Below are 144179 nucleotides of genomic sequence, written 5' to 3' on the forward strand. Positions count from 1 at the left end.
TAAAATGTAACATTGCATCATGTTTAACTCTCAGGTGAAACCATATGAGCCCAACCACAGGTGTGAGAGCACCCTCAGTAACGGACCGAGTTGCATCAGCATCCGCAGCATCAGCATCATCACCCTGCAGCTCCTGTCAAGGTCGCCGCGAGAGGCATCATGGGAAAGCGAGGAGGAAACCGTGGCGCAAAAGAGAGGGAGGCGGGGGGCGGGTGTTGGGGGATCAACCATCCCCTCGCGACCCTCATAAGCCCCCCTCCTTACGCGCATGCGCCCACGCTTTCGTCAACTAAGCTGACCAAGTAACCGAATAACGTCTGCAGCCATAATAGGACATGGAGGCCGCCTCTCCTTACGGGATGCGGTGATGATGCAAAAGAGTCACGGATGTCTGCACGTAGAAGCGGAGGGGCGGGGTCACGTCACGGCATCCCAGCATTCCAGTTTTTCATAGGTTGATGGCGTAGGCTGGGGGGAAAAGAAATAATAAAAACAACTGCGTGCGGGTACGTGCGGTTCACCTCGCAGCCGCCGTATGTGACGTGACGGATTCAGAGAGAAAAAGGAGGGAGGCACCGCTGCAGCAGTGTATCATTGTCCGTCCTGTAGTCACGACAGGTGAGTGTCACTTTATTGTCCCGGTTGTGCTGCTTTTGGATTTGAGGTCTTTCTTTAGGCGTGGAAAAATCCAATGCTTGCTCCAGTTTGACCGACATCACAGACACAGAGAGAGGTAAACGGACCAAAAATCATCCTCATTTACCTCCTGCTCTTTATAGCTGTAATATGCACTGTGAAATGCATGATATTTCCAGTTGTGGTTGAGTCCTGATGGGAAGGACGAGGGAAGCGGTCGTGTCCTGCCTGGCAAACCAGTAGGTACCACGGACAGCGCCTAACGAGGTTTGTTTCTTTTCTTGCAGCTGAGAGCGCCGGCGGGCGGGTCCTGCAAAGCTTTCAACCACCACCTGAAGATCTCCTCTCTGCAGCCTTCATTTTGAGTGAAATTTAGTCCGGTGATCATCCAGATTGTTTCCAGAAGATGGAGGAGCAGGCAAGTGATTTTTTTTATCCCCTTAATGTTGAGGCAAGCAATCAGGAGGTGATTAGTTTAGGGGTGGACTACTGCTCCAGTTTTTATATACATGAAGTCATTAAAACAGTTGAGGGATTCTTGCAACAAGAGTTCACTGGAGCTGTGATTTGTGAATAATGCATGTTTCTATATCGAGTGCTGTGTGGGCGGTGTATGCCTGTATGTATGCCATAATAACTCTGTGAGTCAGGAACACTGCAGATGTGTGCCAACAGAGACACTATGTGCTGTAAGAGCTGTGATGGTTTTAAGCGTGCATGCTTGGTTTTTGGTATCGTGTGTAGGTGTGTGTTCAGTAGCACTGGCTGACTGTGACTGTGAGGAACAGAGAGGTTGTAAATGTGTAGCGTTTGTTTGTTTCTCCTCTGTATGTACAGTATGAGGACCAAAACTTTTACTATACAGCTGCAATCCAGTTCATAGCAGACAACATTTCTGCGCTGCAAAATATCATCGTGAACACTGGATTTGATGATAAATGCATCTTTGGAAATTCTTAGCGTGCAGTTTCTATTTTTGCTCCAAGCTTCTAGCTACAAGACGCCTCTTCACTACTGAGGAAACACACTTGTCTCTATGCTCACACACTCTACAGGTGCACATGTCAGCTATACGGACAAATGCAACATGTTCACACCCTTTAAATCATTAAGTGATGTCAGTGATTATCTCTGATGCGTCATGTGTTTTGTCGTATCTTGTGGTCTTTGTATACATCCCTTTGTTTGTGTGGTTATGATTGTTTTTATGTATTTTTTATCACTTTCTGTCCAACTGTGTGTGTTTTTCTCTCTCTCTGCTACACTCTGGACTCTGGACAAAAAATTGGTCTCAATATGATTCCCTCAAAAAAAAAAAAAAAAAGGTTATACTGTATGAAGAGGTAGATGAGTCAGTAGATGTAGATGGACCAAAGTGGGTACGATTGCGATTTGACTGACTAATTAATTGATCAGAATCAGGACGAACATTTCTGACAGTTTGCTGAAAACAAAGTGCTGCGTGTAACATCTTTGGTCATACAGGGAAAAACAATCATTTGTAAGTTTAGCAACATGTTAGTATAGTTTGACTGCAGGGTCGTACGCAGACATGTCCAGGACGGGTTCATTTTAATGCCCATACATTTGGTTTCATTTCACAAGAGTAGCAAACACTATCGTTTGGTTGTCACCAGTTAAGGCAGGGCAGGGTGAGGTGAATGTTGCTCTGAAGGGCGCTCGATTGGTGTGCATTAACTGTGGTGGCTATGACAAGGGAATTGAAAGACGGAGGGGCAGGGGCTTGTGCGGTCTCGCAGAATTAGAACTAAAATGCAGTTGTTGGTGGTGACGCCCCTAACTGGGGGGGGGGGGGGGGGGGGGGGGCGGGGGCAACATTACTGTATTTAAGAGGCTGTGGTGCACTCATTTTTTAAGGTAACAAAGGCTTGGGTATCAACTCAAACTAGACAACCCATGGCATCCATTGATACCAGCTATATTGGCATAGCTTGTCATGAAAGGGGCTAAATAATGCTTTGAATTTAAGCTACATTTTGGCAAGGGAGCAACTGGTATGGCCATTTGTAGAGGGGTCCCTTGAATGCTCACCTCAAGATATCCGCATTAAAATGTGTTGTATAGGTACCCACGAGTTTCCCTTAAACTGGAGAAAGCCTGCATTAAATGTTTAATGCTTTAGAATCAATGTATTCCTTCAAATTAAAGCTGTATATTTGCCTTTTTAAGGAAAAGAACAACCAGCCTATCTGAAGAGCAATGAATGGCTTAAGACATTAATGTATAAACAGACACATGACGTGAACTCAAACTGTTAACTCTACCGGAATTAGTCTATGCATGTCAGATAGTTAGTAACATTAGCTGTAAATAAGAGACCAAAGTTCATCAGTATGCGATTTCTTAACTCTCATATTAACAGTTTTTCAACCAGCCTGTTTACTATAACAGTATAATAGAATTCCGGAAATTCTGAGAAAAAGACTGATGCTGAGTTTGTGGTAAAAACTAGTGATGGCCAAATGAAGCCTCATGAAGCATTTTCTTTATTTTATAAGCCCACTAGATGGTGCTTTTTTTTCAACAAAAGATTGAAAACACATTGAATTGCCATTCTTTAAGCCTCCCTTTTTAAACCAAGAGCGCCATCTAGTGGGATCATAAAATATAGAAAATGCTTCATGAGGCTTCATTTGGCCATCACTAGTAAAAACTGTTCTTACAGCCAGTATCAGTGGGAGGCAGGCTCACGAACATGACCTCAGACTCCTGTGAATGTTGTCTAGTAGTAAGTTTGGTAGCACAAATGTGTGTCATTGTGTGTGTATGTCTATAATACATTCCTGTGTCCCTTCATGGGTGTCCCGTTGTGTCCTGACTCCTCAGCAGCCTGCTGTTATCGCTCGTGCCAAATATTGACCTGCTCATCAATACACGACCCTCACGCACTGAGGGACCCTCACGCTAAAATCCAGCCTGAAATGTTATTGGATTCATCCCCCAAAACAGCTCGATACATTTACCCTCCCTCCTGGCATCACTCAAAAGTGAAGTTGATTGTCTCTTTTATAGGAAACGGTGCCAGAACTGGATGCAGGTCAGATGTAGTCAGTGTGTGTGTGTGTGTGTCCACACCCACATGCACCAGCTTTGCAGTACACTCACAGGAGCATTACTTTAGTTTGTGAGGCCATGTCACATGTGTGCGTGTGTGCATTGAGTGCCGTGCCGCTGTTACTTTCAGCCTGTGTCAATAAAGCTGTCACCTCCAGGCTGTTGTCATGGAGACCAAGGAAGGAGGTGGGGGGGGTGATGTAGGGATATGGACACTCTTGGCTGGATGGAGGGAGAGAGAGCTTAATTAAGGCAAGAAGAAAGATGAGGTTGTTGTGTAAGGATAAAATATGAGTGTGGAGTTCTGGAAGGACAATTAGATGAGTCATGGCGGTCGTCTGATTCATGCATACTGTAGTTGTACTTGAAACGCTCGTAGGTTTGTTTTCCAATTTCTTCATGTGCAGATAGCAGAGGAAATCCTATTTGTCGAGTGTCAAAGCTTAAAGGCCACACACAAGGTACCAGGTGGGATTTGTGTGTCCGGGCTGTGTGATTACATTCTGTCATTATGACACCGGTTTCCATAGTAACAGAGCATCTGTTCAGCAAATGTGGTGGGTGCTGCAACAGGCTGCTAACACAGAAGTTTGTCTGGAGCTTAATTACATGCCTTATGAAACATTCTCAGCCAGTATCCCTAGATTTGTCCCTTGTTTCTGCTCTTCTTGAAACAAAATAAAATCTGTATTATGTTTGGAGCAACGATATTAAAATGCTAGAAGCCTCATCAAAGTGAGATTGAGCTGAATTACGTCAATAATGAAAAGAATATTCATCTTTCATAAGATTAAAGAGGATTTGAGAGTTTTGAATGAAGGGTTTGTCACCAAAATAAAGCGCTATTCTGTAACTTCAGTGCACTTTGGAGATAAATGAGATTTTCAACAGGAAAATGTTTAAACATAAATGTTTAAGTGACACTAAAGCAGCTGTATTGGTATTTGACCCACTCACTGTTGTCATCGATCCCTGTCCAAGCCATTTTGGGTGCCATCCTGTCATGTGACCAGTAATTTCTACTGAGTCACTGTGACTTGACAAAAAACAAAGCCGGACAAGGAGACGGACAGTCGGTGAGGGAGACAGAGAGAAAAGAGGAAGGTGAACTTCGGGGCAAATATAGCAGGAGCTGCGTGTGTGTCAGGGTTGACAAATAGCTTTTGCAGTTTTCTGAGGCACCACAGTGAGTTGCGTTTAGGTCTCATGACACGCTCTGGGCTTTTTTCTTACTGTCTCCTATAATTAATTTTTAACTTGAGTGACGATGATGATTTCAGACAGATGGTAAAGGATGAGGTCAAAAATGTAATTAATGCTGCCTGGAAGTTAAAGCTGCAACCATCTGTTTTTACTCATTATAAGAAGTACACATAGACTGTAAAATAATGGATTCAGCCACTGTGACATCACTCATTGGTTTGTGGACTCTTGTTTTGAAGCCTCAAGTTTGTCATTCTGGCCATTGTGATCTTGGATTATTGGAGCTAGACGTGACCATGTTTGGACCAGAGGGTGGAGCTAGCCTCAATGCTAGCTGCTTGCTTGGTTAGCAGGGTACATTTATAGTCCATGGCTTACTATGATAATGCTAATGCTAATTATTACCAACAAAAAACAGGCCTAAAACCAAAGACTGTATAATAAAGACGGACGACATGACAGTTCCCGGAACGTGAAGCTAAAACATTTTGATCGCCCCCTGGTGGCTGGCAGCAGTGTAGTTCATAAACCCTGCCCTCTCCATGTTAGTGGAGGGGACATGGGCCACACTAAAAGTACACATCAAATAAATTTTCACAGGGATGGTTCCTGCCATTTTGGGTATTTGTCATCACACTGATGTATGTTCAAGTGTTCATTTTTCTAAAAAAAAAAAAAAAAAAGAAAAAAATAGAAAAAGTCAATTAGTTATTTGATGCTCTAAAAACGCAGTGTGATGTCATAATTGAAAGCTGTGCATGCAAATCGGTGCACTCGCCATCAGTGGTGCTACTTACAATTGTTTGGACAGGTGTATGGGTGGGAATACCATGGAGATCACTACTGTACAGACACTGGCTCAACAACGCAAGATGTCAACTACATGTCAAAAGCATTTTCTGTACCAGTCTGTAAACATGTTTATTTCTGCCTTAAAGTTGGGCATTTTAACATGGGGGTCTATGGAGACTAGTCTGAGTGGGCGGAAGTTTGCTGCATAGATCAGCCTCTCAGTGGGTGGAATGAGCCACCTGCTGAAGTCCCGCCCTACCACCTCCGGTTGTGTAGCAGTTTTCAACCGTTTTCAACACGTCCTTTACTAACATTTGCGGTGTTTGATCTTGCGGGGATGTAGCCATTTATCTGCCATGGTCCACGTCCTGTAGGCGATATTTTTGTGGGCGTGTTACACCAAAACCTGTTTCCCCCTGGCAATATTTTTGCAAGCACACCGTTGCTGTGGCACCGCCCAGAACAATTGTGATTGGTTGAAAGAAATACAAGCAGCCGGGGCGTTTTTTCCTCCACTCTTAAAGTGAGAATCAGCCCAGCCAGACCTTTCTTTTCTTGAGAAAGGTCTGGTGAGCGAGACTAATGGAGACTGACTCGCTCGATGAGCCAGCCTCAGTCAGGCATTAGAGTAATTGCAGTTTTTGGCACTTCCGCATTGGCTTCATTTTTCAGCCCTGGAGACTGCCACTTAAGCATAATGATTTCTGTGCCACAGATATAAAATCTTAGTAAATAATCCAGATGATGTCATACTGGTTCAGAGTGTACATATTTATAACAGTGAGCCTCTGTTACAAACCTTTCTTGGAAAGACATGGGCATTTATGAGACTGTGTAAGTGAAGAAAGATGCTTTTTAGTTATGTTATGGAAGTTAAACCATCCAGCATCCTTGGACCCATACAAGGGATTAAAAATGTGAAACTACGCAATCTCATTTTTTTTAGGAACTCAAGGGAAACCCAAGTGTGGGGTGCAGGATGGGGATGATTAAAAGGTGTCAAGGTTCTGGGGTCTGGGGTCTGGGGTCTGGGGTCCAGGTCCGTGGGATGGCGTAAAAGAGGCTGAGGTGAAGCTGGTGTGGTATACAGGTAAAGCTGGATGGAAGGAATGTGATGATGCTGAACACGTGAAAAACACATCAGGAATATAGTTCTGAATATTGTCTTAGTCGGCTGTGAGGTTTATCTACCACTGACAGAGAGTGGTTGAATGGGGAACCAGGGAAACCGGGGAAGGGGACCACACCCACGCCAGCACACAGACAAAACTAAACAGTGGGAGGAAGACAGACAGGAACACAGGGAGGAGGAAACACATTGAAACGCTTGGAAAAACACAACTTACTGCAGTGCCGTAACAATTTTACATTTACTAAGGAGAAGGTACAGTACATCAGTTCTGAACCAGTATACCATAAATAATTTAGTCTTTTTAAAATGTCATTGTAATTTGTCTTAATGTGATTAAGTTACTTTTAAGAACAGACAAAGTGCCTATTTGGTCTCCATTTTAGATGCTGAAATACACAACAAGTGCAGATAAATCCCCAACGGTCTGTTTGCAAACACACTGAGAGAGATGTGGAGGCTTTTAGTCTGTGTGGGCTCACTGGATTATTGATCGCTCATAAATGTCACCTAAATCCTCGGGGAATGTATGCAAATGAAGGGAGGCAGCAAAACAGTGAAAAGGCTGTTTGACCGAAGAGAAGATTTCATTAACCTTGAGAGCCGGAAAACATCTTGGTTTTAGAAACATTTCACTGACTGAGTGGATGATTCATTCAATGAGTGCAGATGAATTACTGTTCAAAGAAGGGGAAGGTGGATGTTTTTGGGTACAGGCAGATGCCGGATTGGGTGGATGTTCACTCAGTGTAGAGGGTTTTATGAGTATGTCATATTCACTGCCTCTAACTTCTCTTCAAATGTTTCTTTACAGTTCAATTTTCAATTTTAGGTTGTTGCAATGCAGTGGTTAATGAGTGTTTAAGGTTTAGGCAGAAAAAAACACTTGATCAGAGTTGGTAAAAGATCATGTTCTGGCTTAAAATTCCAGATGAAGTCAACACAAACACAGCTGGAAATATTCTGACGTCTCATTAAAAATACCCTGTTTTGCTTTTTGTTTATCTCCGACAGTGGTCTGCAGCTGTCTGCAGTTTGGCAGGTGTCTAGGAGTAATACCCTCCACCAACCCTGTCCTCCCCAGTTTATACATGTGTAATCTGAACTATGCCTCTTTAAGAAAGTTGATATTATGCACAATTGACAATGACCTTATTTCAGGTGTAAAGACACTTTGCAGAGGTGAAAACTGCGGCTCCCCCTCCACCTTACCATTGTTAAATATCAGGATGCCTCCTTGTTTATTATCACTGTTGGGATCACTGGACTTCACAGATGATTTGTTCATTTGTGTGATGCAAAGTAGACTTTTACTCTGGAACTGAAACTTCCTTCCTTTCCATGCCTTTGCACGAATGAACTCCGCTTCCCACAGTCCTCTGTTTTTCACACCTGTGTGTGAAAGCAGAAGTAAGGGCGCTCTCTTCACTTCCCAGAGGACTCTTTAGTCTCCACTGTCTGATCAAAGTCTTAAAACAGACACTAGACTTTTCCAGAGGGTGCGTGGGCCAACCAGATTCCTAGTTAGTTAGCTAGTTAGCTAAGTAAAAGCCCAGACACATCAAACTGACATCAAAGAACTAGTAGCAATTAAAGCCGACTTGTGCATCGCCTCATGTTGCCTGTGTCTTCGCCAAAAAGTTGCCCAGAACACACAGCAAAGACTACAGCCGAGGAAAATAACTCTCCATATCAGCAGACAGTGGACGTCTGTATTCGTCATTCAAAAAGGGAAACTAGATGACCGACAGGATGCTAGTTAGCCACTTAGCACATTAACAACACAATCCAGTGTTGAAAGAAGACAGCATATCTACCATGTGCTTACAATAATACAAGCAGTTGCAAACCATTTCTGCTAAAGAGTTCAGTGAATAAAGAAAAACAATCTTTCCCGATGTAACAAGTTAGTTTTGATCTCATGCCCTCTTAACTTTGGCCGTTTGTTTACATTCATTGCTTCTGTTTCTCTCCTCGTGCGCTAAGCTAAACTGCTAATCACAGTGATTTCTTAAACCAACAGGCTGCACAGTCTCTGAATAAAGCCAACAAGGGCCCACAAGGGCCAATGGTACGGGACACACCGCAGAAACTAGGGAGACAGATGCTTGACCAACAGTGACCATCAGCTTGGTGTGTCAGGGCCCCAAGAACTGCTAACCAAAACAGAGTAGTAAGTTTAGCGCCAGAAGCTACAACACAGCCTGATGAGCTGAGATGAGATGAGATAAGATAAGATAAGATAAGATAATCTGCAACAATAAGAAACAAAGCTGAGTTCATTCATGTAGAGACAAATTGTGAAAGAAATCGCCCTGAGCCTCTCAGCATGTTTCAAATCCCTCTTTTGAATAATTCCACTTTGACCTTAAGCATCTGCCACACACCTATCTGTCTCTTCATCTGATTGGTTCTGTGTGGCCAACGCCCATCTGGCGACACTGAATCCTAAGAAGTGCAGCCTGTGCTAATATTATCTGACCTAGCTCTGATGTTGTTGTACCAAGGGCAGAGGATCACCTGAGGCCTCTCCAGGTCTCTCTACTGTCTCATATATCAGCCGCACATTCTGCCACGTCAGCAGCGAGTCTGTTTATTACTGTTACAGACATCAGCAGGAACAAAGACACAGTGGCCCAGTTTCTAATGCTGTGACCTAGCATGACCTGCCAGGAATTTCATAAGTGGGAGCAATCAAAGTGTTTTATTAACTTTGACCTTGATTGACCTTTAATAACTGTCCAGTAACCGAACTTATAGATGTTGAGAAAAAGCGAACAATCAACTTTTGTTGATTCGAACAAGAGTGGATATGAAAACGTAATCCTTCTGATAGCACTGTGATGTGTCCACAGTTTACCCCACATCATACCGAAGCTGGGAAAGACTCCAGTTCCCCATGACCTTGAACAGGATGAACAGTTTAGAAAATGGAGGAATGGATAGGTGGAGTATAAAATATATTTATTATGAAAATTATTTTTCAGTTCAAATATTTATTCATCTGAATTATCTGATATCGATTCATAAAATACTGAGATCGATCTTTTAAAGGAATATTTCACCCGCAAAATGACCATTTGTATTGTATAACAGTTGCTTGATTACTGAAATTCCTTGTAGTTTTTCTCTCATGCCTTCACAGTGGACAAAGAATCCAAAAAGGCACTAGGTTGAGGCTGTTTCTGACACACCAAACAACAACTCAACTTGTAAAATATCCCCACTTTGTCAGTGGATCCAGAGGCACCCTTAGGGGCTGTATAATGCGCTCCAGGTGGTGGCAGTTTGTGACGCTGCCGACAGCTACCTCAGTGGAGCGACAAAGTCTGGGAGGTAGGGAGGTGGATGGCTCAAATAAGCTCCAGACTTTAACCTGGGTGCCAGTTGTTTGTTTCCCTTGTAAAACTAAAAGTCAATGGAGTTATTTCAGTAACGCTAGTGACGTATGTCACATGACATATGACACATGGTGGGGTTTTTTCTTTAAATCTGAGCGGGGACTTTTGTTGCGTAAACTTAAGAAAATAAATGTTTGTACATGCAAAACTATGTCAAAATAACTGTTAGCAAACTCTCACAAAACCTCTGCAGTAAATTATTATTATTACGATTATTTATCCAGTTGTATGCTCAGTACTTCCTAACATTTGTATCCACTAAAATATTATGGTTTAAAACATGTCAGGACAAACGTATTCGATTTACCTTAACTCATCTTTTAACCTTACTGTTTTCCAAGTAAAGTTTGCTTCATTTTAAGAATCCCCTGCCTCGTATCCAGTATCGTCCAGAATTATTATCACTTTATTTTAAAGGAGCAATAAGCGAAATTCATCATTTCTAGATTGAAGGAATTAAAAAATTGCTATGTGAAGAACTAGAGGTGTAATTTAATCTGGAGTATAGCATGACCTCACACACCCTCTCTCTGTGTTGATCTCCAGCCCATTGTTTACAAGCTGGTCCGGCTGCGCGTTCATGTACGTTCATGTGAATCCCCCCCCAACGCTAACGTTCCTCCTCTTCTCCGTGAGTGAGAGCGATGTTTTAGCCTAGCAGGCAGCCCGCGAGCCTGGCGGGCAGCCTGGTGGGCTGCTCAAGCTCCGGACATTAACCCATCCCGGTGTTTCCTCCAAGGCTATTCAAGAGAAGGCTGAGACACGGGGTCAAACATGGGGGGATTGCACATGCGCAGTGTAACTTGAGCTGCGATGCTGGAGGGTGACAGCAGGGGCGCTAGATAAAAAGCGCAGGATCCGCTCAGGCGATAAAGGAGTGCGCTTGGTGCGGTCTGCTTGGACTTTTGGACAGCGGCTGCCTGAAGTTGTCGGAATTGCATCTCTGTCATTCTCACCCACAACGCAGGCCACCAGTGACAGTCCAGTGATAAGCTGTGAAAATGACATGCATGCACATCCCCCTTATTCCGCGGTCTCACGCCATCTATTGAGCCTTTGAGGAAGTGCAGACCAGATTTTACTGCACACGTGCAATCCCCCCATGTTTGACCACGTGTCTCAGCCTTCTCTTGAATAGCCTTGAGCGGAGCAGACTCCAGTCATTCGGGCTTTCATAGTCGAGCGCACTTCCGCGTTGTAGTTTCCTGTAAAAATGTCCGTGAAAAATCCCCGCGATGTGAAAAATACATGCCAAGCAGTCACTGGTGCGCGGTCGTAAAATCTGAGCTTTGCGCGCACAGGGCTTGCGGACGTCCGCTTTGAGTCCGCGCGGACCTCTGCAGAGTCCGTTCCGCGTACATTGCGCCCAAGTATGTTCGGGCCTTGACAGACACACATCACATGTGTGGAGATACTTCACTTTCCTCCGCCGTGTCAATGTGATGACGTCATCAAATGACGTGTCGACTCAACTTCGACTTTACTGACAGATAAGTCGACCTGAAAAAAATCAAAGTCGTTAATGCCCTAGTTCAAATCCCTCTCAGCCAACCACAAACAGCCACAGCATCAGATAGGGAGTATATATTCAGCATCTGTCATCTTAGAAAAGTCAGAAGAAAAGAAACAGAGTGAGACTGCGAGAGAGAAAGAGAGAGCGCGCGCGCACACGAGAGAAACGCAACATTGGCTACGGTTACATGATGGCTTCTCATTCGGAATGAAATAAATCTGAATGAAATCATTCGGAATTAAAGTCTTTCCAGGTAGTTTACATGGGAAATATTCATTCCGAATGAGGGTTTACACGGGAGATCAGTTCAATCGCCTTTATTCAGGTCTGTGCAAGGTTTGGGGCAGGGAACGTTTCTGATTGGATAGGGGGCGGGGAGGATGTTATGTGTTTACGTTTACCGGAAGAAAACACTGTAGTCCTCGCTCCGGATAACAAGATGCTTGACGACGCCGTTCTTAGTGCCTTTTTCAGGCTTGTTTTGCTTATATCCTTCAAGCAGCAGTACGACAACCTTGTTCTGCTAATGCTTCATCTGTTGAGGAGGAGAAGGGAGGTAGAAGGTCAAAGAAGGGAGATAGAAGACCGTGCTGTGGCGAATGGAAACCGGTGAGTGCAACAAGTCCGACTGCTCTATCTCAGCCCGTTGCTATGCAGCCCGTTGCTATGCGCGCTATATACGTCATCGCGCCAGAATGGCAAGGAAACGAGCATGCGCAGAAAGACCGGAATGAACTTAAAGAGGAATGAGTGTATACATGCACACAAAATTCTTTCATTCGGAATGATGAACGGAATAAACCACCCCCTTTAATCGGATTTAATCTTCAATCGGAATGACCGTTTTTCAATCGGAATGACCGTTTACATGATCACTTTTAATCGGAATGGCCTTTCATTCCGATTAAAAGTGGAATTAAACTGTCCATGTAAACGTACTGACTGATTTACAATTGTGGTGACCTCCTCCCAGGCTACCTTTGCATCATCAGCCCGTGGAGGTCTGCTCGCAGTTCTGTATATTCAGACACTGTAAGCTTGGACCTCCCGGACCAAAACATCAGTTTCCTCCTGGGAGAAGTTTGGCCGTCTGACGCTGCTGCTCTCTTCTGCCATGGCGAATTGAGTAAACTCTCATTACGCCTTCACGCGGCGCATTTAAGGGCGAGGAGAGGGGCTCATTTGATTGGTGTGATGTGTGTAAAACCCACTCCACGCCTTCTCTCCTCCCTCTTTCCGATTTGTGCAGGTAGGAGAGACGGAGGTGGGAAAGAGGAGTAGCTGCGCCAGGCGCACGGTGTGCCAAACTTACAAAATCCGCCTGGCCACACCCAGCTGGCGAAGCACAAGTGCGCTGCGCCTCCGCCTCGCCCAGTCTGTGAAACTAGAGGCCAGTCAGTGACGTTACTTTGATTAATGTGAAATGAGCTGACTCATAAAATGCCACAAACTCATCATCATTTCCTACATAAATGCATCTCACAGAGGCTCCGCAAGGGTCGGGCGTTCTGGTCGTCATGATGTCAGTGACGGCTCACCCTGATTTCATTACTGAGATGAATCAATCGCATTATAGAGGCCGGCTCGGACACAGGAGCGGGCGAAGGGCTTCAGTGCTGAACTTCATCTGCATTTAGCTGATTATGTTTGAGAAAGAAAAACACAGTCATAAAAACAATTGATCACAGAGATGCCTAGACTAAGTGTGTCTATAGACAACTTTTCAGGTTTTATTTTAAATAGGTTTGTAATAGTTTTTCAGTTGTTTATTTAACTGTTTTTTTATGAGAAATACTCTGATGTTTACATGAATTACATAGCCCACAGTGCCTCTGTAGTCACAGTCATAGTGACTTCAGTATAAATTTGATGAGTAATATGTGTGACTGCATGTGAGGTGTGTTTGTGTAGCCTGTGCATGAGCTCACTGTTTGATACCTGATATTATTGTTTATGCCGTCAGCATTACAGGTATATTGCATCTGTATATTGGTTGCAATCATTAGAAATCTCATTATGAGCTCGGATTTCATATTTATTATGTCTTCTCTCTGTGTCCTCTTCCTCCTCCCTTACTTTTATCTCCACATCTATCTCCATTTCCTGTGACCTCTCTCCATTCCTCTTCTTCTCCTCTTCTTCCTGCATTTTCTCCTCCTCCTCTCCCCCTTCTGTCTCACAGCAGGGAAATCAGGTAACAGGTTATCTCCTGTTCTCTCTGGGCACCGCCGTCATCGGCTCTCTGCAATTTGGTTACAACACAGGAGTCATCAATGCTCCGGAGCAGGTTGGTAATTAGCTTGTAACATCAGAGTTTGTTTGTTTGTTGCAAAGATGTGAGACTCCCTGTCTGAAGCTGCACCAAGTTTGTACCTTAAGCTTCTCAAGATGTGAACAACAGGTCATTTTAAAGGTGAATATCAAACCAAAGAGATACAAGAGGAATGGTGGTGAGTCGGCAGAGTCTCTGAATTTGTTGATGCTCGCTACTTGTATCCCTAATTCCCTGTTTGTGGTGAAGCAGCTGTGATTACACCAGAATTTGGTTAGTGCCATCTACAGGGTCTCAATTAGTTCTGATAGGAGAGTTGTCTCTGTTGCATGGCTGCAGATATGATTTAAGCATGAAAATCATAACACTGTGTAGCTTTATATTGGATTATTTGAGTACAGATACAGATATTTATTTATTTATTTTTTGCTCGTAATGTGACAGACAGTATTCATTTATGATTACAATTGTTTCTGAGCAAAAATAACCTCCCATAATACATAATACATATAAACCTAAAATTTTATTCAGAAATTCTATTTATTCATGAATACTTAAAGAAAAAAACATTTATTGGAAAAGTCAATCAACAAAATGTGGGACACATGGCAATTAAAATGGAAGAATCAATATGGAGCAGAGAGAACAAAAAATAATTTGCCAATCTGTTAACAATCTATCAGTGGTAAATCTTAATTTGACAAGCAGATTCTATATTTGTAACTGTGTGGGACTGCTGATTAGGCAGTTAAATAAAGTGACAGACTTCTAGTAAAAAGATACAGGTATGGATTACTTTATATTAACATTAAGACTGGAAGGAGGGGGAAAAAGCTAGCCTAGCTACACCGACACCTCCAAAGTCCAAATTTGTGGTTGCAAAGAGGAAAACATGCTGTAACTTTCTTAGGGTTACTCTGTTTGTGTCAAAGGTGGGGTCAGAACATGGATGTATTATGAGACCTGGATACAGCATTGAAGGCTTTCATTCCTGTGAAAGTTGCCCAGTGGTGCATGAAGCCAAAAAAGCTCTGTTTCCACAGTATGAAATCACCCGGATGATCTTCTAGACTAGTCCAAAATGAATTACATCCTGATAGTGAAACGACTCATTTCGCTGGGGATGTGATGCTCCAAAACATTTATCCACAGATTTACAGATGTCTCTTACCCAATGTATATCAATGGAAATATCTTTATGGGCCCAATGGCATCACATGATGGACCATGGAAATTGCACTACCACTGTTTGGCCCATGAAAATTGGCTTTAAAGCTTGGCTCACTTCCTGGGAGCCTGGGTCAGACTGAGACTCGAGTCAGACTCAAGTCAGCCTTGAGCTGCAAATGTTAAGACTGCTTGACTAACAAGGATAAAAGACTCGACTTGACTTTGACTTGGCATTTAAGACTTGAGATTTGACTTTAACTTGAGACAGATGGCTCAAAAGGATTGACTTTTTTTTATTTCATATTTGCATTTTCAGGATATTGAAAGTTACATTTTGTTTTTGAAGCACGATTTTGTTGATTTCTAGCACGCAAACCTGGCAACCTTCTACAACACAACAGGTCAGCAGAGGCCAGCGCATGAGGCAGATATCATTAAAAGGCTAATCCTAAAGTAATACAATTTGAATTCAAGGATTCTTGCAAAGCAGTGTGCAAGGTCTGCAGCTCTCAGGTCAGTACAAGACCCCCACAGCATCCACCTTCATTCCTTATTACGAATCCCTCAAAGAATGGCATGTGAGTGTGTCTTTTTAGCAAACAAATTAGATTATTTTCTGGTCTAGCATTAGCTGGAAGGCTTAGATTAGACCAGATCCTCAGAAGTTCATTTGACATGACTTCTGACTTGCTTGATCTGAGCAATAACTTGTCTTGCTTGACTTATAACAGGGACTTGACTTGCCTTGCTTGATTCTCACCACAGTGACTTGGGACTTTCTTGAGACCTGAAGGTTAAGACTTGAGATTTGCTTGGGACTTGCACAAGTGTAACTTAGGCTACTCCCACCTCTGGTTTGTGTCAGATTCAACAAACATTTTGTGTGTATTGGTAGGCACATTATGGAACTCTGGATAGAGCCAGGCCAGCTGTTTCCCCCTGCTTTTATGCTAAGCTAAGGTAGGGGGTGGTGCAAAAAGGGGGAGGCATAATAATATTTTTTGAGCACTTGGGAGGGGCTTATGTTCTTTATTTTGGCTAAGGTGAGAGGCATACAAATTTAAATGGTTCTATTTTGTGGTTATTTTAACACAGATCTTTGACAAAAACATGACTTCCAAACCTGCAAACAAAATTACATCATTTATCATAGCCAGAAAGTTTAAAAACAGAAACTATTGTGGGATTTTTACATTTCTGACGGTCCTTCTGATAAAACATGGCCATATCTGAGCTTAAAATGGTGATATTTCATTAAAATCCCTTTATTCTATGTTTTATTTCAAATCTGGCCAAAAATAAACCACACAAACTATCCAGCATGCACGTCATGAGGTAAAAAAGAAAAGAAAACTCTAGGATTTAGTCTTTAACTTTTAACTTTAACCTTCAAACATCAAAGGGTACGTTTTTAAAATCTAACAACTCATTTATTTGAAAAAAACAAACAAAAACAAAGTCACACTCGAGCCACCCCCCTCCTCTGCTCCTCTGATAAGTAAAGAACAGTCCCTAAGCTAACTGTATCTGATGCTGGCTCAGTACTTAATGCAAACATGAGAGTGGTATCAAGCTTCTCATCAGGCTCTCAGAAAAAAAGCAAATAAAACTCTAAAAACTTTTCCTTCAACTGACCAATACTGAAAATATTCAGCTATTATCAGTGCATTTCTGTCTTTAAATACAGTCAAGATTTATCTATTAATTCATCTGTTCCTGCCATCAGAAACTACGATCATTCTTCAACGATACCTGGGTCGAGCGTTATGGAGAGCCAATCTCTGCGGGGGTATGTACCATGGTCTGGAGTGTTGCTGTCGCCATCTTCAGTGTGGGCGGCATGGTTGGCTCCTTCAGCGTAGGCGTCATGGCAAACCGATTTGGCAGGTAGGAGTTAAATTTGTACCATACAGCCAGCTGGGATCTAAACTTTTGTAATGAAAAGCTAAACCTGTTCCCCAGTCAATCAATCAGTCAATCAATTTTATTTATAAAGTCCAATATCACAAATCACAATTTGCCTCACAGGGCTTTACAGCATACGACATCCCTCTGTCCTTAGGAGCCTCACAGCGGAGAAGGAAAAACTCCCCCAAAAAAAACCCCTTAAACAGGGAAAAAAACGGTAGAAACCTCAGGAAGAGCAACTGAGGAGGGATCCCTATTCCAGGACGGACAGACGAACAATAGATGTCGTACAGAACAGATCAACATGATAAATTAACAGTAATCTGTATGACACAATGAGATGGAGAGAGAGAGAGAGAGAGAGAGAGATATGCAGGACAGACGGTAATGACAGTAGCTTACAACAACATTAATGAAAGTAATAATATTATAGTTATAGTTCTGGCTCCTGTGGTACAATATGTTAAAAGTATTAATATCTGATAGTGTACATATGTGACAATAACCATATGTGTATAATAACAGTAGAAGTGTGACTAATGATAACAGCAGCAGCAGGAGGCATCTGGCAGGACCACGGCAGCAGCACAACCACACACGTCACACTATCCAGGCACCGCTGCAATATGAGTTAATCTGAGAGACAGTGGAGCACAAAGGCTCTGGAGAAGAAGCCAAGTTAGTGACATGCAGTACGGCCGAGTTAGCAAGATGCAGTAACAGGACATGAGAGAGATAGAGAGAGAGAGAAGGTGCCCAGTGTATTATAGGGGGGTCCTCCGGCAGACTAGGCCTAAGTCAGCCTAACTAGGGGCTGGTACAGGGCAAGCCTGAGCCAGCCCTAACTATAAGCTTTATCAAAGAGGAAAGTCTTAAGTCTAGTCTTAAATGTGGAGATGGTGTCTGCCTCCCGGACCGTAACAGGAAGATGATTCCACAGGAGAGGAGCCTGATAGCTGAAGGCTCTAGCTCCTGATCTACTTTTGGAGACTTTAGGGACCACGAGTAACCCTGCGTTCTCAGAGCGCAGTGTTCTGGTGGGATAATATGGCACTATGAGCTCTCTAAGATATGATGGAGCTTGACCATTTAGAGCTTTATAAGTTAACAGTAGGATTTTAAATTCAGTTCTGGATTTTACAGGGAGCCAGTGCAGAGAAGCTAAAACAGGAGAAATATGATCTTGTTTCTTAGTTCCTGTTAGTACACGTGCTGCTGCATTCTGAATTAGCTGGAGAGTTTTTAAAGACTTACTAGAGCTACCTGACAAAAGGGAGTTACAGTAATGCAGCCTAAAGGTAACAAAAGCATGGACCAATTTTTCTGCATCTTTTCGGGTCAGGATAGGCCTAATATTCGCAATATTACGCAGATGAAAAAATGCAGTCCGTGAGGTTTGTTTTAAATGAGAATTGTTTATCAGGTTTTTTTGTTTGTTTGTTTGTTTGTTTGTTTGACATATTCAATGTCAGTTCCAAGTATTGCTTTGCTTTGGGTCTTTGTTTCTTCTTTAATGGAAAATGTATTTTCTGTGTGATTCAGCTGAACTGTCTCAAGCCATTACCCCTAATGGAGCTTATGAAGCGTGTCTGTCTTGAGCCCACTGCCTGGCTCTAATGTTCCCCGGAGTTGTTCCTTCATTTCTCCATTTGCCTCTGTGTTTTGCCCCGAGCATCAAACCACAGTCCTTTTTTTCCTTTTCAGTTGTTTTGACCAATTCCATGAACGGGTTTTCCACACAGAGTTAAAGTAATTTGGAGTCGAAATACATTTTGCTTTTTTGCATTATGAGATTGTCAAAGAATTCACTGTATAAAAGGATTTGAAAGGAAGACTTCAGTCGTCTATATGGAGAAAACACACTTGTCTATGATTAGCTTAGCTTATCATAAAGACTGAAAGCCACAGGAAATGACTAGCCCGGCTCTGTCGAAATTTCCAACAACAAATTTTATTTCTTTTTCTCATTTCTGTTTGTGTCAGACTAAACAAAAAGGACACAGTCTGTTCATAAGTTGATGCTTTGTATTTTAAAGTCTGAAATCTAATTTGAAAAAAGGTTTTGCATGTATGAAACTAAGTTTTGAAGGCTTGATAGACAGAAAAAAAAATTATAACCTTTCAAATTTGTCACTAATCTCCTGAGGCCTGTACTACGGAGCCAGTTCAGCTTACCCAGGATATCTTCTTGCTATCTGGTTTGACTAACCCTAACATTGGCCGTCTGGGTAACCAGTACTACAAGGGTGGTTATCAATAAGTTCAGTCAACTCTGGGTTCTCTATCGAGCCACGAGTGTGTTCATGTGAAAGAGGTGGGGGTGTTCATTATGAGAAACATCATCAGAACCATGAATGAAGGAGGCTGCTTCATGAGATGAAACAGTACTGCGAGATAGTGATGGGCAAAGCAGTTCTTTAGATGTTACTGAATCACTAGAATCAGTTCATTAAAAAGATTCATTCAAAAGATTCATTCGCCGAATCGTTCAGTGCTTGGCGGGAGGAGCCCTGACTGTGTACTGCGTCACGGCTGAGCTGCTGCTGCATCTGCCCTGCACTGGTGAGTCTCATTACTGGCCAGCCTAACGTTTTAAATTCGTTTATCTGGAAATTAAGTCTGTTAAAACAATAGGGAGGTGTGTGGTTGTGTTCATGTGGCTTGACTCCTGGCTACATTAGCCGTTAGCTTGGAGAAAACGGTCCCTATGAAAGTGTATCGCTGAGAAGAAATGATCTGAATCACTCAGGGATTGGGGTTACGTCGCTCACCGAGTGATTAATTCACCGAGTGATTCGTCACGCAGTAGGCACACTCCTGGCTGCCTTGCGAGTGATTCATCCCTGCACAGACCGAATTGGCAGTTCCACTCCCGGCCTGCATGCTCGCTGCTGAGCTCAACTGAACTGAGAAATGAACGAATCAGTTCCGGAAGTGATTCAGTTCAGTACGTTCACTCAGCAGATTCGTTCTTTTGAACGATTCGTTCATGAACAACACAACACAACTGCAAGACAATAAAATCTCAGTGGTGTGAGATGTAAATGACACTCTGTAATCCTATAACAGAAAATGTGGAATAATAGAAATGCCATTGAAAAATTAAGCATCGACCAATACTTAAATTATATTTAGGTATCACTACGCTATAAGTGACATTAGTATTTTTTGCTATTTAGTTGGATGATGAATAAGTCACATAAAACACTTTAAAGTAACACCAGACTCTTTCTATCACAGAAATAAAGGATGGCAAAGTAGCTTAGTGAATGACTGATGAGGTCTATCTGACCGGAATGTTGCATTTATAATATACGGGAGCCAATTAACAGTGTGTGAATTATTTTTTAGATAAAATATAATCTTTTTTCCTAGTTCTCATCACACATGTGCCTTATGTTATTTCAAAGTGGAGTTAATAACACCCACTATGCAGATATTTGCCCACACAGTTGTGAGCTTGCGAGTCCTGTCATTTCTGCTGGTTGTCATTCATCCTATAAATAAGTGTAATTCCCAAAATGTATTCCTTTAAAAAGATGTAGCCAATAAAATCCAAGGCTCTGCACACAAGACAACATAGATTTCCTTCTGTCCTTTATCTTGTCATACAAGGTCATGCACTTACACATAAATATATATATGTTTGCCCTGTAAAACTGGACTAACACATCAATGACCTAATTAGGCAGGAAAACAGCAGACCTTCACACACACTCAGGCAGGTCAATCAGTCCTGACACACTTATGGTAATCAGTTAATCAATCAACATGTCAATCTTCCTCAATCACAAACAGTAAAATAAACCACACTGACGCTAATTGTTAATGTAATAAAGTATATCTCGCTCTCTTTCCTCCTCCTCCTCCTCAGGCGTCGCTCCATGTTCCTGGTGAACTCCCTGGCTGTGATCGGTGGCCTCCTCATGGGCTTCTCCACTATCTGCTCCTCCTACGAGATGGTTATTGCCGGTCGCCTGATCATCGGCCTGTTCTGTGGTCTCTTTACCGGTCTGACTCCCATGTATGTGGGGGAGGTGTCACCCACTCCCTTACGAGGAGCCTTCGGCACTCTTCACCAGCTCGGTGTGGTGGTGGGCATCCTGATCGCTCAGGTGAGTGGGAGGCTTCCAAACAAACCTCACATTTAATGACCGAACAGCTCTCACAGTTTCTTACTGTATGATACAGTTAGCAGGTTCTGACTGTCAGTGGATTCATTTTGGATTGGGTGTTAGCTTTGCTGTGACTCTGACCCAGCTGTTGTGGCCCTATTGTTTAGATCTTTGGTCTGGAGGCTCTGCTGGGCTCAGCCAAGCTGTGGCCCCTGCTGCTGGCCCTCACTGTGGCCCCTGCTGTCCTGCAGTGCATCCTGCTGCCCTTCTGTCCCGAGAGCCCTCGCTTCTTGCTCATCAACCTCAAGCAGGAGGAGCAGGCACGTAAAGGTAAGCACTGATGCCAGCCAGTATGCTAGGGGACACGCTGCTCCACTTCACTGGCTGCTTGAATGGCTTCCCACTGGTGACATACCCTATGGTGGAATACACCTGATTGGATAAACATGCGGCCAGTTGGGCGGTCCCAGGAAACAACATGACGGCCTGCTCATAAACTTTCTGTAATTCCATCTTACAAAATACACCAAAATCTATTTCCGAAAACATTTGAGGCAAGAAATAGGCGATGCAACTGCTGATTCTTGTTTTATTTTAGAGCTTAGTTGCCTAGTTTGTCATCTTGGTCCAAGATTTGTGAGCCAGGCATACTGGAACCTCCACTGTGCACTGTGCAACTGCTTCTCTTACTCTCCGTAGGAAATTAATCAAAAGCGTTGAGACGGCCTTCATCCTCAGATCTGGTGGAAACTTATCATGATACTGCTACAATACTACTGCTTCTATTACAGTAGTACTGCTGCTACTGCTAGGGATGCACCAATATGGAAATTAGGCTGTGAACAAAAGGGAGATTTTCTGTGGTATTGTCAAATAGCCTACCCTCAGTGTGTCCCTGCCCCCCCATAACGCCTACACTACAAGGGAACATAATAAATACAAAGATTTGAAAGTAAAATGACTTTAATCAGTATTACAGTTATAGTTAATGGTAGGAGAGAGGGAGATGATGAAGCCCAGTGTTACTGTGTAATTTTCTGGTGTATCAGTGAAGTGTATAAACTACACTGCAGAGTGGAGTCTCCACTAACAGACACAAACAGTGACAGCTGACTCATATGAACATCGGCAGGTCCCCGTTACATCTGGTGTATCAAATGCTTAAATTGTCTCGCTGCATTTTTATAAACACACCCAGGCGCCGTCTCACTGTCTCACGATCGACTAGCCTTTAAGTAGAATAGCGATGGTGTTTGGATGTAAGCCGCTGCTGCTAATTAGCTCGTGCTAACACTCTGGAGATGATCCTTCAGTGCTGTGTCTTACCTGTTTAACAGCTGCAGGAAATTTATTGATCTGGCGGGGGGTCAGACAGTAGACAGCAGATCAGACCCTCAGTGCAATCCGGTTGTCTTCATCTGGAACTGTGAAAGATGACCACACCGCGCCATATTTTGCCCCTGAGACAGCATGCTACAGTTGTTGTTCTTCTTCTCTGTGTTTATTGGCAGCTCGCAAACCAAGTGTAAAGGTACATGTTCTGCCACCCACTGTGTCTGGTGTGTAGATGCTGCCCTTGTTAAGGTAGTGAAAGCACTCTGGCTTCGTATTATTGGTGCTATAATTATACAAAAATGTCCCATTATTGGCTGATAATTTATGGCCCAATATATATCGTGCATCTCTAGGTACTGCTATACCACTGTCACCACTACTGTGCAACTGTTACGAACATGTCTACTGCAAGTATTGATATCATTACTGCAGTCACTACTGGCAGCACTGCTACTATCACAACTACTATCTCCACTACTACAACTACTGCTTACACTACTGTTTCTATGGCACTTGCTAGTATTATTCATGCTGCCTGTACTGCTATGGTGTGACTGCCACTAACACCACTGCAAGTCCAGGCATTACAGCTACAAAATGACCACAGTCACAGTGCTGCTCTACTACTACAGTGGCACCACAGCCACTGCTGCAGGCTTTACTGTCACCACTAATACACACTCTACTAGCTGCTTTTACTGCTACAACTGCTGACACTTTACAACTATTACAAATACAACTACAGTTATCACTTATACTGCTGCTGCTGCTGCTATAACTCCTACTATCAGTGCTACTACAACTGCTTATACTGTGTTACCTCTACTGTAACCACTGCCACTATCTATAGTACAAATCTACATCCTACTGCTGTTAGTATATTGCAACTAATGATACTACTTCCTCATTCTGCTTCTGCAAAAACTGCTACTTAAAGTAATTCCACTGCTACAACTGCTGTTATTTCTGCTACTTGGAATACTGATATAACTCCAGAGATCATTGCTTTTGCTCCTCACATGCAATACTGCTGCTTCTGTCAATATTACCACTACGGTTAAAAAGAATTACTGTAACATTTAAAAAACTGCATGTGAGAAAGAGATTCTGAGAGGAAGAATGTTAGAATGATCAGATGAAAGAGAAAACAGGAGAAAAAGATCAAGGAGAAAGACAGAAAATCCAGAGACAGGGAGTTACAGGTACACACTGGTGAGATCAGGTGAGACGGTGATATTTTAGCCTGGAGAGAAGAGTCCTTGAGCAGACAGAAGGTTTTGGCGTCTGTTCAACACGCAGCCTGCCAGGGTCGTCTCTGAGGCATTGACCCACTTCTCCCCAACACCTCTCATCTGACACAACACAAACAAACACAGGGCTCCACAGTGAGAGTTGCATCATAGTGTCTGTGACTGTGTGCCGTTTGTGGTGTTCACAGTGAAATAGTTTTCTCTGCTCTTTCTGGTGAAGATAAAGAACATGCTTGGCCTCTGTTGCAACAGCTGAACCAAAAAAGAAACCAACGAGTCACTCTGTACTGATTGTGTCACTGCATACTTTGTGGAAAAGGAAAACACAGTCGTAGTTCTTGGGTCTCCAGAGAGGGCAGCTTTAAATCCACTCTGTGTTGGATTTAATGTGGTTATAGCATCTGTTAAAAAAAGTGTCCTCTGAAAACTGGTAGTCTGATGGTACTTTCAGCCAATTTCTGTCAGGGTCCCTGGGTCAGATTTGTGGGGTGGCAAGGAAGCTCTGTAAGGTCAATAGTGTCACATAAGTTAGGTGATTTTGTTCCCTGCAACCATTGGACTACTTGCTTTATTGTTACTGTAATTTACGAATTAGCTGGCAACAAAGATGCCCGCGAGGTTCACAACAAGAGAGCTGAGGATGGCATGAGTTTCCATCACGTGCAAGAAAGCTCACGTGGTAACAGTTCAGCGTGTCCGAAAAGATACATACATTTACTTTAGATTATGTACTAAACCCATGTCTGAAGCCTCGTACTGTCAGTGAGTCTTTGTGCGGACACAGTGGCCACCACACAGAGTATGTTTCTCTTCTCTGCCTTTATGCTTGTCAAAGATAAAGACACATCGTATTTATGGTTTCTTGACAGCACTGGTGCGTCTGCGTGGCAGTGAGGATGTGAGTAAAGATCTGCAGGAGATGAAGGAGGAGAGCGCCAAGATGGCCATGGAGAAAAAGGTCACCATCCCGGAGCTTTTCCGCTCTGCAGCGTATCGTCAGCCCCTCCTTATCGCTGTCATGTTGCAGCTCTCCCAGCAGCTGTCTGGGATCAACGCTGTGAGTCAGCACCAGGCAGCACATCCACACACACACACACACACACACACACACACACGCACACACACAGGTGGCTACATACAAATACACACATATACAATGCATACATATGTTTACAGTAATATGCAAAAGTTTGGGTACCACTGGTCAAAATTTTGTTGAACTGATCTCCAAAAGGCAAGAAGTTATAGATGAAACATGCTTTTGAACATTAAGCAAGATTGGTGTTTCAAATCAAATCAAATCAAAATCAAATCAACTTCATTTGATTGGTGTATTATATTTTGTTTTCAGGGAGCTGTTTCCTCCGTTTGTAATGATTTTAAGAAATGTCAGTTAACAGGAACTGTGGAGGTCAAGTTGAGGTCTGGAAGACCAAGAAAGTTTTCAGAGAGGGCAGTTCGTAGGATTGCTACAAAGGCAAATAAAAACTCCTGTTTGACTGCAAAAGACCTGCAGGAAGATTTTTCAGACTCTGGAGTGGAGGTGAACTGTTTTACTGTGCAGCGACACCTGTACAAATATGACCTTTATGTGTTCTCACCACAACATTCAGCATCAGAAGTTTGCAAAGGAACATCCAAACAAGCCATGGTGCTTTTTGGAAACAAGTCCTGTGGACTGATGAAGTTAACATAGAACTTTTTGGACACAATGAGCAAAGGTATGTTTGGAGAAAAAAGGGTGCGGAATTTCATAAAAAGAACACCTGTCCAGCTGTTAAACACGGGGGTGGCTCGATCATGCTTTGGGCTTGTGTTGCAGCCAGTGGCATGGGGAACATTTCACAGGTAGAGGGAAGAATGGATTCAGTTAAATTCCAGCAAATTCTGGAAGCAAACATCACAGCATCTGTAAAAAAGCTGAAGACGAAGAGATGTTGGTTCTACAACAGGACAATGATCCTAAACACACTGAAATCTACAGTGGACTACCTCAAGAGGCACAAGCTGAAGGTTTTGCCATGGCCCTCACTGTCCCCCGACCTAAACATCATTAAAAATCTGTGGATAAACCTCAAAAGAGCAGGGCATGGAGGACTGCGCAAGAATCTCAAGACGGCCCAAGAATCTCACAGAATAAGCGCCTTTTGCAGGAAGAATGGTTGAAAATCCCCCAAACAAGAATTTAGAAACTGGTTACAAAAAGTGTCAAGAAGTTGTGGTACTTGCCAAAGGGGGTGCTCCTAAGTACTGACCATGCAGGATGACCAAACTTTTGCTCCAGGCCCCTTTCCTTTTTGCGATTTTGAAACTGTAAAAGATTGAAATTAAAAAGTAATATTGCTAAAAATATTGAAGTAATGTATCATCTTTAACTTCATGCCTTTTGGAGATCAGTTCATCTTCTACTTACTTAACTACTCACAGCAGGGCTGCCCAAACCTTTAGATGCCACTGTATTTGGATACCCATTAGTTGTTTCCCTGGCAACATCTTTTAGGGAATGGGAGATGACACTGTGATTGGTTGAATTCATGTTTTTCCCAAAACATCTATAATTAATTAAGGTATTGACTTCAACCTGTTTGCCCTTTGTTCCTTACTCTGGGCTCAGATTATGTGCCGTTTAACCAGTAAGAGTGGAGTTCGAAGATGCCATTAATACACTTGCGCTATGCACTTTAGACCATGCGCTACAGATTGTTTAAATAGGGCCCTAAAACTTGTGTGTACTAGTTGTAATACTTTGTCCAACCTAGGAAGCCAATGTTAGCCAAATCCTCCCAGTAAAAGGCAGAGTCAGGGATAGATTGCGTATTGGTAGAGTCAAGGTGAACATGATTATAGAATCGATATAACATAATTTCATATGAAAAAATAAGTATGTGAAAGCTGGATTTATGTTCAAATCGAGTTATAAAATCTGTGTGTTTTCATCTTTTCCATCCTCCCTGTGTCCCTCAGGTGTTCTACTACTCCACAGGCATCTTTGATTCAGCCGGTGTCAAACAGCCCATCTACGCCACCATCGGAGCTGGCATCGTCAACACTGTCTTCACTGTTGTATCCGTGAGTGACATCAGCGTGTTTGTCTTTGTTCCTGCGTGTGTTTTCGTAAGCGTTCAGCAGCACATCACTGCCTCTCATGTCTGTCCTGCAGCTCTTCCTGGTGGAGAAGGCAGGACGAAGGACTCTGCACCTGCTGGGACTGGGTGGAATGGCGATCAGCGCTCTGCTCATGACCATCTCCCTCCTGCTGGTGAGTTTGGCACGGTGACAGGGTTGAAGAGAGACTGAGTGACAACAGCTTACCAATGCAGGCAACTCAGCAAAGAGGAAAAATTGGGGAAAGTCAGCAAGTCATTTTCTCTCAACCTCAACTGGCTTACCTTCACAATTCTAACAAGGTTATTACAGATAATAATTTGAGTATTTGTGTAAAATATAAGTGATGGCCAAATGAAGCTCCATGAAGCATTTTCTTTATTTTATGTGTCCACTAGATGGCGCTCTTGGTTTAAAGAGAGAGACTCAAAAAATGGCAATTCAGTGTGCTTTCATCTTTTTGTTGAAGAAAAAGCACCATCTAGTGGGCTTATAAAATAAAGAAAATGCTTCATGAGGCTTCATGTGGCCATCACTATAAAATATATACAAATAAAATGTCACTAAAATGCAGGAGTTCACCCAAACTGTCTTCAACTTAACCTTCCTACAAAATGACTGATTAATGCAGTGTTAAACTTTTGACCTTTTGCCAAATCTTTTAGCTTGAGCTCAAAATTCAAATACCGGTAATAAATAAACTCACTCTAATTTTCTGTGCCATTCAGCTCCCTCCCTTCAAAATAATACATGAAAACATCCTATGTATATGCAGTACATTGCAGTTAGGTCTTTTTGTAACCAGTTATTATAGAACAGATTTCATGACTTGTCATTTTTAAAGGTTACAGTAAGAATAGTGTATTCATCAACACATGTTCTCATTAAACAATTAATAGATTTAATTAATTCTCTATACAACACACTCTACATATTATATGTCACTGACTTTTTCTCTCCCCTTATCTGAGCAGAAGGACCTTCCCGTGATGAGCTACATGGCCATCATTGCTGTTATGCTTTTTGTGGCTATGTTTGAGCTTGGCCCCGGTCCAATCCCATGGTTCATTGTGGCCGAGCTGTTCTCTCAGGGGCCTCGTCCAGCAGCCATGGCTGTGGCTGGCTGCTGCAACTGGACGGCCAATTTCCTGGTTGGAATAAGCTTCCCAAAACTAGTGGTAAGGGAGGGGCGATTGTCTGGGTTTGATGTTGGTTTGGGTTGCTGTTTATTTCTTATCTTTACTTTTGCTTTGTTTTCTTTTATTATAACTTTCATTTTAATGCCTTGGCGCCGGCAATACCCAAGGGAGGACACATTTTGTTTTCGGGTTGTCTGTCCGGCTGTGTACGTCCGTCCCATTCTAATGAACGCAATATGTCAAAAACACCTTAAGGAATTTTCTCAAATTTGGCACAAACATTCACTTGGACCTAAGGATGAACTGATTAGAATTTGGTGGTCAAAGGTCAAGGTCACTGTGTCCTCACAAAACCTGTTTTGGCCATAACTCAGAATGTCTTACAGGATCAAACAATGAAGTGATGACATCTTTTATCCAAAGGTCAAAGGTCAACTTCAATGTGACATCATAATGTAATGCAAAACACTTCTCTGACCATTACTCAACATCATATCTCAGGAACAGAAGGAGAGGCATTTGGTCAGATACTGAATTGGTGACTCTAATCTTGGGTGTCCACCTTGAGACTAATGATTGGATAGAAGATGTGTGTGTAGAATCCACATTTTAGGATATGTAACTTATTTGCAGCAACATTCATATTTGTAGCATTGTCTACTGCTAGCACCCCCCAACCGCCAGGATAAGCGATTATGGAAAACAAAAAAAAAACATTATATTTGTATAATTTCCTTCTGGCTTCTGCTTCTACTTTTTCCCCTCACTATTATATTCATTCATTCATTTTCCGTAACCACTCATTCTGTTGAGGGTCGCGGGGAGGCTGGCGCCTATCCCACTGACATTGGGCAAGAGGCAGGGTACACCCTGGACAGGTCGCCAGACTATCACAGGGCTGACACATAGAGACAGACAACCATTCACACTCACATTCACACCCACGGGCAATTTAGAGTCACCAGTTAGCCTGCATGTCTCTGGACTGTGGGAGGAAGCTGGAGTACCCAGAGAAAACCCACGCTGACACGAGGAGAACATGCAGACTCCACACAAAAGGGCTCCCCCACCCTAGGTTTGAACCAGAAACCCCCTTGCTGTGAGGTGACAGTGCTAACCACTAAACCACCACGCTGCCATTCACCATTAGAAGATACACGTTTTGTTTACTTTTTTGAATATATTCAATTGTAACGAGAACTCTGAACATGTAAAACAAAGAATTTCTTTGAAACTGACCCCCCACTCTTCTCTCTTCAGGAGGCATGCGGGCCTTGGGTATTCCTCATCTTCACCGCCTTCCTAATCATCTTCTTCATCTTCACCTTCATCAAAGTCCCAGAGACGAAGGGTAAGACCTTCGATGAGATCGCTCGCAGCTTTGGTGGCGGCCCGCCTCCCACCTCCTCATCTGTTGAGGATCCTCCTGCCACTGCCAGCGCCGCCACAACGCTTCCTGCTTCACCAGTGAAGGAAAAGGTCCCGCTGGTGGAGGCGCCACCGCCGGCAGCAGCAGCAGTAGTTGATCCACCCCCGGCAGCTGAAACCACACCCCTTGATGTTAAATCCAAATCAGCAGTGCAGGAGAGTGTGTAGAGCAGCTGTAGGTAGAGTTTAATGGGTGAAGGGGGTTATGAATGAAGGAAGAATCACAGAGATTACAAAAGTGCTGTAAATTGTAATTAATTATCAAACCTTGGAACAATAGAAACTTTATAATTTTAATACCAAAAATGGCAGCATTATCAGCTTAGAGGTGTTGACCTTTAAAAGGTCATGCTTTCTGCTTTTGTGGTAGACTCCTTATTAGTCTCTGACATTTCCTCAACTTCCTTCTTTTATATCCTCCCTTCCTCACCTGTGAAAGGGAAGCAGTCACTGTACAATGCTACAGATTAAATCTACTGTACATTCCTAGGAATTAAGCTACATTCATTAAAAGGGTGAGTCTTTTTCAAGACAGCTGTGTGTCTAGTCAGGGCGGCACTTTTCCAACACAAATGCAGGTTGTGTTAATGGAAAGTGTTGCTGTCCAGGCAAAGGTCCAGGTTTAAATGTCCGTCACTGCAGACTAGAAGCAGAATGTGTTGACAACGGCACAGCCTTTTGTTTCCAGACATGCTAAGTCCATTCTGAGTTCAGGTCCATGTAGTGCAAGAGGCAACATGGATAGCGATGATGCACTATTTATTTATTTATTTTTTATTTAATGTATTTTGAAAGTTTAGACAGGCATTGTAGTATATATTATAGTGCAATATAACTTGATAGTTTCATGTAGTGATATTTAATGATCTGTTAATTCTTCTAGTGTTTTCGGAAGTGTTTTCAGAAGGGATTCTTAGAATTTATGTTCTGCCTTCAGCTGTTAAATATGAGCTGACAAGCTGTGGAGCTTTTTAGCAATGCCAAAGTACTGAACTTTAATTTCCACCTGGTGAACACGTGTAACTTTAAATGTGTTTCAGTTTGGGAAATTAGCAGCAGCAGCCACAGGTCTCAAGTTTATTCATTCTGAAAGCTGGTTAAAGCTGTAATCCACAAGTTTGTTCAACTTTATTTAGTTTAGCACCTTGTTCTGCTTTTTCTTGAATTTAGGTAAAAGGAATACAAAATGATCATTTGCATATCAATGTCCTACCCTGTGTAACACTGAGTTCATGAAGAAAACTTTGCTCCACAGTGAACGAAGAATCCAAAAACAGAGAAAATGCTCAGTGGTTTGAAGCCAATGGAGGCAGCGTTTAACAACAGCAAAACTATATCACAAAGCTGGTTTATAAACACTCACACAACTTGGCCTTAGTACAATCTGAGTTAGCAAACATTGGTCTGACGTTGACGTTTCCTTGGCCCAAACTGGTCCCGGTCAGACACCAAAATCTGAAACGTGGTGATACGGCAAATGGCCAGATGATGGTGTTATTTCCACCTCCAATTCCAAGAAGCCCATTCAGATTCTGTCTTACAAGCATATTATTATAATATTGATCATATTATTGCTGTGAAAAAGCAAATAGATACATCTTTGTTTTGTTTTTTTTGTATCACAACAATGATTTATTGACAATTTTATTTCTTTGGTTGTGAAATGGTTGTAATTAGATGGCCACACCATGATGTCCACTCCAAGTGCAAAGAGTAGTATTACTGGACGCCCATTTTTTTTAAAAAAAAAAAAAAGTGGGTTTTTTTGCATTCTTGCCTTCAATTGATAGGACAGTATTAAGTGTGAAGGGGGAGTATATGCATTTGAACTCTGCTAATGCTTTCCATTTAGCAGAGTTCAAACGAATGTGTTTTCTCAGGCACGCTACATGCATGAGACTATTTATCCAGAAGTGTTTTAAATAGAAAGGTTTTTGTGAAAATGCATGTGTTTGGGAAGTACTGAGCATATGACTGCATAAATGAGACCTGGATTATGCGGCACCGGTTGTTTGAGAAGTTGTAAACATATGTTTTGATATAATTTTGCTGTTGTTAGATGCGGCCCCCTTTTATCATCAAGAATTTTCGTCTTTGGTTTCTTTGTTCAAAAAAGTTTTCCTGAAGAATTCATCGTAACATGGGGTGAATAACTGCTGTTCAAAAGGTCTTTTTGTGGATGAAATATGCGTTTAACTGAGTTGGTGCTGAGTTCAGTCCAAACAAACAAATTTCCTGTTTACCAGAGAATTTGGTTTAAAAAAAAAAATCATTCACTCCTTATTGATTCAATTTCCACTCAAATTTATGAATAGACAAATACATATTCTGTTGTTAAATCTTGTGGATTATTGCTTTATTGCATTGGTAAATTACTGCAAGCATTTTAGGACATGCTATGACTGAGGCCTGTGGACAAAAACATGTCGGCTGGATTGTCATAGATTACAGTAGGGTAATGTGCAATGTATATTATTTTTTGTTAGAGAGAAAATTATGAGTATTTATTTCCTTAGAAATTAATTTTTATATGAAGTATAAAATTATAATACACTAAAGCCAGTTTAGAATCGTAATGCTTTCCAGATTAGCCCAAGTAATGAAAAGCTAAATGAGTCTGCAGTGAGCTTTTCCTGCTGTGGTGGAGTAAACCTACATCACATGAAGTGCAACACTGTAAATCTCATTTGTTACTCTCTGTGTAGATGCACTTTGTAAACCAGATAAGCAGCAAAGCATTAGAACCAGAATCACTAATGTAGAAGCCACTGATAACAACAGCGCTTTGTGTCAAATGAACAGAATAATATTTCTATTTACAAAGCGACTGCGTATATCTGGCCGAGCTGTTATTAGAATAGATAGGTATGAAATGTGCAATCAAAAAAGAAACTGCAGCCTGAATTATGTTGGAGCTAATCATGAAACGAGGAAAGTAACGGGGAAGTGCTAATACTGTATAAACAACGGGTACACATTATTTAAGTGACAGGCCGATTTTAATAGTTCCTGACGTTTGATTAGAAAAAAAATAATCTGGTTACCTTATATGATTTTTTTCTTTATTATTTTTACATTTTCACAAAGGGAGAAATGACAAAAAACTCAATTTTGTTGACCTCGATGATGATCTGAGAAAATAATTTGTTAAAATCAAAACAAGGAGTGTAATTCCAAAATGAGATATCCACCATTTTAAAAACCAGGCTCCTCTTACTGTAGCAGGACATGAAGTTATGGTGGTGTCATAACATTGGGAGTTTACAAATAAGATTCAAAAGTAGAGACGCTTTGGCAAGAAGGATTTCTTATTGATTTAGAGGGCAGAAACTACACATCATGTGTTGTATTGAATCAAAGAAAAAGAGACAGATTTTTAAAAATTCTGAATTTTAAAAAATGTTTTGTCTTTGTCTCCTAATTTTGTCTGTTGGCTACGTTAGCTATCTCGTGCTCCAATAACTGCAGTATTCTGTCAATCATTAATTTTGGTGTCTTACAATGAGGTAATATTAAGAGAACAGAGGTTACAGGAGAAATAATCTCATGTGTTTTACTTCCAGCCTCTGGTCTCTAAAGGTTCTGTATGCGACATTCAGAGCATCAATATAGCAGAAAATCACTATTTGTAATGTAAAAATATAGTGGAGTAATGGCAGTCAAACTACCTGTGTGTGTGTGTGTGTGTGTGTGTGTGTGTTATAATCTGAGCTTCTCTGTAGTTTGTTGTGGTAAGCCACATGTGCATATAAAAAGACCTGGACTCAGCGTTGAAGTGGGGTCATGTTCATTCCTATGAAAGTTGATCGATGATGCATGAAGCCAAAAAAAAACTGACTTCCTGGTTTTTAAATTACCCGAGAACTTCTGCATCGTTGGGTCAATAGACCAAACACACTAGAGACTTTGCTGGCTGAGCAGCTAACTTCCAGTTTAGGGATGAAATGATCAGGGCTGCCCCGAATAGATAGAGAGGGAGTGATAGAGAGGGGTGGAAGGTGGACTATAGCACGCAGTGTTTCTGTTTGAAAATTAGTATCCCTTGCCACCTTTTTCCAGTTTCCTCCACCAGTTTACTGGTGAAAAAACAAAACAAAAAATGAAGCATTCAAATACTGACTTGGACGTCAATTACCGTGGCAACCACTGAAGCTTCGAAGCTTCAAATCATTCAGGTCAGCCCTTAAAACGATTTAATCATGCGGCTGTGGATCAAATGGATCAAATCCCAAAAGTGAAGCCAGTCATTTTGCATGGGTCGTGACACTCAAAAAAATGTATCCACTGATTTGCAGATGTCTCTTTTAAAGTGTAAGTCTATGGGAAAAAGTATTTTTGGGCCAAATGGCATCACGTGACAAACCTACAAGTTGTAGTTAAACAGCTGGACCACTATGTCAAATTGGCTTAAAAGTCTGCGGAAGTGTAATAATGATAATAATAATGATGCATTTTATTTGTTAGGGCGCCTTTCAAGCCACTCAAGGTCGCCTTACAGCAAAGATAAAAAAGCATACATCAAACAAGAAACACAGCACAGTAACACACGTATGGCGCTCATCGTTTGCTCTGTCAGCTCTGCTGCCATTGTTTAGAGTTGTTTATAGAGTTAGCACTGTTAGCTGCTAGCTGCCAGCTCAGCCACCTCCATGTTGAGAACCATGTGCAAAGAACTCATACGCTCTGAATTTTGCATAGAACTCCTTTAACTCAAACTCACTATTTAAGAACACAAACTACCTTCCTATCTGCCTTCAAGTCAAAATTAACAATTTTCTTAAAAATTGACATTTTGGTGTAAAACTCTCAGATGTGTTAACTTGTTCGATGTGTGTCAGAATGCTGACATGACATGTTGTTGTGATCTAACATGAAGAAGGTGTTCACATTTTGTATGACATTTAAAGCCCAAATGCACTGAACGCGACTTTTGACACTTTGTCAATATAGTGAGTGACAAATGAATTATGTATGTCAATACCGATTTAGATAATAACAAAGTTAACAAAACATCCTAGTTTGTTGTCTGAATCAGACACTTCCAGTGTGTTTCGGCTTTATTTGTCTGGTCCAGTCGTCGTCTACATTGTAATGCTTTGTCTGAAGTCAGCCATGTTGTAGCATTGTCAACCTTTACATAGTTATGCATTACCAACATTGTACAGTTTGTTTGGTTAATACGTGTGTGACGCAAAGTAGGCTATATTTTCTATATGATTCATGCTGCACTTTGAGAACATATTTATTTATATATGTATTATTTATTTTTTTGGCTACACTGGGAAAATATTTATCTTGACAAGTAATTCAAATGATATATACTGAAGTGTAACATTTGATTGGAGTGATACCTCCCTTGTTTTAAAATACTGACTCGTAAGCTGATTTGAAAACATTAAAGTATGTCAGTGACATTTTTCGCTTGTTTTGAGAAATAGAAGCCCGTAAGATTGATTTGATGTGATGATAAGGGGCTTGTTAAGATGAATATTTCTTACAGTGCGAAGATAGATTATGGTCGGAGTCATGGCTTCGTTGTGTATTGCTGTATTTGTGGATGATAGTGACGTGCTGTGTTTGCACTGGGGGAGGTGCGTGGTACACTCCTCTCATGGTAGTGTTCAGTGTTGTATTCAACTTCTCCTGCAAGGTCCTGCTTCTGTCTTTCTATTAACACTGCTCCTGCTGTAGGGCACTAACACTGAACTTTACCAAACCTGAGTCTAGTATGGATTTAAAATGCTTTCTATTACTCAGCCTGCCCAGTCGGGTTTGCGTCTTGTGATATCGCAACTTCAGGTATCTCCAGAGATCTGTATTCATCGCTACCATTTCTCTCCGAGGTGATATTAAGGTGTCTCAGAGGTAAAAGTGAAGAAACAGATTGTGTTTAATATGATGTTTTAAAAGTGCTAAAAAGAGCAGAAATGTCTCTTTTGACCAGGAGGGATTTGTTTGGGGTGCCACATTAATACCAAGTTAAAAGTTTTAGTTCAAGGTGCAGGTCTGTGGCCAACATGAGGGTGCAATCACACCTACAGCTTGTTTTCTCTGGTTCAAACCATTGTTTTTAGGTGACACTGCCCATTTATGAATCAGGGGTTGTATAGTCGACTAATGTATGTAAACTTGCCACTGTATGAGCAGTGGTTACATAACCTTTGAAAAGGCTAACTTTATTGTGCACATGCATGCATGGACATGGGGATAGGTGAGCTCCGGTACTGGGGCAAACAAACACAAAACTTTCACCCTGGAGATCACTGTTTGTGTCCAGTGTGAAACTAATGGTCAACACTTAACCTTATACACTTTAGTCCTTTACAAAGTTATGTCACGTTACATTAGTCACTTTACGAACATCACTTTACGTACTTAGGTCACTTTATGTACGTACATCACTTTCGACTAACTTGCGTCCCGTACGTAACAAACGTAGTTATTTTAAATGAAAAGAAGATCATTTACTAAACCTAACCAAGTACTTCTGGTGCCTGAACCGAAACCCTCCCACCAAACGTAATTTTGCATTAATGGGTCGTGGTCATTTCACATATTTCTGTGGAAGCATGTTGATATTTTAGCACTTTGGGCTGGTCAAGACAAATCCAAAGAAGTGCATGCATCTCCCCATAACCACGCCCCCTTTTGGCCAATTGGCCAACACAAACACACACCTTCACACACACACTTGGTGGTGGGGAAATTTTTGTGGACTGTCCAGTAACCAACAGAGTGAGCTATACAGCTGCTGGTTGCAGCTAAAAATCCCAAACTGTATTGTTTTTCACCCGGCCTTATAAAGTGAACTAACGAAACAAATGCTCTGGATTTGAAGCAAACTTGTGTGGTGTGGCTGCACTCTGAGAAATGGCTGAATCAGCGAATCACAAAAGTACATGAAAGGATTTGAATCAAACAGTGGACCCAGGTGCACACTGCTCCTAACCATAGCCACCCACTTTATGCACATGTATGAACTCAAAATGCTCCACTGTACAGGCACAGGAGAGTATAAGTATTCATCTGTAAATATGTATTTTTTAAAAGAGTACTGTTTATATGTTGAGTTGCACGGTCATGAGTGTGTGGATTATTTTTCTTTCGGGGTGCACATGTTTTGTTGAAGAGAGGAGCTGATTTAGCTGAACGTCTCTTTACTCTTTCATAGTGGCAAATTTAGTTCCTTCTGTGTGTGGACGTAAGTCACTGACTGCCTCCTCTCTTTCATTTTCACCTCATGTATTTGTCATCATTCAATCACAGTCGTGTACTTTTATCTGTGTGCCTATTCAGATTTATACTCAGAGATGTTGATAGTAGTTGACTTTTCTCATTTTTTTGCCACCATATGGTCATTGTTTTCTTTTCTTCAACAATTTATGTCTATGATCACATTTCGATGGTGGCTGCTGCCAACATTGTCAAGAGCCAAGGAGTAAATTCCAAACATGGTATATTCCACTTGCTTATTGTAACAAAAGCATCATCATTGATTACCAGATACGTCATAATAAACCACCTCTAAAATGAACCATGTAGTGTGACAGACTTGAATCAACATGCTTTAGCTGCTGTGATCTTTGTTTTGCTCATTTGTTTGGCCCTGATCTGTGTGTTACAACTGTGTAAATAAATGTACTGACTGTGCTGTATGCTTGAGTATCATGTACTGTAAGCTATTTGTGCCTCTCTGCACCTCACACATTCACAGACACATTATTTATAGTGTGTTACTGAAGTGATTTCAGACACACACAGCCATTGTCTGTATGCTTTGCTGTTTTGATGGCAGCCAATGACTCAGATAAATCTTCATTAAGTGATACTTACAGGATGTTTAGGGATTTGATTGAATCTGTTAAAGGGACAGTTCACCCCAAAATCAATTTAGATGTTTTTATTTTACCTGTAGTGCTAAATGAGTCTAGACTGATAAACAGCACTACAAGTAAGAAGGTTGGTATGTATTTTAGATTTTTTGGGGGGTGAAATGTCCCTTTAACTGTAGCTTTAGTTTCTGTAATGTGACGGATATGAGCTGAGCAGATGACACTGTAGCTTCAGTGAGAATAGTCAGGCTTTTTGACATTTCTCTGTGCCACGCTGGTGATGCACCCCAACTGTATTTTGTTTCACTTGTGTTTGTATTGTACATGTTGTTAAATAAAATATTCATCATGTAACGAGACATGGTGTGAACGTGTAATAACAGTATTCCTTTTACCTCATTCTTGGATTTTATGTGTTTGAGCTTTGGTGCATTTGAGTATGAGTGAAACATCAGTGATCTTGATATAAATATACTGTACATTATACGCAGTGGTACTATGAGCTTTGTATTTTACGTGTCAAGATCAGCGTACTTGTCAGAACGAAACTGTTGTAAAATGTTGCTGTGGCTGTGAAAGAGTTTTTTTTGTTTTAAAGGGTGACTTTGGTATTTTTCAACCTGGAACCTATTTTCCTATGTTTTTGTGTCCAACTGACCAATGGGAACAACAATTTTGGAAATTGGTCTGGTACTGATTAAGATCGCTGCAGCCAGCAGCCGTGCAACAGGCTGCACGGTAATCATTAAGGGCATGTTTGCTAGTGATGGCCAAATGAAGCCTCATGAAGCATTTTCTTTATTTTATGAGCCCACTAGATGGTTTAAAAAGGGAGGCTCAAAGAATGGCAATTCAACGTATTTTCAATCTTTTGTTAAAGCGCCATCTAGTGGGCTTATAAAATAAAGAAAATGCTTCATGAGCCTTCATTTGGCCATCACTAATGTCAAAGTACAACCACTAAAAGTGCTTGTTTTTGCTACTGACAGGTTCAGACTGTTATTGTGTCTGATAACTAATGGAAATTATTCCTACATTGACCTTTTTGTTAAAGAGTAATATCCCTTTTGTTTAACCAGAAATAGCCCCAAAGCACAAATTGGGGCTGTATACACACTGGGTTTTTTGCACCCTCAAATTTGTTCTTTTCAATGTAGATGCACAGCAGGCACTCAAACATCAGAGCGGCATGCATGTGTTCCTGAGTGCGACGGCTGCTCAATTAGATAAACTGAGTTTAACTTGTGGAACACAGCAGCAAGCACCACATGTCATTTGACAAGGACCAGCCAATTGCTGACAGATATCTTTCCCTTCTTCTGGAAATATCAGTCTGTGATAAATATGGGGAGGAGGTCGATCATTTTAGTGCAAGGCTGCCAGAGCTTCTCATCTGTCCTGAGGACAATAGGCCTACACACAAACAGTGCTTTCACGAAAATAGGCTACGATACGGTGCTTGTTGAGGTTGCTTAGTAACTTCAGATAGTGATGGCCACATGAAGCCTCATGAAGCATTTTCTTTATTTTATGAGCCCACTAGATGGCGCTTTTTCTTCAACAAAAAAGTTGAAAGCACACTGAATTGCCATTCTTTGAGTCTCTCTCTTTAAACCAAGAGCACCATCTAGTGGGCTCATAAAATAAAGAAAATGCTTCATGGGGCTTCATTTGGCCATCACTAACCTCAGATGCAACCTGCCACCGCAATCTTGAAAGCTGGCACAGAAAAGGCAAAAGAGTAGCACCTATAGCGCCTGACCTCGCATTTTCCAGGCAGTTAGACGTAGCATATGTATGGCCCCTTAGTGGACATAAAGTGATAGTGCAAATATGCCCTTGAGTGGTTACATTGCAGCCTCTAGCTGCAGCGCTCTTGCTCAATTCTGGACTAATTTCAAAAATTGTTGTTCCCATTCATAACAGACGATAAAACACTGGAAAATATGGTTGAAAAATACTTAAATTACCCTATGATATAAGCCTGAAGACCACACATTTGTATGTCTGCTTTACTAACTGGAAGTATGGAGTTTGAAATATGTATATTTAGTCCAACAAAAGACTATGAGGTTGCATTATGGGAAGTGTAGGACACAGAGCTGTCTGGGAGTGTGGCACTAAGGATGAGTGGGTGCACCATTATCTGTAGCTATATTTGTATCTGTTCAACCAATTTAATTATCTGAATCTGAAGCTGCACTCAGAATGGGCTGGGTTTGAACTGGAAGTGGGTGGGGTTTAAATCAAAAGAGGATGTGTCCTAACTGGAAGTTGACATTTTAAGCCTGGAATTCATATGGCTCAATCTATATTTATTATTCATTCAAAAATGGTGCACAAATCAATCTCAGAATTAGGCTCCAGATTATGTTTGATCACAAGACTCAGAGATCAACCCAGCTACTTGAATGAGGATTTTCCCTTGTCATGAATACAGATATTGAAACATTTCACTTGTATAAATAGTCATAGAAGGTACATTATCTGTGCCAGGTACTCCTTTCATCGGAGTATTCAACTCAGCCCTATGTGGGTCTGAATATCTCTGCCTCTGCAGCATCAAATGTTTTAATCCACGTCTCACAAAGCGCACAAGTTCATTAGATTGCAGGAGTGCACCTGTGAGCTTGGTTTAAGTTGTTAAGCAGTTATGATTTTGCAGTCAAGCTGTCCTTAAGATAGATATGAGCAAACCCAGCACTAACAAGATGACATAAGTGACAATTTGAAAATGTATTGATTGTAATGATATAACTAAATATGCATGTGTTATAATGGAGTGTAAGAGAAAAACTGACACCACTTTGCATTAAGTATCAAAACCCAAAGGTTTGACACATTCACAAGTCTCAACTCAGCAGAACTCATGCTGTGAATGAATCAGCCTGCCCATGTTGAAATGTGGTGGCACTTCAACAAGAGAGGGGATATTATCTTATGATTGGGCTACATGAAATGAAATTTTAAACAGGTCTGTGCACATTTGGGGAGCAGGGGGTTCTCAGGTCCTGCACTGAGTCTCAGAACGGTGTCAGAACGGTGTCAGTCCGGCCCTGAGTGGACCGAGGAGCATCCCCCTCTCTCCGTCCTGCTGCTCCGTCATCCCGTCGCGCCGGAAAAGGCAGAGCAGAGGAAAAAGGAGGCGTTGCCCTCCAACAACACCATCAGCTGCAAATTTATGCAAAACAGTAAAAGCACTGGTGGTGGTGGTGCTGCTGCGGTCCTGCAAGGCGAAAGAAATAAAGAGCAGCAACAAGAAGCTCCAGCCGCCGGTGAGCCGCCGGGAGTCGTTTTGCAGCCGGTGCAGGAGGAGGCTGAGAAACCCGGACCGGTGACGGTAAGCACGGACCGAGAGCTCCGCGAACGAGCCAGACAGCAGCAGCGGCTAACGGGATGCTAGGAGGAGTAGCCTCCGGTGGATCCAGTGGTAACTGGTCTGAAACATGGAGGGCAGCTAACTGTTAGCTCTCTGCAGCTCTGTGTCTGTGCTGATGCTCGCTGCTGGAGAGGAAGGCTGAAGCTAGCAGAGCTGGGACAGGATGGTGTGTGTGTGTGTGTGTGTGTGTGTGTGTGTGTGTGTGTGTGTGTGTGTGTGTGTCTGGAGGAGGGGGGTAATAAAGATGCTGCAGGCATTAAATTGATACACCACATCTAAATAGGCCCATACTTAGTCCACATGTTAAACTAGACAGAAGGAATAAAATAATAAAGAAGAAACAAAGAAAATTCTGTAGATGTTTTTGTAAAAATAATAAATCTGAAAGAGCTGACAGATGAAGACAGTAGAGGATGCAACTAGTCTGTATGACCTGTAGTTTGGGGGTTTAAGTGCTGATTTTAAGGGGAAAAAGATGCATTAAGAAGGACAAAGTTTGAAGTCAGTATTGTTCACAATTATGATTATTTAGTTGATTATTTAATGTATTTGTTCTTGTTCAAATCCAATTGCAGCTCCAGACGTCTGGGAGCAAGGAAAGGGTTTTATCTCTGCTTTATCATCTGCTGCGGTGCGTTCATGTGCAGTTTTAAAAACTTAAAAAATACATAAGGTTGATTTATCAGCTAATGTTTACTAATCAAAGACATATCAATGTTGGCATATATGTCAGCCAAAAACTCAGTGATTAATCGATTGTCACATCAGTTAATCACCAACTATTCTGATCGATTAATCATATGAATATTTTTTTAAGGAAAAAACGTCAAAATTCTTTGATTCAAGTTCCTTAAATTTGATTATTTTCTGTCTTCTTTACTGCTCTAAGACAGCTAACTGGACATGTTTGGGTTGTGGATAAATCAAGACATTTGAGGGACATCATCTTGGGCTTTGGGAAACACTGACTGACATTTTATAGACCAAAAAAACTAACTGATTAATTTAAAAAATAATTGACAGATTAATTGACAATAAAAAGTATCAATAGTTGCAGTCTTAGTAGTGTTGTCACAATACTGGAGTGTCTAAATCAGATACAGTAATTTTGAAAATGGTGATTTTCAGTACCATTTTCCATACAGTGGAAAGAAAAATTGACATTGAGGATGTAAAAAATTTAAATTGTTATTCAAAAATCCATAACAATGACACCTTTTCTGTTCTTGGTTAGTAGCAGAGAGAAGCAGAATGACCTTAGTAACATTAACAATAAGAGAGAGAGGGAGAAAGTGCAGCTGATACAGGTGTATTGATACAACCGTTTCAAATATTCAGAATTGATACTTAGCCATAGATAGATATTTTTGGCAACACAAGCTCCAGTACAGAAATGTTGGACATATGTTTGTGGTAATTTCAAAAAAGTGTCGTTATTAGGCTACATGGTTTTTTTTTCTGCACAATGCTGACAAGCCTCTTTTTTCTGTTGTAAAATGTCTCATTTATCAGTACTTCATTAAATATTTAGATCATTGTCAAAGATTTTGTTCTGGATTTATTTGTGTCCAAAAAGCTAATGTTACACAATATATCATAGAAATTTTCAGAACTCTAAAATATTGATATTGGTATCAAGCTGAACATTCCTGTACGGCTATATTGGGGAAAAAATCCCTTATAATAAACCTCATCACCTCACTTTAGTTTGAATCATTACTGTATAATTGTAGTATACTTTGATATTATAGAGACAAATCTGTCCCAACACTAATGACAAATGTAGACATGATAATGTTGACATAATACACAAATAAAAACTTAGAAGTGTAAATGATCAACTTGAATTTGGAATCCTCCTGATTAATGTCTGTGAAGTTGTGGAAATATTAACAGATGCCTGGCGTGGATTTATTGACATTTTGTGTGTGTTTCATGTGAATTTACACACACACATCACTTATTTCCACAAATGACTGATGGCTTTCCAGTGCATTTATTCTTATGTTAAATTGTTATGGACATTGTATAATCTGCCGAGATTTTATTTTGTTCGATTCTGCTTTTTATTTGTAATTTAACTTTTTATTTGAAATCATTTCCTTGTTCATATGCAGTGGGTAACCATGCATAGTCTTTTCTATAAGACAACAGTTGTTTGTAAGACACTGAATTATTTAGATGTCAGGCGGAAACATCAGTCTCAAAGTGTTCATATCAGTGGGACCAGGAGGGCTGGTGTATATCAGTCAGTGTTAACGTCAGCCCCACAGTGAGGTATTGAGTCAGTGCTGCTCAGCGTCTCTCCTCTGTGAAGAGCAGTGTTTGTCAGAAACACTGACAGCTGTTTTTTCATCAGCTGGGCTCTCACAGAGAAACTGCAGTGTGTCTGTTTGTTTGTGTCAGTGTTTGACTGATGGACGGCTCCTATGTCTCCTCAGCAGCCATGGAGACGGACGGAGAGCAGAACCAGCAGGGGGCCTCCACCAATGGGAGTGCTGCATCCGGAACGAGCTCCCGCCCCTCTCCGATGAATTCCATGTCTCTGTATGAAAGACAGGCAGTGCAGGTAGGTGTGTGTGTGTGTGTGTGTGTGTGTGACCTGTCAAATGCTTTGTTTATCATTTACAGGCTTACACTGTCCTGATTGTTTTTTTTTTCTTTGACAACAGTGTCAAAAAGGTTGAAGCCCCTCAGTGCCAATATTTATATTATATTTACAGTACGTGACTGTGATTGAGTGATAGTTTATCCTAAAAGATTCTCTCAAGTTCACAGTTTACAGCAAAGGTATTGAATCCAAGAAACTATAACAGTTTTGACAACACATAAAACAATAAATGTTCTGTCTTTTGTTTTTCTTTTAATTTCGGTGTCTTTCGGTGCCCCAGAAGACACCCTTCTGCTCCGCCCCTGGTGTGGCAGCTGCTTGTTTTACCTACAGGGTAGATACTGCAGTTTTTGTGGTTGGTTTTACTGCACCTTTAAATGCTGAGCAGTTATTCAGCTCTTTGTGTTTTACCGACACTACAAAAGTCTGTGTAAACCTCAACCTTTTTTTTCTATGTACTTTTAATTATCCATGCCATGTTTTGCCCTCTCCTGACCGTGCGTCTCTTTCACCGAGAGGATGATGGTCCAGTAGCAAAGCTGAGAGGCGAAATTGAGGTTTATTAACAAATGAAAAAAAATAAAGTTCATATTTCTGGACGTTAAAGAAGATATTTGTAACATTCTAGATGGAACAAGACAACAGGTCAGCTGTCTGCCTGGGAACCAGTGCGCACATAACCATGTGATACAGGTCTCGATTTTTAAAATGGCTGCTCACATAGATTTGTCACAAGAAAATTAGTTTATTTGTTGATTCCTAATAGCAAAATCTGGTTAGCGTGGTTTTAGGTAATAATCTTTCACAGGAGCTTTGTTTTAGGGATAGACCGATATGGATTTTTTAGGGCCGATGCCGATACCGATTTTTTTCCATCACCCTTAGCCGATGACCGATTATGGACTGCTGATTTTCTTGAGCCGATATTTGGGGCCGATACTGTTTAACAGTTAGAGGCTTTGAAAGTTTAAAACTTACCGTTGTCCTGAAGCAGCTTCCAGGGCTGCTTTCACCACTCTACCAGTGGGGGAGGGGTAACGCTGCATGTGCGCTGCAGGGTCTTCCGGCAACACAGAGCTGCCCGTGGATGCCTGTCTGTAAATCATGCCAGGGAAAAATAAATCCGCGAACCCACGCGCGTATCGGCTGATGCCGATACAAGTAAAAAACTCAAATATCGGCCCGATATATCGGCTGGCCGATGTATTGGTCTATCCTTACTTTGTTTGGTGTAAAGCAAAGAAGGATGCACTTGGTTGTCTTCATACTTTATGATTTATATGTAAGCCGATGGAGAGAAGGTGATGGAGAGTGACTGAAACAGGGTGGTGAAGAGAGGGATTGAGTTGTGCTGGTTTGATGGAGGCACTGTGTTATTTTCCCAGGCTTCTGTCACCCTGCACAGCCATCTGTCTTTGTCACCCTGCACACACTAATCCAGCCCGCCGCGCTCGCTTTCATCTCTCAACTTATTACAGTACAAGCCTCTGCTCATACATCAGGCAGCTGGCAGGAGGCTTTACACTCTGCATCCCTCCCTGTCTGCCCCTGTTTCTCCTACTCCGCTCCTCTCATTTTTCATGGCACTGTACTTCCTTTCTCTTCTAAGTCTTCACATTTTTCTCATTTCTCCTCTAGCTGTGTGCTGTCATCGTCTCCATCTCCCTTTCTCTGTCATCATCCTTCAGTACATCTTTCTTGTCTCCTCTCTGTCTCTTCCTCGTGTCCTTCTTTCTCCATCTTTTCTCATCTTTTTTCTTTATCTCTTTCTCTGTTTGCTGTCACTTGATTGCTCATTTGTCTGCTCTCCTCCTCCCTCCAGGCCCTGCAGGCGTTACAGAGGCAGCCTAATGCAGCTCAGTACTTCCAGCAGCTGATGCTGCAGCAGCAGATCAACAACGCCCAGCTGCAGAACCTAGCAGCTGTGCAACAGGTAAAGGTGTGTGTAGGCTATATAATTTATATTTTTGCTGAAAAATATTTACAATACTGTGCCAAGTCATTTTTATAAGGCAAGACAGAGACATATTTGTTTTTAGAGAAAGTATGAATGGAAAAATCAGGAATCACAGAACAAAATAAAACGGCAACATCCTAAGGCTGCATTCACACCAAATCAGATGCAAGTTTTTCCATTGATGTGAATATAGGTAGAACATCTAGGCTGTGGCAGTGGGGTCTCAAGGGATGCTCCTAAAACACACAGTGGTTTGCTGTGAAAAGTTGAAGCAGTGTCCTCTTGGAGAAAGGCAACCAGACGTCACACTGCAGTGGCCAATCACTAGGCCTGTATCAATAGTTACTTTAGTTGGATGATATATTGTGCAAGGTTTAATTGTGATAAACATGGTTATTGTTATTTTAAGACCATTTTATGCCACTGATATAATGGTGATATAATAGCATAACAATGCAAGTACACCCTTGCAAAGAGCAATCAACTCTTACTTTTTGAAAATATTCAGACATCGGAATATAAAATATATATTTTGAATATTTTCAACACCCTTTTCATATATACAAGGATGTACAGTACAGGCCAAAAGTTTGGACACACCTTCTCATTCAATGCGTTTTCTTTATTTTCATGACTATTTACATTTTAGATTCTCACTGAAGGCATCAAAACTATGAATGAACACATGTGGAGTTATGTACTTAACAAAAAAAGGTGAAATAACTGAAAACATGTTTTATATTCTAGTTTCTTCAAAATAGCCACCCTTTGCTCTGATTACTGCTTTGCACACTCTTGGCATTCTCTCCATGAGCTTCAAGAGGTAGTCACCTGAAATGGTTTTCCAACAGTCTTGAAGGAGTTCCCAGAGGTGTTTAGCACTTGTTGGCCCCTTTGCCTTCACTCTGCGGTCCAGCTCACCCCAAACCATCAGCAAAACACCCCCACACCATCACACCTCCTCCTCCATGCTTCACAGTGGGAACCAGGCATGTGGAATCCATCCGTTCACCTTTTCTGCGTCTCACAAAGACACGGCGGTTGGAACCAAAGATCTCAAATTTGGACTCATCAGACCAAAGCACAGATTTCCACTGGTCTAATGTCCATTCCTTGTGTTTCTTGGCCCAAACAAATCTCTTCTGCTTGTTGCCTCTCCTTAGCAGTGGTTTCCTAGCAGCTATTTGACCATGAAGGCCTGATTCACGCAGTCTCCTCTTAACAGTTGTTCTAGAGATGGGTCTGCTGCTACAACTCTGTGTGGCATTCATCTGGTCTCTGATCTGAGCTGCTGTTAACTTGCGATTTCTGAGGCTGGTGACTCGGATGAACTTATCCTCAGAAGCAGAGGTGACTCTTGGTCTTCCTTTCCTGGGTCGGTCCTCATGTGTGCCAGTTTCGTTGTAGCGCTTGATGGTTTTTGCGACTCCACTTGGGGACACATTTAAAGTTTTTGCAATTTTCCGGACTGACTGACCTTCATTTCTTAAAGTAATGATGGCCACTGGTTTTTCTTTAGTTAGCTGATTGGTTCTTGCCATAATATGAATTTTAACAGTTGTCCAATAGGGCTGTCGGCTGTGTATTAACCTGACTTCTGCACAACACAACTGATGGTCCCAACCCCATTGATAAAGCAAGAAATTCCACTAATTAACCCTGATAAGGCACACCTGTGAAGTGGAAACCATTTCAGGTGACTACCTCTTGAAGCTCATGGAGAGAATGCCAAGAGTGTGCAAAGCAGTAATCAGAGCAAAGGGTGGCTATTTTGAAGAAACTAGAATATAAAACATGTTTTCAGTTATTTCACCTTTTTTTGTTAAGTACATAACTCCACATGTGTTCATTCATAGTTTTGATGCCTTCAGTGAGAATCTACAATGTAAATAGTCATGAAAATAAAGAAAACGCATTGAATGAGAAGGTGTGTCCAAACTTTTGGCCTGTACTGTATATATTAAATCATAGTAACTTTATAGGAGTAGCCCAAAACCGCTCAGTCCAAGGGAACGATTAATATAGTCTCTTTCTATCATTAATATTAAAGTGAGTAAAAGAAAGTAGTGATGGCCAAATGAAGCCTCGTGAAGCATTTTCTTTATTTTGTAAGCCCACTAGATGGCGCTCTTTTTCAACAAAAGGTTGAAAGCACATTGAATTGCCATTCTTTGAGCCTCTCTCTTTAAACCAAGAGTGCCATCTAGTGGGCTCATAAAATAAAGAAAATGCTTCATGAGGCTTCATTTGGCCATCACTAAAAGAAAGAGTATATATCAATAGCTTATGTGTACTACTTTACAAAGGAGAGCGCTCACTTTGTTTGTGTTCCTGCATGTGTGTCTCTTGTGGCAGTAAAGATACTGTAATTATAATCAAAAGGAATTCTAGAGATCTTTTAAGCCAGCATAAACAGATATACTAAACACAAATAGTTGCTGAGATGGAGATATTGGCTTTCTATAGTTGTCTCCACTTCCACTCCCCCAAAAATTTTAAGCCACGCCTGATTTGTTGTGTACAGCCGTATAAACCAGGTTAACAGTTTGCACACAAAAAAAAGCATATTTGCTTTGTTCCCACAGTCAAAACAGGATGTTTGGCCCAAAACACAGAGCCACGTTTGGCTGCGATTACAGCAGTGCACTACTAACTGATTGCTTGCACCTCAGCTCATAAGCTCCTCCAGCAGCTTGGAGTTGTTCTCAGTATATTGGACTCACAATGATTCATTCAACAGTCTCTGCAAACATCCCACTTTTGATTTTGTTTGGAGTAGACTGAAACCTAAATCTCCTCTCTTCCTCTTCCTCCCAGGCTACTCTGGCTGCGAGTCGTCAGTCGAGTCCTTCCAGCAGCAGCTCCTCTCAAACCACCAGCACCACAGCTGTATGTTCTCATTTCGCTCTATGTCACTTACAGAGCCAAGAAAACTTGGTATCACTGAAACGTTTTCTCCTGATTGAAGCCGTTTTAAGTAGTGGATAAAAAATGCATAAGTTCTCCACATTAAAGTCACTCATTATCATTTGACAGGCCAGTGTAACATCTGGATCGGGATCCTCAACCAGCAGCCGTCCTATTGGCGCCCCGGCAACGTCCACAATCAGCCAGTCAGTGCTGCTGAGTGGGACGGCAGGCGGGCAGGGACAAATGTACCTGAGGGTAAGTTTCACCATAGCTTTGCACCATTGTCATGAATCACTTTTAATCATCATCAGGTCATCGTCATGCCAAAATGTGAGGTAGTTCGCATTATAGTATATAGCAGCTCCATAAAGAAGACTCATGAGAAGCAGTATGAGTTAATTAAATGTGCGTCCTCTGTCAGGGTCACACCAGCGTGCCGACACCCATCTTATACTCGAGCTTATACTATTGGCTCAGTTTCTGTGAGTTTTTATTGGCCGTCCTGTTGTCCTGCAGGTCAACCGCTCCCTGAGGGCCCCCATCTCCTCCCAGCTCATCTTTATGCCTGGCAACACAGCAACTGCTGCCGTAGCAACTGTCACCCAGCAGCCACAGGCTCAGCAACAGCAACAGGAAGTGACGCCAACTTCAACTTCCAGCAGCCAATCAGATAACGACCAGGTTTGTGTAATTAATGTGTTGATGACACTATGGGGAGAACTGGATACAGCGTTGGAGGCAGGGCCCCGTTCATTTCTATGAAAGTTTCTCAGTGGCACATGAAGCAAAAATGTTCAACTTCTTGGGTGTAAAATTACCTGAATCGTCCACATCATTGGTCCTATGTGGCAGGTGCACTAGAGACTTCCTCTTTCCCAATCTAAGTCTATGGGAAAAAGTCCTTTTTGGCCCAGTGGCATCACGCAACAGAACAGGATGTTGTAGTGAAGGGCCTGGTTTATGATTTAAGGAGAGTACCAACCTTGTGTCTTTTCGTGTAACTGATTCCTCACCACAGATTACCCCTTTTTTTTTCTTCCCTTTTTATGTCCAGGTGCAGAATCTAGCCATGCGAGGCGTATCCAGTCCCAAAGGCGTTGGTGTGAAGACTGAAGCCCCAGAGAGGAGTGACTCAGGTAAGGAGCAAAGGAAAGGCAACCTAAATACTGCCTCTGTTTGCTAATAGGTTTGCTGTATCAGTGGTTCCCAACTGGTCCAGCCACAGGGTCGAGAATCATCCTTTGTCATTAGTTCACAGTTTTATTAGTAAGTTTTAAAGTATTCAGCATCATACTTGTGTTCGGCCATGTCATCAAGCTAGTTTGCTGTCTCCGTTAAGTATCTGTCTGCTATTCACTCACTCTCCAGCAGGAAACGGCTCTTTAAAATAAAAGCTCTGTGCCAGAGTGTGATATCGGCCGTAGAGACGTCTGTCTCCTCTCCAATATAATGGAACTAATGCAGGAGTTGGTAGTAATGCATTTTAAGTAATGCACACAAGTAAAATGAGCATAAAATATTTTTTAGGAATGAGTACTTACCATATTCCTTTTTAAAATGGTGCTCTTTACTCCTGTATATTTTTGAGCCAGTAAACCACTTCTGCTTTGCTTCAATTGCCGTTTATACCTTCTCTACAACTCGTCTGCTCTACATGTGGGGATGGAGTGTAGTTGACAGCTGGCTGGAAGAAAAAGAAGCACCACATGTCTTTTGACCATGATGCAATGATGATGAAGCAAAAAGAGCCAGAACAAGAGGCAGCTTCCAGCAACAATCCCCGACCACATCTGGTCACACTTTTTATACAAAAATCTAAAAGAAGGCAAACAGTTAGGAAGTGCTTGCCATGCCTCCTGAAGACTAAGATCACCGCTTCTAAAAACTCTAAAGTTCCGTAAGCTCATCAAACTTAAGTTGAACATGCTGTGGATGAAAAGAAGGAGAAGAAGATATACTTTGTTAATCCTCAAGGGAGAATATACACACAGATACACAAACGGGACCTATACATGCATTAAATGGAGAGATGTCAGAGCGAAGGGGCTGCCTTGGACAGGCACCCCGAGCAGCTGGAGGTTCAGTGCTTTGCTCAAGGGCACCTCAGCAGTGCCCAGGAGTCCAACTGGCACCTCTCCAGCTACCAGTCCATACTCCATGCTTGGTACGTACTGAACTGGTACGGACTGGTAATGGACTGAACTACTGCCGCCCCAATGTAATTAGAAAATGTAGGTAGCTAACTAACATAAGCAACCAGTATGTTAATTTTTCATGCATTTATCTGTAATGTTATAATAATGACTTTAATTTATCTAGTAGCAAGTGGTGCAAAAGGGTTTTTAATTCACTAAAAAAAGGTTATCAACAAGTGTTTTTGTTGTTTTGTACGGGTGTGCACACCCTAAAAAATATTAAAATGCAAAGTAACTTGTATATGGAGTAATTTATCAGCCAGATAATTTTAACTTTTTCTTAAATCATTTTTTTATGGTACTTTTACTTGAGTATAGATTTTCAATAGTCTGCCCAACACTGACTAGATGGCACTTGGCTTGTGGTGCTCACAGCGCCAAAAACATATTTCAGTCAGGAGCACCTCTGTCAAAGAAAACATTATTATTAATTTTATAATTAATTATGTTTGGCGGTATGGCGCTGTTCTGGGGCCCCTCTGCCTTTCCTCTGGCCTACGCAGAAAGCCTATACCACATGCCTACGCGGAAAGCCTAAGGCGGAGAGAGCACACCTCTCTGCCCTTCCAAGTGCAAATGAGGAAAGCCTGAGGCAGAGAGGCAAACCCCCCTGCCCTTCCATGTGCCTACATGGAAAGCTTAAGGCAGTGAGAGCAGCAGCAGCGACCCCTTGGGAACAGAACAGAGCAGCATCAATGACAGACAGGAATGACATTGATAAGTAAGACACAACATGAAAAGGAGGAGCTGGGGTGGAGGCGGGTTGCAAAGCAGCTTGCAGAGGAAGCAGCAACAGTAGGCAGGCCAGAGCAGTTTAAACAGGGTGCCTTGAATGAGATTCCCCCATTGGTTGCATATAAAGGTATCGTGCTCTATCAGCTGACTCCCTTCCATCAATCAGCTGCTCCATCAGTTGAAAGAGCTGTTTGAGATCAGCTGATATAGCTGGGACGTGAGCTGAGCTTGACCTCGTGTCCTGCCTGAGCTAACACTATGCTCAATATTTGGTGGTTAGTCATTATTATTATTTTTTCTGTCTTTTCAGCTGCTTTCCCGCTGGTCCAGCCCTCCCACCAGTCAAACTCCCAGTCCCCCACTAAGCCAAGCCAGCCGCCCCACATCAAAATCCCCACGTACCCTCAACCCACCAACCTCAAAGCCCACCCGTCCTCCTCCTCTGGTGCCTCCTCCTCTACGTCCTCCACTTCTTCCATCCCTCTCTCCCAGCTCCTACTTCACGGAACGCGGACTCTCACCACAGGAACCACAGCTCCCACTGCAGCACACACTCTGGTCCTAACGTCCAGTGCGGCATCCCAAGCCCACGGTTATCCTGTCGGCACGGCGACCATCAAACCGGCAGTCAACGCTCAGACCTTGGTGGTGCAGCCTCTGCAGAAGACCTCGCTCAGCGCAGAGAAATCTGGCCATGGCAACGGACCCATCCCCATCCAACCCAAAACTCTGCAGGGGCTTCGCCTGCCTCTCCAGCTGCCTTCTAGGAACCCCCCTCCCATCCTGCCTGCCCCGCCGCCCACCAGCAGCTCCGCCCAGCCCCCTCAGCCACCACACATCCCGGTTCAGATCGTGGGGGCGAGGCAGAGCACACTGGGAAACACCCAGGCTCTGGCTCTGGCCCGCGGCAGCTGCTGCCAGGAAGGAGCCGCCGTCCTCAGCAGCTCGTCCAGCCTGCTCACTATGGTGGCGTCCATCGCTTCCAGGGAGGGTGGAGTCGTGGGCCGAGGGGTGGGGCTAAAGACGCTTCAGTCGCCCCAGGAGGCTCCCCCCTTGGCTCAGGTCTCTCAGGTGCATCCACAGGCCAATCAGAGCTCTGGACAGAGCCAGAATGGACCCATGGCTTCGAGCCCCGCCTCCACCCAGGCCCCCACTGTTTCCTCTCCTCCCTCCTCCATGTGTCGCTCCTCCCTCTCCCTCCCCCTGGTGACAGAAGAGCAGAGAGTGTCAGCTGGTGTGACCAGCAATGGAGACTCATCAGCAAGTCAGACACCACAGGTCAGCTGATTCATACGTTGTGTGTGTGCTGTTTTCAAAACACTGTAGATGAAGTTTAATTATTTTGAATTTGAAATTTATTGATGGGGACAAGGCAATGTAACTTATTCCCAATACAGAGCATGAAACTGATGTGCTGCATAGAGTTTATAGCTATTGCTAATTTCAACTATTGTCCCCAGATGGTATTTTATATGTACCGTGTAATTAAATGGCATCAAATTAAACTAGATTAAATTAATGCACAGTTGCAGTTATGCACTTAGAGGTGGGTTTTACAAGACAGTTGTGAGCACAGGTTTATTTTTACTCCTCTAAAATGGCTTTTGGAAACAAAATGTCATCAAAGAAATAGTTTGGATCTTTTGCAGTGAGATTGTGTGAAGCCTTAACCCATAGTCTGTGTAATTCATGCAGTAGATGATGCCCCCAGTTGGAGAAGCAGGCAGGAGCACTGACATAGAAGCTAAGCAGTGTACTGCTGTGGATGGGGGACAGCAGCAAAACATATTTTAGCCCCCTCAAACATGTCTCTTTTAATTAAATCAGTATCAGTTTAAGTGTACACTATATTGAGCATATTTTCCCAGCAGAGAGTGATTTCTGACAGAGAAATCAAGCCTTTAAAGCCAGACTTTGTTGAAAAAAACAGTAATTTAATGTCACTGAACATGGGAGCTGCTGGTCTACCACTGCCTCGATTGGTTAGTTATTTTGTGTTATTGTGTGATTTTGGTGAATCCTAAATGACACTTAAAATGCCAATGACGATTGAGGCTTCAGTAGAAAGCATCTCCCGAGTTCAGCAAGATTAAAATACTATTTTTCTCAATGGATTCTGTCAGCTTTGAAAGGAGTGATATTAATAGCTTCAGTGCCCCAATGGAAAGGGTGGTGGTGGCACTCCAGCCTGCTTCTCTAAACTGGGAGTGTGCTGACTAGGGATGTTCCCTGTCGACTAATTTCCTTGTCGACTAAACAATAGTTTAATTAAGACTAGTCTAACTCAAAACAGTCAAAATTTAGCACAATTTGGGGTGGCCTGTGGCTCAGTGGGTAGAGCAAGTGCTCCATGCACAAAAGGCTGTGTTCGATTCTGGCCTGCGGCCCTTTGTTGTACAGTATGTATGACATGCAGCCTCCCTCTCTCCCCCCTACACGCTTCATATCCTATCCATGAAGGTATAAAGCCCTAAAAATAATCTTAAAAAAAATAGCAAAATTTATTGTTAATTATTTGAAACATTGTCCCAAAAAATCAATCAATCAATCAATCAATCAATCAATTTTATTTATAAAGCCCAATATCACAAATCACAATTTGCCTCACAGGGCTTTACAGCATACGACATCCCTCTGTCCTTTGGACCCTCACAGCGGATAAGGAAAAACTCCCCAAAAAAACTCCCTTTAATGGGGAAAGAAATAGTAGAAACCTCAGGAAGAGCAACTGAGGAGGGATCCCTCTTCCAGGACGGACAGACGTGCAATAGATGTCGTACAGAACAGATCAGCATAATAAATTAACAGTAATCCGTATGACACAATGAGACAGAGAGAGAGAGAGAGAGAGGGATGCAGGACAGACAGTAATGACAGTAGCTTACAACAACATTAATGAAAGTAATAATATTATAATTATAGTTCTGGCTGTTGTGGTACAATATGTTGAAAGTATATATTAATATCTGATAGTATACATATGTGACAATAATCATGTGTATAATAACAGTAGAAGTATGACTAATGACTAATGATGGCAGCAGCAGCAGGAGGCATCTGGCAGGACCACGGCAGCAGCACAACCACACATGTCACGCTGTCCAGGTACCGCTGCGATATGAGTTAATCTGAGAGACAGTGGAGCACAAAGGCTCCAGAGAAGAAGCCGAGTTAGTGACATCCAGAATGGCCGAGTTAGCAAGATGCAGTAACAGGACATGAGACAGAGAGAGAGAAGGAGAGAAGGTGTCCGGTGTATTATAGGGGGGTCCTCTGGCAGACTAGGCCTAAGTCAGCCTAACTAGGGGCTGGTACAGGGCAAGCCTGAGCCAGCCCTAACTATACGCTTTATCAAAGAGGAAAGTCTTAAGTCTAGTCTTAAATGTGGAGACGGTGTCTGCCTCCCGGACCGTAACAGGAAGATGATTCCACAGGAGAGGAGCCTGTGGAATGTGTTCATTAAGAGCTCTTTGAGAACATGACGGCAACTCAGTCAAAAATTAACCACTGACATAACATCTAAAATAAATAAATTGCCTCTGATATGTGGGGCACATTGAACCTTGCAGACTATCTGACAGAAATGATAGCAGTTCACTTTAAAGTTAATAAAACAATATCTAAATTATAACTGAATTGCATCTGAAATTAGGCATTTTTGCTCCGTGCAGTATGAATGTAAACCCTGCACTTAAAGTTAAAAAATAATTCAACATGTCCAAAAAATAAAATGAATTAAAAAATAAATTGCTGCTGCATTGTGAAGCGATATGCGCCATTTAATGTGAATGTAAAAGTGAACAAATAAAACAATGTGTTGAGTTGAATGTGGTTGCGCATTGCTCCAGTCAAGTGATTATATGCCAGTTTTTTCTGACACAGCCTACATGCTACCTTGTTTTCATTTTCGAGATCAAAGTGCTGCCAAACCGCACTGGCTTTGCGAGAGGACATCTCTCCATTTCCCACCGTGCTGTTTTAAAACTCCAGTCTACTCGAGCATTACTGCGGGCAGGGGGACTGCTGTCTGATGGCTCTGTAGCACCCACTAGTGGCAGGTGGCTGCATGACAGTTAAGCGGCCTTGAATAAAACACGAATTGGTTTAACTGAATAATATTTCTGGTGCAGACTAGCGAGGTGGCAGACATTAAATCGTTTAGACAACTAATCGCACGCATCCCTAGTGCCGACTGCCACCTACTTACTACCTAGGTAATAGGCTTGGGAGGTTGACATTTCCCCAGGGTTTATGGTATTTGATGGTATTTGTGTTTAAAAAAAAGCATAAAACCTGAGCCACTGGTGATAGAAGTCATTTTAGCATGTATGTCATCGTCTGCCCTATAATGCTGTGTGTTAAAGAGGCAACTGGCCTTCTTAGACAAGTCTTGCTGTGTTTAAAAATTTGTGGCCCACAGAATAATAAAAAGATAAGGAATATGTGTACTTCTTGCTGGAGGAACCAATTGCAGCAGGAGATACTGACAGTTGGAGATGATAAATGGGTGGTGGTGGCAGACTGGCATTTGAATGAAACCATGAGGGCAAAACAAACTACTTTTGATGTTGGAAGAAGTCATCTCAGGATAAAGTTATATGTGGCAATACTCCCAAACAAGGGCCCAACTTTTCCTGTAGCTGTTCTGTTGTCTTTCTATTGCTGCATCTCTTCAAACTGATTTTTCCTTTTTTTTTTTTTTTTAGGGAAAGCAGTTGACTGGCTCACTGAAAAGAAAATCAGACTCCAATTCAGCCAATGACGAAGATGGCCCCTCCCCTCCACGGCTCCAACCAGTCAGAGATCACGCCTCAGCACTCCTGACAAATCCCATCGAAGCAGGTAACAGAAACGTGTAAATCTACAAGTCTATGAATGTGAATTTAACACTATATTTAATTTTTCTTTTTTCTCCCATTCACTTCTCTACCAGGCTCTGGTGCTCCTCCTCCAGCCTCCTCCTCTCCCTCCCCTGTGCTGTCAGTGTCCCGTGGGGTCTGCAGCCAGGGGGAGAGAGCTCCTCCCCCCCAAGCTGTGGTCAAACCGAACGTCCTCACACACCTCATAGAGGGCTTCGTCATCCAGGAAGGGGCAGAGCCTTTCCCTGTGAGTACATGGGATTCGTAGGTCCCAGTACCTCTTTTGAAGGGATAGTTTGCATTTTTTGAAGTGGGTTTGTATGAGGTACTTACTTATAGTCAGTGTCACCATGCCCCCAGTTTGGAGAAGCAGGCAAGAATACTGCCATGGAGTCTAAGCTATATACCACTTAAAAATCAATGTCAGCTTGGGTTAGGGTTAAGGGTTAGGGGTTAGGGGGTTAGGGGTTACACTACATTTTGAATATTTCACTGCTTTACCTTGCTTTCAGACAAGGAACAGAAGCAGTTATCTCAGCTCTCTCCAAGCCACCAGACTCCTTTGACAAAAACAGTAATTTTTCCCTAGCATGTCAGAGGTGTTGCTAGTCTACTGCTGCCTCGAATGGTCAGTTTGTTCATATTATTGTGTGACTGTTGTTTTAAAGGGGTAGTTCAGATTCAACAAAGTCACAAACAAACTAACTGATCTAGGCAGTGGTAGACCAGCAGCTCCTGTGTTCTGCAAGGTACAATTACTGTTTTTGTCAAAGGAGTCTGGTTCCCTGTCTGAAAAGGGCTGTCTGATGGAAAGGTTGTGAAAATATGTTAAACATAGGGTTGCTTAAACTGATAGTGATTTTTTCAGTTGGCAAATATACATTTTGCTGCCGTTGCCACCTACAGCAGTATATTGCTTAGCTTCCATGGCAGTACCCCTGTCTGCTTCTTCAAACTGGGGAAGTGTGGACCATCTACTGTAGGTAATATACGATAGTTAAGTACCTCATACAACCCAATTTCCAAAGACCCAAACTATCTCTTTAACATTACAACTGAAAGCCCAAGACTCATACATGGCACTGACACCCAGTCTTTTATTTATTGCTTCTTGTGTTTGATTGACAGGTATGTGGTTCATTAAAGGACTCGGCTGGCGAGGATTTAACCAATGACAGTCCGGACACTAACCAATCAGAGACTCTTACAACAGCGACAGGTAACCGCCAAACTGCTCTGAAAGTACTGCTGCTTTCTACAAGAATATTACCTTATAAGGGCAAGTTCGTTTGACAACAGTACTTAAAAGTATTTACATCCTCGAAATACACAGAAATTCGATTTTTAGTGTCATGTGACTACAATATTTCAAAACAGGTTTGTAGTTAAAGGTTAAAGGGTAACTTTGTTATTTTTCAACCTGGACCCTATTTTCCCATGTTTTTGTGCCTAAGTAAGTAATGTGAACAATTTTGGAACTGGTCCAGTATTAAGCAAGACCATTGCAGTTGGCAGCACAAACACATGGGAGAATACGGTCCAGCTTGGAAAATACCAAAGATACCCTTTAAGGACATCAATTGTAGGTGCTATGTGCACGTAAAGGTTAGCTGTCCTTGCTACTTTGCTAGTTAACCTTGACAAAATAATTAACACAACATGGACACATGGAGGGCAGGATTTTACACTGTGCAACAAACTGATTCTCGTCTGAACCTTGTTTGTCCGAGCTGGGCCACAGGAACGCACAGAGGTTTTAATTACAGCCTTTGAGCTGGGAGTTTCCCACCTCTGACTTAAAGTGGAAGCAACAGAACAGCACTGTGAAATGTCATTACAGTCGCCTTTTTTCAGTGCGGTAGGATGGTGTAGAATAAGGAAAATAGGTTTTGTGTGCTTCTCTGGATTTTCTAATATAACATCAAGTAGTGCACACGTGTATTTATGTACAAATCATAGAAATGATATATTTACCGTCTGCTTTGTTTTTCTTTTTTTCCAAACTCTCCCCCCAGTGCTGAAGTGTGAGTACTGTAAAAACTTTGCTCCTGCCAGCCAGTTCAGAGGCACCAAAAGGTTCTGCTCCATGACTTGTGCCAAGAGGTACTTCAACATGCATGAAATATAATATATGCAGTGGGAGCCATCTCAGAAAAAAGCTGTACTGCTGAGATTGAGAAAATGGAGTGTAGATTCTCAGGTGGCTGCAGCTGTATATTTCACAGCATGTATGTTTCTGTTCTTATGTTTTATTCTTATGTTTAAAATCTGTGATACACCTCATCCACTCTCTCTACAGTAATGGCATGTGAACACATGATTGTTTTCACGTCACACTGCAGTTCAATCCAGTTTATTTTTTGTCTCTTTTGAATTTGCTCCATGTTAAAATGTATGTATTATGTTGTATATGTTCCACCGTGTAAACAATGCACTGTCTGCATTGTTTTGAATTTTACATTTTCTGCTTCTGCTTTGCATTTGTCTCTTTGCCCACTACCTGTGTATGCATTATATACCGCGTATGGTGCAAAGAGATGAAAACTGTATGTGTTGCTCGTCTTGGCTTCAGTACCGTATATGTCACTCTTTGTCTACGATACAGTATGTATTGGTTCCCCAGGTACAACGTCAGCTTCAGGCAGCACTTCTGCATGCGGCAGAGTCAAGGTCAAGGTCAAGATCACACTCCAGATCAGGATCAAGGCCCGGGTCACCTCTCCAACTCAGATGAGGAGGGAGGAATTACAAGGCGGAGGGTTCCCCGCAGGACCAGCTCAGAAATAGCCAGTGCCAAGATAGCTGGGAGACCCATACCTGTCAAGGTGAGAAGGAGCCGCACATTTTATGCATTTACATGGAGCTAAAGAAACCGTAGAAAATTAATTTCTTTCTTTTTTAATATGTTTGTATGCCTATGTGCCGGCGATAGCTGTGGCCGAAGGCATTATCTTTTGGTTTGTTCGTCTGTTCATCCTATTCTCGTGAACAGGATCTCAAGAACATCTTGACAGAATTTCTTCAGATTTGACACAAACATCCACATAGGATGAGCTGATTAGATTTTGTTGGTCAAAGGTCAAGGTTACTGTGACCTGATTTGTCCCATTCTTGTAAGCGCGACATCTTGAGAATACTGAAAGCAGAATTTCTTCAAATTTGGCCCAAAAGTCCACATGGACTTACAGATGAACTGATAAGATTTTTGTGGTTAAAGGTCAAGGTGACTGTGACCTGGTCCATCCCATTCTTGGGAAAAACAACTTAAAGAATGTCTTGACAGAATATTTTAATGGTCAAAGGTCAAGGGCAATGTGACCTTATGAAACATGTTCTTAGCCATAATTCAAGAATTCACATGCTAATTAACAATATTTGACACAAATGTCTAACAGGATAAAATTATGTGATGGCATTTTATATCCAAAAGGTCAAAGGTCAGCTTCACTGTGACATCATAATGTTCTGCAAAAACACTGACTCAGGAACAAAAGGGGAGACATATGGTCAGATACTGAATTGGTGACACTAATCTTGGGTGTCCATCTTAAAACTGTGTTGATTGTACAGATCTTCTATGCTGACGGGTTATATATGAAGCCGTATTTGAATTTTTGTCAACTGTCATGGCTACTCATGTCATTGCTAGTCTGGACAGACAGTATGTGTTACTGTGTGATTTTTGTGTATCCAAACTAACCCCTTTAAACGCCAAAGTCACACAATGATACAAACAAGCTGATTGAGGCAGCAGTAGACCAGCAGCTTCTGTGTTCAGCGAGGTTAAAGGTATACAAAGCAGGAATTTTATAAAAAACAAAGACTTATACAGAAGTAATCTCTCTGAATCATCACTTACGACCCACTAGAAGACAGTGATGCATTTTTTAGCTGAGACTCCACCCTCTATTTTCTTATATTCTTCTCATTTTCTGTGATCAGTAATTTAGGGGCGTTATCCCACAGCAACCAGGTGAGGTCAGAGCTTCAAGGTTCAAGGTTCAAGGTTTCTTTATTAATACCGGCTGGTAAATTTGTTGTGCAGACAGGCACTCGGCGATGCCAGTATAAAAAACATTCACACCCAGACATCATGACAGACAAATCACAAATAGAAAAACACAATATAATTAAAATACATGGTCATAGTCATAGAAATAGAAGTAAAAAAGTGCTTCTACATAGAAAAGTGCTTCTAGATGTCCCTGGGGCCAACTAAATTCATAAAAAGCTAGCAATCGGTTGTCAGACCATAAGCAGCAGGCATAGTGTCAAAAAAATGCAAATATAGCCAGGCGAAACCAAGAATGCTGCATAGTATCCCTTTAAATCACTGTTTCTGTCAATGGAGTCAGACTTTAAAGACAGAGTGATATAACAGCCTCAGTGAAGTGGTGAAAATATGCTGATCACAGCAGAACATCTCACCTGCTTCTCCAAACTAGAGACGTGCCGACTGACATCTACTGTATGTAATACACTCATTATGGTTAAATACCTCATACAACTCCACTTTAAAATTTAACTATCCCTTTAAGCCTGTTTGCCCCGTGTGGCTGCAAGCAGGAACTGCAAGCTTTAAAAAACAAATCACCCCATTAAGAATCATTCTCTCTGTGATGTTGCCAAACTCTTTTGTGGGCTTTATTTCTATGATGGAGCTTTTCATTTTCATTTTATATAATAATAATGTTGCTTGGCACAGCTTCAAACTTTACATGTAATCACACACAGTCAGACTGGGAAACAACCCAGTGCAACCACAGGGCTTCTACTGTCAACCACTGAGCCATTTTATAAACCTTGCTCACGCGTTCCTCTGCTTCTCCTCCCCGCAGTGCCGTTCAGAGTCCAGCCATTCGGACGAGGAGTCCAGTGGAGAGGAGGATGAAGATGACCCCATGTCCCTCTCGCCTGCCTCCTCAGCCTCCTGCCACCAGCCGCCTCCTCCGCTCCCAACGGAGAGTTCTGCACCCAGCTGCCTGCCTGCTAGCCCTGCACAGTGGAGCGTGGAGGACGTGTCACAGTTTATTTCCTCACTACAAGGTTGGAAGATCTTTACGGCAAAATACTGATACTGATCTGTTTTGTGTGCGTGTTGCACATTATCCATTCTTCATTGCTCTTCTTGTCTTCCTGTCTGTTTTCAGTGTTGTCCTCCTTCCCCATTTTTCTTTGTTTCCTTATATTCTTCATCCTCCTCTCCGCAGGCTGTGAGGAGCTGGCCTCCCAGTTCCTGTCGCAGGAGATCGACGGACAGGCCCTGCTGCTGCTGAAGGAGGAGCATCTCATGTCCACCATGAACATCAAGCTCGGTCCTGCCCTCAAGATCTGCGCCCACATTAACAACCTGAGAGACTGATGATGTCAATGTTTCCATAAATGTTCAAAGTCAAGCCCTGGGCATTTACCCCAAACTCCTGTTCCACACCCAGTTCAGATATGGAACTGGTTCCAGAGCAGTCAGAGTCCTGGACATGTATGTAGGAGGTACAGTTCACTTTCAAAACCCAGCCAAGGCTCTTTAGCTCTAAGTATGGCTGCAGCACTTGAATCTGTCCTTGGTTTGTCCAATTCGGAGCACACTTTCAAATATCGTATTTGCACAGGAGTGTTGTTAATCTGTCATGTCTGTGAGTTGCAAAATTTCTACAGATTACCAACTATATTTTGGTGAAGATACGTGTTCCCTGAAATGCTATCTCTGTGCAATCAGTACTTGCAGTTTAGAACTAGTTATTACCAAGTGGTTTCATTTTGCTCTCTACGCCCAAGATACACTAGAAACCTTTTAAGAGACTAAAGTCTCACATCCTCTCACATCTAAAGACAATGTGAGTTTTATGTCACACACTTTTCACAAAGACTGGGGATCTTGCAGGCTCACTTCTTGCAAGACTTCAACTAAATTCCTTTTGAGATTATTTCCTATCCTGCTCCTGGTGGAAAATCTTATGCCAAACTCTTTAAAAAATATGACTTACAATTCCTCACGTCTGCAAAACATATAACTCTAGAAACACAAGATAAAAGGTGCCATATGTAGACAGTATTGTTGTCAATTCAGCATTAATATAACCCATATGGATAAATTATATTTGCACACATACTTTACATTTTGGATTGTGTCACCTCCACTCGCTACCAGCCTCCGTTGGTTAGTTGTGCTGTTTTAGTTGGAGGAGACTGTGGGAATGAGAGGAGAGCTGCTTCAGAAATTAAAATTTCTCATTATAATGAGTGTTGATTGGAGGATGAGGTACACGTTGAATTAATCTTGTTTACTTGACAACTCCACCAGATTCTCCCCCTTTTTCCACAGTCTAAGAGAGACCCGAGACTTGTTCATGTTCTTGCACCTCCTGATGTCCCTTCCATTTTTACTGTCCACTAAGTTTTCTTCTTCCTGTTTGGTGCTGGAGAGAGCGCAGCTGTTAGTTGCTGCTAGACTCCCCTCATTGAACGTCAGTGCTTGCATAAGCCAAGACTAAAAACTTAGGATAACATTAAACATGTTTGATTTTATTGAAATGTCAAGACAAGAAAAAGGCTGACTAAAGACAGATCGGACTGAGTTTTATGACCACCTTACACCAAGCGATAGAGATCACAGTAGTGCGCACCAACTGAATTAAAGCTCACATGATTTAATCCTGACATTGGAAAATTTTCGGCAACAGTGAAGTAGCTTGAAAAGCAGTTTGGTGTAAGGCTGGCATAAGATGCACAATTTCAGTCATGTCTTTCAGTTACGTCTGCATTCAGAAATGTAAAAATTACAGTTTTGAATGTATTTTTAATGCAGAAGTCACTTGTATTGTGTCATCAGCATAAAAACTCATATTTGTACAAGATTCCCACGTTGTAAAAATAGGGCTGCCCTTTCTACAGACTTTGACCCAGGCTGTGCTTATCTTGATTCCATTTTTGCCAAATTTTATGTTCTGCTAAAGTTCAACAAAACATTGAACACATTAGTGTTCGTTCTGTGTACTATATTGTACAGGACAAGAATTTCCAGAGATTTGCCCACTTTTTACTCTTTGAAATAAATTTAGGATTCTTTTTCTCTCATTTAGACAAACACTCCTGGCTTCTTCCTAAAATGTGTTGTTGATTACAACCCTTCTCTTTTGTTTAAGCCACAATCAGCATGGCATAAAGTCAGAAATACTGGAAAGAAATTCCAATTAAAATCTCCTCCCTATACTTATGTATCCATTGATTACGACTATAATTGATTTTATTTCCAAGTACTTTTGAAAGTGAAGAACTTAGATGATTTCTAACTTATTATGTAAAAACTAGCATTTTCAAAATAATGGTCTCTTTGTAAGAATGGACACTTTTATTTTGGAAGATGCCTATTCTACAGTTTACAGGGTACACTTAAAAATACAGGGTACTGGCTGAGTCCAAATGAAACCTAAATCCCTTTCAAGTGAGGCAAAAAAATAGTGATGCTGCTTATAGTTTTCTCACATCCTAACCCAGTTTTTACAGACAGAGCACATTGACAGTTGACAAAACACTACTGCAAAATGTGTTTTAACATAAAGAGTTTTTCACTCAGTGTTTCTAGGGGATCCAGCTGTTTTAAGTTGTTTTTAAAAGGACTTGTTGACTCTTAAAAAGGATTGTAATCTGCAAATTCTGTGACTATTGTGTTCTGTCAGGCACTTTCAGGATTGACACTTTTTTCAAATGGTACAGCTGCTCCTGATCTATATGAAAGTATGTGTGTGAGTAAAGGGTAACGTCATGGGCTTGATTTTGTGAAATGGCATAAAGTTTAAAGATCCAGTGTGTAGGACTTAGGAGCATCTTTTGGCAGAGTTCGAATATAATATTCATAACTTTCATTAGTGTCTCCCAAAACTAAGATTCGTGTTTTTGTTAATTTAGAATGAGTCATTCATATCTACATACAGAGCGGTCCTCTTCCACAGAGTCTGCCATGTTGTTTCTACAGTAGCCCAGAAGAGACAAACCAAACACTGACATTGGAACGTTTTTGTGTTGGCCACTATAGTTCTCCTACACACAGGTGAAGTTTCAGTTGGTTGCTGTTTGCAACCTCACCACTAGATGTCACTAAATCCTACACATTAAGACCTTATAAAGAAATGCTGGAGGAAATGTGGAGAAACTTAAGAATGAAAGTGAGCAGCAAATGTAAGCTGTTAATTTGAAGTATCTTTAAGCTACATTCATGAACAAAGCTAGAGGGTTCGTAAAGAAAAAAACGGCTGGTAGCCACATGTGGACCTACGTCTAGGATGGATGACAAAAAAAAACCATATCTGAATGAATGAGTGTGTGAATGAATGAGGAAAAACTTAAACTATACTGTAATAAGTGTAAAATTTGCCTTTATATTTAAATGCACATTTGTTTGCTGGACTGCCTTGTTTAAGCTTTTTACTGTAGGAGTTTTCTCATGTTATCTCTCTGTGAACCTTGTGGCCTTTCTCACTAGTCTCTACAGTAGGTTTAGATAAGGATCGTCTGTTTTTTAACTGCTTTTCATATCATTCCTTGTTTTATATTAGTGCTTACTTTTTTACTATTGTTATTTCAAGCAATGACATCCGTTGCCTTTCCCAAAAAGCGTGACTCAATAGTAGCGACCTTGATCAAGGAATCTTGCCGTCTTCCTCATAGCTTTGTCACATAGCGTGTAACTACCAACAGTATTTACCTTTCTAGCTAGCTACCTTTGGCTTTATTGTTAGTGACTGTGGCTATTACAGTATTTTCTTTCAAAAAGGATAATAATCTTTGATAGCTGTGTGTTTTATATTTCATAGCGGTCCCCGGATTTTGAAGTGTTTAAATCAGCAGATCCCTAGGCATATTGTGAAGACCAAAAACTAGCACTTGTGCTGCGTTACAAGTGATGCGAGCCACAATTTCTTAGTCAAATGCAGGTCTGCACACATCTTACACAAAATTGTTAACAAGCAGACCATTGCAACTTTCTTTCATCATTCTCTTAAAAAGTAGCACTTTTCCCACAAAATGACTGTGGGTTCTGCAAAAGGCCTTTTTTTTAATATAAGGAGGCTACTTAAGGATCAAGATGTGTGTGCTTGCAATTATCAAAAAAACTGCAAAATCTTAGAGGGACTGAGTTTGACAAGGAGACGCTAACAATACTATCATGCAAATAAATAATCAAGGAACTGTTTTAAAACTGTGATGCCTTTGTTTTTATTTTTAAAATGGAACTGAACTGATCATGAGGGATGATTGACTCTTCTATAATGTTTTTATTCTCTACCTGCACAACGTAGTGTGACGTATATCCATTTTATGAACCTCAGATTTATCTACTTCCTGTCAGCTTTACCTTAGCCTCCAACCTTAGTGACTGAAGTCTTTTTTCATCCTTAAAGGGATAGTTTGGATTTTTCAAAGTGGAGTTATATGTGGTCCTTATCCGTAGTCAGTGTTTTATCTACAGTAGATGTCAGTCGGCATGCCCCCAGTTTGGAGAAGCAACCTGGAGTCCTAACAGAAGCAAAGCAGTATGGATTGGGGTCAGCAACAAAAGGTATTTTAGCCACCAAAAAAAGTTCAAATAAACAGAAGAAATCTGAAAAGTGAATAACCTCCTAAGCCCTACGATAAGCTATTATGGCAAGGCTTAACTATACAGACCAGTGAGCAGTGATAACTAACACGTCTTTGGGGTCATCGGGTGGGAACCTCCTTTCACCAGTGTTTCGTCTATAGTTGGTCCCACGACACCTCCAGGAGGCTAGACAGTGATCTCTGGCGTCCCAGAGACACTCCCCTAATGCCAGGTCTCACTGCTCCCCGCACCAACCCAATAACCTCCTTTACCTTACTTACACATGGCTTTCTCAGCCCAAACAGCACCGCCACCTTCAACAAACCCAGGCTCCGTTTATGCGAGCTCCAGGTAGTGACTGTGCCGATACTACCTTTCCTAGCACATTCACCATACTCTATTTCACACGCTACATATCATAACTCCAATATAAGCTAAAGTTAAGGGAGGTAGAAAAGATTAACTCACAGAATCAGCAAACACACTCACCTTGCAGCATGGTCTCAAACAAAAAGGATTCAAATAGGCCACTCCCACACTTATATAACCTTCCTCTTCCTGGATTTTCTCCTGAGAGGACTGATTGGTGGATCTCTCCACCTGCTCTCAAGGAGTTACATACCCTGCCTGGTAGGTCCCCCTGCTGGCCCCCAGCTGACATTATTCCTCCTCATCCAAATCCACTGACTAGATCTAGCTGCTTCATCTGACATCTAAAAAAAATCTATATCAGTTTAAGTGGATGCTATATTGAGAATATTTCACTTCTTTACTTTTCTGTCCGCCTATTTTGATGAGTAGGCTTTTGAAAGCTTGAGTTCCCCATCTATGCTCTCATCAAAGCCACCAGACTACATTGAGAGAAACGGTCATTTTAGCTTGCTAAACTTGGGAGCTGTTGGATTATTGCTGCTTTGATTAGTTAGTTAGTGTGACTCTGACTTTGGTGAATCCAAACTAACCCTTTTAAATGGCAAAGTCACTCAGTAACACAAACAAGATAACCATTCGAGGCAGAGGTAGACCAGCAGCTCCTGTTTTTAGCAATATTAAATCGTTGTTTTTCTCAATAGAGTCTGGCTTTGATGAGAGCAATATGCAAGCTTCATTGTCACATTGGACATCATGTTCTGACATTGAGGTAAAGCAGTGAGAATATTCTAAATATAGTGTACACTTAATCTGATATTGATTTATTTATTTTTTAGGTGGGCTAACATAGGCTATGTATTGTTGCTGACCCTGTAACAGCAGTAGACTCCAGCCTGCTTCTCCAAACTATTGATGTGCCACTTAAAAACATTAGGAACTATCCCTTTAATGCTACCTTTAGCTTTGTACATATTGTTGATAGTATTTACCATTGGTGTTTGTATACAGATCATTTTGATGATCACCTCAGAATGGCAAGTCTTTTTGCTCTGTCTTATTGTCTTTTCTTACTTCTGCTTCAGACCTTCAAGTTTAAATGTAGGGCCTGGTGTTCCACTGTATCCTGTGACTTGAATCAGAACTTCAGTCCTGAGAAGATGAACAAAAAACCTTGATTTCTAACACAAGTAAACAACTTGATTGACCTTTGATTGATGACAACAGTCAGATGCAGATTTAATCAGTTTTTCTGTCTTGTCAAACTCTGTTTTCAATTAACAGTTTATTTATATCTTTGGCTAAGACATTTGAGAATGACGTATAACCCTGCTTAGGTAGTTAGTATGAATATGAATACATGGTTGAGTATCATGCTAATTCTGTGTGTGATGCAAAAAGCTGCCTTTAAGGTTTCCATGCCCTGAACGAAAAGTCTGCATTGTCATCCTTTGATGGTCCACATAGAAGACATGGAAAGAAAAGCAATCCTAGTTTTATAGTGCAGTATTTTAGTACATTCACATTGTTATAAAGTGCATCCCCTGCTGTTGCTTCGGAGAAGCTGTTTGTACATATAAATATATATGTTACAGTTAAAAAGTGCAGGAAATTTACAGTTCTCTTTCATCATATTAGGCTTTAAGAGGACGATAGCTAGTCTACAGAAAAAGAAATATTTGCAATTCATATATTACTTTTCAAAAATAAAGGTTTAACTGTTCCAACAGTTCAAACAAATATAAGCAATGTGCATTTTTCTGCTAAAAGTTTTTTTCTTTCATTCATTCTTCATTCTTGCAGCAGTCCTCCAGTAGGACAACAGCACCAATGTAGTCCTGACTGATGTTGGTCCCAGCCAATCAGAGCACAGCATAGTTGTAAGCCTCTCCATATCCCGCCTCCCTCAGGTACTTCTCGAAGTCCAGTGGTTCAGGCACTCGGAGAACTGTCCTCCCATTGGCTGATTTCTCTCCGTTCTGCAGAGTTCTAATGAGTTCCGACATGGAGAACCGTTGGTCAGAGCGCCAGTGGCAGCAGCCTCTGATGATGGAGTACCTACAGACCAAGATATGGTAAAACACTGTTAAACAATACAATTTAAATATTAAAACTGAAAATACCACACCAGTTGACGCGTGCCAAATTCTTGTTTACAAAGACAGTCTCTCCAAAGAAATAACGGATATGGTCAACATTATCTTTAGTAAATATCACATTGACTTATATAAGGAAAAATCTGAAAAACCCTCATTAACTTGGTTTAGATATGCGTTAAAGAAATATTTTTTTCTCTTTACATACAGTACAGGCCAAAAGTTTGGACACACCTTCTCATTCAATGCGTTTTCTTTATTTTCATGACTATTTACATTGTAGATTCTCACTGAAGGCATCAAAACTATGAATGAACACATGTGGAGTTATGTACTTAACAAAAAAAGGTGAAATAACTGAAAACATGTTTTATATTCTAGTTTCTTCAAAATAGCCACCCTTTGCTCTGATTACTGCTTTGCACACTCTTGGCATTCTCTCCATGAGCTTCAAGAGGTAGTCACCTGAAATGGTTTCCACTTCACAGGTGTGCCTTATCAGGGTTAATTAGTGGAATTTCTTGCTTTATCAATGGGGTTGGGACCATCAGTTGTGTTGTGCAGAAGTCAGGTTAATACACAGCCGACAGCCCTATTGGACAACTGTTAAAATTCATATTATGGCAAGAACCAATCAGCTAACTAAAGAAAAACGAGTGGCCATCATTACTTTAAGAAATGAAGGTCAGTCAGTCCGGAAAATTGCAAAAACTTTAAATGTGTCCCCAAGTGGAGTCGCAAAAACCATCAAGCGCTACAACGAAACTGGCACACATGAGGACCGACCCAGGAAAGGAAGACCAAGAGTCACCTCTGCTTCTGAGGATAAGTTCATCCGAGTCACCAGCCTCAGAAATCGCAAGTTAACAGCAGCTCAGATCAGAGACCAGATGAATGCCACACAGAGTTCTAGCAGCAGACCCATCTCTAGAACAACTGTTAAGAGGAGACTGCGCCAATCAGGCCTTCATGGTCAAATAGCTGCTAGGAAACCACTGCTAAGGAGAGGCAACAAGCAGAAGAGATTTGTTTGGGCCAAGAAACACAAGGAATGGACATTAGACCAGTGGAAATCTGTGCTTTGGTCTGATGAGTCCAAATTTGAGATCTTTGGTTCCAACCGCCGTGTCTTTGTGAGACGCAGAAAAGGTGAACGGATGGATTCCACATGCCTGGTTCCCACTGTGAAGCATGGAGGAGGAGGTGTGATGGTGTGGGGGTGTTTTGCTGGTGACACTGTTGGGGATTTATTCAAAATTGAAGGCACACTGAACCAGCATGGCTACCACAGCATCCTGCAGCGACATGCCATCCCATCCGGTTTGCGTTTAGTTGGACGATCATTTATTTTTCAACAGGACAATGACCCCAAACACACCTCCAGGCTGTGTAAGGGCTATTTGACCAAGAAGGAGAGTGATGGAGTGCTGCGGCAGATGACCTGGCCTCCACAGTCACCGGACCTGAACCCAATCGAGATGGTTTGGGGTGAGCTGGACCGCAGAGTGAAGGCAAAGGGGCCAACAAGTGCTAAAAACCTCTGGGAACTCCTTCCAGACTGTTGGAAAACCATTTCAGGTGACTACCTCTTGAAGCTCATGGAGAGAATGCCAAGAGTGTGCAAAGCAGTAATCAGAGCAAAGGGTGGCTATTTTGAAGAAACTAGAATATAAAACATGTTTTCAGTTATTTCACCTTTTTTTGTTAAGTACATAACTCCACATGTGTTCATTCATAGTTTTGATGCCTTCAGTGAGAATCTACAATGTAAATAGTCATGAAAATAAAGAAAACGCATTGAATGAGAAGGTGTGTCCAAACTTTTGGCCTGTACTGTATATCAAGTGATACCTGTGCAAAAAGACTGTCAAACTATGTCACAATGTCTGGTATTTTGACCAAGATAGACAGTTTGTTGTGCATTATTTTTTCTTTGGGTTGGCTCTGCAACCATATGGTTTTGACCTTAGATTTTGCTTTGAAAACACCTTTATGTATATGGCAAATTCTCTCCACAAAAATAAAGGAAGAAGAGGGATATTGTGAAAATGTCAAGAGCAATTAATAGAACTATGAAATCTGATGCCAGATACTTGTGATAGGGACTTAGATTGGTAAGTAATCAAAAGAATAATAAAAAAATATAATAAAACTATTTTGTCAGTCTAGCCTAGGCAAAGGGTAAGATGTTCCTCCCATCTCCACTACTTCAGAATTGTTTTCAAGGCATTATCAATAGTGGGGAATCATTTTAGCAGCATTGTGTGAGCATTGAGGTGAGGAATCTATATGCTTTAGCACAGGGGTCAGCAACCTGTACTATCAACAGAGCCCTTTTTGGCCCAAAAAGCTCCCAAATAATTTGCCTGGAGCCGCAAAACATATCTGAGCCTTATAATGTAGGTAACAGGAAGTCTAAACTTGTCAATCAATATTACTCATGGGTCTAAATGAGCCTTTATTGAGATGATTTATCACAAGGTGGCTACTTATTCATACGTTATTCATAATTTGCAGGCTTGGCGGTAAAAGCAAACAAATATGTCCACGCACTGTTAAATTCTCTATTGTCCTCCAAGACTTTTTCTTATCTGGAATCCATAGCTAGCTCAGCTTGGGATATCCAAGACAAGCCATCACTACTGAGGCTTGGGAAAAGCAAAAGGCAATATGCAGTATGACGCACATTTAGTTGATGAACCATTTTCTTACTCTGTGAATAGACTACACCTTTTTACAATGGAGAATGTAAGACTCACCCAAGGCCTATGGCAATGAAAAATGAAAATTAAAATGTTAGAAAATAGCCATTATTAATTGCTATATAATGTTTTGATAAAGTCACAGGGAGCCACTGGAGAGGGGTGAAAGAGCGCTGGAGTCACAGGTCGCCGTCCCCTGCTCTAGCACCACATGATTTGTAGCTGAATTAAGACCCTTCCAAACTCATGTTTCCAGTGTGCAAAGTTGGCACTCTACAGCCTTATAAAATCTGTTTCCTAGGGTGCTGAGTAGCTGACCTGATAGAGCAGGCGCCCCATGCACAATGTCCTTGCAGCAGCAGCCACAGCTTCAGGTTCGTCCTTTTGCTGAATGTCCTCCCCCCTCTCTCCCCGTTTCATGCTACCACTGTCCTATCAAATAAAGCCCACATAAAATCTTTTTGAAGAACTGTTTCGTGCTGTTTGTCTTACAGTGAGTTGGAGCAGGTGGCTGGCCGTTTGAGATGCTTTCCTCTTTGAAGATACTGCAGAAGCTCAGTCGCCATGATGTGGGCAAACGGTGGGTCACCTATAAGCAAAGAAGTTTTTGTTTTAAATGAGTTGTATAGTGTCTAGCTGCAGTGATTGATTATATAAACAGCTTCTCTTGGAGGTATATCTGGAATTTCAGAACACCCACCTAATGTGACCATTTCATAGAGCAGGATACCAAAGGACCATCTGTCAAAAGAAGAGTAAAAGAAGGGCATTAAGTCACGAAACAGGAAAGGATTCAGGTCTCAGGTTAAACTAATGTTTATACAGTGCATAGGCACATATTTGCTTAGAAATCCATCCTTTATATCCCCTATAAATGGGCAGTATTTATGTAGGAGGCAGTGGAATCAATATTTACAGGCATTTTCAAACACAGGAATTGTTAATTAATCTTAATTGTGCACCAGAAATGATTAAAACACCTCTGACCCTTTGTTACAAATATTAAAAATGGTGGTGAAGCTTGCTTTTATTACAAACACATTAACATTAACACAATTTGAATAGACCAGTCATTCAACATCCTGTGATTTACTGGGATAAAACCATGTGGGAACATTAAGCTCCCGCTTTGATAACTCTGGCCGGGACATTTCAATGACATGCTTTACCTTCCTTGCATTTCATTTTCTTACAGAGGACATAGACACTCACACATCACAGCTTCGACCACTGGGTCGTCTGCTTAACACTTCAGGTGCCTGCCACTTCCTCATCTCCATGTCCTCTACTTCCCCTGGTGAATGGGCCTGTGTTCTCCTGCGGTAGGCCGAGCCTAATCCCCACAGCTTCGCTGTCAGATCTCCACCAACCAGAACGCTGCGAGCTCCTACGTTGCCATGGATGCACTGCTGACTGTGTAGGTACTCCTAAAAGATGTTCAGACAAAGACAAGGTGATGAGAGATGCTGGAAATTCTGTTTTCTTAGGACCTGGCTGTGAAAAGTAGAGAACTCCAGCAGTATTAGGACACTACAAAAAATGCATACAAATCCTTCTTTCTTCTGCAGATTTCTCATTGTATTTTCTTTTGACTAACAGTACAACAACATATGTGCGTTGAGGTAACTTCTGTTGTCAAATTTAACAATCAAAAGTTTCTTTCAAACTTTATCACGTACTTTCCTAAAAACATATCAGTCCACGTTCCCCATGAACCACTCTTCTCAACAGCTTAGCTTATTTTAAAAGAGAATATGTCACTTTTAAAGCTGGTTGGCCTGTTACTGCAGCTGTTTCATTCAACAGTGGTGAAGACAATAGGAAGCAGGTGCAAGGAGTTGAGCCTTCATTAAAACAAAATTATGACTAGTGTGTTAAATGCATGCAAAATCAATCAGCGCACACAAGGTCAAATGGCCTCCTAAGTTGCTATATGAGCAGTAATGCAGCATTTAAAGGGCTATTTTTGAAATACAGTCCATGTCCAGGTGCTCATACCACATGAAATATAACAAGGCTACATAACATCACTTCTAGCAAGTTTCAAAGAGTGTTTTGTTTTTCCTCTATTATTCTCTGGACTAGTTCATCTTGAAACATAAAAATACGGAATCCATCAACATGTTAGCCGTTCAGTACCAGGCCTGTTTCTAACGGGTAGCCTCCCGACAACTTTATCTTCACTTTACCCGTTTAAGACAAGTAAACTAACCATCAACACCTGCCTCACTCAGGGACTCACAGCTTTGCAGTTTACAGCTGTGTGTGGCTGCAGAGTAAATATAGGCTAAATTGAAATGGATATTTTGCATTATGAAAACATGTTTAGATTTTTCTGGCCTGATGATGGTTCTTGTTGGCCTGGCAGTAGGGGTATCATATCATATTGTTCACGGAAATACTGGTATCATTTTTAGTATGACATGAAAAAATCATACTGTGATACTCACAATATTTTCGATTTGTTGACATATGGACATCTCACTGTTACGCAGGGCCACAACAAGCGTGTCTGAGAACGAAATTATTACAGAGTCTGCAGTGGTTCCAACTGTGACGTCCTGAATGTTTTATGAACAGCCCTGCACTTCTCAGACTCTTTTAGCAACTTACTGCTCAGAGGGAACTCATTCAGCAGCTCCTCTGGCAGCAGCACAGCATCCCTCTCTCTCTCTTCTCTGGCCGTGCGCACACATTGGAGTTGGTGTTGTCAAGTGATTTTATCGTAAACTTTTGGTGATGTAAACCTATGTGACACTCGGCTCGACAAAAAAGCTACATATATGTAAATGTGAAAGAGTTATTGTAGCATAACAGCCTGTTACAGGTTACAGAGTAATGATTAGAGGAGACATGGCAGTGCATAAAGGTCCAGGTGGAAAAATAACAACAACTCAAAAGGGAACCACCTGTTAATTTATAGAGATCCCAGGGTGCATTTTTGTATTTATGTTGTTGTTCTATTAATATTGTATACAAAATCTGTATCTCTCATTTGTCATATTGTCAAGAATATTGTTAATGCTAAAATACCCTGATATATTGTTAGATGGTTTTATGGCCATATCACCCAGCCATACCCGGCAGCCTGTACAGTTGTGGGGGAAACACTGAATTGGGACATAGGCAGACAGGGAGTTAACAGTAAGACAGAATGAAGTCCCACACATACAGTATTTTGATCCTTGAAGCAGTGACAGAGACTGTCAGACAGAAGGACAGATAGACAGCAGTTTAACCAACCAGAGCAGAGGCCACTTGTCCTGCCATGGTGAAGATCCTCTTCTCTGTCATTTGACACGGAGACTCTGAACCTGCATTATCCTTCAGTGAGAGAGGAGAAGGAAAAACACCAGTTATTGTCAGTCTCCTTATAGTAGCTTTTTGATTCAGACTGCCAGACCTGTCTTTTATGACATGTGATATGGATACTGCTGTCTCTCCCTTTCAGCAGCAGTAAGATATATGGGTCTATACTGCCCCACATAGGCAAAGAGCAGTACTTTAACTACACTGTATTTATAACGCCACAGTCTTTACAGCCTTTGTCACGGTTTAGAGTTAACAGATAGTTTTAATGTTATTTGTCCAGTTAGAAGGTTTTAAAGTGCTTTGTATAATAACTTCTCTTTGTTTTCCTGCCCAGTTTAAACTTTAATAACCATTGTCCATCCTGAAATAAGCTGATTCCTTTACAGATGGCATCAAAAGTCTGAAATATTGCCCTCTGAAATGAGCACATATCCTGCAGTTTGTGATGTAAACCTCACTCTGAATAATCTGTCTCTGTTTAGGTGATTGATAGATGACTGTACCTGTCGACATCTCCACAGGTACCCCAGCAGGTCTCTGTGCTGCAGTTCCTCCACAACCATCATGAGGGGCGGCTGGACTGAAACCACACCGAGCAGCTCAGGTAGGAAGGGGTGCGGCCCCAGCCCCGACACGAAAGAGGCAAAACCCAAAAAGTGCTGCTTCTCACTGTTGTTTGCCGTTTCTGAATAACAGAATGAGTTTTATTACTTTTATTTGTAGTTTTTTAATGTGGAAAATCACTCCATTGATGTTCTAGAGACCGTGGAAGCTCTGATATTAAGCACATCCAAGCACATAAAAAAAGTACAAAACTCTGTTGTCTGTGAACCAGTTGTCAGACCATTGAACAGGAGAGCAAAACTAAACTTTTCCCTGCACTTCTTCAGCAGACATGCAGTAAGCAGTTGGATCTCTTTTAGGTTTCACTTTGTAAATCTCACTTTACCCTTCAGCATCCTCAGGATGACATTCCTGTTGTCCATGCGCGCTCTGTAGAGGCTGACTGTGTCATTGGGCTTAATGGAGAAGGTCAGCGGCAGGGCAGTGATCTGGCTAAAGGAACCATGATGCCTCCCTGTGGACATCTGTGGTACTGCAGCAAGAGTCGGCCTGACATTCTGCTGCACTTGTTGAACTGACATTGGCACCTCTTCATGTTCTAATGGGTTTATACCTGCAGGTGCTATTAAGAGAGACATAGATACAGAACAGTTTAGTAAACTGAGTTACAATAAAAAAATCTAACAAGAATAAGATGGACAGAGAGACTGTTGCATGCTCGCTTACCATCAATACCCTGTAGGTGATGTCTGTGGCCGTGTCTTTGTGTATGTCTGTGCGATGAGCTGTGGTAGGGATGTTGAAGGGATGCAATCCGTGACCGTTTCCGTTGAGGACGGTACCTCATTATGAGCAGGGCCAGTAAGGTGACCAGAGTTGCCAGGAGGAGCAGCGTAGGGACGATAATCACTGCCTGCAGATGCTCTCTTACAACTGAGAGAGAAAGAGAGAAGTTTATGTGTAAATGTCAGGTTCAAGAGGAGACTTTAAGACTTTAAAGTACAAGGTGTTTTGTGTGCCAGCTGGCAAGTTGGTGTAATTAGGAATGTCCTAACCCCTTGTTCCCTCTATCTAAGTTAAGACAGTACTGAGATGCTCAATCGACGCTCAACAATTACTCATTGACTTTAGAAACATTGTGTATTACTGAACTTTTGAAAAACTTTTGAAATAACTTTAGGAACATCATTCAGCTGAGAAACAGGCGCAAGATGAACTACACATGCCACAGCCTTTGGTTTGAGCTTTAAGGGAAGGCCAAAAGCACACCCCTGTAGAGGAAAGGAGTGCGTTGGATTTATAACTTAACCAAAAAACGAGTGTCAATGTGAAATGAAATGCGGCACAATAATAATTTTATCTGAACTATCTTGTTTTTATAATCTTTGGAAGCCTAAATTGAAATAGAAAATAACATTCGATTGTGTGCCCAGCTCAGGGGTCGGCAACCTTAACTATTAAAAGTGCCCTTTTTTGGCCAAAAAAAGGAAACCAAAAATCTGCATGGAGCAACAAAGCATATTTAAGCCTTGTGAGGAGGGTATCTAAAGGCTATGAACCGTTTCATTGCTATTCTGTTGCTAGGGCAACAACTTTGGTCCCTGTTTACTTCCTGTCAGCTTCTGCATTAACATACATTCAAACAGGAAATACAAAGGGACCCATTTAGAATGTTTATGTTGTCCGGTTTGAAACGGTCTATACACTTTTACAATCAGAGAATTATTTATTTCCTTTTTTCAACAAACACAGGGAGCCACTGTAGGGGATAAAGAGCTACATGATGCTCGTACCCCTGGCCCAGCAGTGTTCAAATACAGCAGGATGAACACATTGGCTGTTGAAAAGCTTGTACCTCCCAAGTGTTGACAGGTGCGCTGCTTTAAAATTACATCATCCTCTGTTTACAACAGTGTTGTTATGTTGATGTATAGCTAGATGACACTAATTTAAAAGCATGTCAGTATTTGAGTACAACTATAAATACCTTCACACTAACGTCAGGAATCCAGAATTTTAAACGTTGATACAATACTAGTAGAAAAAAATTATACTCAGTGTGTTTTTTGATACCATGGCAAAAGAGAGAAAAAGTGGCTGCAGAGAATGTTGTAACAGCCACTGGTTGAGGACCAGTTGATTTTCTTCTCTCTGGTTTCATCTGTTCAGCCTTAAGTTGAAAATCTGATTTCAGATCTGTTCTTTTTGAATCACTTCTGCATGTTTGATGCTACTGACTATATAATTAACTCAGATCATGCTGTTTTAAACATGTGGAATTGATAAAGTATATAAGTGTCAATACTTCTGACAACAATACCTCACTCTGTAAGACAAGTTTATTAAGTGAGCGGCACAGTCATGCAGCAGTTAGTGCTGTCGCCTCACAGGTTTGAACCCTCTGTGAGTAGTTTGCATGTTCTCCCTGTGTCAGCATGCGTTCTCTCCAGGTTCTCCAGATCCCTCCCACGGTCCAAAGTCATGCAGGTCAGGCTAACTGGTGACTTTAAATGGCCCGTAGATGTAAATGTAAGTGTGAACGTGTGTGACTTGTCTGTCTCTGTAGCCCCGTTTCCACCAAACACTTTCGGTATGGTACCTTTGGAGCCAAAAGTAACACTGCAGACGGGTCCATGTCATTGGTTCGACAGCCCATTAGTCCGACTGTCCGCGGTGCTGAACGGCTCGCGGCGGGCCAACCTGATCTCACAGAAATACGTGAAATGACCACGACCTCTTAACACCGCGTTCCGTGGTGGCAGCACGTAATGGGTTGAAATTACGTGCTGCCACCACGAAAACAATGCCAATGTAAAGTCAATTAGGATCCTCTCTCGTGGTGGACACACGGATTCCCTGATTCAATCACGTCACGTCAACCTCGTTTTCCTCAATGATATCTTTAACATTCCTGTACACACACAAAAACGCGGAAGTGTTCTTGATATTAAAACGGCAAATATATTCCTCTGTTATAATTTCCCACCAATAATAATAATAATGATAATAACGTGATAGTTAGGCTGTTCTAGATATTTGTTATAGCCTGTTCAAATATTCAATCACAAAAACGCCGTTTCTAGAGAACTTGCTAAAATATCTGAAATGAACCATCATGCCTACTTTTTCTTAACATATTTCATCTAGGTGCAGTGTCATTACTAGTTCAGCTTTACTAGACATTTGATATATTCAGTAGATGTATCTTTTTACGACCCTGTTTTACAAGCCGCAAAAAAAACTTACCGTCCCAAAAACGCCGTTTTTAGAGTACTATCTAAAATAACTACGATTAGCCAACATCCTTGCTTTTTTTCTTAACATAGTTCATCTAGGTGCAGTGTAATAACTACTTCGGCTATACTAGATATTAGATTTATTCAGTAGATTTATCTTTTTACAACCCTATTTTACAAGCCGCAAACGAACCTACTGTCCCAAAAACGCCGTTTCTAGTGTATTAGCTAAAATATCGAAAATTAGCGGACATCTTTACTTTTTCTTACCATAGTTCATCTAGGTGGAGTGTAATAATTAGTTCGGCTTTACTTGATATTAGATATATTCAGTAGATATATCTTTTTACAACCCTATTTAGAGCCCTACTTTGCAAATCAGAAGAACTACAACTATGTTGCTGATATGTATCAAACTGCATGGCGCGGTCCCAGGGAATTGTAGTTTTATAAAAATCTAAGTGTTTTTCCCAGATTTGGAAGTTGTAAATACTGAATTGAGAGTACACTGTGGACTTTAAGGGGATGGTAAACACATTTGTTTGATTTTAAATATCTAATTTCTAAATGGGTGAAAATTAATTTTATCCATATTTAATCCATATCTGACAGCACCCTCAGTTGTTGACTACACTCACATGATAGCTGAGGTCAAGAGCTCTCTATAACAGTTGGTCCCATGTCTGTACCCCCTTTAGTTGCTGAGTTATAAGCCCTCAAACATGCACTGAGGTCAAGGTTCAAAGGTCAATGGCTGAAAGCAGGAGCCATGTAGAGTCATCATACTGACATATGTCACTCTCCAGGTTGAGACCTTTCCAATGATGTATTTGGTTTAGCTCTACGACGAAGTTTAGATTTTTTCATTTTTTGGACACAAGCCATGCCAGGTGTAGTTTCAGAGAGCACTTTGAAGGCCCCGTGTATAAAATGAGTTTTGTTTGTTTCTTTGCTTGTTTTTTTTCTTTTTTACTGTAGATAGTTACTAAAATGAGTCATCCTCAGACAATACAATACTACTAAAAAGTAAAACCAATAATAACAATAATGAAATAAGCAAAAATAATATTAAAATCATATTGAAATGTTAAAATCTATTTACAGAGTGGAATGGTAGCCTAATAGATAACTTAGATAATATTTATTATTGTTTAGACACTTTATTATTGCTTAGATACTATTTTGCCTATTATTGTATTTACTTTTAGCATGTTCTACTTTTGAGTAATTTCCGAGAAGTTATGATAAAAAAAAATAAAAAATTACAGACTATAGGAGACAACCTCTTCAATGTCTCACGTCAATTAATTAACACGATTTGTCGGCTTTTTATAATGCCTTTTTTTTTTTTATTTGCTGCTGTCTCCAGTTGAGAGTGGTGATTTGCTAAATACATTCTACAATAATAATTAGATTAACATTTGGTCTATAATATTGTTGGCTATATTACGCATTTTAATTAAAAAAAACGGAAGAATAAAAGAAATAAAAACCAAAATAATTACTTTTTTTTTTATTGATACTCCTCTCTGACACACACACACACACACACACACACACACACATTGAACACACGAATGAATGAATGAATGAATGAATGAATGAATGAATGAACATTGGAAGTGGTTCAGCCACAGTCCCGCCGGCTGGCGCGGTCACATTGAGATTACATTTGTTTTTTATTACTAGCAAAATGTTTTATATTGACCGTATGAATGGTTTCGTTTTCAAATAAATATTTGGAAACGAAAATATGCTTTGGTGTACTTTTACAGAGTTTTGCAATATGTATATAGCCTACCTGTATCAAAATGTATAATTTTCAGCAGCGGTTTGTGTGACAGCTGCCACGGTCGGAGGTATAACCAGCGGGGCAGCCGCTGGTTCTGTGGCGCTGGCTTGGGGTCCACTCTCCCCTGGTGGAGTGGAGGGTGGCCGGGGTTGCCAGGGGCAGACGGCTCCATGTGATGGTGTTTCCTCTCTGGTTCTTCCGTGCTCAGCCTTATTTTTATCTTCTTATTTATTTATTTATTTATTAGTGGCATCTGGATTCAGTTACGGCAGACGGATGGCAATCTGAAATGGAATGAAGCCCACAGACGGCAGAGAGCAGCTACAAAACAAGTAGTGGAACGCGCCCCATCCGCCCACAGCACAATGCTCTTAAAGCCCCACGCTATCAAAAGCTGGCAAAATACATTTATTTTATTTTATGGCCTTGACATTAACCTGTCATATTGTTGAGTTATCAAGGACACTTCCACGTTTTTGTGTGTATACAGGAATGTTAAAGATATCATTGAGGAAAACGAGGTTGACGTGACGTGATTGAATCAGGGAATCCGTGTGTCCACCATGGGAGAGGATCCTAATTGACTTTACATTGGCATTGTTTTCGTGGTGGCAGCACGTAATTTCAACCCATTACGTGCTGCCACCACGGAATGCAGTGTTAAGAGGTCGTGGTCATTTCACGTATTTCTGTGAGATCAGGTTGTTTACACTAGTCTGCTACTACAGACATTTAAATATGTATCAGCTTTTTACATTTATTGTTAGTATTTTGCCACCATGGAACTAAGCTCACATTAGCTTGCAAAGATGAGCTAACAGTTAAACAGCGAAAGCGCCAGCTGCTTAGTATTAACTCCTTGATCATAACAGAATACTCTAACGTTAACTGTCATTCCTGCTCAATTTTGAAAGGCCACTACAAGAAAATTTGTTCTTTTTTTGTATCGTCAAAGCGATAGTGAGCCATAGATGTTTGTATCTGGCTGCTAGCATGCTAAAATTTGCATGCTAGCTCACCAACTGTATCCTTAATTGTTCTCCAGGATTGTACCCAGTGACAGAAAGTTTTGCGTAATGAAAGTGAGGGTTATGGGGGACCAATCTAAAGCACATGATAAACCAAGAACACCTTTTAATGTTTTGGCCTTTTAAATGAGCAGTGGGGGAAGTTATTAACTTAAATGATCAAGCAATTGATTAGCAGAAAGCATTAACTAGCTAGCATGATAGCTAGCTATCTCTGTTATCTAATGTTGTCTTGAGACCATCACATGGATGTTGACCCTGGATGGGTCGCAGTGGGTCGCCCAGTGTCAGCCGAGATAGGCTCCGAGATAAGCATTTGCGGATAATGGATGTTTATTGCAACGGTACAAGCTAGGACAAAATGAAAAGGAAATTAACTTTTAAATCTGAATATTGTGTAATCAGTCAGATATGAATTAAATCATCAGTTCTCAGTGAAAAACAGAATATCAGCAGGAATTCACTTAATTTAGTCAGTTTGTTATAGCTCAAAAATATTTTTTGCCATAAAGCTAATCTTGTTATTTTATTTTAGTGCTTTTTGATGTAGTTTCTATACTTTTTGTCACTATGATAATGAGTCTGTATAATTCAAAGGCATGTGGACAGCATTAACCAGCATTGCTTGTCATTGTCATACTATTGCATTGCTCATTGCCTGTGCCCCACTTGGCTGTTAAACAACCCGTCCTGCTGCATTGTTGCTTCATCGCCAACATAATACAACTGGGCTGTAACTGGCAGTAAGACTGGTCCAGGAGCTTTAGTTGAGTCATGCATCACTGAGATTCAGACAGTGCTAATTAGAGCTGCGATACCTCTGAGGTATAGACCAAAATAACCCAGTACCAAGTAGTATTGTAGCTTCTCCAGTCAGATGATACCTGCCTTCGATCCTTTTTGTACCCAGTTTTATAAGATATTTGCATGGTTTTGCTTAAACCCAGTCACTGCAAGCATTCACTAATTTGCAACATGTGATTGGCCCACTGCTGCAGCATATACAACCCATACATCAGTTTGTGTGGTGAAGTCAAGAATGGTGTATTTGACATAAGTTTTTTTTGTAAAGTTATTAAATAATTATTTTAATCATTTGAATGCATTCAGAATGTTTCTGTGTAAGAATATTTTGCATGGGGAAGAGAAAAAAAGGTATCAAATGAAGTACTCTGTTGGTATTGGTGTCACTTTAACATTGGTACTGGTACTGTAACTTCTAGACGGTACTCAGCCCTAGTACTGATTCAGTTCAATTCAATTCAATTCAATTCAATTCAGTTTAATTTATAAAGCCCAATATCACCAATCCCAATTTGCCTCAGAGGGCTTTACAGCATATGACATTCATCGTCCTTTGGACCCTCGCAGCGGATAAGGAAAAACTCCCCCCGAAAAACCTTTAACAGGGAAAAAAATTCATTGGTTGCATGCATATTGAACCGCTGACCCACTTTTTGGATAGCTGCCAAGCAGGAAATGCATAAATGTTTTCCTGGTTACACAGGGTTCTACTCATTACATTATGTTCACTTTAACTCCTTCACTGGATTTCCCTGTGTAACTTTATATTCATTATTTTTATTACTTTGATTTAATTATGTCTTTCATTTGATCATTTATAATTATGTGTTTCCTCAAGCCCTTTTAGTACCATACTTAAGGTGTAGACCAACACACCCTTATGTGACATTACTACACTGCAGTATTAGCCATCAAATCCATCATCTCACACACCTCCTGTCGTTGCAATCCTGATGTAAATTCAGTGTTGTTAGAAGAAAGACGCTGGAATGTAAAGCCACTGATGTGTGCAAACAGACCACTGCAATGTTCTGGTTGCGGCACATTTTTAGGTGTGGTGAGGGATTTGTAGAAATGCATAAATCATTTCTTGTCCTTCTCATTAAAGGCTTGGTTTGAGCTTGAACTTTGGATACCTTTCCTCCTCAAAGACTCTATTCAAGTACAACAGTTAAGGCTGTTTAGTCTTTCATGTTTGTTAAGACGTCTAGCACTCCCATTCTACTGATATATTGACTCCTATTCTGTCATCAGACGTAAGCTCAGTTTAATCTGTGAAAAAAAAAACATGCATACGTAAGGACAGTTTAAGGTGCTAAATAAAGACAAGAATGAACGCATAGAAAGTCAGCATGAAAGAATCTGAATCTGGAACCTGAACTCAGAAGAATTGAAAAAAGTCTTATAAAGCCCAGTTCAGACCAAAGACTGGGAATGAGACAAACCCGTTTTAGAACTTTGAGCTTGCCTTGAGCTGACTGATGCGGTCACCTGCAACTCAACTGGTCAAATCGCCAGCGGCTGGTTCCAGAACATAATGTACGTCACCTGTTTCAAAAGCCAGTCGGCTCATAGTAAGTCTACTGGTGAAGTCAAAATGACCACAGATGGTGTGTTCACTTGCTACAGCAGGTGCTCTGTCCCAGCTGAGCCCTCTGTTTTTGTACTCACGGTGTGCCGGCGTTGGACGGCAGGTCACTGCTGCTGCTCGCTGTATGTGCTTATACCCCTCACACACCTCACCTTTATTTATATTACTGTGTGATATTTATTATGAATACAGTCCATCTGTGCTCATTCTGTTCATGTTTTTCGCCATTTCATCACTACTACAAATGCAACTGTCGTCAGTATCTCACTATCACTATCCTTATTCATAGTTTAAAAAGCTACAAATTATATTCAGCCACAAAATGAGCCTGAAAAGCTGCAAAGCAGTACAGAGAGTTGTTGCACTGAGATGATACACCATCTCATCTAGTTGCATTGGCGTAAGCCAGCAGGTTTTTGAGAATGTTGCAGATTTGCAACTTTCCAAGTAGTTGCCCGTTTCATCTTGTCTCGCCACAAATCTTTGGTCTGAGGTGGGCTTAAATAGACACAGGACTAATCATTTATGAGATTTATGCTACATTATAATCGTATTATGATGCAGTTAAAATAACAGATTCATTTCAAAAGTAGCACTGTAACTACATTAAATGCAACTTGATTTTCAGTTGATAGACGTTAATAAAAAAACATTTACTGGTATGGTTCTTGAAATGCAAGATAACACAATTCAAATCAGACTTCCCAGCACAATGTGTGACTCAGTAGTATTACTGCATCTGATTGTGTAATCACACATCACTTGAAACTCCAGTATTTCATGTGACCTTATCTAGAGACTGGATGTTGCAACATCACGGTAGTGGACAGTTTCACTGTTAAATAAATACAGAAATGATAATGTACTTTATGGTTGCTAAACACCAGTGCATTATCAGAATTTGGTCAGACTGTCAGATATTTATGGAAGAGACAACGAATACAACTGAGTGATTATGACAACAACTATGTATTTCTGTTTACTGTAGAGACAAGAGAATACATTTCTGAACCAGAATATACAGGAGAACTTTTGCAGAGGGAGACTGAACAGGCCGAAAGAGAGAGAGATGTATAGAAATATGGCAGTTCTACGGTAGAGAAAATGTACTGCATTAAGTAAAGCGAAAAAAATATTCACCTGACCTCCAAGCCACAGCAGTACATAGCCTAGCTTCTTTGGCGCTACTCCTGTCTGCTTATCCAAACTGTGAGAAAGCCAACTGATGTCTGCTGTAGATAATACACTGTCTATGGATAAGTACCTAATACAGCCCCTCCACCAAAAATGCAAACTACCCCTTCAATAGCTTTGAACCAAATGTTTCATTTGCTAAATGTTTGCCAGGACAAAATGTGTAACTGTAGGTCTAATGTTTGTATGACCGCAGAAGAAGCATTCACCAGCTGTCTGCTGTCTGCTGATGTACTGGGTTTACAGTCTAGGGGCTGTAAATCAAAGTCAAAATGCAAAAGCCAGAAAATCAACGTGGTAGGATGAAAAGGTCTCTCAGTAAGAGACAGTGATGGCCAAATGAAACCTCATGAAGCGTTTTCTTTATTTTATGAGCCCACTAGATGGCACTCTTGGTTTAAAAAGGGAGGCTCAAAGAATGGCAATTCAATGTGCTTTTAACCTCTTGTTGAAAAAAAAAAAAGCGCCAACTAGTGGGCTCATAAAATAAAGAAAATGCTTCATGAGGCTTCATTTGGCCATCACTAGTAAGAGAAAAGAGGAGCCTGTTGATTATTATTTTTTAACGTACCAGCCAGGATATAAGATAAGAAAGGAAACCCTGGCAGCAGTTGAGCTCATTTTGATGGCAGGAAGGAAGAAGATGCTGATGTGAGGCAGGTAATAATTAGGGGTGGGGGGAAAATCGATCACAATATTTTGTGTGGCAATATGGTATCAATACACAGACACCAAATATCTATCTTTTATGATATACAATATTAATTTTTGCGAATACACATTTTGATACAATGTTTGTTACTAGAATAATAAGATCAATTGCTTTTCCTGGTGAGGTCAGTAGAGGTCTCAGTCAGCGGCATTTGGTAGGAAGTTCATCAAGACAAAGATGGAGGCATTGGAGATAAAAAATAAATAAATAAATAAATAAATAAATAAAAAAATCAGAAATGTGTCGCATTTAAATCAAACGTCTGGACTTATTTTGGATTTTTTAACACGGAAGGAAAGGAGGACTTGGATATGACACATCCAACTTGCAAGCAGTGTCACATGAAAATAAAATACTCGGGGAATACCACGAACATGAGGGCTCAAATCATATTCCAACATCCAGAGATAGCATTAGCCGCTGACAGCCAAGCTAACGCTAAACCTGCTCTGCCACAAAATAACACAGTCCGTCACCTACAGAGGACTGGTGACTGTCTCACGTTCTCCAAACTAGTGCAGTACAAAAAAATCGGGGGGGGGGGGGGGGGGGCTGTGGTTGTAACAGACATCGCTCCTAACATGGGTGTTGCCAGTCAGTTAGCGGGATACCTGCATGTGAAGTGTTCTGCTCACATGCTTAATCTGACCTTGCAGAGGGCATTAAACCCGCCAACAGTTCAGTTTGTCAGGTATGCAGCATTTCTGACAGGTTTTATGATGGTGTTGGTCAGTCTGTCTGCTTTGCATCACATTCTGCTGCAATAATATGATTAAAGTCAGATGAACAGACTAAAAACTTTAGGAAAAACTGATGTTGGGGAAGTTTTCCTGCAGGGAAATAATTTGCAGCTGGAAAAAACCGTAATAAGTTGCAATATATCGTAATATATTATATCGCAATGTCAGCATATTGCAATACCGCAATGATATTGTATCATGACCTAAGTATCGTGATGATATGGTAACATAATATGGTAATTGAGTGAGACTGAGAAAAAAATAACTGAGAAAGGAAGAAATCTGTGATAGTGACAGAGTAAATGCTGAGAGAATAACATTGGAGGAAGATGGAGTCCTTAGAAGAAGCAATATAGCGGTTGTCAGGTCAATCTTATCGCTGCCAAATTCTGGAATGTGGACATGTTTCAGGTTAGCAAAGAAAGCACAGGGCATTTGCAGAAAAGAGGAGGCATGTGAAGAGGGGGAGAGAAGTAAAGGAAAAGGGAGACAAGACATGAGAGGAGACAGGTTGAGGAGGAAGGATAGGAAGGGGGAAAGTGTACAGTAGGTAATGAGAAAGGGAGAGATTAAGAGTGGCAGTTGTGTACTTACTACAGAGGTTGTCGTCCGGTGCACACACAACATCGGCCGTGGAGTTGGATGACATGCTGGAGAGACAGAGAGGAACACAGATAGATCATCAGTCAGAGGAAGAGATCAACATTACCTCTGCTCAGCAGCCACTCTAAATCCTCTAAGCTTAGACAGAATGATGCAGTATCTGCTTCTAATAACTCTATACACAGTATCGCTAGGTGAAGTAGCTTGTTAAGATTTTCACTGAGCTTTAAGAGCTATCTGTGAAGTTCAGTAAAAAGCAGAGCACACACCCAGAGGGATATCGACTATTAGTGATCAACTTGAAGAACATTTTAGAAAATGTAAATATTAACTGTGGCATTTTTTTCATCTATACTTACACCACAAATATTACCTGTGACCTTTATTATCTGGACTGGCACAGCAAATATAAAGAGGAGTGCTCGATGACTTGTTTTCTCAGCGTATAGTTACCCAGCTATCAGTTACACAGATAATAGAGGAGCAGAGATCAGCATTACCGTCGCTCAGCTGTGACCCAAAATCCATAAAAGCCTTGAAAGGATAACCTGGCATTCAGCAGCCCATTAAACTTCTCAGATCACACACATGATATACCAGATGTATTTTATCTTAACATTTCCCTGGAACTGTTAAGGTCTCACATAAGTAGTGTTATATTTACCGTATAGTAGATCATCATTTTGTTTAAATGACATCCTCTCTGTAAGGAGTAGCTAATCAGTTGGTTGTTGGGGGAATTTAGAGTTCAGGGTTTTTTCATACTTGTATTTATTGGGTGGCACCCCACTTCAATAAAGATGCAAAGTCCCCTCCTTTCTGGTGGACCACCATGGCACCTCAAAAATAACTACGATGATTTTGCATGTCACAAAGGTCAAAGCTAGTCAGAAAATTGTTTATAAGGCTGAAAATACATAATTACAAGGACCACCTAAGTCTTATAGGTGATGTCATAGCTTTCTCTGTTGCTGAACCTATGATGCCTGTGTTTCGCACAAGGATATACTCACACGAGCAATAGTTCTTCCTCTTTTTTCACTTCCTGTCTGATAAAAAGAACAGGAGTCGCTGAACAAACACCTCAGGTAAAATAACATTACTTCAGTCAGGATCACTTTGGTCAAAGAAAATCTTATTTCCACTTGCAGTATTATATTTGGTGGCATGGCTCTGTTCTGGGGCCTCTCTGCTTTTCCTAGGCCTAAGCAGAAAGACTGAGGCAGAGAGAGCAAATCTCCCTGCCCTTCCATGCACCTACATGGAAAGCCTAAGGCAGGAAGAGCAGCAGCGAAGACCCCCCGGGAACAGAACAAAGCACCCATCAATTATAGACATAAATGACATTGATAAGTCAGACACAACATGAAAAGGTGGAGGCGGGTTGCAAAGTGGCTTGCAGAGGAAGCAGCAACAGTAGGCAGGCCAGAGCAGTTTAAATAGGGCGCCCTGAATGAGATTTGCCAACTGATTGCATAGAAAGGAATCATGTGATCAATCAGCTGCTCCATCAGTTGATTGGTTGTTTGAGATCAGCTAATGTAGCTGGGGTGTGAGCTGAGCTTGACATCGTGTCCTGCCTGAACTAACGCTATGCTCAATATTTGTGCATGGAGCAAGTCTAGGTCACCTGACTAGCTGGTGTAGGTGACATACCGTAAAACTTGGTGTATAAGTCGCACTTTTTTTCCCTTTTTTTCATCTAAAAAGTTGGGTGCGGGTTATAGACCGGTGCGACCTATAGACCAAGGTAAATGCTGACATAGGTAATTTGACCCACAAGACGGCGCTAAGTTAGGCTCACCAAACGTCCTCTTTTGCCCGGACATGTCCACTTTTCACGTCCCGTCCGGGGCGTCCAGGGGTCTTTTATAAACTGATGATAATGTCCAGTTTTCCGTGTGTTTGTGTGTGTGTGTGTGTAAGTGTGTGGCACGGGCAGCATATTTCTGTCTGAACCCGGACTGAGCCCGACATTATTTAATGACCAAAGCACTGAGTTTGTGTCACACAGTGGTTACAGGCTATTTAACAGGCCGGGCGTGCGCCGTGGGTGCTCAGCTGCTGAGAGGCAGACCTCCGTGTTTGAGACGGGAGTGGGAGGCGGGAGGTCCGACGCTTCTAGCGAGAGGAGAGGGAGAAATAAAACAACACTACATTTTCATTTCATTTTGAAAGCTGACCGATGTTGTTATACCGTAATTTTATTTCCTGAAGAGGTTGTTTGGAAAATTGCAATCTGAAAAGTAACCAAAGCTGCTTAAGAGGTTATTGTGTTTTGAATGTTTCAAATTAAAAATAAAGGGAAACAGTGTAGGAATAACTTGTATAACGTTTTTATTAACGAATAGTAATATAAAACCTTGTTTTCCCTGTTTGAGACCTTAAAAAATAGACTGCGACTTATATGCCAGTGGGACTTATATTCCGAGTTTTATAGTATATTGTGCGAGATGAGAGATGTCATTCATTGAGCAGTATCACACAAAACTAAAACATACTACAACAAATTTTCTTGACTTGCAAAATTATCTTTTGAATTGACAAACATATGTGTATTTCATGGCACAATTTAAAAGGGATCAAAAATTATTGTGCATGTTTTTTCCAAAATAAGGTCCCATGGAGGACACTGAAAGGGGTGGGACTTCACGTTTCTTTATCAACATTGCCTGCTACATATTGATTTTCTAGTTTTAAAGGTGCCCCCACACACGCCTACCCCCTTACAAAAACATTGACAACGGACCTGACTGCATCTATTTTTTTTTCTACCTACTGTAGATGAAACCGGCCGCATTTTCATAGACACTGCGTTCAGGCAGGTAGTCTCGAAATACGACAGCTACAATAGCTTGGGAAATAGCAATATGGGGCACTGAATTTGAATAAGTTACTGTTTGGCAGACCATAAATGAGACTAGAATTAGCAGTGCTGTCACTTTACCCAAAAATTAAGATTGAGGAAATTGAAATGACAAGCAATTTGTTCGAATGAATGGGAGTCCAAAATAGAGTGAACTGGGACTGTCTCATAACCATGTGTGGCCAGGGATGTATATCAGTAAGTGCGAGAATTAACTATGTTCAAGCCAACAGTCAAATTTTCAATGCGATATTTCAATGCTATATTTCTAAAGTTTCGACAAAGTACAATTGCGACTTGCAGGTGTTTCCATTAAAAGGTGTTTTGTTGCTGAGCCGTAATTCTCGTAAAATCTCGTCCTCCGAGACTCCACTTTGTTTGCGGAAGTAAGATGGACATTCCTAATCTCTTGCAAGCTGAAACAATCATCTCGGTTGCCACTGCTGCTGTTGTAGTAGTCTACGACCGAAGACGAAGAGAGCGAGTGGTATTCCAAAGGCAAAGTCCTTGTGTGTGGCAGTGACCATGGATAAAAGATTTCTGGGAGAGGATTGTGAACGAGGAATTCACAGAGGACTTGAATGTCCGGTGACGTATTTGCGGAAACAGTGTTTCCATTACACTTTTGCAATATACTTTGATATCGACACATCTAAAAAAAACTTCCTCATGAGAGCGTAAAAACTTTTTCTCGATATTTGAGAGTTTTTTCGAAATGTAGGTGTTTCCATTACCAGTTTTTTTATTGCGATATTTAGGTTTTGCGCATTTCTAGGGTTAATGGAGACGCACTTTGTGACAGCGCTTTAAGCTAGCACACTCTGTGGTCCCTCTGCCAGTGCCAGCGCTGGGTGTAACCTGTGCAACAGCAGTAACAGAAAGTTTGCTAATCCGGGGCAACACCCCATCCATCAGCTACCAGCAGAAATACAATCTGATGCTGCGGGAAACACAGGAATATATACTGAATGGCAAGGTTTCTGTGTGTAGTTGTATGCAAATTTCCTCTGAGCACATTTGTCTTTACATCTGACCTTGTGCCTCTGTTTTTTTTCAAACAAACATGTTCTACACAACTCGTCGATCCTATATTCAAATCAGGAGGTTAAAAGGAAGGACACACACTTCTGCATCCGGGATGCCCTGGAAACCACTTTGAACAAGTAGTGGCATGTCTAGGCCTACTGTTGTCCTCCTGTCCATCTGATTTGTTTAACAAATGTAGCCAAGGGTGAGATCCGTCTGTCTGTCCGCCTGGTGGAATCAAAATACTGCCTGCCTGAGATTCAGGCATACACTGTCAGGATCAGCCTCCTCCCTCGCCTAATCTGTCACTCACTGTACTCAAGCACTCAGATAGTCCTTATACACAGCTGATGAAGAAAGAGAAATAAGGCCAAGCTAACAGATAATCAACGAATGTTTAATGTGCAAAGGTTATCAACCTGGGCAAATATTAATGTACTCTGAAACATTAAGTAAGAGAGTCAACATGGTTAAACCACAGATTAGAGAGACGGACAGCTTCTTCATTAAAATCACTTTGCTCTCTTCCTTTGGTTTAAATATACATAATTGAATTCTGACTGACCATCGAACAACACTGTTTCAGGTTTAATCATTATTGTACAGCAACAGATTCAAATTGATGATTTTTGATGATGACTGTTGTTACGTGGTCACCTAGTGAACTATGCAGCTATTTAACATCTATTGAAATCACTAAAATGAGTTTTATGCTTCAAAGAAATACTGCAGAGCACTTAGTGTACATTACTGCATTAGCTAATTTATTTGTGTTGCAAAGTATTAGATGAACATTTGCCTTTGGCTATGAGCAGCTTATATGTTGTCAGTCAAGTAATACTTAAGAAATCGTTCTCATGCCTACCTTGTCCTTTTCTGTCATCTGAAGAACTGTTTCACCAACACATGTAATGTACACTACAGGCCGTTGTTGTGATGTCATGGTATTATTATCAATACTGCAAAGACACTTGCTCATGACACATACCAGCAAGTACAAAGTGTGTTTGTTCCATGTGGTAATACTGCAGCGTCATCCTCACAAAGCACTGAAAAGTCTTATTATAGAATGTACTCTCGGTGTGACACATACACATTGCCTTACGAAGTCACACTGGTATGTTGTACATTTTTTAAGACAAAACACAGACTTTAGCCTTTAGAAAGGATGGATGTCACTGAACCTGTTTGTCTGCATTGTTCTCCCACATTCTCATATGTTAATGACACTCCCGTATCAACACACACCTGCAGGCACAACAAAAGACTGGGCCATCCCACAAAACACACACACACACACACACACACACATGCACGCACACCACAAGAGCAGACACTTGAAATATGCTGATAAAGACACATAGACGTGTAAATACACACAAGTAAAATGATCAGTGTCTGAACTTTTTGACTCACCAGCTAAGGGGACTGGTGGATGAAAAAATCCACTGTCCAAGTATTTTTTTTACCAGCCAAAATGACACATTGCCTTATTATGTCACATATACTTTTGTGCCAGCAGATTTCATTGGTAGTAAGGTATTATGTTGAATGTAAACTTAAAGAAGAGGTGAATAAGTTCTCTCTGTATATGCCTCTTGCTTTTATTTGTGAAAGGTAAGAACAGAAGGATTAAGCTGTAATGTGCTGCTGTAGACTGTGGCAGGTTGACTTCTTATTACCATCATAAGTATAGGTGCAACTCTCAGCTACACCTAAGCATAATGGAAGCTGGCAGCAGACCAGCTGCAAGTAATATTTCAGCAGATCAGCTGATGCACAGTCCTGTAAACAGTGAGACAATCAGCCCACAGCACTGTTCAGACATGCGTAAAAACACATGTAGTGTGTGCATGTGTGTGAATGAAACACTGACACTGACAGCAGAAGAGCAACAGAGCAGCACGCCCCCTAAATGAGACTCGGCATAGTTTTTTCTTACACAACAGTTTTGGTACAAACGTTTACCTGCCAGTGTGACAGGTAGCCCTCTGAAATTGTACTCACTCAATCAAAAATCTGCCTGCATTTGGCGCTTGGCAGTTGTTCATTATGGACCCTGAGTATGGAGGGTCAGAACACACATGCAAATATCTCATAGGATGATACCATAAACATTAAAGTTATACTGTTAAACCGTCTACTCACACAGCACTGTATGTGGATGTGCACACAGTTTTTTACACACAAAATAAGTGATATCAGTCACATATTTTTTGTCATCTTACCTGGCCATCTTTGTGGGACTGCAAAGGTATCAAACTCTTTGTGCTCCTCTTATCCAAAACATGTAGTCCGCTGTCCCTGTGAGCCGCCTCTCAGTTTTCATGTTTTCGCAGTTGGCCTGCAATAAATCGTGAAATCCATAGGCAGACACATTTCCAGTGAAGACACTGGTGACGTTGGAACCTCTGTTTCTACTTTGCTGTCACCAGCATGGTGTGTTTTCTGACTTGTGTCTCTCCTTTCTCCCTCCTCCCTCTCTCTTTTCCTCTCTCAGGTTGGCCACACCCACCTCTCCAACACATTTTCCTTTCCACCCTTATCACCTGCACACACCTTGCACTCAGTATCACATTTGTGATGTACATGTACTTGTGTGTTCACGGTTCAAGTGTATTTGTGTGTGCGCTGAGTTTCCAGACAGCTGGCTGCATATGTCAACTTGACAGACTTGGGGTTACTAGGTGGAGGGGCAACACGATGTATTCTGTCACCTGTGATATGTTGTATCCAGTAATAGTCGAGCTGAAATATCAGAGTTTCTATCCAAACAAGTAAACATACAGGCATTTATAATATGACATTGACTAAAAGAGCTCGGGAATGGGCAACTTAGAAAGAACTTCACTGATGTAACAAAAGGGAAAATGTTAATAAAATCGTGAAGAAAAAATAAAACTTGTCCGCTTGCTCCTTTTTGTTTTCTTAGTGTGAATAAATCAGGAGATTGTCCAAAATATGAGGCTGAGAGCTTGAAGTTTCTGTGCATCTATTTAAATTAAACAAAGTATATTTTAAAATGACTTTTGTCCCTCAGACACTTTTTGTTATTCATTAGAGACTCAAGAAACTGGCAATATGTAGTCTGAAATCACAGTAGTTGCTCAATATATAGTTGCTAAATGAAACAGGACATAGGTCGGTGGTTTGATTAACAGTGATTACGTCCTTGCCTCAAAGAGAGTTTTTAAAAGCGTATAGTCTAGATCCTGGAGATAAAAAATACAAAGTAGATAAATGAGTATTAAAGCTTCTATTGTGTTGCAACATTGAGACAGTTTTTATTTACCGTGTTCAGCTAGCAAGTTATTAAAGAAACCGGCTTCAATGTACTTATCACTTTTATTTGAGCTGGAAGGCGTGACACTGGCTCTGGTGCGCGTGTGTGTGTGTGTGTGTGAGGTCAAAGCAGGTGTGATGACACAGCCAGACACTTACAGCATGCTAGTGGTCAGGTTTCACCATAATCACAGTATCACTGTATCGTTGATCAAACTCTCATGGATCTAAAACTAAAATATTTTCACAAGGTTTTACATTTGAGTTGGCAGAAATCTGGAAAATAATTTGAAATGCCATTCTCCTGCAATTTGCCTCTCTCTGCCCTAAGCCCCTCCCACCAGACAATCCATGGGCGAATGCACGCGCTTCATACAGTAACCGTGTGTTTTCCATACATTGATTTGTTTAATGTTATTTCACTGTAGAGTTGCACACAGCACACTCACTCAGCCCCTCCTTGCACTGCTCTCCTTCTCTGATTATCAGACCACAAACAGACAAGAATTAGCTAGCTAGCCAACCCAACCATCCCTTTACATTGCTCCTAGGAGGTGAGCAAGCAGCAGCTCAGGAGAAAGACCTTCGATTTGTGGCCAGCATAAACCTCCCATTTGCCAGAGGACACAGTTAGCTGGTGGCCAGTGGCAGCGCTGGGTCTAACCTGTTAGCTGATCCAACAGGGAGTCGACTGTTGGACTGTCTGGTCCCTCAGAGCTGGGGTTTGCGCTGGCTGGATTCAGGTTGCTGTGGCCGCTAAGAGGGGGTCTGTCTCTGGAGCTGCTGCCCGGTCTAAAGCGGCGGGGAGTGAGGTGGAGGACACACTGGTCAGTGTCTGGCTGATCTACTCCCACAAATAGTCTTTGTTGTGATTGTTCCTGACTGACATATCAATACAGCATGTGATAGACAGTAATGGACGACACTAGTGCGCTTTTTGAGTAGAAGCACTCAATTTACACTCTGAAAAAAAGATGCCAGAGACAGTGCCTTTTTTGTAGGCGGGCTGCATACGCTCTCTACTTATTGGGAAAAACTGAAACAGACCCTGCCACTCAAAAAAACTCACCATGTGGTAGGGATGTGCCATATCATATCATTCACGCTAATGCAAGTATAACTTTTAATATGATATGAAAAAATTCACATTGTGATACTCGCAATATTTCAACTTGTTGACATATTGATGTCATACTGTTACCCATGGCAACAACAAACATGGCTGAAAGCAAAATTATTACTGACTCTGCGGTGGTTCCAGAAAGAGGACCAGCTTCAGCAGTGGGGAATAAACTGTGGCATCGTTAGGCCTGGGCATCATGAATGTTTATGAAGAGCCCTGGACTTCTCAGAGTCTTGTAGCGAGTTACCATTCAAAGGGAACTCATTCAGCGGCTCCTCTGGCAGCAGCACAGCATCTCTCCCTCTCCTCTTTGTTTGCACAGTCAGACAGTGTCATTTTGTCATAAACCTATGGTAATGTAAACATAGGTGACAATCACAAACTGAAGAAATGAGAGATATTTTTTTGTTTTGTTTTTACTGAATATTTGAAGGCAAACTGTAAAACTTTATCACTTATTGTGTTGCAATTCTATTATCTTAAATCAGTAATAATAATAATAATAATAATAATAATAATAATAATAATAATAAATATATATATATATATATATATATATATATATATATACATATATATATATATGTATATATATATATATATATATACATATATATATATATGTATATATATATATATATATACATATATATATATATATATATATATGTATATATATATATATATATATATATATATATATATAACTAATTTGTTATATTGTCAAGAATATCATTATTGCAAAAAAACCTTAAATTGTGATATCATTTTAGGGCCATATCGCCAACCCACACATATATGGGCACTAGAGATACCGATACCACTTTTTCCTTCCCGATACCAATTCCAATCCCTGAACCTTAGGTATCTGCCAATATCGAGTACCATCAGATACCAGCGCGTGAAATAAAAATGGATGGGATATGAATTGTTGTATGTCTCTACTCCTAAAACTCTATGTAAAATATTAAAAAATAAATACATAATAGTAGAATGAATGCCATAAAACCTTTTTTATTATTATTATCCAGTGTTGACACAGATCAAGACACGGGTTAAAGTGCAGCCACACAATTTGGTAAAAAAGATATTTTAAAGGCTACAGTAGAATGCTTTTTAAACTCCGCTCTGTTTCCATTTCGTTTGCCTATAGCGTGCATATGTATAATGAGATGAGGCATTACGTGGTACCAGATTGGTCATAGGCTGTACTCGCCGATACCGCAAGGCAGTATCGGAGGCATTTCCGATACTGGTATCGGTACAACTCTAATGGGCACTTAAACATTTAGCGTTTCATGTATTTGCTATCACACTGAACCAAAAGAGACTCAAATGCAGACTCAGGAACGGAGCAAAGTTCAAAACAATGTCCTTTCATTTCAGGCTAGGTTCGGTGCACAGAGGTCAGTCACTCAAGCAAAGGTATCCAAAAATGACAGGCAAAGACAAAATCCAGAAATCTAAAAAGAGGGTCACTATCACAAGACAAACAAACTAACAAAGAAACGGCTGGAACGCTGACTCAAAGTACAACCGAACTGGCACAGACAAAGGGAAACACAGAGACTAAATAGGGGAGACAACGAGACACAGGTGTGACACATTAGGACAGGTGTAGGTAATCAAGCAGGCGGGAAACACAGGGGAGCAGGAAGTGTAGAGACCTGAAACGAGACAAGACGTGAGTTTCAAAATAAAACAGGAAACACAAGAAACATGAGAATGTGACATTTGCAGCTTTTGTGCTAAACGTCATTGTAGTGATCTTGTGGCTCCTTGTACAATCATCCAATAAGGCCACAGTTTTAATTCTCACATCAGCCGGTGTTTGTGAGCCGTTTGTCTGCTGAAAGTTTCATTCAGGAAGACTATGAAACTGCACTGTATTGTTATGCAAACCTTCTGTTTCTGGTTTCCTCCATAGGACTGTCACAGCAAAACAGACAAAAATCTGTCAAACCTGTAAACCTTGCTTTGGCAAACCAAATCATGTTTCAGCCTCTAGACAGCGTGCTGCAGTTGTTGTTATTCTCCTTCTCTGTTAATTGGCAGCTCGCAAACCCAGTTTAAAGGTACATGTACAACCACCCACTGTGACGGTTTGTCCTTGTTAAGTCAGTGAAAGCAGTCTGGCTTCATATTATCTGCGCTATTTATTGGTAATAAATAACCTATAAATAACCTATATATATATAATAGTAACCTTAATTATTGGAATAATGCCTTATTATAAAAATGTCCCATTATCGGCCAATAATTTATCAGTCCAATATATATCATGCATCCCTACTTATTTTTAATGTTTGGCGGAATCTAATTTGTCCACCCTCGGTATAATAGTGTCTGTCAGCAAACAGTCACTTAGGATGATATAAGACATGGACCACACAGGAAGCATGTCTGCATTTAAAGCGGCATACAGCACATCCAGAAATGTTGTACCATCCTTTCCCATGCTAGGAATTATTCCTGGGCTAAAACCAGTAATCTTGACCACTGAAAATCTATTGGGTGATGTCATAGAGAACACAGTAGGGAAGCAAACATCCTTGACAACACTATTGGATCTGCCTTGTTACGTCATTGCACCGCCTTTTCTTATGGCTAGAATCAAATCTGGGCCAACCAGGTGAAAACCAAGAAACCATATCACCTGATCACTAGATGACATGATGATACAAATTTTAACCATCTTCAAAATCTGGTTTTCTTTTCAACATAGATGAGCCTAGCACATAGCATACAGTATATAAGTTTAACAGGAAAGGGAAGAGCTGATTCAGGTTCTACTGTGTTGCAAGCTTGCTCGACTACTGGAGCACTGAGCAAAAAGGGGCGGGACTTAGGATGGAATAACCAGTGTATGCCTGAGTACTGCGTAACACCAACAAAGCTACCCATGTCTCTTTAGATGTTGAGCAAAAAAAAAAAAAAAATTGGTACAGTAAGTTGAATCACTATGAAATTTCTGACATTTAGTCTTTGTCCACTGCTGACTGAACTTCACAGGGGCTGGCAGATAGCTTGAGGCATGAGAGGGTAACCCCAGCTGGAGCTAGTTTGCACCATGTCAGAATATGTGTGTGAGAGAGAGAGTGAGTGTGTGTGTGTGTTTGTGTAGGGAGTACATGCGTGTGTATGTCTATCCCAGTGTGGTAATGCAGTTTATGTGTGTGTGTGTGTGTGTGTGTGTGTGTGTTTGCGCGAGTGTCCTGGCTGGGTGTCCAGAGCAGTCCTGGTAATGCTGAGACAGACGGTGAGCGGGTGGGTTTATTTTTGGGTCAGTGACAGTGTGTCAATGGCCGCAGATGCATCGGAAAGGAAGGCTCTGAGATACAAGCAGACCCTGGTGAGTGTCCCTGTCTTGTGCCTCTTATTCTCTCTCTATCTGTAGGTCTTTCTGTCCGTCTGCATCCATCTGTTTGACTCTACGTGAGCCTCCGTCACCCTAATTCCTCTCTGTTGTTTGTCCGCACTTAAAATCACCCCTAAATCACTCCTGTCATTCTTGCATGACGCACCTGTGTTGGCAGTGCAAACTACACGTGCACTGATGGAGCTTGTCTAACTTATTGTGTGTGCCTGTGAATGAACCACATTGTGTCTGATGTGTGTGTGTGAGTTCTGGACATGGTGAAGACCAATTAGCTGATGTATAACAACAGAGTCACGCAACAGGTGCATAGACACTGTGCTCCTCCTTCACCCCTGATCTTGGCATGCACGTATACAAGCGCACACACACACACACACACACACACACACACACTGTCGCTGTCTTTCTGTTTCTTTCTTTCCCGACTGGCCACCTGTTTGCTACCCTTTCTGCGCCTCGTTTCCTAAGCCCCGCTGGTCTTAACACATCTAGGAATTACTTTTGTGATATGTGACACAGTATGTTGTGTGTGCACAGTATGTGTCATTCCATGTAAATCTTGGTCCATCTACAATGTGTGTGCATCTATATTTTTGCATGTGTGTGTTTGTGTTAATACCTCAGTGTGTGTGATTTTGTGTTCATTTGTGTGCTTGTCCATCTGTGTTCATAAAAAAGGAAACCCGATCATGCATTAGCAAAGGTGCTAATCTTCACCATTCATGCAGTAACATGTATGTTTTGTGGTGTGAAGGGTGTCTGAACATCTGGAGGATTATCATCATGGCCTTGGGATGTTCCCTTATAGAAGACTGAATGTTCTCAGATGTTTGGGGATGTACATTGAGAGGCCAGAAAAATAGAAACACTTGGAGGTTGTTTGGCAATGTGATGGAATAAGCCTGAAATAATTTATTGTTGTAGGTACTAAGCTTTTGTTAAAAAGGGTCCTCTGGTACGGAGCATAAAATTAGCCTCTACTAACAGAGGAAAAGTGAAAAAAAATGCTGGAGTCTATCCCAGCTGACTTTGGGTGAGAGGCAGAGTACACCCTGGACAGGTCACCAGACTATCACAGGGCTGACACATAGAGACAGACAACCATTCACGCTCACATTCACACCTACAGACAATTTAGAGTCACCATTTAACCTGCATGTCTTTGGACTACGGGAGGAAGCCGAAGTACCTACAGAAAACCCACGCTGACACAGGAGAACATGCAAACTCTGCACAGAAGCGCCAGGAACCCTCTTGCTGTGCTAACCACCACACCACTGTGCTGTCCATGATTGGACTATATTTATGTCTCAAATAAAACTATGTGGCTTAATGTTGTAGCAGCACACTGAAAACTGAAAAATAATTGAAGCTTAATTCAAGAAATATTTTGCATCTTAGCAATCTGATTAAGTTCTTTTGAGAAATACAAAAGCAGTGTTTACACTCTGAAACACATTCAGCTGCAGAGCCCCTGCAGTGCTGGTTGGCTGGTATGTGAGTCCTGGTGAATATGGTGACCTGCAGAATTGAATGGTTGTTGAAACCCTATGCCTATGAGTAGGAAGTTCAGGAAGTGCAAAGTCATGCAACCTGTGCATGTGTGTGAATGCATTTTTGAAGGGCCATGCAGGCTTATGTTTACACTGTCATCCAAGAAAGCAGGGCTATAAACAGGAGTGTTGTGTCACTTGTTTTAACATGATTATTATTTTTTGGTTACCTTATTTTCAGTATTGCGACTACTGTAGGGTTAACTATTGCTGCTTTCACAGAATATTTACACAATGAGATTTCTGATAAATAATTATAGTAATGTGGCTAAAGGTCGATAATGCGTAAAACAGCTAGAACAATCTGGTAAATTTGGAAAATGACCCCACTTTATTGTAATGCAGCCTTTAACACTAGGAAAAGACAACACCTAAGATATTACATTATACAAAATCTAAGACAATATCCATATCAGCATATCTATATTGTATCAATATATTTTGCAACCATAATTCTAAGTGTGTTTTTTGTATATCTTCTCTGTGTATGTTGTGTGTTCTAAATAGAGATGCATGACATTGGATTTTTTACCAATATCTGATATTCCAGTATGTAACAACTCATTTGACCGATAACCAATATCGATATATCGATATCTACACTTTTTTCCCCACCTAATTTTAGTGATCGTCAAGTCCCTTCTGTAGTGGATTTAACTTCATATTATGCATGCATACTCTTATCGTGACGCCCACCAGCGGATGGAGACATGAAATAGCATGCTTTTCAATGTATGTGATATTCATTCATTGCACAAATTAAGTAAAAAGCATGGCGGCCAATTCTGATTCATTTTTAAGCCATTACTGGCTACCAATATTAGTGTGTATCTGTAGTTCTAATCACTGCATAGTTAATAAGGATAGCTGAATTTGAAACATCAAGAAAACACAGTTAAGTAAATACACATAATAATAATAATCCTACTGCAATGGGATACAAAGGCAGGGCACGTTGCCAGAGTTGGCAGTCATGTGCAGAATGCATGGAGTTAAGTCCTTCTCTATTTTAGAAGACCTTCATATGCATTAGGTTTGACTTCATATGATGGCTTATAATGGCATGCACTCACATTCAGCTGTACACATGTAGCTCTGTGTGGAGGTATGTGGACATCAGAGGGCCCACAAATAACGTTCAGTGGAGCTCATTCTCACCATGTGATATGATCCACTTTGGAAAAAATATCATCACCCTGTCTCCATCACTACATCAGCAATAATTTTCCCTAAATATGTTTAAAAGCAGGGGGAATCCAGCCAGTGCAAGACTGTTGACATTTTGTCAAAATAATAATGAAACAGGCACCATATCTCCATTTACATGTAGCACAAATTTTTCAGGAATTTCCAGAAAATCTGCAAAAGAAAATACAAATTAATATTTTGGGCTTGGACATTGGTGGCTGGTAAAATATGCAAGTGGCTGCTAGATTTGCTTCACATCCAAAGAAAGGTAGTTATTAAGTGGGTGGTAGATTGTTGAATCAATGGTATCAGGTGGACAGTGATATGCATTTCCATCCACCACTGTTATGCAAATATTAGGAGTAGTTGGAGATTAGGGCTGCAACTAATGGTTATTTCCACTTTTGATTAATCAGCTGATTTTTTTCATGATAAACTGATCAATTGTTTGGTTTATAAAATGTGAAATATGTTAATCAGTGTTTCCGAAAGCCAAGATGACTTTCTCAATGTCTTGTTTTGTCCACAACCCACTTATACGACAGTTTACCTGTTACAGAGAAGTAAAGAAACCACAAAATACTTACATTTAACGGAAATCAGAAAATATTCCCCCCCAAAAAATACTCAAACCAGTTATTCAATTATCAGATAGGTTGGTGATTAATTTGATAGTTGACAGTATAGTTTGACTCATGACATAGTAGTTAATAGTTGCACTAACTGACTTGGTGTAGTGGGCACCATTTAAACTAGTATCTAATCTGAGGAATGTTACAGTCTCCTCATCACTCCACACAGATCTGATGTTTTCATCTGCCACAATTTTCACTGGAGTGTGAGGCGACAATGATTTATTTTCAAAGTGTTTCCAGTTCACTTTGTTGCATTTTGCTTTTAATAAATACATCGACTTTTACACCCCAGCCAAGAGTAAAAACCTTTTTCTACAATATGCAGACTTTTTTAAATTTCAGCGGGTTATTTTGTGTTTACTGATGTTGGCAGTTTTCAAAAGGTGATAACATCAGGTGATGGCAGTTGTGGTGGCTCAGGAGGTAGAGTGGGTCATCCACTAATAAAGTCTGCTTGATGAAGTATTCTTGTGCAAGATACTGGGCCGTGAGTGTGTGAGTGCATGTGCATGTTTGACTAATGAGCAGGTGGCACTTTGTATGGTAGCCTCTGCCACTAGTGTGTGAATATGTGTGGGAATGGGTGGACGTGGCATGTAGTGTAAAGCACTTTGAAGAGTGGAGAGGCGCTACACAAATGCAAGTCCTTCCATTTACCACGAAAGCCCGGAGAATCTCAGTTTAACCCCTCTGTTACCAAAATCTTTTGAGCAGGGTTGGTCAGTTTATACTTCCTCTCTGTATGCCCTTGAGGGACTAAAAGACAGCTGGAAGGACAGAGAGACATAGGAGAAACTGAGGAATATGTTGAGCCATTGAAAGGTACACTGATGGTGAGAGAGAGGGAGAGAGGTGTGGGAAGTGTAATGAGGAATATTGGATCACACTGGTGCTAAATTTAGCCCAGAGTAGTGTTTCACCAGCAGAGAGTAGGGGGCAATGAAGGAAGGAGGTAAGTGATTAGTGCAGAGTAGAATTTCTCTGCTCAAGAGGGAAAACAGGAAGGAGAGGTGGAATGAGGTAAAGGAGGAAGAGTGAGGCAAGGATGGATCTCTGACAGCATGGCCAACTCTGCGGTGGCCATGTTTGAGTTCCTCCTGTCTGGGATTCATGGCAGTGAACAGCTGACTGCGTTTTTAAACACGCACCTTGGGTGTCTCGACTAAATCAAATAGAAATGTTCAATCTATGTGGAGTTTGAGAAGTTATTATGTTAGCACTATAGTATAGTATAATAGTAAAGTGGTCAGCTGACATACATTTCTATTTATTACTGAGACACACTTTTAACAATTTTTTTTTTTATAAATGTTGCCTAAACATCACACAAACAATTATTTACTAGCCTTGGTTTTTCTTAAAAAAAAGTTAACAAAAAACAATCATTGATGAGGTGTGTATGCATCTCTAGGGCTCATGTTAGGCGGCATCCACGCTAACACGTTTTCATTTTAAAACACATTATGAAACAAAAACGAACTCCATACACATGAGCGTTTTAGCGCTGATTCAGAAATAATCTTTGTCCATACTAACACACCTGAAAAGGCATATCACATGACCCTTCACATACACTGGACATGCATGTGCCAGTGAAAGCAGAAGGCAGATCGTCTACTCTGCGTTTTGTTGCTACAGAGATGTGTTGTGTTTTCCTTATGGTGCTTCGTTGTGTGCTGGTGTTATGTCCAATACATGAATGGCTGATGTGCAATACTGTTATGTGTAGCATGTGTTGTTATGTCTTTATGGTGTTTGCTTCATTTTTTCTGGGCTATTATTGTAAGGCAGGAATACTTGTGCAGCCCCTGAGTCCAAGACAAATTTCCTTACAGGGTCAAGAAAGCATATTGTATCGTATCATATTGTATCGTATCATATCGTATCGTATTGGGTCATATCGTATCGTATCGTATCATATCGTATCGTATCGTATCATATCGTATCATATTGTGTCATATCGTATCGTATCATATCGTATCATATCACATTGTATCGTATCGTATCGTATCATATCGTATTGTGTCATATTGTATTGTATGGTATCATATCACATCGTATCGTATCATATCATATTGTATCGTATTGTGTCATATCGTATCGTATCATATCATATTGTATCGTATTGTGTCATATCGTATCGTTAGACGTTCAAGTCAGTTTCTTTTCTTTCTTTTTTTCCTTTTTCTTTTTGGTATGTGTGTTTCCCCTTGTATCAATCTGGGTCCCCTTTCAAAATTTGGAGGTTTTTGCAGGTCCATGAATGCAGCACGGAACTGTTCATGAGTTCCTATTCCTCATTAGTGGTTTGTAGACTTTAAATTGTGGGGTAGATAATTGTGATCAGTTGTTCTTATCTGATCTGATCTGATCAGAGCTGATCAGCTCTCTCTGTCTCCCCATTTCACACTGTCCTGTACATTAAAGGCAAAAAGCCTTAAAAAGCAAAAATCTTAAAAAAAAAAAAAAGTTTCACTTTCACTACACCTGGCATTCTGCTTTTCTCCCAGTGCTCAGAGTACACGCTGCACTCCCAAAGTGTGGTGCAATGGAAAACCAAACTGTACAGATATTCCAACCGAGCCAGTATGAGGGGCCTGTATACTTTGTGTCTGTATGTTTGTTATATAGAAGCTGCCAAGAAAGGCATTTCTGCATGAATGAAACTATTTCTTCAATCTAAAGAAGAATCAGTGTGGTATGTGTGCAGTTACTCAAGGTGTGATGTTGACAGTCTATCATGTATCTGTCTGGCATTACATGATGGTAAGGTGATAGTTGCCACCTTTCAGGTTCATTTTCATGCACTCTTTGTGTGTAATGCCGCAGCAGACATGAGCTTTCAGGACATGTCAGGAATAATCCATGATGAGAAAATCCTCCCTTCTCAAAATGCATGGAACATCTTTATTTCTTGTGCATTTCATTTTAAAAATACTTGGTCTGCTAAGCAACAGTATTCTTGGGTTAGAAACAACATGCTGTGTTACATTTAACATTGAACACATGAGCGTCTATTGTTTGAGTCTGTGTCGTGTGTTGGCATTCAGTTACAGCACATTGTGTATTATGCTGCTCAGGTTTCACTGTGCGTTGACCGGTGTCTCTGCTCACACAGCATTGTTAGTACCTTATATGTGTGTGTGTGCATGTGTGTGTGTGTGTGTGTGTTAATCCATCTGTCTGTTTGTCCATCAATCTGTCTGTCCATGAACTTGCTAAATTAGGAGCTGTTGAAAGGTTACTGCACGGACGTCCAAAGTGTCAGCACCAGACACAACTTATCATGTCAGTTGTATTCCTGGAGTTGTTTTGTCTGCTGTCGATGTACCAAGAATATAAATGAGCCCTGGTGTATTATTTGTGTTATAGTGCTGGAGTATTAAACAGTGCTTCAGTAGTGGACAGCAATAAATTGTGATTATTTGGGTGTCTGAGCAGTGGAAATAAGGGAAATGACTTCAAGTTCTGAGCTGACAAAAGTACAGCAGGCATTTTTTTTTAATTATACATATATGGGTACAAAATTAACCAAGATTAAGTTTAAAGTCTACTCACAAATTTGAACCTTTGTGACTTTACTGACCTCTAGTGTCCATACATAGTATTGTTTGTTGTTACTGTAGTTGTCATCGGAATTTTGCACTTCATGTAAGTGACGTGAAATTTCATTATATAAAGACTGCACCAATTTTCACAGTGAAATGGTTTAAAGACAGAAGAAGGAAAAGAAAAAAGAGTCAAATAGCTTGATATCCTATACTTGGAAGCTTGATTAGTGTATATATATTTTTATGCCTCTGCACTGGCAATAGCTGTGGACGCAGGCATTATGTTTTTGTGTTGTCTGTCCAGCTATTCATCCTGAGGAATTTCCTCAAATTAGGCACAAATGTCTACTTGGACTCAAAAATAAACTGCTTAGAATTTGGTGGTTTAAGGTCAAAGGTCAAGGTCACTGTGACCTCATAAAAAATATGTCTTTGGCCATAACTGAAGAATTCCTATACTAATTATGACTAGATTTCACACGTTGCATGTCTAAAGGATAAAAAGATGATGTGATGACATTATATATCCCAAAGGTCAAAGGTCAACTTCACTGTGACACCATAATGTTCTCAGCGTCATATCTCAGGAACAGAAGAGGAGACATTTGGTCAGATACTGAACTGGTGACTCTAATCCTGAGTGTCCACCTTGAAACTGTGCTGATTGTGTAGATCCTCTGTGCTGTCAGGGGGGAAGATGTGTGTGAAGCATCCATGTTTTCACAAACTGTAAGAGAAACCTGACTGGTTCCTGGAGGCGTACTAACATGAACTAGTGCGTTTTTCTCTTTAACTACCGGCACACAGTACTGTCAAAAAAATTACACCTCACATTTGACATATGAGTTTTATTAAATGTCATTTCAAAATACCCCAATAAGTCCTGCACAGCAGTTACCAGTAGCAATGCTGTCTCAGATTTGATTGCCAGTTACCAGTGGGCAGGTCCCAGGTGTTATTTTACAACAGTAAGATTAAATGTCACGTAGAATACCCAACACTCACACTTTTTAAAGTTTACGTGCACGTTTCCTTTTTTGCTTTTTCATACCTGCAAAATTCCATACCTAATATGTTTCAAAGATGAGAAAAGACTATTTAGAGGGTTTTTTTTAATAAGAGGAAACTACACAAAGGGCTTATTGTAATTACGTTATTTAAAAAATAGAGGGGGAAAAAAGAAAGCATGCACTATATAGTATAGTGTGGCTTATATTGGAAGTAGGGTTAAGCAATTTATCTTTTATATCGACATGATATGAGGCTAGATATTGTTTTTGGAAATTATAATTCAGTAAGACTGCACCTATCGTTCATTTTTTTCTCAGTTAATCTAACAATGATTTTTTTGATTAGTCGATTAATCTAAAGACTAAATTTATCAATTATTCTGATGATTTTATTTTTATTACTTGATTACTTTTACAATTAAATTACCTAAATAAAAATCAATATATAAATAATTAATATTTAAATAATTTATTTAAAAAATAGTAATAGTAAAATCTGTCTAATTTCCACATCACTGCTGTCATGATATTAACAGCAACGACAGTAATAACAATAGACTCTATTTGTCAGATGCCTGATTCCAAAAATACTGTCCCTCCAAGTCAAAAGCATTGCTGTGACACATACATTAATTTAATCACTGTATATCACAGCAGCCATTTCCCTTATATGGAGAATCACTCGCAACTAGCAAATTTATTTTTACATTATCATCATTTTCTCACTCATTTATAGAAGTTAAAGGAACGGCTGAATAACAACCCAAGGTTATACATGGTGTAACATTAGCAGCGGTGCAGAAAGTTTAATTGTTATATTATTGTAATATTTTTAGTGTTGTCTTTTCCTGGTATTAAAAGCTGCATTACAGTAAAGTGATGTTCTTACCAGCCTCCTCTAGCTGTTCTAATGTTTATGAAAGCCCCGATTGTCACTTCTACAATGTCAGCACAATATCCATATTGAGGCATTTGGTCAAAAATATTGTTATTTGATTTTCTCCATATCACCCAGCACTAGTTGGAAGTATGTGAGGAAAGGATGAAACAAATGCAGGAGGGTATATCCTACTGAAGAAGATATTTGTGCTAGTGAGGGAGGGAGAGAGAGAGAGAGAGAGATGAGAATTGATCTCTTCCCCAGATGTCCCAGGCAATTTTCATGGAGTCTGTCCAGAGGTGATAAATTGAGAGGCAGAGCCCATGTTTCCGTTTCCATTAGAGCTGTTTGGGTCAACACGTGGTGCTGTCTATTTATAAAGTGGACTCTTCTCTGCTAGGGTGCCAGAAGGAGAGTACTATCACTCTCTACATTCTCACTTTCTCAGGAACTACCTGTACATGTTTATGTCTAATAAATGAATGCTGGATAACTGTCATATTTGCTCTGTTCTCTACTTATTGATAAGGATGCACCGATAAGGATTTTTGGGGCTGATCACCAATCGCTGCAAGCAGTATTGGCTGATAGGGTTGGGCTGGTGTTAGATTTTTCAAACCAGTTTGATATCAAGAGCCGGGCTGGCAACACATTCTTACTCCGACCTCGACGTGCAAGGTACCCTGGGTGCGTTGGTTGTTGACGTTCTGGGACACCATGTCAAGTTCTGCCTGTTACATGCATTGTCTTCTTTCAAGAAACTTGTGTTTTCACAGGAAATTTAACATTTCCATACAGACTCTTTCAAAATAAAACGAACCCTTTTTTTTTTACTTCAACAACAAACACACGTGGTAAGGTTTAGGCAACAAAAACAAGTGGTTAGGTTTAGGAAAAAAAGAACAGGGTTTGGCTTAAGGATCTTACAGGATGCGAACACTGCTCTGTTGGGTGAAAGTCGATGTTTGTTTGACCCATCCACCACAACCCCCAGCCCGCCCCACTCAGACATTCGCTGCCTTAACTTTCGTCCCTCTCCCACCACATTTCCCCGGTGGCTGCTGGGCGCTGTTGAATTATGACGGTGACTGGCTGCGTATCATGCAAACGTTAAAGGGCAGGTTTTTTCGTAGGAGTCTGATGCCGCAAGTCCCTGCCCAAGCAATGGACTTCGATGACTTCAGAGTGAGACCAGGCTCAGACTGGACCGATATACTGAATTTTGCACTATATTAACAAATATAATTTGCCTGTGGATGAAATAAATACAATTTCATATAAATAAACATTTGAATTAAAGCTATGTGCACAGCACACCAAGTTAGAATGAATAAATGAGGCAACTAAAGTTGATTTCGGAGCCCTTTAAAAAATTTGTTTTAGTTTTGTGTCAAATGTCCTCATTAGTTTTTACCATATTTAATCAACCTCATCTTGTTTTTTTTTTCATATCATTTATGTGACTCAAGACCATGATGATATAGTATTAAGCATATACATAACATACAAAAATAAGTTTAAGTTGATTAAAAGTCTGGGCATTTCCAGCCTTTCCAACCTCCCAGACAGCGTCGAAAAGACGCACCTTTGCGGTGGTATAATACATACCAGGCTTCTCAGTTTTAGAGGCAGCAGACAACAACCCAACTCGTCAAATACTTCCCCTTTGTTAGTGGACGTGGGCGTTGGACACAGACATGCAAAGGCACTCTTCATTGCTTTATTATAAGCACAGAGCAGCGGCACTTTGTAATGTCATTGGCAACTACCATAATATAAAGAGTGAGAAAGTCCCTGAAGTGAAGGTGGGATGGGTGGTGGATTGTTCAGACAAGCTCTTAACCAAGAGTACGCTGTTCATCTCCTGTGTGAATTTTAAGCCAAACCATGTTTTTTTTTCCTAAACCTAATCATGTGTTTTTGTTGCCTAAACTTAAGAAAATAAACCTAAAAATGAAGTGTTTTCCCTACATTGTAAGTTTATTTTGAAAAAGACTGTAGGCATGTAACAAGCAGAAACTGCACATTTCCTAACAGTATTTTGAAAAGACACAATGCATGTATTAAGCGTGAATTTAGTCCCTGAGCGTCTAAAACAGATGTAGGAGGGGACCTAGCGTGTCATATTCAGACATGGCGGTCCAATGACAAAGTGACAGTGTTTGACGAGTTGGGATGAGAATGTGTGGCATTTCAGTCTTATCTTAGTCAATGAAAACTGTAACTATTTTAGTCTAGTTTTAGTCAATGAAACATTTTATCGGCAAGAGATAAATTGTCCCACTTGTTTTGTGTCATCTGATTGGCTCGTTTGATTGGCCTCTAACTGATTATTTAGAATGAATGTTGACTGACAGTGATCAGTGGCTGATTAATCAGACCATTCTTACTAACTGATTAATGGGCTGTTTTTCCAATTGATTGACAGCTCTATGGGGAGTACCAAGAGAACCAAGGAGGCTCTGGCAGACGGGAGGCCACACGCCTGCTGACAGAGAGACAGATCAAGAAACATGGCAACCATCACCACAGCCACGGCAAGACACGACACGGCCGGTGCAGCCATGGTCAAAATGGATACCACAGTAGGCATCAGCACAGCTACCACAGCAGACATAGGAGCAGGCGTCAGTCCAACATGGAGGCGGGGGAGCAAACAGCTGAACCTGACCTCACGTCCTCTATAAAGAAGAAACGCTCCTACTCCAAATGTAGAGGTGAGCCTCCACAGAAAGGTTACAAAGTAAATAGATAGATTAAGTTCTCAGTACTCCTTTTTTGTGAGCTTTCGGTGTGTTTGTTTTTTTCCAGACTGCATAGCACGGGTGCAGCGATTCCTTGTGACCAGGTTAGGAGAGGACTGGATCTTCCTTGTTCTGCTGGGCATCACAATGGCACTGGTCAGCTGGACAATGGACTACGCAAGTGCAAAGAGCCTGCAAGGTAGGACTACAGAACCCATAATGCATTGCAGAAGCCGTTAAAGGGAAAGCCAGTGCACAGTAGATCACATATTTGCATCTTTCTTCTCCCTGAATTTTCCTTTATGAGAGGTCAATAGCAAGACTTTACTATATAGAGCAACTTTACCTTCTGTCTCCTACTTCTGTCTTCAATTCTCTCTCTTGCTCTTCTATGTTAACCCCTTTCTCTTTACTTACTCCTTCATTCCTGCTAATCATCCTTCTTTCTTCCTTTCAGTCCATTGTTCTTTTGCTTTTTTCCTGTTTCTTACACCTCCACAACCTCTTTCTTTCTCCCTCTCTCCCTCCTTCAGCCTATAAATGGATTTATGGGGAGCTGAGGGGAAACATCCCCCTGCAGTACCTGGCTTGGGTTTCATATCCCCTGATCTTCATCCTGTTCTCCTCCCTCTTCTGTCACCTGGTTGCTCCTCAAGCTATCGGTCTGTACCCCTTTCCTCCTCATGGCTGTGTTCTCATGCTTCTCTGCGCTCATCTGTTTCTGGTTGTGAATTATTACTTAAAAGTGCCCGTGACATGACTAGCAGAGTGCAATTTGTTTTTGCGTATTTATGTGTAGTGACTAGCAGCACTGACAGTGCTGACAGCGCAAACAATGCTAACAATGAATGGCAACAGAGCTAACCATATTACTAGGGGAGATCTGGGTTCAGACAGTGGTATAAGCAGTAACCGCTGTATGCATGGCTCCATGACTGCCCCATAACTGCTAACTAGCTTGCAGGTCCTGTATGCCAGTCAGTATTTAGCAGAATTAAGAGTCATGGGAATAATTAGAGACAGCCTTTCATTGGAAGCAAAATTAGTATGCGCACCCGAGTGCAGGATTGTTTTCCAGGAAATGGGAAACTCTAAAATATCCTCAAGAATACCTACAAAACAACATTTATGTCATTATTAGGCCAGATACCAGCGTATAGGTGACAATCAGTTCAAGACATATGCTAACTAAAGTATCTATTTTGATGTCATGACAACTTTTAGATCTTGTGCATATTAGTTGGTGTATACTTAATATTCTGTCAGCAACATCACATAGTGGAATAAACCCTCTAAGGGCCGATGTCACAATGATATAATTTCATTAGCTGGAGGCAAAACATGACCCTCCACCACAGGGCTGTAGGCTACACAGGAGTCTTAAAATGTCGTCTTGTTGTGTTATTGGGTTCCAGAATAGAAGGAGTCATGGCTCAAAGCTTAAATTTTATCGCATACCCGCTGCCGTTGCCTGTCAACCAAAACAACTATGGTTAAATGTGATAAGTCGAAAGGACTGGACAGAGGCGATCATCAAAAATGCTGCATGTGCAGAGCATCCTTCATATTAGGTTAGGGAAAAGGTACTGTTGTAGGGATGGATAATGTTATGTGTATTAAGGGTTAAGGGTATTAAGGCTACTCTTACCTTTCTTGCATTTTACACAGCACTTAGAAAAAATATGAACATCCTCAACTCCCGCCTCCCTCCAAAGTCCCATCCCTCTCCTCCTGCAACTCCACCTCCCTCCAAAGGCCTACTCCCCCCTCCTTCATTACGTCCTCATTACATCTATGATAGACGTAGGCGTTGACAAGGTAACGTTAGATACACAGAAGAGGAGAGCGAGTGTAACGTTACAACCAGTCAAACGCAACCCCAGAGTTTTAAAACTCAATCGGAGTCAGTGATGACTGATGAGTTTTAGAATAAGGTTACAGTGCTAACGTTAGATTGTAGCGTTAACGTTACTAGTAAGTGGAAACGCACAAGGAAGATAACGTTAATGTTTCAGAGGCTACGCTACAGTAGACTAACGTTAGCCATTAGCAACATGATGCTGTGTTGTCTTATATAATGTTATAGCCTATGTGACTTTAGAGGCAAACTAAAAATACCTGTCCGTATGCGTCTGAATTCGGTCCGAATGCAATGATTGATCGGAGTTTTCTTAGAACCATATGAGAATGGTATAATTATGAGTTTGTATCTCTGGTGGACTTCACTTACATTTTAGTGTGCCATCAGCTTATTAATAGCATTTTAACCTAAACAAAGAAAAGCGTAAAATTTCCAGAAAGGTAAGTGTCGCTTTAAGAGGAGTATTGGATTTCTCCATAAAGCTAACTTTGTAGCACATTAGCTAATGTTAGCTTCTATAGCAAAACAAACTGGAGGAAACTGTTCATGTGTTGCTCTCCTTTGTAAGATTGGCATAGTAATCAACCACAAAGCCGGCTATCCCACCTTCAGCGATCCTGTCAAATAATCCATCCACTGAGTGAGAGCATACGGGTTGGGAAATCTGGTCCTGTTGGTCAGTGTCTAATTATTCAAATAACACTCATGGTCCTGGAAGTGAGTGACCTGACATGGTGCATTCATAAATTCAGTCTGACACTAAAATGAAACCTCTGTTGGTCAAAGAAATGGAGTGTTATATTTCTATACATCAACAAAAGGTTATGTTAATCACACATTCACTCTACTTGGCACTCTGCTGCTCTGTTTCCTCACACAGAGGGCCCAGAAAGCGCTCTGCCACTGAGGGAGTTCTCTGGATAACGGAAGGGTACACTCCGACAGAGCTCCAAATTTACAAACGGTCCAGTTTGTGCCAGAGTGCGCTCCGTCACTCAGAATGAGTTTTTCTGAATGCACCACTCGTATCATCTTCCTCCACTGTCCAAAACAAGCCCATAGAACTTGCTAGCTAGCGCTACCTAATGCCTGTGAAAAAGGGTTTTTGCCTCCAGCTAAGCCACGCCCACCAAAATAATGTCATACTGTTTACTAAGAGTAAAAGGGTCTATAGTCATCTCAGCTAACAAACACCAATGCTGTAATCCTTACTTTATGAAACAGACAATCTGGCAACGGAGCTGGGGTAAAGAGCAGATAAAGTGGTGGAACTGGCAGGAAAGAAGTAATAAAGGACATATTATTACATGTGGCTGGATCTGAAATGAAAAGACAGTTAGTGATATGGAAAATCAGGCAGAATACTGAATGAATAAATACTGAGACATCAGGAATGAGATCTGACAGTGACATTTGATTGGAATAAACCCTGGGAAGTCTAAGCCCTCCAGGTTGCCGGTTTGCCTATCTCATCTTCAAAAGAATAGAATTTTTTCACAATATCTCCTATTTTTTTCCACATGAGATGATTACTGTTTGGAAACGACAGTATTCTGTGCAAAAATAAACGACAAACTAGGAAGGTGTAGCTTCTCTAAGCTAGAGTTTTAAGGTTATGGAACATGGTTGCTACTGTCCATTTGCTTCAGCATTAACTGGAATTTTCCATGTAATAATATGGTACTACTGTGGTATACAAGCTCCACACCAGTTTGATAACTTTTTTTTTTTTTTTGCATAATATTAACTCTTTGTCTCCCCTTCCCTCCTAAACAACATCTGTTCCACCCTTTGTCTCAGGTTCTGGTATCCCAGAGCTGAAGACCATCCTGAGAGGTGTGGTGCTAAAGGAATATTTAACTCTCAAGGCCTTTATTGCTAAAGTCATTGGTCTGACTGCAGCTCTGGGCAGCGGGATGCCTGTAGGCAAAGAGGTGGGTCACCCCGATTTTTACACATATTAACCAACGTTCTTTCCCTTTCCAATTTTTACGTAACCCAACCATCTGTGGTGTTGTTCGGTGTTGTTTTTGGTCTTGTACTGTACCTACTGCTATGTAACATAATTTGGCTTAATTCTCCTGTTTTGCTTATCTCCTTCACCCAGGGCCCGTTTGTTCACATCGCCAGTATCTGTGCTGCAGTTCTCAGCAGGTTCATGTCCTTCTTTTCAGGAGCTTATCAGGTAAGCTGATGTCAGGAAACATTTTCATTTACATGCAATTCTGCAGGTGTGATTATAAATAATGTGTGTCTCATATGTTGTCTCGATCTTTAATCCTCTTCCTCCTCTCTGGATCAGTAGAATCCATACTGCTATACAGACATCTTGACAGTGGGCTGTGCTGTTGGGGTTGGCTGCTGCTTTGGTACTCCACTTGGAGGTACAGAGCCTTTTCTCTTTTATGTTCTTTGTCCCATTCACACATTCACATGTAGGAAATTTAGACTTATTTGACATCTATGCAAACAGGAAACTGACATTTTGGGCTCTGTTTATTAAAAAATATCCCTGAATTAGAAATTTGTACACACATTTGCCATTTTACAGCAAAGATCAGGTTGTTTGCTTGTACATTTCTTTAGCTGTGGATTAGTGAATTGTTTTCAGTTCCTCCCTGTTTGATTGTTGGTTCTTCGCCTTCTTTCTTTCTCCACCAGGTGTGCTCTTCAGTATAGAGGTAACATCCACATACTTTGCTGTGAGGAACTACTGGAGAGGATACTTTGCTGCTACATTTAGTGCCTTCATATTCAGAGTGTTATCCGTGTTCAACAAAGACGCAGGTACGAATGGGAGAAAAATAATTGATGATACATCAATTTACAGGCATTCAAATGTTGTTTTAATGTTTTAGATACTGGACAATATTATGTTACTTTTTCCTTATCAAACATGCACTAGAGGGTGCCCTTACTTCAATAATCAACAGCAAGTAAACTCATATATTTTCAGTTACTCTGTCTTAATGTGTGCACTGTGGGCACATTGTGCATTTACCACTAGATGGTGTACTCCTCCCCTGAGAGCAGCAGGATATTTAATGTCTGAGGTTACAAAGTGTCTTATAACAGACAGAAGATAAGATAGTCAAGTGAGTTCCAGACAAAGAAATATCTTAATTCAATTAGCTGTTAACACTTTGACATGACCTTGCAAAGGGGTTTTTATCAGTACTGAAAAATACAGAAATGATGTATGACCATTTTTACCTGGTCCTATATCAACCTGCAACAGCTGAACCTGTAAATTTAAGTGGGACCAATTATGCTTTTCCTTAAATTCTAACGTATTATGTTACAGTGTTGGATGTTGATATTAAATCTGGCTACAGTATTAAACAATGAGGTAAACTTATGTAAAAGTAGTCCCTGTAAATAAATCCTTAGGCTTCAGTGTGTTTTCACTACTCTGTTTCCAAGGTTTTTTCCTACTTTGGAGACCAGCTGATTTCAGCTTGCGACAGATTTCTTTATATGGTCATCTGCTTCAGGCATGCTACTGAAAGTGTTTATATTATGTAGCCTAAATTGCTACATGTAGCTACATGCTAACGTCAGGGAAACTTGTAATCTTGGTTGCTGATTGTAATTCCACCCTGCTTTTGGATCATACTCCTGCTGGAACATGTCTGGTTGTAAAGGTTTTGGTTCAGAAGCTTATATTGGTGAATTTTCCAATTCAATTCAATTTAATTCAATTTTATTCATAAATCCCAATATCACACATCAGAATTTGCCTCAGAGGGCTTTACAGCATACGACATCCCTCTGTTCTTGGACCCTCACAGCTGATAGGGAAAAACTCCCCAAAAAACCTTTAAAACACAGTGTCTCAGACAGACGGTGAATACAGGTATACAGTGTTTTTATGCCTCCGTGCTGATGATAGCCATGGCTGGAATTAACAGATTATATTTTGGTGGTAAAGGTCAAGGACACTGTGACCTTTTTTGTCTCATTCCTGTGAACAGAAGTGTTTTTTTTTTGTTTTTGTTTTTTTTTTTAATTTGGCACAAACATTCTGTTGGACTTAACTATGAACTGATTAGATTTTGGTGGTCGAAGGTCACTGTGACCTTCTATCCGTCTAATTTTTGCCAACGTCAAGAACACCTTGGGAGAATTTCTTCAAGTTTGGCACATATGTTCACTTGGACTCAACAGAAATTGATTCAAACTGATTCAATTTTGGTAGTTAAAGATCAAGGTCACTGTGACCTTGCATTTGTCTGATTCTTGTGAATGAGGTATTTTACGAACACCTTAAAGGAATTTCTTCAAATTTTGCAGAATACATTCATGTGGACCCAGTGATGAACTGATTAGAATTTAGAAATTAGTTTAAAAACTTCCTTTAGTTTGAACAGCCTGTAAACATGTTCCAGGAGAACCCCAAATTACAAGTGTGAACCTGAAAATGAGAAATGAGCATAACAGGTTCCCTTTAAGACAATCACTTATCCGTCATCAGACTAAATAATATTTTTGAAATTCTCTAAACTTCACCCCTTTGCCTTTTCTTCATCTTCCAGTAACCATCACTGCTCTGTTCAGGACAAACTTCCGCATGGATTTCCCTTTTGACCTGCAGGAGCTGCCAGCATTCGCCATCATTGGGTGAGATAAAACTGAGAAAAAAAGATATATGGCCGCACTTCTGTGTGTGTGTGTGTGTGTGCACACCTGGTGTGTGTTCAAACTTCCTAATGGACAAGATGGAAATTTTTAAATTCAAATTCAAATTGTATGCAAATGTAGCATTTAAAACACAGAGAACATACAAAACACAGTTGTTACACGTAAATAGATGCCTTAACTTAGCTTATGTGAGTATTATTTGTTTGTGCAGGATCTCCTGTGGGTTCTTGGGGGCGTTCTTCGTCTATCTCAACAGACAGGTTGTGCTGTTCATGAGACGGCCCAACGCCATGACCCGCTTCCTGACCAAACAGTGAGTCTATGTGCATCAATAGGGTTGATATTTTTAATTGTTGTTGTCATTTCAAAGCCTTAAGGATGGTATGAAGTCTTCATACAGTTAATATTCAGTGCACATACATAGAGTGTAAATTATACTCAAAATTTAATATTGTTTAATGCTTGAATATGTATTCTCTGCTTTAATTTTTAGTGAAGACTTGTCGATTATAGTTTTTAGGCTTGTGCTTTAGATGTTTTGTTTAGTATTTTGATTATTAGAGATGATTACTAATGTTTGTTTCATTCATTAAGCATTTTTCTGTTGTCCCTTCCAGCCGGCTGGTCTTCCCTGCTGTGGTAACCCTGGTCATTGCCACCTTGACCTTCCCACCTGGGTTTGGACAGTTCATGGCAGGAGAGGTCAGAGCTCATATTGTGTTGTTCCTGTATCTCACGTAAATAAGGAGAATACAGGTCATGTGAATCTGTTTGTACCTCCACGCAATGCTGACAGCAACAGAGAAGTGATGATCAATAATCAGCAGTAAATTACCCCACAAAAGCAAACAGCGGTTACTAATTTACTCATTATAAAACACCACTGCTACACCTGCTTCAGACCAACACAGTACAAAGTTATGGTGTCCAATTTCCATCTACAGGCCATGATGTATCATACTAGAGAATGAAATCCAGCATTTTTTTTGTAAGATAAGATCTTTTGACTTTTTGCATTCTTAGGTAGGCATCATCACAGACTAGGGCAGATACCCTGTGGTCGGCTGGTTGGTCGATATGCTCTGATCCGTCCGATCCCTAGTGTTGCTGTCATGAAGTCGTATGACCAATCAAGTGTTTTTTCCAAGCTGAAAATGCCAGGCGCTTCTAGGATCACTAGAGTGCTGTGAAAGCAAACTGCCTGTGGTAGATGGTAACTGGACTGCACTTGTATAATGCTTTTCTAGTCTTCCAACTACACTACATGTCACATTCACCCATTCACACACATTCACACGCTGGTGGTTGAGGCTACCATGCATGGTGCTACCTGCTATTCGGTAACCATGGATTATTCAATATGCAGACTGGAGGGGGATTGAATCACCAATGGTTCAGTACTTGTACAAGAAAAGTGTAGCAGTTGATCTCTGTGGTGTTTGTCCCGCCCGTCCTCCACTGTGGTTGGAGCGTTGGATATAAAGGGACAGTAACAAGCAGCTGCAGCATTTTACCCAAAGCTGAACATTTTTCAGCTCTCGACAACCAGAAAAAAATACCAAACGTGCATTGCCCATTGAGAGTAAATGCTCAGTGGCTCATCACGCAGCGTAGAGAAAATATGCGGTGCTCCCATTGCAATGAATCAACAAGAATATGCTGGCCTAAAGAAAATACGCTTTGGTGGACAGAAAAACATAGTTATTCCTCATTAACCAATGGACTGGCAGAAGAGACAGTAGAATTTCAGTCGAACCAAGGTTTTCTTTGGTTGACTCAGCCCTATCACAGACCAGTAGACTTGATAAATAAAAGCCTGCTGTGTTCCCTTTACTAATGCTACATCACAGGATTTTTGGGTATTGAAGTTTCCAAACTGTGACCTCTTGGTGCCACAGGGAGCCACTAACATGAACAGTTGCTCAGTGCACCTTTGAGGAACAAACAGCAACAAACTTTGATCTGGCGATAGGGTTATGTGGCTAGGATGAATTCACTTTAGTGTGCAAGAAGCTGGAAATGAATCAATGGCATTCAAATCTACAGATTAATTTCTTTTTAAGATATTTTTGGGGGCTTTTGCCTTGATTTGATAGGACAGAAATAGTGTGAGAGAGATTCATTATTTTCAGTGTTTGGCAAAGTGGCAGGTCAAATCAAGTGGGACACCCTAATGTTTTTAGTAATTGGGGTGAACAGTTAAGATAAAGCTTTAAACTCTGTTGCTTAAGCATGAACTGAAAAAAACTATACTTTAATATTTGACCACCATCAGCTTATTAATGTGTATATGTGGCCTTACTATGATGTCAGTGTCGGTGTTTCTACATGAATGGAAGCTGCTGTCCTTATAGACTTCTGTGTGTGCAGGAGTGTTATGTGAAAGCTCAGACAGCCATATACAGTATAAACAGCTCACCTGCCCAGAGCCAAGATCGAATCATGTGTTTTTACACACACTTAGAATAGACCACTTAGTGTGAACCAGGTGTGTGTTTTGCATGTGTATCCATCTGTGTGCATATGTCAGTCAGCAACACTTTAACATGTTTTTTTTTCCATGCCCTCAGTGCATGTCTTTCACACCCTCATTGTAGAAATGTCTCACACCTTTAGAACAAACTCACACAGCATCATTTTAACACTGCAGGGGAATGAAGTGAATTTTAATGATTTCACTTTAGAAAATGAATTTGTATTTGACTTTCACCCCCCCCCCCCCAGAAAGTGTATATATAGCTTTTGGGGAATGAAATCCTTCCAATCCAACTTGATAGCGCAGCGCAGAGTGACAGAAGCAGCAGCGCAGAGAGAGGAGATTAAAAGCTACATGGGTTGTGAACCAGACGTGAACCCACAACTTCAAAAAGGCACAGGAAAGCCTATTATTACATCCAGCTCCGTCGAGGCCAGCAGCAGCCTTTCACAGATCCTCAGCATTTCCACTCGCACACCCAACGACAAATTTCAGGGGCCTCAGTTCAACCCTAGCTCCAACAGGAAGTACAAAAGTAGTAAAAAATTGAGATGATGGAGGTGTTGTTTTTCCCCAGCAGCAGCGTTATGCAGATGCGGTATGTGCTGCAATTTGTGCCTGTGAGCAGATTCAGAGGCATCTATGCAAATGCGGTGCAAAATGGTTGAAGTGAATTAGTCATTCATGAGTCATCTAAAGAGAATGAGTCATTGGACACGGCCACCCGTACCTGTCTGCTTCCAGCTTTCTGGATGACTTCCTGCCTGTTTGTCCCACTTGACTTTCTTCTCCCCCTTTCACTTTTTTCTGTCTTTACTCTTTCCTTTTTCGCTTTCTTCCTCTTTTTTATTCTCTGTAACTCTATTCCTCCCTTTCATTTAATTTCATCTCCCTTTCCACCCATTATCTTCTCTTTCTTTTGCTGTCATCCCTTCGCTCCTTCTATCCTCCCTTTTCTTCATTACCCTACACTTCCTGTCACACCCCTCCCTTTTCTCTCTTCTCCTCCTTCCACTAAAACTCTTTCTCTCCTTCCTGCTCCTCTTTCACTGTCTTGCTTTCATCCCTGTGTCTCCCCATTGCTACCTTGCATCCAGCTCACTCTTGTGAACACAATATCTCATGAAGGCCTTGAGGGCGTTTCCTCAACTTTGGCACAAATGTCCACTCAAGAATGAACTGATTAGAATTTGGTGGTTGAAGGTCAAAGGTCTGGATAAAGGTATAGAATTATATGAAGAGGTATACAACAGCGAAGCACTACTTCTAGTTGTTGCCAGTTTCCTTGACTTATCCCCATCTTTCTCCTCTGCACTCCCTCCCTCTTTCTCTTTTAATCCCCTCTTTACCTCCACCACTTCTCCCACTTAACCTTTCTTTTTCTTCCCCTCTTTCTTCTCCTTGATACTTCTCTTACCCCCCCCCCTCCATTTTGTCCTCTCTGTCCTCCTCTCTTCAACTTCTCCCACTCTCTCCTCCACCTCTTGCTCTTCCCCTGCATGCTCCCTGCCCTCATCCCTCCCTTCCATTGCTTTTTCTTCCTTTCCTCCCCTGTCCTCCCCTCTCTAGCTGATGCCGAGAGAGTGTATCAACTCCCTGTTTGACAACTTTACGTGGACAAAGATTTCAGGATCTCCTCCTCCGGTTGGTTTGGGCCTCTCTGCTGCCTGGCTGCACCCTGATGTCAGTGTCTTCCTCATCCTGCTGCTCTTCTTATTCATGAAGGTCTGTGGCTGCTGGGGAATGTGTGTGTGTGTGGGTGGATAGGTGTTTGTGTGCAGGTCAAGTGTGTGTCATTGTATCTGTGTGTGTTTGTGTGAGAGTGCTTGGATTATGCATGAGTGTGAATGTCTATATGTGTGACTGTGTGTGTTTGGCTGGCTCCACCTGACGTCAGCATTTTCGTCATCATCCTCCTCTTCTTCATCAGGGACATTTGTTGCAGGTCACTCATGTTGTGTATTGGTGACGGGGACATCTGTGTGTGTGGGTGTGTGTCTTCATTTTCCTCCTCTCTTCCTGTCCAAGGTCAACAGTGCTGGCAAGCTGCCAGCAGTTCTAGCATTCTTATGTTTTCTTGAAAGCAGCTGCTCTCACACAAACACACACACACACAAACACACCCTGGAGAGATTCAGTTCTTGCAATCTCGGTTGTTATTAGCATCGACATGTACACAGATCTGGTCTCGGTGCTGGGTTGACTGTGAATCAGCAGAAAGGTGATGAAAAAAAGCCCTCAGCATGCACACAGGTGGACAAATGATCACAAACACACTGTGAACAACCCGAATAAACTTTGATCACTAAATCATTATAACAAGGCAGCTACATAGACCAACATGAATGCTAACATCATCTTAGATCTATATGTGAATCTTTTAAGCAGCTGCTCAAAACATCACTTACAAAAACTGCCAAGGAGCAGTTTACAAATCCAGACAAGATGTGAAGATGCATGACCTGACAGCTGTCTGGTGCGTTGCTACACGGACAGCTGTCTGGTGGGATTCATGAGGTCTGACGCAGGCACTTCATGGTCAGTGTAATGTCCAAGACCATTTTTTAAAGGTCCAGTGTGTAAGATTGATAGAGGATAAATTGGCAGAAATGGAATATTATATAATAAGTATGTTTTCTTTAGTGATATAATCACCTGAAACACAATGATTCTTTTTTTTCAGGTGATATAATCACCTGAAAAAAAAGAATCATTGTGTTTCATTATCTTATAATAATCGTTTATATTAGGGATGCACGATAAGATTAGCACATCAGCTGTAAAATGAACTATCAGAATTGGCCAACATGCTTTTTCTTATTTTGCACAAAAACTTGCCTTGAGTGTCCCTCGATATTTTGCTAATGCTTTTCAAATATGAAAATTATTACATTACCAGTATAGTGGAAGTCAACAACTTTTTAACTACCTAGCATGCTAACTAGCTTATTGCTTTCTGCTTATCAATTGCTAAAGGATAAAGCAATCATGACTTAAGGTCAACATCCATATGATGGTCTGAAGACAACATCATATAACATATAAAGCAATGATGACTTAAGGGTCAACATCGATTTGATGGTATACAGACAACATCATACAGAGAATGAAGCAATGATGACTTGAGGTCAACATTGATTTGATGGTATAAAGAGAACATCATTTAACAGAGGTAGCTAGCTATCATGCCAGCTAGCTAGTTAGTGCTTTCTACCAATCAATTGCTTAATCATTGAAGTTAATAACTTCCCCTACTGCTCATTTAAAAAGGCCACCACATTAAAAGGTTAAACGTTCTTGGTTTATCATGCACTCTAGATTGGTTCCCCATAAGTCTCACTTTCATTATGCAATACTTTTTGTCACTGGGCACAATCCTGGAAAAAAAAAAAAATTAAGGATACAGTTGGTGGGCTGGCGCGCTAACGCTAGCATGCAAATTTTAGCATGGCAATGCTAGCTCGCTATAGCTAGCCCACTAGCAGCCAGAAACAAACATCTATGACTAGGGATGTCCCGATCCGATATTCGGATTGGTATCGGCCGCCGATATTAGCAAAAAACGTGCATCGGCATCGGATCGGACTGCATGGAAAAGTGCTGATCCAAGAACTCCGATCCAGGTTTTCTGGCCAGCCCAGCGCTCCGCGATTCAAGCAGTCCATTCCAGTGATCCGCTCCAGCACTTACTATCAATCCACCAGGCCAGCATGCAGACACACAGGAAACAGCAGCACCAGGCTGGTGCTGACACCACAAAAATAACTGAAAAGGAAAGGCTGCATTGTTTGTTAAGTGTCAACAATGTCTTGTGGTGTTAATCTATTTTTTATTTATTAGGGGGCCAAAGCACAAGTGTGTGGGGTCTTGCTGCTATTTTAATTTCAATGTTAGACATTTTAAAGATTTCTTGTGTTGATTTATTTTCTATTTATTAAGGGGCCAAAGCAGCCAAAGCAAACCAGCTATATTTTTTATTTAATGTTAATGTTCAAGTTTAAAGTTTGTTTATTTAACCCTGTTAACAATAAACAGGTCAGTTTCTCATACCAACTGTTGTGGATCATACCAACTAACCCGATTAAGTTGTTCTTGTTAGAGTAATATCGCTTGATCAAACCTTTTCTAACATGACTGACAACAAAATAAGTGAATATGTATAATACGCGCTTGGATCGGATTGGTATTGGTGTCAGTATTGGCCAAAACTCAAGGCTGTAATATCGGTATCGGATTGGAAGTGAAAAAGCTGGATCGGGACATCCCTATCTACAGTATGACTCACTGCCTCTTTGACAATACAAACAAAAACACATTTCCTTGTAGTGGCCTTTCTAAAATGAGCAGGAATTAAAGTTAAAGTTAGAATATTCTGATATGATCAAGGAGTTAATACTAAGCAGCTAGCACCCTAGCTGGCTAACTGTTAGCTCATCTTTGCAAGCTAATGTGAGCTTAGGTCCATGGTGGCAAAATACTTAAGTAGTTTATCTAAAAATCAAATGTTAATGTCTGTAGTAGCAGACTAGTGTAAACTAAAGTAAAACTTTCAGGTTGGGTCTCATCTTGTTATTTTTGCCTCTTTGCACAGCCGTTTTGTTCAGCAGGGTATTGGCAGCAGGCCTGTCTTTGATGACATCACAGACGTTGATTGGCTTAGGTAGTTGCTGTCCCAGGGCTTTCGGCCACTGCTTAGAGTCAAAGAATGCAAAGTGGCACAGAGATCTCGGGGACTGCCGGTAGACAATGATCTTGTATTTCAAGGTGCATAAAATACACCCAAATTTACAAATGTGTAGGATATTACTACAGACATTCCTGTTATCTTACATTGCAATGTTTGCTGTGACAGTTTGCTGCACTTACTCATGTCAGTGAAAATGGTCCTTTGCCATCCACCATGTGTACCTTTTTTTTCCCCCTATAATGCTGCATTGTGATAATATGACAGTGCTACTGATCAATACTGTATTGACTCATGTCGATGATAACCCTATGCTATTTAACTGTTCGCAGAAGGCGCTGCTTTTTCTTTATTGAGTGTGCAAAGGCTATTCATTGTCTGGAGTGTATGTGATAACCATATTCTTGACGATATGACAAATTAGAAAATAAATATATTTAATAAGTAGTTTAAGAAAATAAAATTGCAACAAATAATTGATATAGTTTTACATGTCAACTTAACAGTTTGCCTTCAAATATTCAGTAAACACTCCACAAAAATGACCTCTTGTTTCTTTGGTTTGTGAAAAACAACATTAACTCAGAGCGTGATTCAGATTCTGTATATAATATTAATAGTTCAACCAATTAAATCTACCTCCAATTACACATTTAAACAGCTCTCAAATACAACTCATACCGTGGGATCTATATATATAGTTAAATGAACAGTTATGCTACAATAACTACTGCACAACGAGCAGCACATAGGTTTACATTACCAAAGCTTTATGACAAAATCACTTGACGACTCCTGTGTGTGCACAGCAAGAAAGGAGAGGGAGAGACGCTGTGCTGCTGCGGCAGATCTGTTGAATGAGTTCCCTCTGCAGGGTGGGTAACTCACAGTAACTCACTAAAACAGCCACGGAGTCGCTAATAATTTCACTTTCAGCCATGTTGTTGTTTCCGTGGGTAACAGAATGACGTTAATATGACATCAACAAGTCCAAATATCGCAAGTATCACGATATGAACTTTTCATATGATTTAAAAATTTCACCTGAATTATCATGAATGAGATGATATAACACACCCCTAGTGAGCATACATTAGCAGATGCTGGCTGGCAATCTGTCTACAGCTAGCTGAACAGTGTCAGAGTAAAGGCCCATTTATGCTCAACGTTAAATACAGATCCGGATACGGACGGAGCCTTCTGTCCGTGCTCCGCGTTCATTTCGTCCGTATTTCTGCATGTTTCCATAAAGCTTACAGATACGGGCCAAACGGAGCAGTACCAGTGGGAACCGTGGGGGCAGTGTTGCTGTCACTACCCAATACGTAGCTCTAGTGAGACATGAAGAAGAAATAACAATGGCGGAACTTTTTCGCCTGAAATGCTGAAGATAAAATAAAATAAAAGAGGGAGACAGGTTTTTCCTATTTTATCTTATGTTGTTATATTTCTCCCTCTCCCGTTGCTGGGAGCGTCCGACCTCCCACCGCCCGCTCCCATCTCAAACACGGAGGCCTCCCTCTCCGTGGAGCCCGCCCTCCCGGCCCCGCACCTACCCCCAAGGCTCAGGTCTCCCCGAGGTACAAGAGGTACATTATCAATATCTCCTCCACAGTCGCCATGTTTGTTTTTGAGTTTGTTGTTGTCATAAACTTTTGACTCTGGGCTGCCTCCTGGTGGATATATTGGTTAACATCCATGCCAACGTAAAGGACGCATGGAAGTATGTGGGCAGTGACGGTAACATCGTTTGAAATGGACGTATACATTTTTGTACGTAAAGGGAGCATAAATGGGCCTTAACACTGTTTTGTAGCTGGTTTTAAACAGTGAACACTAAAGGAATTCTAACCAGGAGAAGTTTCAGCTGGTTGCAAACTGCAGTCAGACTCGCTGTTAGATGCCACTAAATTCTATGAATCCTACACAGTGCTCCTTTAAGTCCTCGAATGAATGGGTGGTTTCTGTAACATCCAGACAATGTTAGAGTAGAGGACTTCATCTGAAAGGAACTTGATGCCTGTCAGACAGGATCGGAATTGAGCTGAGAATAATTATACCTGAGTCAAAATACTGACCGAGTGGGAAACAACAGTGTAACCACCAAGCCAAAGCTGTCAGTTTGACTTGAGTTGTAATCAAGACACCAAAGCTGTTTAGAGGGCAAAGGGTTGCCCTCCTCGTGTTTAGCCTTCTGACATTCACTCTGTTTTTGCATTCTTGTCAATCTGTCCACCCCCAGTATTTTTCTCCATCTGTGACCAGAGCCGCTGACTTCAAGTGTTTCAGATATGAAAAACACAGACAGACAAAGTCTGGTGTCTAAATACTTTGAGTCCTGACCCGCCTACACTGTTGGCTGCTGCAGAAAACAGCACCAAGCTGTTGCTGCCGCCTGTTTGATGAGAATCTGCAGCTTTTCAAGAGCTCAAGCAGAGAACAGTGATGAAGTGGGAAAGCAGATTACTTTGTCAGTAAATACAAAACTTTTCAGTCGACATGGAAGCCACATTACACAAAGTTCAGTTCACACCAGTCTTTGCCTGGCAGCCTTTTTCGATATCCCACCAACACAGTGATGTTGACAGGTTTTCAATGTAGTTAGTTCCCATGATCCACAGGTGGGCAATCATGTGGGTCCCCAATACAATGGGTTTTTTTGTTGACAAATTGTAGTGTTAAACTGGTGTTTGATGTTGTATGGCTCTAATTATGGATATTTTAATGTATGTTAAAAATATACATGAAAATTGAATCTGAAACTTTATTAACAGAACCATGGACTGTATCTTTATACAGTCTGTGTATAAAACATCATAAAAATGTCACATTTTGGTTTGATTTGATATTTATTTCAAATGTAAAAAAGACATGGACATACTAACAAGCAGACAGACAGAGAGAAAGTTATATTTAAACACAGTGAAAGGCAGAATGTAAAAGCAATTGTCAGTGCAGTTACTTTGATTTGAAGGAGTGGGAGGAAGAATAAACGTATTAAATCCGGGTCCATGTCACTGGTCCGACATCCCATTAGTCCGACTGTCCGCAATGCTGAACGGCTCGCGGCGGGTGTATGGTGTGCCGCGACCAGCTCTGGGTCAGCTGGGAAAGGCTTGAGGCGAAGCAGGCTCACAGCTTATGTGTTTATCACTTTCTTTTTCATTTTAACCCACACCATGATCTTTTCCTGACCCTAACCAAGTGGTTTTTGTGCCTACACCTAACCAGACCTTAACCACAGTGCATCATGATGATTTCGGAACAATGGGACTTCGGAACAATGAGTTTAATATGGTCGGAACAATGGGATGTCGGACCAATGGGCTGTTGGACCAATGGGCAGTTCCCTTAAATCCCAGCCCTTCTCCACGAGTCACTGACTGATAATGAAACAGACTTATATAGATAAACCTATACCTTAGACGTTTCTAAATATACAGTTACCAGATTACCAGATATCAATTTTACAAACTATAAACCTGTAGAAGCATGTAATATAAATTACCAATTCTCCATGATTTAAACCAGTCTAAATGTATTACCAGTTCTCTTTGTCTTTCAACATATAGGCCTAAATGTAAATATAAAAACTTTTTCTGGTTGTACCCACACTATGAGTTTTGAAATTAAGTGATCCCCTTGAACTACAACCCCACTCTCGGTCACTGAACACTTCTTTCTTACTTTAAACATTATTTGTGCGGTTTGAAAATCCACAAGATCAGAACATTTTAATAACTTTAACTGTGAGAATAATGAGTCAGTGTGATCCCGATACCCAGCGTTATAAATTATTTCAACTTTTTTAATTGTTGCCGCAAACCTCTGTGTGGTGACTTAAAAATATGGTAAAACTGTTCGGGTCTTGGTTTCAGTATTGAGAGCACCAAAATCATCAGTCCACTATCAAGTAAACTAAATGATTTGATTGTGATAACGTGGAAAATGGCAGCCAAGAGTAAAAATGTTTTTTCACCACGGAGTGTCCCCTGGACATTAAAGCATCATCGGGTCATCATCAGCATAAGTGAATACAGCATCTGGTTTCATAGCAGACATTGCGAGGTAGGATCACAGGAATGTCTGTAGTAATATCCTACATATTTGTGAATTCAGGGATATTTTATAAACCTAAAACTAAGGCTATTTTCCACCGGTGGCCTTCAGGGACTTCTGTGACGTGCTGCTGACACCACCGCCTTGGTGCATAGAACTTGAGAGAGCTAAGGATGACTGCTGGTGAGGGGGCAGGCAGGTGTCAGATCTGTGTAGAGCACCGGAACAAAAACAGTGACACGTCATGGACAGTATGATGATAACATCCAAAACACTCCTTTCACTCTCGGTGGTTTCTGTAACATCAGAAATACTTTCAAAGTCACATAACGCCACTTTTGCTATGATCTCAACATGGCTTGTTTGTTCACAATGTAGCATTATCAGGTAGGGGTGGTAATAATGCATTTTTTTCTCCTAGATGCAAATTATTTCCCCAAAGGAAAACATTGTGAACATCAGTTTTACCACAAAAGATAAAGTTTTCAGTCTGTTCATCTGACTTTAATCATTTTTATTGCAGCAGAATGTAATGCAAAGCAGACTGACCAACACCGTCATAAAACCTGTCAGAAATGCTGCATACACCTGACAAACTGAACAGCAGATTTAACACCGTCTGCGAGGCCAGATTAAGCACGTGAGCGAATTACTTTACATGCAGTAACCTGCTAACTGAATGGCAGCACCCATGTTAGAAACATTGTCTGTTACATTCTCGTGCTGCATTTTGCAGGAGGTCTACAATGTTTGCTCCAGTGTGACTTTGGTGTACTGCTCTAGTTTGGAGAACGTGAGACAGTGGTTGCAAGTGAGATAATGTGCAGTTATAGATAAATAAATATCAAATAAACTTTTTGTATGGCACTTTTCAAAACACAGTTATTAGGTGTCGTTACAGTCACATAAATCCACTGGCCTTGAAGTTCAGGCATCACAAGTTAACGCCACCCTTCCTGCTGTACTTCCTACTTTATGCTTCACTTGTCTATAGAGCTTGGGTACGGCTGTCGGGCCGAGTCACATACCTGGGTTCCAGTGTTTTTAGCATGAAACAAAAGCCTTCATTTTCAACAATGCTATATGGATGCAGATCTTTGCACATGAAGTAGGTGAAGGACTGTGTTATTTTCTATGTCTCTCAGAAATGGATGTAGTTTATCAAGCTAAGTCAACCAAATGTGTTGGTTGATTTTTCTGCAGAGCGGGTTTAGCGTTAGCTTGGTCATCAGCAGCTAACGCTATCTCTGGATGGTGGCGTGTGAGGTGAGCCCTCATGTTCGCAGTATTCCCAGAGTATTTAATTCTCATATGACACTGCTTGCAAATCACGTGTCATATCCAAGTCCTGTAAAAAGAAATCCCAAATAAATCCCGATGTTTGATTTAAATGCTGACGGCACATTTGTGCTGAACTTTCTACCAAATGCTGCTGAGATCTCTGCTGACCTCACCAGGAAAAAAAACATCAGCACCATCTAGTGGACTGAAAAAATCAATTGATCTGATTATTCTAGTACTAAAAATGTGCATTTGCAAAAATTATGAATGTGTATAATAAAAGATTGATACTTGGTGTCCATGTATGGATACAGTATTGCCAAGCAAAATATCACAATAATATGCTGTATGGATTTTTTTTCCCCCACCCCTACTATCAGGGAAGGTAATAGGGTGTTTTCCCTGGTTGCGTCAATAGTGAGTTGACTGCATGCTTTCAGGATTATGTTGTGTTCCTAGCAACATCATTAGCCATGTTTCCATCAGCCTGTTTAGATGCGCATCTAGAAGTATCTCATCGGAAAATTATGATGGAAACGGCAAAATTCGAATTAAAATCCTCTGATTCGCACAAACTAAAATACGCTCGCTTTAGCCGGGTTTTGGTTGATTCGAAAAAATGTTGATTCACAAAACGGGGGATGGAAACAGTTATGTTCGAAATAAGTCTGACGTAGCACACCTCTCTCCATGGTGATATCCACACTCCGGGTCGGGAAGGCGGTAATGCATTTACAAGCTGGTTGCCAACCGCCAGAAAAGGTAGAAGAAGAAGAATGCGAGACTTGTTTGTTTCCGTTTCTGCGGAAAACTCGCACGAGTTCGTAGTTTTCACCAAAGTCTGTACATTTAATGGAAACACGCAGGATTTGTATTTCTTTTAATGCGCATTTCCCAATGATTCGAATCACTTTTGGATGGAAACATAGCTACTGTCAACTTGTTTTATTGGTTGATGTTATGATTTTCTGCCAAGATAAACTGCTAAGAAATTTAGATTGAGCTGTCCCCTCTTAGGATTCCAACCAAAGACAAACCAGTCTAGAACTTATATCTTCCTTACTTTGACCAGAGGAACAGAAAAGCATCTTTAAGAATGGATGTGTCTAAGATTTTAAAATGACACTCCATAATTTGTCCTAGATTCACTCTCTCTTATTAGATTTCCTGAATAATTCAATTCATTAGCCTTCCTAGAGTTAACCTCAGTCTGTTTCTCTACAGTGTCTAAAGTCAAATTAGGCAGAAATGCCACATAAATAATCCTATCAACAGGATATTAAAGCCTGTCACTCAGCATCATACACTGCATTGGTTTAGTCATGGTGTTTCTCAGTTGAACACAGCGGCTCCCTGTAGTGAAAACTTAATTCAACCAAAACTGAGAGCAGCTGGCTGGTAAAACTCCACTTACAACACACATACACTCACACACACACACACACACACACACACACACACACACACACACTGTGTGTTTTTCTGTCGCCTTCTGCTGCTGTCAACCTCTATCTAATACATACTCAAACACACGCTCTGGATCTTCCTCTCTCCCCAGTGTGTTTATGCTTCTCTCTGCCTTCCTTTGTCTACACATGATTAGACTCTCTCCCTTTGTCTGTATTTCTAGTGAAATTGGTATGCTGAATATAATATATAATGGCATTGGCAGGTTAGCTTAAATTTACCAGTTTGGCTAAAACTTTGGCAAAATGGGTGCTTTTTTCAAGTTGGGGTTCAGGCTATGAAACCCTAACCTGATCCACCCAAACAAGGTCTTCCGCGACCAGTTCTTGTTGAACTGTGTTATGGTCTGTGTGCAGTAATCCAAACTCCAATAGGAAGCAAACTTGTGTGCATGTATGAAATGTGTGCAAATATGGTTTATATAATATTTTATTTTCAAGGATGATAGCATCCGAGGGGTGCTAATTTTGACATGTTGCTTATTTGACTTGTTTTAAGTGGCTCCACCTGCCCATACATTGCTTTCTATTTTTCCTGCACATGGCAAATCAAGCACCAGCACTGATTATCAGAAGCGGTGGTAAACATATAACCAAACGGATCACATGTGGAAACAGCAAGTTGCCGTGTCAATGGTACAGAAAGCTCTGGAATCACCATATTACCAATCTGCTGTAGTGTAAAAAATACTCAGGCTTGTTTTTGTTTCTTTGAACCAGTCACAGTCGTTTTGGGTGGCACTAAGCCCAGGATCCAGCAACATTGCTTTTGTGAAATAGTGTCAAGGGTGGACATGTTTTGGTGGAACACTTGCAGGTGGTGAGGCGAGCAATGTCTTAAAATAGTCCCGCCAAAGAGAACGCCACATAAACATTAACAGACACATGCAGACTGGATGATTTAACTTTTAGTAATAAAAAAGACAAACTTATTTTGATTATCTGTGCCCTATAGAGGTCCACCTGGCTATAGTTCAGCTCTAGAAGAACTCAATAGACCCATTAAAACCACAGACAATTTACTGTCTCAGCTGTATGGGGCTCTAGCAGAACATTAGTACAACGATATCACAGAAGCTCATATGAAGTGGAACAATCAGTACATTAGTAACGTCAACTGGCTGTGTCACAAAAGAGATTAACATCAGCCATGAGAGTCCTGCAAGACTAAGTCTGGGCTTTTTTGAGTTGTGTTCACAAGTTGTTTATTTGTTACAGATTTTTACAACAATTAAAGCATTCATGCCTTATTATACGTTTCAATTCTCTACCAAAATTTGCCATTTTCAGCATGCAGGTTGTTATCTTGGAAGTTGTTGTTGTTCTTGTCACGAAGGGGATTTGGAAACAGCAACCAGGGTTGGAAATGAACTTTTTTGTCCACCTGCCACTGTAGCTGGTGGATTCCAAAATCTGCCAGCCACTAAACAGATTACCAGCCACTTGCATATGTTACTGACATTTAGCTGGTGGCTGGTACTAATTTCCAACACTGGCGGTAACACACAGATGGTGGAAGGAAAGGAGAATACCGGCTGAAATCAGCTCCCTAACGGCAGGCTTATAGCCATGGTCTAGCCTATATCCAGTTAGTCAGACTAAACCTCATGTAAACTCGACCAAAATTTACCTTAAAGCTTTTAAAAGGGTATAGTGGTGAAACACTAAGTTTTGTATTTACCAGTTGTGGATGAATGTCTCTTGCCTCCAAGTTAACAGATAAAAACAAGAACGAACTTAGCACAAGCTCATGTGAAGAGTTGGAGAAGGTCATAGGTTTCCTATTTACACAGTGTTTGTTAATGAGCAAGATACTTGCTATAGCTTGTGAACATTGACATGACCAACAGAAATTACTTAAAGTTATGTCGAGCGCTTTGTTTTCCAGTTGGTCTTCAGTGGGGCTGACCTCAGGTTAGGATGAACGGACCCAATGTGAAAAACAAAGAAACACAGAAAGATTAGCGTTAAAGTTTATTCTTGACAAGACCCATTTTTTATGTATCTGTTTCTGTATGGATGTACTGCACAGTGTTATATTTGTAGTTTTTATATATTTATACTACTTTCAAATGAAACCCACAAGCAACTTGTTTATGAGATAGGTCTTCTTTCATAGGGTTGCCCCTTTTTTTCAAGTAAGATAAGTCTTACGCTCAGTTTTAAGTCAGTTTTATTCCAATTTTTTTTGCTGTTTTTACTTCCATCTCTGCCTCTCTTTATCACACATAAACAAGCAGCCATATTTCCTCTCGTTACTTTCACTCTTTCTCCACAATGTTCTCTCTCAAACAGTAAATCTAACTGTGTCTCAGTGTTCCTGCTCCCATCTATCTCCGTGACACTGATGAAAGTGTGTGCTGAATGCCTGCGTGCGTGTGTGTGTGCGTGTGTGTGTGTGTGTGTGTGTGTGTGTGTGTGTGTGCGCACGCGCGCCTGTTTTTTAAGCGCTGTGTGTTTCAGCATGATTGTGTTTGACTGTCGGGATTAAAAGAGAGAAGAAGACTGTGAGCGCAGTCCTCTCTGCCATCAGGATAGTGCCACCCTGTGAGAGACGTGCTAATGAGTTTTTATCTTGTACCACAGTAATTAAATTCTCAAACGATGATGACAAACGATGTGTAGAATAGTAATCTGGACTGTTAAAACGGGGATGTAGTGTTACTCGCCAATCCCTTCAAATCAAAATAAGAAAGCCCTGTGCGTGGTGCCGGGGGAAGGGATGCTGGTGAAACACACACACATACTCTCTCTCTCTCTCTCTCTCAAACACACACACACACAAACCAGGAATCTGGAGCTTGAGTAAAAGTAATCATTATCGCTGATGAGCTCTCTGCAGCTAAGAGCAAAGTGTATCATTAGGTGAGCTATTTTGAAGTTACATTCTGATGAACACGGAAATTGTTTGGAGACAAACAGTGGAAGTGACATTTGAAGGGTCAGTTTAGTTTGTATATAACTTGCAGAGGAGTTTGCACATTTGTTATTTTTTTATTTTTTCCACCCACTCAGTCCTCAGTCACACAGCCACACATTGATCTGCCCAGTCCAGCCACAGGACCATGGTCTGCAGCTTCACTGGAGCAGCTGTTGATTAAGTGCCTTGCTCAAGGACGCCCAAGGGTGATTGGGTCCCCTCCCCCACTACATACACACACATTTTCATGATTTTCCACTTCAGTAACTGGTCAAGCCATGACCAAATAGGAGGATTTTTTTTCTCCCACTCAAATGCAAACATAAAGACGAGAGCTCTTTGGCGCAAGGACTTTACGTCATTCCCTTTGAGATGCAACACAGGCAAACAGACTTACTTTAGGTGGGTATCTGCAGGAACAAAGATATTATTGAAAACGGAAACAAAGAACAGGAGAAAAGCCGCTGACCCCAAAGAGAGGACAGGATTGAGACTTGCTTTCTCCCTGACATCATGGTGACACTGATGAAATGTAAAGTTCAGGCACAAACTTTAGCCACAGTAACATGTCCAGAATGCATAGGTTGGTCACATAAATTTGACAAATTGCCTGCTGTAACCAGCTATCAAAAAACAGAGTACTGATATCTGAATCAAACAATGACTTGAGTCAAACACTATAACACTGTGGCTATAAACCTGCAATTGGTTGGCAGTTTCAATCTGTTCCACTTCACACAAGCATCTGTGATATTGCTGTAATATTGTTCTGCAAAAGCCAGTGGTCTGGGGTTTTAACGGGTCCAGTTAGCTCCTTTAGAGCTAAAGTAGAGTTGTGCTTCACCCCTGGGGCAACAGTGATGAAATTATGTTTTATCTTCTATCTTTATCTTTTTTTCTCACTAAAAATTTAATCACACAGTCGATATATGACTGTTTTTGTGTTATTTTCTCCTGTTTATGCCAGTGCTCACCCCCCCCCCCCCCCCCCCCCATGTGTAAATGTTCCACCAAAACAAGTACCCCTCAAACACTTTCTTGCAAAAGCATCATCGCTGCATCCTGTTCATAGCCCTGCCCAAGACGATTGTGATTGGTTGAAGAAATAACAATCCATTTTTCCTCAGTAGCAGTATGATAATGTATGCTTCCAGACCTTTCTCCATCGCTAACAGAGCATTGTGGAGGTAGGTCTGGTTACATCACACAAGAGGTTGCCCTTCCGTCAAGCTTGAGCACTCTTAATGCCTCCACACCAGTGATAGCCGAGGCTGGAGGTATTATGCTTTCCATTCATTGTCCCATTATCTCAAGAACGCCTCCAGGGAGTTTCTTCAAATTTTGGACTGAGTGATGAACTCGAACAGATTTTGGATGTCATAGGTCAAAGGTCAAGGTTACTGTGACCTCGTCTGTCTCACCCTTGTGAACACGATATCTCAAGAACACCTTGAGGGATTATTTTTTTCAAAATCGACACAAATGTGCACTTGAACTCAATGGTGAACTGATTGAATTTTGGTGGTCAAAGGTCAAGGTCACTGTGATCTTGCATCTGTGTCATTCTTGTAAATGCAATATCTAAAAAACACCTTGAGGGAATTTCTTCCAATGTGGCACAAACCCACACTTTGAGTCAAGGGTAAAATGATCAGACTTTGGTGGTCAAAGGTCACTGTAACCTTGTGTCTGTCTCATTGTCATAAACACGATATTTTAGGAAGACCTTGAGGGAATCTCCTCGAATTTAGAACAAACATCCATTTAGACTCAATGATCACAAACTTTGTTTTTTGGCCGTAACTCAAGACTTTGTACGCTACTTATGACAGAATTTCACACAAATGTCTAATAGGATAAAAAAAAAAAGTGATGACATTTTATATCCAAAAGGTCAAAGGTCAACTTCACTATGACATCATAATGTTCTGCAAAAACACTTTTCTGGCCATTACATTATATCTCATGAACGGAATGGGAATCATTTTGTCAGTTACTGAATTGTTGACACTAATCTTAGGTGTCCACCTTGAAACTGTGCCAACTGTATTGAGCTTCTTTGCTGCTGAGGGGAAGATGTGTGAGAAAAATATATGTTTTCACAGACATGAATGTAAACTGGTGTGGGGAAGCATACAACCACAAGGCTGAAAATCAATTTCTTTTTCATCCGTTTCAATCAGTGTTGTCTGAATAGTATTTCATGTTTCTTTTTTTCAGTTCTGGATGTCCGCAGTGGCCACCACCATGCCCATTCCATCTGGGGCCTTCATGCCTGTTTTCATACTGGGTGAGGAAAAATAAAACAGCAGCCTTTGTGTACTTTGGCTGTGGTTGCATGAGGTTGACTAAAATGAAAACAAAACAAACAAAAAAAACTTTTATTTGCTAGATTTTTTCTTATCAGCAGTGTTTTGGCTATTTTCCACCACTGCAGTAATAGTTCTGTGATCAGCTGCCGTACATTGTCCCATCATCTCAAGAACGCCTTCAGGGAGTTTCTTCAAATTCTGGACTGAATGATGAACTGGATTAGATTTTGGTAGTCAGAGGTCAAGCTCACTGTGACCTTGTCTTTCTCTCCCATGTGAACACAAGAACACCTTGAGGGATTTTTTTTTTTTTTTTCAAAATCAGCACAAATGTCCACTTGGACTCAACGGTGAATTGATTACATTTTGGTGGTAAAAGGTCAAGGTCACTGTGATCATGCATCTGTGTCATTCTTGTGTATGCAATATCTCAAAAATGCCAAACCCCTACTTTGAGTCAAGGGTAGACTGATCAGACTTTGGTGGTCAAAGGTCACTGTAACCTTGTGTCTGTCTAATTCTCATGAACACAATACTTTAAGAGGGCCTTGAGGGAATCTCCTCAAATTTAGAACAAACATCCATTTAGACTGATTGAACAAAGTGTATCATTAGGTGAACTGATCAGGATTTGGTGGTCCAAGATCAAGGTCACTGTGACCTTGCGTCCATCTCATTCTCATGAACGTGATATCTCAAGATACCAGGGGCCTGGAGGGAATTTCCTCAAATTTGGGCCCAAGAATGAACTGATGAAAATTTGCTTGATTGAAGGTCAAAGGTCAAGGTCACTGTGACCTCACAAAACTTGTTTTTTGGCCATAACTCAAGATTTTGTAAGCTATGACAGAATTTCACACAAATGTCTAATAGGATAAAATAATGAAGTGATATACTGTAGAGTGGTGTGATTCATTTTGCTGCCAATTAGTGATATCTGAACAGACTGATTTTATGTTCCCAGAGTTCTTGTTTCATTACCTTTCGTATTGGATATCAGTTTCTTATTATTCAGATCAACATTTAGGAATCAGTGTTTATTTGCAGTAGTTTGCAGTTCATCTGTTGTTTCTGTAGTGTGAAAAGCTTTGGAGCGTGACCTTTACCAGTGCTTCACTTTAAAATATTCATCATTACCAGCCACAAACAACTTTGAATGAATAAACTCAGCTCTTGATACGGAGGGTCATGTTGAGTGTGTGTGTATGTGTGCGTGTGTTTCTCTGTGATTTTAAAATGTGTCCTTTTGCACTCTCACGCAGCACAAAACATCAACATTTTCCAAACATTTAAATGAGACCACTACAGGGGCCTCATGAAAATGAAACTCACGATAGTTGCTGTTATGAGTGTTTCTCTCTGACTGAAGTGGTGTTTTGGACATAATCATGTTGGAAGTGATTTCTTTAATCAGACTCAACACCATCTGGGATCAACAGAAACACTGATGAATTGAATTGTATTTGCTCTTCTGACACACATCGAAAAATTCAGTTTAGAGACCAACAGAGGCTGAAAATCCTATTGATGACATTTTTGCTTGTCTACGGGGTTCATTCAGATGTCTCATAACTAATGTGATTATTTATGTAATAATCACATTAAAATGTTACATAGAATGTAATCTTTATGATGTTGAAAGTGTACTTACTTTTAAAGGTGATGTTATTTTTTTCCTCTCGTAGGAGCTGCATTCGGCCGGCTGGTAGGGGAGATCATGGCCACCCTGTTTCCTCATGGGATCGTGTTTGATGGCATCCTTTACCGTATCATCCCTGGAGGGTACGCAGTCATTGGTTAGTCTACCTTTCCACCTCTTAACCTTCTCCATAGTGTTATCACATTTTGTCATCATATGCTCAACTTTTGTCCTCCAACCTTAAATTATGACAAGTTGACAGGGAGACTATAATGCAGAGGCAGATACTGAGAACGAGCAATTACCATAGACCTAACAGGTCTCAACAGTGCGAGTATTGCACTCGCAAATGCCCCTAAAAATAGACTCATTTAGCACAACACGTGCAACATATAGACTGAAGTGTCACACTGTAGACTAATTAACAGACAGATTAAACATAGGAGCAGCTCTGTGTCTCTCTTAGTGTTGCTGGAGAACCCGTGAGTGAGTGAGTGAGTGAGTGAGAGAGTAGGACGGAGCTATGCAGATGTGTATGTAGCACAACTTGACCCTATATCGATATAAATGGTGTTGTCTAAATTCATATCTTGTTTGAACATATATCGATATCAGAAATAGTCGATATATTGCCCAGCCCTATATAGCACATATACACAACTCTATTCAAGCTAAGATTCAAATTACAGGCAGGAAGGACAGTCACAGGTACATTTCTCTCTCTAGGGAAGGAAGGGTTATATTGTTCCTTAAATGGCTTGATTTATTTATCAAAGTTTAATTTTCTTAACAAAACATTCTAGTTCTCTTATAACTGCATGTTATTATAAAATAACTTCAAATCAAATCCTTAATCATTGATAAGTGTGCGTGCTTCCCCCGCCCCTCCCCAAAAAATCCCCCCCCTCAGAAAATAGTTCCGACGTCCATGGACATAAGACTAAAATATCCACAAGTGTTTTACAGTAATTGTTCTACCTGGAGATGATGTACGAGCTCACAGAGACCAGTGTGTCTTGTGTACTGGACTGGACAGCAGCCAGCAGTCATCTAGTGGTCGCACTGTATAGATTTATTAGGCTACATTATAATTCATTATTCGTTATTAGTGAGGATCATTGTAGATGTTGCTTACTGTTTATAGCCTGTACTATTTACAACATCAGCATATAGTTTGTATTCACAAAATACAGTTTGATATTCAAGTGGATGCGCTGGAAAACTTGGCAGAGAGCCAATGCTGCCTGGCTGCGCTGTAACGTAACCTCGTCTATAAATAGTACACAGCCATGGTACTGAATCAGACAGTGACCTGTCTCAGCTTTCAGCGTGGGAAATAATTGTATGTCGAGCGCACGTTTTAGTATCTCGTGCGCTCGATTTATCTCATCTCGTGCACACAAGATACTATCTCGTGCACTCGAGTTGGTATCTAGATAGGTTTTTTTTTCTTTTTGGGGGACTTTAGGGGCTCCGTACTATTTGGTATTTTTCTATAAGAGGTAAAAAATTATTTTTTTTTTAATAATTTTTTCAATTTTATGACTCCACAATTGCATAATCTTAGAAAGTGACCGTCGGAACAGACAGAAATGTTGTGTAGTGTGAACCAAGCACACCCTCTCAAGTTCAAATAATCATTTATCAGTACTGCATCAGTCCATATCACTAAAGTGTTACTGACTAGCTGACCACCTCCCCTCTTCCTCCTCTGTGTCGTCCTCTTCCTCCTCCCTAACTGTCAACCTCAGCTCATCAGCAGTGGTCAAGGTGTCCTCTTCCTTCTCTCCTGTCACTTCTCTCATCCTCTTTCTCCTCCAACTTCTCCTCCTCCTCTCCTGTCAGCCTCCCTGGTGCTCTAGTTGTCACTCGTTATCAGGTTGTCCTCCCCACCTAATCTTCCTCGTCTCCCTCCCCTTCTTTGTCATCCTCTCCCTCCTCTTCCTCCTTTCCATCAGAATATGTGGCCACTTTGCTCTGACAGTGAAATGTCAATGTGGGTTCTCTCCGCTGTCCTCACCTTAGCCACCGACCCAGAAACGTGGCCTTCCTTCAATGCCTCTCCTGTTGCCCTACAAAGCCCATCCCTCCTCTCTCTCCCTCCTCATTTCCTTGTGTAGCTCCTTCCCTTCCTACTCTGCCCTTTGTTTCCTCCCTTTTATCCCTCTCTAGGTTATCCTTCTCTCTCTTAGATATTTTCTTCTGACCTTTGTTTGCTTCCTCACATTCCTTGTTATTAATCTATTTTTTGCTTCTGCAAGCTTTTATTGCCTCCTCTCACTGCTGTTTCCTTTTTCACTCAGCAGTCTTTTCTTTTCTCCTCATTCCCTACACCCATTCTATTCCTCTTTTCACCTCTATTTTTAATTTGAATTTCTTTTTGATGTGATTCCTCCTCTTCAGTTTCTCCCTCGTTTCACCTGCCCACTATCCTATAATCTTCCTCTTCCCTTCTTACCTTTTTCATCCATCCATCCTTTATCTTTTCTCCCTGCTTAAAATACCTCCACCTCTCTTTCCCCAGCATTCTGCGTCTTTGTGTCTTTGCCTATTACACGCTAACATGTTCTTTATTCCCTCTGTCCTGCCTTTCAACTTTTTCCATCCTCACATTTCGTCTTACTTCCGTCTTTCTCTTCCTCACCCTCTGTCTTCTTTAACCTCCATCCTCCCCTCCCCTGCTCTATCCACCTTTTACCCCTCCCCTCATCACCCCATCCCATTTCTCTGACAGGAGCGGCAGCTTTGACTGGGGCTGTGACTCACACGGTGTCCACGGCAGTTATCTGCTTTGAACTGACAGGCCAGATCTCCCACATCCTGCCCATGATGGTGGCAGTAATCCTGGCCAACATGGTGGCCCAGGGCCTGCAGCCCTCCCTGTATGACTCCATCATCCAGGTCAAGAAGCTACCGTACCTGCCGGAGCTCGGCTTCGGACACATAAGGTTTGTGCTGATATTACACAGCAGAAAGGAAATGATCGACGCTATTTGAATTTTTAAGAGGTGTTCTTTTTTATGTTGCTCTTGTATCATCACATCAACCATCTAATCTCCTGCATGAATGCAACAAGCAAACTGTTATAACATCTGGACTGATTGTTGCCAGTTGTGAACAATCAGCCTAAGAAACTGATAAACTAAAATGAGTGTTACAGTTGATGGGTTGATGGGTGTAGTTTGGTAGAAAGAAAAAAGTTCCTACATGAAACTGCTCACAGCAAGGTCTGTGGATTATCTTGAGTAACCAGGTCATGATTTCTGGAAAGAGACATTGCTGTTGAGTTTTTCAAATGTATTTTTTTGGCACTTTGAGCTCCACAAGCTGAGTGCCATATAGTTCCTTTGTATTGGAGAGAAGGCAGACATCTCTATGGCCGATATCTCCAACACTTGGCAACTCACACCAAAACAATCTAGACTGATAAACAGCACTACAGTTAAGAGGAAAAACATGTTTATTTGATTTTGGGGCAAACTGTCCCTTTAATGTGTTAAACCTATGTCATTACCAGTTGTTTCAGTCCACCACTGAAACTATGTGTCTGCCCCACAGCCAGTACAACATCTTTGTAGAAGACATCATGGTGAGGAAGGTAAAGTTCATATCGTCCAAGTCCACATACAGAGAAGTCAAACTCCTGCTGGACTCCTCCTCCATCAGTTCAATCCCACTGGTCGACTCAAAAGGTAAAAGAGCTCATTGAGAATTAAATTGTAACAGTTGCCATGAAACAAAATGGAATAAAAAATAAGAAACAAAGATTTGGTTTCATTTTTTAGATTTAATTTAAGTCTTGGGCGGCACGGTGGTGTGGTGGTTAGCACTCTCGCCTCACAGCAAGAGGGTTGCCGGTTCGATCCCGGGCGTGGGAGCCCTTCTGTGCGGAGTTTGCATGTTCTCCCTGTGTCAGCGTGGGTTCTCTCCGGGCACTCCGGCTTCCTCCCACAGTCCAAAGACATGCAGATTGGGGACTAGGTTAATTGATAACTCTAAATTGTCCGTAGGTGTGACTGTGAGTGTGAATGCTTGTTTGTCTCTATGTGTCAGCCCTGCGATAGTCTGGCGACCTGTCCAGGGTGTACCCTGCCTCTCGCCCGATGTCAGCTGGGATAGGCTCCAGCCCCCCCGCGACCCTCAAGAGGATGAAGCGGTTAGAAGATGAATGAATGAATGAATTTAAGTCTCACAGTAACTGTCATCATCTCTAAGCCATATGAAACTAAAACTACTTATTGTCTCTGATGAATATTTTTACAGCCACAGTTGAAGACTGTGTGTAACAATTGTATTTCTCTCTCCTGCTTCCAGATTCTATGATCTTATTGGGCAGCATTGACAGGTTGGAGCTTTTGGCTCTCTGTGATTGGTGGTTGTCACCAGAGAGAAGGCTCCTGATGCAGGTGAGGACAGTCAGACACCAAACTATTGACCACATGCTGACATAATTTAGTGCAAGCAAATATTTTCTGCAAGCTAAAATACCTTTACAACATGAAAAGGACAGATAAAGCTTAAAGTAGGAATGTAAACATTGACATAGACAAAGCTGCTGCAGTCTGGCTTTTTAGTGGAAAGTCGAATAGCCTCATACTGCGTTTCAATGAAGAAGCTGAAGAAAAATAAACCCCATTAAGCTCAGTAAAATGATTTAAAGGGATAATTCAGAATTTTTTAAAACTTAATCCACCATAATCAGTGTATGATCAGCAGTGGATGACAGCTGGCTCACCCCAGTTGAGGAGGCAGGAGTACCATAAACAGAAGTGTAGCAATACACTGCTGTGGACGAGGGCAGCAGCAAAATGTCACAAATCAATATCACATTAAGTGGACATTTTGCTTTGTTGTTGCTGCAATAGTCGATAATTCATTTACTTTCTTGTATTTGTTGTCTCTTCCATAAACCCCTAAGTCTGAATCAAACAGCTGATCTGCAGCGTAAAGTAGTAATGCGTGGGAATATGGAAGTTTTACAGATGTTTTACTGTTAAAAAAATGTAGCACCAAAGGAAAAGGCTGACTAACAGCAAGGTTGAGTCTTGAAAGTATTCAAAATACAGTTCCTACTTAAATTGAGTGGGTGGCTAAAATAAAGTTTGCTGCTGCCCCCATCCTCAGCAGTATGCTGCTTAGCTTTTGCATCAGCACTCCTGCTGCTTCTCTACACTGGGAGCCTGCCAGCCGACATCTACTGTATGTAGTACACTGACTATGAATAAGTACCTCACACAACCCCACTTTAAAATATGCAAACTATCCCTTTAATGGTTTGCAAAATGAGTGATGTAGTACAGCATGAAATACAACACAGGTATTAAACACATTATTATAGTTTTGAATTCACACTGAATTCAATTCTGTTATGTTGTGTTCACACCACACAAGATGCAAAGTTTTGCGTCACGTTACTTGCACAAGTTTAACAGCTCAAATATTTTGTGTTGACTGACTTCATACACACAAAAAACTTTAGTTTTATGCACGTGAAATTGCTGAATCGATAAATGAATTTCTGCTAGTACGTCCGCGGTGACATATGTCCCTGAAGATCTGAATGCCGAAGTTATGATTTTTCAACTCTTCAACTCTCACGATTAAATGTATGACATGAAATTGGGCTGCTTGCTTCATTAATTTGTGTGTTTCTCCTTGTTTGCATTGCGTCCATTTACATGTAATTCACTCGCGTCTCCTTTGTAAAATGTCAAAAAATTGTGAAATATGCTTGTCACAACTTCACAGAACCCAAATTGACAACTTCAGTTTGTTTCTTTTGTCCAACCAACAGTTCAAAGCCCAGAGACTCATTTTTCAGCATTAATGACAAAGACAAGCAGCAAAGTCACATTCAAGAAACTTGAAGCAGTAAATATTTGATATTTTTGCTCGAAAAATGACTGAAATATTTATTCAGTTATCAGAATGGTTGCAGATTAGTTACTAATCGATTAATTAACCAGCTCTATAGTGACAGCAGCAGTTTGCAGTGATGTGTTTACCTTTGGTTTGGACTCAGGGTCAGAGTCTACAGGAGCAGAACCAATCTCAGAAACACAGCTGGGAGTCCTTTGCCTTCGTAGATGAGGAGGAAGAAGAGGACGGAGAGAAGGTGGGGCTCTGATTTGCTACAGTTTTCAAGCCATCAGTGTTTTTTTTTCCCTTTTGGGTGTCCTGAAAGGTTTTTTACTGCTGGCCCTCATTATTGTTATTGTTCTGACTTGACTGCTCTGTAGCCATCTGCCTCAGTTTTAACACCAACATCTACCTTTGATTTTCTAAAAGCACCATAATTTGTTTAAATTTCAGTGGAAGCCATTTGAACTAGAATATTATTTTATTATCCAACTTTTTTCCATTTTTTAGAGGTGCTTTATGAGTAAAGGTTAAATTAGTTACATGTGGTGGTGTTCTGCAGGGCAGCCCATTGCAGGAGGAGAGAAACGGCCCCCTGCCTCCTCTGAAGCCTCAGGAGCCCTCCTCAAACCACACTGCTCCTGTTCCCGGTGAGCTGAGAGGACTTCATATTCCTGAGTACATTTTTAATTTTTTTTGTTTTTGTTTTTTTTTTTTACATCTCTGTGGAGGTGTAATAGTCACACTCTCTCTTTGATAGCTGCTTCCGGAAGAAGAAATAAATCACTGTAGTCTTAGGGCGCATTCACACTGGCACTATTTGGTCTGCTTTAAACAAACTCTGCTCCGCTTCCACGGCTAATTCTTTTTTTTGGAGTGGTGTGAACGCTCATTTGAACTCTGTTGCGGACCAAACAAGCGAACCCTGATCTGCTTGAAAACTGGGGGTCTTGGTTCACTTGCAAGTGAACCCGGGTATGGTTCGCTTACAGTGGGAAATGCAAACAGACTATCCAGTGAACCAAAGAGAAGAAGTGGCGTAGAGCGCAGTGCATTTTGGGTAGACAAAAAAACAAAGCCAACAGCGCGAACCGGGAGAAGCAGAGGTAAAAAAAAAGTTGGAAAATGTGGCCGTTTGGGGCAATACCGCCCCCCAACCAGCAGCTGTTGTAACTGCATGACGTTGTCCAGGCAGTGCAGTGTGAAAGTGAACCGAACCAAATGAAGGTGTGAAATTTTTTGGCATTCCCTGCCCAATTGAACGGAGTCCCCTGGACTATCCTGGTGTGAATGCGCCCTTAACAGGATGTGAAAAACACATGAGGAACTTTCTCCAGGTTAGCAAAGGATAAAGACCCGACTTGCTCCACCAGTTTGCTGCCTTTGTACTATCTATGTGTGAGCCCTCAAATCAAGTTTATGTTGAAATTGCCACCTTGATGTCTAGATTAATGTAGAAACAAATCAACCTTGGA

At 41.0% G+C, this 144179-nt stretch overlaps 4 protein-coding genes across 12 annotated transcripts in view; 3 read left to right on the forward strand and 1 right to left on the reverse strand.

Moving 5' to 3' along the window:
• Window positions 1-480: 480 nt before the first annotated feature.
• On the forward strand, window positions 481-30745 carry slc2a3a (solute carrier family 2 member 3a). 2 transcript variants are annotated; one of them, XM_033636859.2, is made up of 11 exons: window positions 481-618; window positions 924-1054; window positions 13932-14036; window positions 16918-17078; window positions 20974-21214; window positions 21382-21544; window positions 24669-24856; window positions 26764-26868; window positions 26960-27058; window positions 27879-28082; window positions 29304-30745. In XM_033636859.2, exons 2-11 carry the CDS (start codon window positions 1043-1045, stop codon window positions 29637-29639), a joined length of 1614 nt encoding a protein of 537 aa, XP_033492750.1. In that variant the 5' UTR covers window positions 481-618; window positions 924-1042; the 3' UTR covers window positions 29640-30745. The 2 variants fall into 2 exon arrangements, with proteins under 2 accessions (XP_033492750.1, XP_033492753.1); XM_033636862.2 differs by having other exon boundaries at window positions 13935-14036.
• A 9690-nt stretch (window positions 30746-40435) lies between these two features.
• Window positions 40436-61715, forward strand: LOC117264094 (polyhomeotic-like protein 1). Of its 8 annotated transcripts, none has more exons than XM_033637914.2 (15): window positions 40436-40643; window positions 43124-43251; window positions 45116-45226; window positions 48068-48139; window positions 48287-48415; window positions 48677-48841; window positions 49215-49296; window positions 51401-52368; window positions 55797-55932; window positions 56024-56196; window positions 57078-57168; window positions 57965-58052; window positions 58573-58774; window positions 60788-60995; window positions 61160-61715. In XM_033637914.2, exons 2-15 carry the CDS (start codon window positions 43129-43131, stop codon window positions 61309-61311), a joined length of 2700 nt encoding a protein of 899 aa, XP_033493805.2. In that variant the 5' UTR covers window positions 40436-40643; window positions 43124-43128; the 3' UTR covers window positions 61312-61715. The 8 variants fall into 8 exon arrangements, with proteins under 8 accessions (XP_033493805.2, XP_033493804.2, XP_033493801.2 ...); XM_033637913.2 differs by having other exon boundaries at window positions 45116-45232; window positions 61160-61714; XM_033637910.2 differs by having other exon boundaries at window positions 45116-45232; window positions 58555-58774; window positions 61160-61456.
• A 5414-nt stretch (window positions 61716-67129) lies between these two features.
• styk1a (serine/threonine/tyrosine kinase 1a) lies at window positions 67130-92623 on the reverse strand. Its single transcript, XM_033637860.2, has 10 exons — window positions 92390-92623; window positions 86261-86316; window positions 75296-75502; window positions 74955-75191; window positions 74509-74690; window positions 73937-74017; window positions 71906-72120; window positions 71394-71434; window positions 71186-71282; window positions 67130-67953 (listed from the first exon to the last, which is right to left on the reverse strand). Exons 1-10 carry the CDS (start codon window positions 92395-92397, stop codon window positions 67758-67760), a joined length of 1320 nt encoding a protein of 439 aa, XP_033493751.1. The 5' UTR covers window positions 92398-92623; the 3' UTR covers window positions 67130-67757.
• Window positions 92624-97825: 5202 nt separating this feature from the next.
• Window positions 97826-144179, forward strand: part of clcn1a (chloride channel, voltage-sensitive 1a) — a 69894-nt gene continuing 23540 nt past the window's right edge. The window contains exons 1-19 of the mRNA XM_033637859.2: window positions 97826-97918; window positions 109191-109479; window positions 109574-109705; window positions 110040-110168; window positions 113168-113301; window positions 113475-113552; window positions 113673-113751; window positions 114029-114154; window positions 115903-115987; window positions 116220-116321; window positions 116626-116710; window positions 120054-120209; window positions 135115-135184; window positions 136892-137002; window positions 139580-139793; window positions 140404-140537; window positions 141160-141251; window positions 142868-142960; window positions 143267-143354. Coding sequence (XP_033493750.1) covers window positions 97868-97918; window positions 109191-109479; window positions 109574-109705; window positions 110040-110168; window positions 113168-113301; window positions 113475-113552; window positions 113673-113751; window positions 114029-114154; window positions 115903-115987; window positions 116220-116321; window positions 116626-116710; window positions 120054-120209; window positions 135115-135184; window positions 136892-137002; window positions 139580-139793; window positions 140404-140537; window positions 141160-141251; window positions 142868-142960; window positions 143267-143354 — 2248 coding nt within the window. The 5' untranslated portion in view covers window positions 97826-97867. The remainder of the gene's footprint in view (window positions 97919-109190; window positions 109480-109573; window positions 109706-110039; window positions 110169-113167; window positions 113302-113474; window positions 113553-113672; window positions 113752-114028; window positions 114155-115902; window positions 115988-116219; window positions 116322-116625; window positions 116711-120053; window positions 120210-135114; window positions 135185-136891; window positions 137003-139579; window positions 139794-140403; window positions 140538-141159; window positions 141252-142867; window positions 142961-143266; window positions 143355-144179) is intronic.

This window comes from Epinephelus lanceolatus, chromosome 16 (genome assembly GCF_041903045.1).
Source record: "Epinephelus lanceolatus isolate andai-2023 chromosome 16, ASM4190304v1, whole genome shotgun sequence".
NCBI classification, from domain to species: domain Eukaryota; kingdom Metazoa; phylum Chordata; class Actinopteri; order Perciformes; family Serranidae; genus Epinephelus; species Epinephelus lanceolatus.

Excerpts from the sequence above, each read along its gene's own strand:
- slc2a3a (XM_033636859.2), top strand. Across the intron at positions 17,079-20,973 it reads ATGGCAAACCGATTTGGCAG|GCGTCGCTCCATGTTCCTGG; the intron begins GTAGGAGTTAAA and ends CCTCCTCCTCAG. Across the intron at positions 28,083-29,303 it reads TAAGCTTCCCAAAACTAGTG|GAGGCATGCGGGCCTTGGGT; the intron begins GTAAGGGAGGGG and ends TTCTCTCTTCAG.
- LOC117264094 (XM_078175915.1), top strand. The coding sequence starts at position 43,099 with ATGGACGGCTCCTATGTCTCCTCAGCAGCCATGGAGACGGACGGAGAG. Across the intron at positions 48,140-48,286 it reads AAACCACCAGCACCACAGCT|GCCAGTGTAACATCTGGATC; the intron begins GTATGTTCTCAT and ends ATCATTTGACAG. Across the intron at positions 52,369-55,796 it reads CAGCAAGTCAGACACCACAG|GGAAAGCAGTTGACTGGCTC; the intron begins GTCAGCTGATTC and ends TTTTTTTTTTAG.
- styk1a (XM_033637860.2), bottom strand. Across the intron at positions 75,192-75,295 it reads TCACCTACAGGGTATTGATG|CACCTGCAGGTATAAACCCA; the intron begins GTAAGCGAGCAT and ends CTCTCTTAATAG. Across the intron at positions 74,691-74,954 it reads CATCCTGAGGATGCTGAAGG|AAACGGCAAACAACAGTGAG; the intron begins GTAAAGTGAGAT and ends TCTGTTATTCAG.